This window comes from Erythrolamprus reginae, chromosome 1 (genome assembly GCF_031021105.1).
Source record: "Erythrolamprus reginae isolate rEryReg1 chromosome 1, rEryReg1.hap1, whole genome shotgun sequence".
Classification (NCBI taxonomy): Eukaryota; Metazoa; Chordata; class Lepidosauria; order Squamata; family Dipsadidae; genus Erythrolamprus; species Erythrolamprus reginae.
This window is the reverse complement of record NC_091950.1, coordinates 209,915,266-210,037,161: the sequence shown is the minus strand read 5'-3', so window position 1 is coordinate 210,037,161 and position 121,896 is coordinate 209,915,266. Positions and strand designations below refer to the sequence as shown.

The following is a 121,896-nucleotide window of genomic DNA, read 5'->3' as shown; positions in this document are numbered from 1 at the left end:
AGGCCAACTTCTCGAAGAGTACATTTGGTTGGCCACTGTAAGAACAGACTGCTGGACTAGATAGGCCAGGGGTCCAATCCAGCAGGGCACTTCTTATATTCTTTATAAAATGCAAAAAAATGTACACCACATCTGACATAAAACGCTATGTCCATACTTCTCATTAATCTCAGTGGTAGATGATCTACTAAAAGCTATATAACATAAGCAGAGCATAAGGTATTATAACAGACTACTGTCTACTTACATTGAAAATATCATATACAGTGATCCCCCGATCATTGCGGGGGTTCCGTTCCAGGACCCCCCGCAACGAGCGGGTTTTCGCGAAGTAGCGCTGCGGAAGTAAAAACACCATCTGCGCATGCGCAGATGGTGTTTTTACTTCCCAGCAGCGAGGAGCCAAAGATTGGGGTTTCCCCGCCACCCACGCAAACTCCTCGCTGCTGCCGCGCCCGCCGCTCGCCCGCCCTGAAAGGGAAAGCCCCCCCAGGCCGGCTCCGATCCCCCCAGGCCGGCTCCGATCCCCCAGGCCGGCTCCGATCGTTTTAAAACAGGCGCGCCGCTTCTCCGCTGACTCCTGGCGAACTTCCCCGCTTTAGGAGACAGCTGCGAAGCGGCGCGCCTGTTTTAAAACGATCGAAGCCGGCCTGGGGGGGCTTTCCAGCAACCCCCGAGCCCCCAACCCGGGCTCGGGGGTTGCTGGAAAGCCCCCCCAGGCCGGCTCCGATCTTTTAAAACAGGCGCGCCGCTTCGCAGCTGACTCCTGGCGAACTTCCTGGGCGAAGGGCGAAGGGCGGGCGAGCGGCGAACGGCGGGCGAAGGGCGGGTGGCCGGGCGAAGGGCGGGCGAGCGGTGAACGGCGGGTGGCCGGGCGAACGACGGGCGAGCGGGTGCTGGGGGGGCTTCGCCCTCCCGCCAGCAAGAGGGGGAAGACCCAGGGAAGCCACCCAGCAGCTGATCTGCCCGGCGCCATCTACGCATACGTGCCCATAGAAAAAAGGGCACGCATGCGCAGATGGTGTTTTGACTTCCGGGTTGAAAAATCGCAAATTAGCCTGTTCGCAATGGTCGGGAACGCAATAACCGGGGGATCACTGTACTGTACATTTATTTCTCCTTCTCATCTTCTGAAACCCACAAATCTATCTGGGTTTTTAATGTCAGTTTTGTCACTCCAAAATTATGTACTAACAAGGAAACAAATGGCAATAAAAACATTTAAATATCAGTCTTGTAAATATGCCCCATGAGCACTTTATTCAGTGGAATTTAACCTTTATAAATATTGACAATGCAACATTTTGCAACTTTATGTGTAACAAGTTTTCTTATCTGATAAAAGAAAATTAAACATCATATACAGCAGATCAACCTGGGACATTTAAAATAATAAGCAAGAAACAAGAAATTAGCTTATTTGTCTATCATTATTAAACAAGCTACCAACTATGGGACTCAGAGGTCACTGATCTCTGGTGGAAGCAGGAGACTGTTGGTGTGTCCATCCTTGCTTCTCTTGACCTCTCAAGAGCATTTGGTTACACCAATAATGGTTTACTTCTGGACTGACGTTGGGGGGGGGGAGTTGGGCATGGACAGCAGTGTTTTGTTGGCTTTCTTCCTTCCTTTCCCCCCACCTAGCCAAACCCAATAAGTGTTGATAGGAGAGGTCCAGCTTGCAGCTATGCTATATGGGGTCCTGCAGAGTTTGTTTATTTATTGTTATTTATTTGTTTGTTTTATCACGTACGTATTGGAGGTACACAAAGATATAACACTATTTATGTAGATGACACTAGTAAAAGAGAAACATTGGCACAGGGACGGAAGGCACTCTGGTGCACTTATGCACCCCCCCTTTGCACTTAGTACTTTTTCCTCTTTTATTTAATATTTACTTTAAGCTACTGGGTGAGTCCCACGACCATTCCCGTCCTTACAAACGCCTGCAGTACCCAGTATGCTTTTTTCCTCCTTAGGACCTAGATCGTTTTCCTGCCGCCTGCCGGCGTCACCTTCTAACACCACCTTTTGACGAACAGCTCCCGAAGGCTGACTAGGGAGAGGGGAGCGGCGGGACTACGAATCCCACAATGCAGCGGGACGCGGGACGCGCCTGCGTGGGGTGGCGCTCTCTCGGGAAGCGGGTGAGTTTGAAGCTGCAAGACGAGCTCCATGGAAACCAGGCCGCGGGACATCAGGGTCCGTCGGGGAAGCTCCTGCGCTCCGGGAAAGGGGCTGAGGGGAGCGGCTTGCAGTGTCAGGCCGAAGAGCTTGAGGGCGTGGGGGGCAGAGAAATCAATAAAAATGGACTCCAGGCTCCTTTTGACCTTACGAAACTCCCGCCCTGCTAACTAATCCCCTTTTTGGTCATTTTTAGGTCTGAAGATCCGGAGGGGCTCTTAACGAGGCCGAAAGAGCTGCCTTTGTCAGGGAAGATGAGCGGCGCTGAATGCGGAGCCTCCAGTTGCATGCAGGCTTGACGACTGAGATGCGGACCCTCCCTTGGTAACCATTTGAAGGGGGATATGAACATGATCCCTGCACAGACGCTGCTCTAAAATTATAGCCGGTGGCACGGAGGGAGACTTTTCTTGAGCCACTTTAATGTCTAGTCTAGTGTAATGAGAAGGACTAGGGGGTGACATGATAGCAGCATCCAATATCTATAGAACTGCCACAAAGGGGAGGGTATCAACCTGTTCTCCAAAGCACCTGAAGGTAGGACAAGAAGCAATGGATGGAAACTTATCAAGGAGATGAGCAACCTAGAACTAAGGAGAAATTTTCCGAAAGTGAGAAAAATGAATAGGTGAAATTACCTGCCTGCAGAAGTTGTGGGTGCTCCATTGCATAGAGGTTTTTAAGAAGAGATTGGACAGCCATTGATCCCCTTCGAGTCCTCGGAGAGGGGCGGCATACAAATCTAATTTTTTTATTATTATTATTATTATTATTATTATTATTATTATTATTATTATTATGTTATTGTTATTATTATTTTATTATTGTTGTTATTATTATTTTATTATTATTATTAGTCTGAAATGGTATAGGTTAGTGATGACAAAACTATGACATGTGTGCCACAGGTGACACGCAGAGCCATATCTGAGGGCACCCAAGGTACTGCCCTATGTCAGCTCCAGCACACCTGGCCAGCTGATTTTATGCCTTCTTTTCAGCTAAACCCAGGGTTTAGAAAAGACTCTTGAAACCTGAGGAGGATGAAAAAGAGCCCAACCAGAAGTTTGGAAATAAACTTCCAATTGATCCGTTTGGCTGTTATTCACCATCTCCAGGCTTCCCTAAACCCTGGAGATGGCTAAAAAACAGCCCAACAGGCCAACCAGAAGTCTGTTTCTGAACGTCCTGTTGGCCCATTGGCCTGTGTTTTGCCATCCCCAGGCTTCAGGAGTCTGGAATCTTCAGTGAGACCTGTGTGCAAGTGTGTGTGGGCAGCATGGGGGTTGTGTGCATGCACAGGGTGAGGGCATGGTGTGGACATTCACGCCCTAGCACATGCACACACACTGTTTTGGCACCCGAGCCAAAAAAGGTTCGCCATCACTGGTTTATGTCTTTCTTCTTGGGTAGGAGGTTGGACTAGACCTCCAAGGTCCCTTCCAACTCTGTTATTCTCTTACCTAATTTCCTCATTGGTCTGTTACCAATTCCCTGTGCTTTTGAGTCCTGATGTGGAGAGTAAGCTTTCTCTTCCTTCTGACAACTTATTTCATCAGGTTTTCAGCTGCTGACATAATGTGACTCTTTATTAATAATAGCAATAGCACTTTGACTTATATACCGCTTCATAGTGCTTTGCAGCACACTTTAAGCAGTTGTGCTCATGTCAAGAGATACTGGACTTAGCAGGACTTAACCATCACGGGAAGGTTGGCACAACTGGGCCTTTTTTGTTGACTTACAGTATTGCTTTCCTTGACATGAGGTACCAGTGCTGGGCTCCTATGGGTACTGTCAGCTCCGCAGAACCGATAGAAATGTTTTTCCCTTTGGACTCTGGGTATGTTTTTCCTGTCACAGTAAATGAGATTGAATGTGTATAATTTTAGAAGAGCTATGCGTCTGTGTGTGTACATACACATACATTTTATAGAGGAGATAATGTATATTTTTGTATTTATTTATTTATTTATTTATTTATTTATTGGATTTGTATGCCGCCCCTCTCCAGAGACTCGGGGCGGCTAACAGCGACAATAAAACAGTGTACAATAGTAATTTGGTATTGATGATTAAAAATCAATTAATATAAAAACCAAACATACATACATACATACCATGCATAGAATTGTAAAGGCCTAGGGGGAAAGAGGATCTCAATTTCCCCATGCCTGGCGGCAGAGGTGGGTTTTAAGTTGTTTACGAAAGGCAAGGAGGGTGGGGGCAGTTCTAATCTCTGGGGAGAGTTGGTTCCAGAGGGCTGGGGCCGCCACAGAGAAGGCTCTTCCCCTGGGTCCCGCCAGGCGACATTGCTTAGTTGACGGGACCCGGAGAAGATCCACTCTGTGGGACCTAACTGGTCACTGGGATTCATGCAGCAGAAGGCGGTCCCTGAGGTAATCTGGTCCGGTGCCATGAAGGGCTTTATAGGTCATAACCAACACTTTGAATTGTGACCGGAAACTGATCAGCAACCAATGCAGACTGCGGAGTGTTGGTGTAACATGGGCATATTTGGGAAAGCCCATGATTGCTCTCGCAGCTGCATTCTGCACGATCTGAAGTTTCCGAACATTTTTCAAAGGTAGCCCCATGTAGAGAGCGTTACAGTAGTCAAGCCTCGAGGTGATGAGGGCATGAGTGACTGTGAGCAGTGACTCCCGGTCCAAGTAGGGTCGCAACTGGTGCACAAGGCGAACCTGGGCAAACGTCCCCCTCGCCACAGCTGAAAGATGTTTCTCTAATGTCAGCTGTGGATCGAGGAGGATGCCCAAGTTGCGAACCTTCTCTGAGGGGGCCAGTGATTCTCCCCCCAGGGTAATGGATGGACAGATGGAGTTGTCCTTGGGAGGTAAGATCCACAGCCACTCCGTCTTGTCTGGGTTGAGTTTGAGCTTGTTGACACTCATCCAGGCCCTAACATCCTCCAGGCACCGGCCCATCACTTCCACTGCTTCGTTGGCTGGACATGGGGTGGAGATGTATAACTGGGTATCATCGGCGTATTGATGATACCTCACCCCATGCCCTTGGATGATCTCACCTAGCGGTTTCATGTAGATATTAAATAGCAGGGGGGAGAGGACCGACCCCTGAGGCACCCCACAAGGGAGAGACCTAGAGGTCGACCTCTGATCCCCTACTAACACCGACTGCGACCAACCAGAGAGGTATGAGGAGAACCACTGAAGAACAGTGCCTCCCACTCCCAACCCCTCTAGTCGGTGCAGAAGGTTACCATGGTCGATGGTATCGAAAGCCGCTGAGAGGTCAAGAAGCACCAGGACAGAGGACAAGCCCCTGTCCTGGGCCCGCCAGAGATCATCCATCAACGCGACCAAAGCAGTTTCCGTGCTGTAGCCGGGCCTGAATCCAGACTGCTGAGGACCTAGATAATCGGCTTCTTCCAAGGACCGCTGGAGCTGAAGTGCCACCACCTTCTCAACAACCTTCCCCTTAAAGGGAAGGTTGGAGACTGGACGGTAGTTATTGAGTATGGCTGGGTCCAGGGAAGGCTTCTTGAGGAGGGGGCGCACAAGTGCCTCCTTATAAGGAGCCGGAAAGGACCCACTCCCCAAAGAGGCGTTGACAATCTCCCGGACCCAGCTCCGCGTCACCTCTCGACTGGCCGAAACCAACCAAGAGGGACACGGATCCAGTAGACAGGTGGCGGAACACACAGCTCCAATGGCCTTGTCCACTTCCTTAGGTGTCACCAAGTCAAACCTCTCCCAGACAGATGGACAAAGACGTTTAGCCCCAGTCACCTCGACTGACTCGTTGTCAGTTGACTCTGTTTTACAATTGGAGTCGAGGTCCGTTCGAATCCGAGCAATTTTATCAGCGAAAAATGTGTTAAAATCCTCGGCACTACTCTATGCTTTTGTGTAATACATATTGTTATTATTATTTATTAGATTTGTATGCCGCCCCTCTCCGCAGACTCGGAAGACACATATGCATATATACATAGAATTAATTAGTATATTTTGGATGTTCAGTAATAATAAATAAATAGGGAAATTGTATCTCTTTGAGGTGAGGAGAGGCCAGGCATCCTAACCCAAACCCTTGATGTAAGTGACGTCAAGTTGGCCACCTTTAAGCCAGTGACATGTCCTTTAAGCCACCCTCGGTCACATGGCCTGCAAGCCACACCCACAACATAATCCATGCCTACAGTGTGCTAGTAAAATTTTTTGCAGCCCTTCACTGTGAGGAACCCATCCACACCAACAGCATAATAACATTGAGTCTTCCCGCTTCTGTCCTGGATCTATCTTCCACTGGCTGCAGTCAAGAGTAATCTTTGCTCATGCTACCTATTTGTACATCAGAAAAAAAGAACTTTTCTGGATGCTACAAGAAGCATAATGTAATACAGAACAAAATATCAGGCAAGTCTTCTATAGTCTGTACATTAAAAGCCCCAGAGTTCAGAAGATTGACCCTGCCACTGAGTTTTGCTGTATCTTCTATGCAGTAGAATGGGTTATTTTTAATCCAGTGATTAATGAGCTGGTTTTAAGAACACTCATAACTACTACCTCTAAATGTAATTGTTTTTAAATCAGATACTCGTTGAAAACTCAGACTGTCATGGCAAGACCAGTAATTTCCCCAATGGATGTCCAACCAACGGCTCCTGAAACCTTTGTTGTGCTGAACCAAAGAATGAAAGTAGTTGAAGAGGAGACAAATTTACTGTTGAATGATTTGCGGAAAATGGGAGTGGACGGGCACAGGTATGATGATGATGATGATGATGATTATTATTATTATTATTATTATTATTATTATTATTTATTGAAATGGATCCTGCACAATCTTAGGTAGGTTTGCTTAGAAGTAAGTTCCATGGTAATTCAATCAGACTTGGTTTTAGGAAAATTTATTCAAGAACACTAATTCTTAATTCTGAGTTTGCTGCCTTCTGTATTCTTTTCTCTTTCTGATCTTCATGTTGCTTCCACCCTTAGTATTTAATTATTAACAAAGTTTTTCTATTCTAATTTAATCTGGTTGCTGAATTAAAGTAATTTGGCAAATAGATTTTGTGGCTTAGTTGTGATCCAAAGTTTAACTAATTACATTAAATATAGATGAGATGCCAGTGATGATTCCGAACAAGTAGATATTTCCTTTGGCCTTTTTCCAGCATGGAACTGTTAGCTTCAAGACACCCGGTGAACTCTGAGGATCACCAGTCCATCAGCCCTGTCCAAGCTCGAACAGCATTTGTTGGAACAAATAACTCACTGTGGAGAACCTGCGAAACTCTGGTGAATCGAATATGCCGTCTCGAGAGTGTTATCCAGACTGTAAAACTGAACATGTTCCGATTACAAACAGAAAAGGAATTGAATCCAAAGCATGCAGGTATTACAGAAAGACAGTGGAAAACTGCAGTAATATACATATCTATTGGAGGTAGTCCTCAACTTAAAACCATTCATTTAGTGACTGTTCAAAGTTATAATAGCACTGAAAAAACATGATTTATGGCCATATTCACACTTTTGACCATTGCAGCATTCCCTTGGTCACGTGTTCAAAATTGCTTGGCAACTGGCATGTATTTAAAACTGTTGCAGTGTCCCGGGGTCATGTAATCTCCTTTTTGTGGCCTTCTGACAAGCAAAGTCAATGGGGAAACCAGATCTACTTGCCAATCATGCTACTAACTTAATGACCACAGTGGTTCACTTAACTGCTGTAGCAAGGAAGGTCATTACATGGGCACAAAACTCATTTAGTTGACTTGCTTAGCAATGGACATTTTGGGCTCAATTGTACAGGTAGTCCTCTACTTACAACCACAATTGAACCCAAAATTTATGTTGCTAAGTGAGAATTCAGTGAATCTTGCCACATTTGTTAAGTGAATCGGTGCAGTTGTTAAATTGGTACATGGTTGTTAAGTGAATCTGGTTTCCACATGGACTTTGCTTGTCAGAAAGTTGTAAAAGGGGATCACGTAATCCTAATGCACTGCAACCATCATAAATGTGAATCAGTTGTCAAGCATCTGAATTTTGATCATGTGACTATGGGGATGTTGCAAAGGTACTAAGTGAAAAATGGTCATAAGTCACATAATTTTGAATGGTCACTAAGCAAACTGTTGTAAGTTGAGGACTACCTGTAGTCATAAGTCAAGACTATACTTTCTTTCCTTTGTGCAAAGTCTATAGTCTCCACAGCAGCAGTTGCTTATATAGCTCAAGAGCTTTATTGGGTAACAGAACAGTATAAATATTATATAGTTATGCAGAAAAGCAATTCATCTCTGTATGATTCATTGTTCAGGAATTGATAAGAGTTTGATAACAAAGGAGCATCATTAATATTTGTAAGGAAGACCAAAGAATACAAAGTTGGTATAGCTGCATCACACAGATAGGTAAAACTTGAGTTTTAAAGAACCTCTTTGTTTTTTAACTATGACCTGCTTACTTTAGGCCTTCACCCATATTTTTATATGTAACTGTTATAACTGTTTCGCATCATGATATGGTGAGAAAATGTGTTGTCAGTTTTTAGCAATCTGTAATCGAGGGATTTATGTGGACTGTAATAAAGAGAGCTTGGATAGGCAATTTGAGACTTTACTGCTGTTTTTATATGATTCCATATAGGGTCTCTTATTAATATCCAAAATAGCACTGCATCAGATAATCTGTGATCCAGCTCTCCAATTATGGGAAGTTTGGGCAATTTTATTGAGTAGGACTATGCCTCCATTCCTCCCTTACTATTTTGTAGCCAATTTAGAACAGCGTCTGAATACAATACAAGAGGAGCACATGGAAGAGCTAAAGGTGATGCAAATGGAAGGGAGAATGCTGTGCCAGCAGCTGAAGGAGTCTCGAGAAGAGGAAGAAAAAGCCAGACATCAAGTGGACAAGCTAAGTGCTGCCCTAGAAATGGCAACCACAACAAAGGTATACTTTTTCTTTCTGTTGCTTCTTTAATCTCCACTTTAATGTAAATCACTGTTACTACATTACTGGTCTTAAAGGGAACACTAAGTCCGAATTCACATCATGTTGTAAGCCATGATTTCTTTACTGAGGCATAACTGGCTCAGTTCATTCATCTGCATTAATCATTTTCAAACTCCAGTAGCTGGGTCTACATAGCATACTAAGCCAATTCAAATAATTGTAGCTTATTACTTGCATGGACCCAAAGTAAAGGGTTGGTACACATAGTATTCACATAACAGAAAAGAATATATACAGTATATATACTATATCTACAGCAGCATGAAGCTTACAACTTCAGCCTGATGATGGTGAATGTGATTTCACCGAAACGTCATATAGACACTCAAAATATTACACGGGGCAAAACCCGAACTCAGAACAATCTACATTTATATCTATATATCTATATTTCAGGTTGAACTGTGACGTTGTCTCTGAGCTTTCATTATCCAACTAGGTAATCTCATCAGTGCAAGTGATGCTCCCTGTTTATATACAGTTTTTGTGAGGGATGTGATTTGTTCCTTTGGAATGAACGAAGCAAACAACCGAGCTCAGAAAGCACAAAGGACTCCTCTATTAGTATTGTTTTTCTTGATATTTATACAGAGGCCAGAAATCCTATGGCTTTCCTTGCACTGGACAGAAGAATTTAAAAATCCATTGTCTCATACTCATTCCATCTAGATTGGTTAGGATATTGGATGTATTAAGGCTATAAGATCACTATCATCCTAAAAAGAAAAATAAATGGAAGTGATAGTCGATGTTATTTCTACACTTTAAGTGAGGCAGCTTATGACAAGGATTCTCTTTGAGGGAGGACAGTTAAACAGACGTGAATGAGATGCCATGGTAGGAACTTGGGGATCTCCAATAAATACTCTTTGATTCTTTCAAGTACAGCTTCAAATGTTCCTGGGCTCATTTGAAATCTTTGCTTTTTAGCCCTGCCCTAAATTTTACAGATTTTGTAATATGTAGTTCCTGATAGTTTCCCTAATTCATTGTGTGAAGTTATAATACTATTAGGTTTAATGTTTTGTGGTACTATCTACCTGTTGTGTAAGCAAATTCAGGTTTGTGTCTACACTGTGGTAGCAAAGGTGTTGAGTTCTGTGTTTACTAGATTTGTGGAATGCTGTCTGTCCACTGACGGTCTTTATAATGGCTTGGAACTGTTTGGAGAAGGATAGCCAGAGGAACTAGAAATGTGACTTGATAGCTAGATATTGTGCTAATAAAATTTACTTCAATGTAAAACCAGCAGGACAGAAGTCAAACAGTGAAGAAGAGGTGATATTTTGCAATATCATCTCAGGAAGGTGGCTGCCAGGCAACAAGATAGCACGCTGGGGAAACTCAGGCAGAATTTTTAGAAGCAAACAGTCCTTTTTAATTATTGCTAAAGATGGTCAAGGCTTGACCTGGGTCAAGACTTTGAATCCAGTTTTTAAAAAATGACAAATCCAAGGGAGAAGGTAATAGACACTGGGGTAGGATCTACAGTTCAAACCATGGCAGAATAAGGTAAACATGACAGAGCTGAGACTTTAAAAGTTATTCCTGGCATATTCCCTCAGGGTTTGAGGCCAATAAATAAGACATGCTGAGCCATTACCCAGATGTACAGCCAAGGTATATTACTCATTCAGTGCTAGCCTACTTCTTGGACAGTCTATCTAACGTTCAGTATCCGGCCCTTCAAATGATGTTGCATTTTAAGTATGTTTCTGCTTGAACTGATTGAATGACTCTCAGAAACTGAGAGGCTGTGAATGAGTTCAGACATGGAGTCCTGAGGGGTTTGTTGGATCCACCTCACGCAGGATGGAGTTACTGGCTTCGACTTTACTAAATCACCCCTCCAGGACAGTTATCCTTAAACACCTCTGGTTGTACTTCCTCTTCCTTCTCATCAGAAGTCCAGCAGGGCCACAACAATGAAAGCTGCTTGTGGGTTTTGTGCCAATCCCAGCCTGTCTTGGAATGGGTGTACAATGGCGGTTATGTCACTTCATGCTTGGTTTATGTCTCTTCTACATGCGACTGCCCTTGAGGATCACTTACAAACAGGAATAACCTGTTATTGTCACCATACAGCGGTATTTCAAGAGCTGCATTGGTTGCTGGTTTGTTTTCCTGTGCCATTGAGGTTGCTGATCATAACTATAAAGCCTTAAATGACTGGGAGTCTGTTTATATGCAAGTCTGCTTACGCTAGGTAGAATCTACGTGCCCAAGATTCAGGCAAAGAATGTCTGCTAAAAGTCCTCAATCTCACATGAGGGAAGAAAGTCTTTTTTGTTGGAGTTTCCCTGTGGTGGTGGAATAAAATATCCCTAGAAAATAAGAGTAGTCCAGGGATATTGACAATGAGTGGTTCAAAAAGGTCAAGATGATGGCTGCAGCAGTGTGATCAAGGTTCTGCCTGCTTTTTATATGCCTTGAATAGGTAATGCATATTAAAAATAGGGGATATTTCAGCTATACCTTTGCAGTCCACCCCCTCCTTTTTTTTAACAACATCCCATGGACATTTTTGGAATACAGAGTTCTTGTTTAATGAATATAATTAGGCCTAGCAATTCCATCAGTAACCAAAGTAGCTGTTAAACAAAGTGACTATGCCAATTTACAAGGGCAGTTCTAGCAGTCACAGTTGCAGTCATTTTTTTTTTTTAATCACCCCTATTTGTTAAACAAATGCCGGCAATGTGTGACGACCTGCTGGCTTCCCCATTGACTTTGCTTGTCAGAAGCCGGCTGGAAAGGTCACGAATGGCAATCACATAATCACAGAATGCTGCAACCATGATTGCCAAGGGTCTGAATCACAATCATAATCATGGAGATGCTACAGTGAGCACATCTGTGAAGACTGGTTGTAAGTCACAGTTTCCTGGACTGTTTTAATTTCAAACCATCACTAAACAAATGGTTGTTAACTGAGGATTAACTGTAGTCCAAAATGTAATTTATTTTTATTTTTATGAAGCATGTAAAAAATTAGCTGTTTCCGAGAGCTTTGGGAAATAAGGTATGAGCGAAGACTGCTGGCAATAGCCTTGTTTATTGATTATATACTTTGCAATTGATAGATACAGTTTTAGTTCTGTTTATATTCCTATATGATTCGATATTGGTGATATAGGCTTCAAGGACTTCATTGATTTAAACAGTATTGAAACTATAGGTTCAAGAATGAATTGATGGGAAAGATAGAGATTTGACTACTAAAAAGGACCTTAAGAAAGCTATGCCATATCCCATAAATCCAAATACCAAAATTTTATTGGAACTGCAGACAAACATCACAGCTAAAAGCTATAAAAAGTATGTTGAAAAATATTTGCTCATTTTGTTAGAGTTGTCTAAAGATGCTGTTTTGATCTTTGTAGAGAGATGTAACTATTTCAGCTGAGGATTTGAGAGCAACAAAAGAAAAAATGAACCATAAACTTCAAGAGGTAAGTGCAGAAGAAAATTGGAGAGTAGTATGTTTTTTAAAGTACTAGATAATACAGGGCTATAGGCAGAAGAGAATGCACAAATTAAAGATTCTTAGAATATTCTCCAAATGATCCTGTATCGTTTGGGAAGAGGTTTTCAATTGAAAGATCAGCTTTATTTTTGCAGAGATAAGATAAAACCATATCAGACTAAGAACATATGTTTCATATCCATCAAGTACCATATACTGTATTGTGGAAGGCTCTGTATTGTGACTTGTAAAGTGAGACTCCCAGATTTGTTATCTGTGTTGCCTTTCTGCTTTATATTTGGGTTTTGTTTTTATTCTAGATAATGGAGAAATTATCCAAGGAGTCCAGCTCAAGGGAGTCTTTGGAACAAGGCCAGGTTGTCCTTCTTTATCAAATGCGTGATATGGAAGCAATGGTGGAAAAAGAACGGAAGCAGGTAGTAGATGCCTTTCTGCAAGGATATGACCAAAGAATGTGTTTGCAGGATGCTGACGGATTGGTATTGATGTGTAAGGTTGCAACAACATACTGTTAAAGCAGAATATAAAATTACTATTGCTATTACAACCAGGTTTATTAAGAGAATTTACCGATGGAAACATTGATGTATATAAATATTCATTTTTCCGCTATTAAGCGGAATGCTGGAAGGGCATCTGTAATGTGTGCATGATTGCATACCACTAAGAAAATCTTCCTTTGCCAGCCCTTAATCACCTATTGCTTTGACATCCTTCGGTCTCAAAAAACCATGGTAGCATGCTCTGGATTCCCCAGAGCATGAAGCCTGGGTAGGTTAGTATGAAGAATAGACTGTTACCAAGCAGCAGATCCCCATCTCCACATCTCTGAAATAATCCAATGGAATGGCAAAGGCCAATACAATTGGTTCCAGCTATATCCCAGGAGTTATCAAAACCTGGCTGTACACAGTCACGAACTGCTTCTGGGACTCTGGATTTTGCCTCAAGGTTCACTCCTGAAGCCTTATCCAATGATGGATATAGCCACAAGGCAGTGGAGATTTGTAGTCAGAGTTTCTCCTCTCCTAGTGGTTGAACAAGGAGTCTTTCATGTCTTGCCATGCTCTTAGCGTACCACATCGCTTGCAGAGATCGCCTTCTAGTAGGTTTCATTCCAGTCTTCCGGAATCTGTCTTCACATGCTTGGGATAGAGAAGTCCCTATCTCGCCAAAGGTCAATGACCCATCGGCTACTCTCAGCCTGATTTGGCTAGCCTGTAAAAGCCGTTGCCCGGGGTGTGGCCGCTGCTTATGCTACAGCAACTAGGAACCACAGGTGAGAGCTGAGTGACAGGTGGGGACCAAAGGTGAATGAACTGCCCTAAAAACTGCCCTAAATTAGCTGCCGTAAAAGGACATGACGTGCCCCTACACCAGAGGTGCTACCCCTCCTTGAGCACCCCATACCTTCCTAATAATCAACTATATGTTACTCTTATTCATGCAGTTTATGAGAATAGTCAACATGCTGCAATCTGGAAAATGTATGCTATTTTTGACATTGCAAGAAGTAATCAGGAAATGTGACTACTGGATGATTGTCCAGTATTTTGCCAGATTTTGACAGGTTATGTTTTGCCTCTTGACAATTAACCAAATTCAATAACGAACAAATTCTATGTATATATTTTATTCTTTTAGTATAATCCAATCGGGGTGAACCTTTTTCCCCACATGCCTGAGTGCCCACATCTATAATTCAGTGCCTTGGGAGGGCAAGAACAGTTTTCACCACCCCTCAGAAGCCTTCTAGAGACTGTAAACAGCCTGTTTCCCAACTTCTGGTGGACCCAGTAGGCTTGTGTTTCTCCCTCCCCAGGATCCAAAGGCTTGCTTGGAGCTGGGGAAAGGTAAAAATGCCCTCTGCCATCCTCCCGGAGGCTCTCTGGATGCCAAAAATGCCCTCCAGAGCCTCTGTGCAAGCCAAAAATCAGCTGGCCAGAACACATATACATTGGAGCTGAGCTAAGACAACAGTTCGCATGCCAGCAGATATGGCTCCATGTGCCACCTGTGGCATCTGTGGTATAGGTTCATCATCACTGGTATAATCCATCAAATACAGTGTCAGTCTAAATGATGGGTCAGCTGTCAGTGGAAGTAGGTGTCCATATCTGAGGTGGACAACAAATTCTAGTCCCCATTTTGCATTTCCAAATAACATAATCAAAATTTGATGGCAGCTCCAATGATTTTCAACAGCATGGTATTCCTGCCACCCCTCTGCAGAGCCATCAAAATCCTCCAAAATTTCTCTAAGCTCTTCCCCACTTGCCACCCCCAAATCTTCTTCTTCCAGGACATCAATATATACCTATTACTGCCTTTGGATATTGATTTTATTTTTAATTTTAAAAATGTATTTTTGAGACAGCATTCAAATATTTTCTTGAATTATTCTTCACATTTGTTAATATTCCCATCCTGATTCTCAAGGATAATAATCTATATGATAAGCGGTTCAACTGAATAATTTAATTTCGTTTAGCTTGTTCATTTTTCCTATTTTTTAATCATTTTAAGAAATGCCTGTATTTTACAGAATGCATGTTTCAAATGCCATTACAGGTTCAAAGTCTGCAGCAGGATTGTAACATTCTACGCCATGATATTCAGCTATCTCAGGAGAAATTACAGAAAGAACAAGAGAAGATAGTTCAATTAGAGCAGGAATGTGCAAATCTTAAATCTGATCTAGGTATTGGAATCAAAGCATTGGATGCTTTATATTTCTTAAACCAACTCTGGTTATCACTTGATGATCAATGATAGATAAGTTAATTAGAAATATCTTTAATTGCTGTTTTTTCTTGCCTTCTTTTAAGCTGTAACTATTTTTCAAAGGGACAAAGAGCCAATTTTGTCAAACAAAGAAAGTATAGATCAAAGTTCTAAGATAATTGTATGAAGTTTATCCCCAGTCAATAAAGTGGAAAATATATTTGATTAGGTGTGAAATCCAAATATAGGAAGGCTTGTATATTTAAACAAAAATAAATGCTTTAGAAGGAAGTGGATACAAAAGGAATATCTAAGTAAACTCAAAAGTCACATTAATTGCTGTTTTTTGGAAAGAGAGAATTATAATATACTTGAAAAAGCATTCATGAAATAAATGAGAATTTGATTATTAGCCATTCTATCAGAGTCTACTGAAATTCCAGAGGTAGAATATTATCAAGAAAATACATCTAATATCCAGATTTTACTGGAAAGTCTTCATTGAGGCAAGCCACTGCTTCTCTTATAAACTGATTGCATTGTACATCTGCTAATAGAATAATTTTTAAATGGTTTCATGATGGAAACAGCTATCTGAAGAGTTAGTAAGTGATCTATTGATGTAGGTACTGGAAAAAATAACTAGGCCACTTGTGGCAGATTGAAACAATCACTCGTATAAGTAGCTATAGATGTTACAGGAAATGCCTTGGAGATGCTCTCATCAAATCGACTTGCAAATTTAAATCCACATGCAGAAAAATGTTACTTTAAGTTTCATAAATGCATACAGTAACCTCTAGGCAAATTCTGTGTGTGTTACTTAAAAATACAGCTTGCTTGGAGTGCAAAAATGTTGTGTCTGTTTTGTTGTTGCTACTGTTATTAGGGAAGAATATTAGATTAAAACAGCTAGCTGCATTTTAATTTTTAAAAAATTATTTAATTTTAATTTTTTTTGTAGAACCCAGAGACAAGATCATTTCCAAGCTAAGAGAAGAAGTTCATGTAAGTATAAAAAGAAAATCACCAGATCTAAAGTAATTCTTTTTATATGTGTCTTGACTTTAACTACACAACAAAAGTTTTTCGCTAATACATAAAGAGCTGTGCTGGAGAGAATAATTATATTTTAATGCCTGTTTTAAAATATTTTTTTCCTAAAGACAATTAACCTTATTTTCATCTAGACTACACAGCTATGTTTGAACACCGCAGAAGAAAAGAATAAAAAGTTTCGGTCAAAAATATTTACTTTACAAGAGGTAGCAAGTAAGGCACAGGTAGGAAATTTTCCTGTTACCTACAAGCTTGTCTTAAATTACTGGTAGTCCTCTTTTAGTGTCTAAACCTGGGACTGGCAATTTGGTCATTAAGCAAAGCAATAAACAATGCTTATAGTTCAGCTTTCCTTTGCTTTATAGACCAGTGAAGAATGTAAATGTAAGCACTGGTTGTAATTTTATTTTTCATGTTAATTGCAAATGGTTAATAATGGGCGCAATTGCGAAGTGCAGATTACCTGTATATCAGATGTCTGTAAAATGTCTGTAAAATCTGGGTATTTCTTCTTTGTGCTGTTCTAATTTGCTTCTGAGAAAGGCGTTTTCAGTTCTTAGGAAAATTGATGATGCGAGATTTAGTGGTCCAAGGATGGGGAATGGCCATCACAAAACATTGCTACTGAACTGTTGGGAAACTACCAGACAGGCAAGGAGGGTGTGTGTGTGTGTGCAAGATCAAGCAAGGCTGGGGTTTGCGCAGCTACAAGGGACCTAGGATTGACAGACAGACACACACACACACACATGCACCCTTCAATTCCATGGAATCGTATCTATTTATTGTCAAAAGAAGGCAAGCAGCTTGGGAAGATTCTTATAGGTAAAACACAAGAAACAATATCTATCAACATCTATGAACAAAACACCAGGACTAGATGTATACTGCTTTTTTAATAGGTAGAAGCCAAAACTAGTCAACTATGGTAGTCATCTTATCAACAAACTGGTGTCTATTGCTGCAGAAAATATGTTTTCTTTTTCAGAAACTTAATGGACAGTTGGCTCAACAGTGCACCGAACTAAGCGGTGCTCTTCAAATAGCTGCTGTGGAAAATGATAAACTTATTTCAGATCATCAGACTGCTCTTAAGGTATGGAGTACCTTTTAATGTATATAAATGTAACTTTGTTAAAAGCCCATCATTGGTTAACTTCAGGTGCATACCTAGCCTTTTTATTCATTTTATTTATTCATATGGCCACCCATCTTGCTAACGTGATTCTGGTTGGCTGTATAAATAAGAATCCAGCCATGTTTTGTAATAGATCAATTAGATGGAAACAATGTGGTAGACAAAGGGGGACCTGTATATTTGTTTAAATAGCTGAGTTTCAAGAAGTCTCCATCAGAATATATTGTTAAAATCTATGAAGGAGAAAAGGTAGATCATACATACGGCTGATGTTTGATATCTGTCTTGCAGCAGTCTCACAAACATTTTATTGTACATTACACAGGATCCCCTTTTGAGGGAGATAGGCAATTCAAAAATTTGAAAAATAATATTAAATAAACTAAAAAAAACTTTTTAAAAGAAAAGTCAAGCAAAGAATTGCTGGTTTCTCATTTCTGTTAATGTCAGGCTTTGTTTATTCACTGTGAACTCCGAAACAGAAAAGAAATTAGCTGGACAGCCCTTACATTGACAAAACTGGGGAATTTCAAGTGCTGATCTAGTTTGTTTGGGAAACTAGTTCATCATTACGTGCCTTTATTTATTTTTGTTTCCTTGCTTCCTTAGCAGTTGTTTGCTCCAATGCAGTGGGATTCTGAATAGCTTCCATTCCTTTCCTTTAATAAGAAAATTAAAATAGCAAAACAATATTAGAAAGATCATCTGTCAATTATCAAAAATTACTGTGGCCACTGAAGAACCATGCATCCAAATTACAAGTCAAGTGGGCCCCAAACTCATTCAAGTGTCCTTTCCTGGAGCTTTTTATTTTTTAAGCAATTTTTTTACACTTTTCACAAAACTCAACAGGATTGGGCTATATTTGATCTCAGGAAGCAAACTGTTCTAGTGAAGGGGGCTGCAACTGAGAAGGCTCCACCTCTGAACGCTGTAGAAAATTTCTAAGAAAAGGGATCTGAAGCAAGCTTGCTACTCAGTCTTTTTAGATGGGCAGGTGCAACTGGAAGGAGGCAGGCCAAAGATAGGCATGTCCTAAACCATAAAAGGCTTGGGTGAATTGTAGACCTTGAATTGCTCTTGAAGCCAACTAGCAACCAGTGCCTTCTGACATAGGAATGTTAGAGTATAGTTTGGTACTTCTGTTGGTTGAAGTAATCTGCGCCAGTTCAAGCTACTGGATGGTGTTCAAAGATATTCCATGGAGAGGAAATTAAAGCATGAGCTACTCTGAGCAGTGCCTGCCAATTGAGAATGGTCATAGCTGATACAGCAGATATAAGTGATTGGTTGGTTGGTTGATTTTTATCCTGCCTTCGTTATTTTATAAGTAACATGGTAGCAAACATCCTCTGATTTTCCACAAAACAACAATTCTGTGAGATGGGTGTGGCTCAGAGAGGAGGACTGGACCATAATCATCTAGCCAGCTTTCATTGCTAAGGCAGGACTGGAACTCCCAGTCTCTTGGTTTTTAGTCTGGTGCCTTAAACACTAGACCGAACTGGCTCTCATTATTGTTACCTACATGTTTATAACCCCCCCCCCCTTTTTTCCCCCTCCCCATTAAGGCGGAACAGGAAAAAATGCATCAGAAACTGAAGGAACAAGACTTGATTTTGGATGCTGCTCAAGCCAGTGTGATGGGAGAGCTGCAGGTTGTGGAGAAAGAAAAAGTTCAGCTCCAGAAAGAACTGTGAGAGGCCATTGAAATTTGTGTGGTTGTTTCCCAAGTGTGACCTACTTTCCTTCCTGTCCTGCTTTCCTGTTTTCTGCATTCGTCCCTTAGTTTAGCACAAGCTATACATTATTCAGCTTCTTTCACTGTCTTCTGAAATTTTTGAAGACTGTAGAGGATAACAGGACTGCCACACAGTTGTGTTTATTCTGCAGAGAAGACTTGCGAACTGAGCATGCTGAATGCAAGAAGAGGGACCGTAAAGAAGACATCATTGCCAGTGAAAAAGCCCGCCTGGAGTGTACAGTTTCCCAGACCCAAAAGGAACTGGAGAAAATTACACAGGAGCGAAATTCTTTGCTGAATGACAAAAAGATACTTGAAGAACAGGTACAGTGGCTATTTATTGTGGTTTTACAGTAAAATCCACATTTTTGTTAGAAGGACATTACATGTTCTTTAGAGAGAGGCAGACTTGTACAGTACAGTCAAACCTCGTCTTACGAACCTAATTGGTTCCAGGGGGAGGTTCGTAAGCCGAAAGGTTCGTAAGACGAAACATTGTTTCCCATAGGAAACAATGTAAAGTCAATTAAACCGTGCAACCAAAAACAAAAAACCGCAAAAAAAACCGCTGCCGCCCAGCTGTCACCTTGACAGCCGGGTGGCGGGGCTTCCCAGCACCCCCCCCCAACCCCGAACTTTTGCCGAACTTCCGGGTTCGGGGTTGGGGGGGGGTGCTGGGAAGCGGCGCGGCTGTTTTAAAAGGTCACAGCCGCGCTGGGGGGCTTCCCAGCACCCCCCCGAACCCCGAACTTTTGCCAAACTTCCGGGTTCGGGGTTGGGGGGGTGCTGGGAAGCCCCCCAGCACGGCTGTGACCTTTTAAAACAGCCGCGCCGCTTCCCAGCTGTCTCCCGAAGCCGAACGCGGAAGTTCGGCTTTGGCGTTCGGCTTCGGGAGACAGCTGGGAAGCCGCGCGGCTGTTTTAAAAGATCACAGCCGCGCTGGGGGGCTTCCCAGCACCCCCCCCCAACCCCGAACTTTTGCCGAACTTCCGGGTTCGGGGTTGGGGGGGTGCTGGGAAGCCCCGCCGCCCGGCTGTCACCTTTTAAAACAGCCGCGTGGCTTCCCAGCTGTCTCCGAACGCCGGTTCGTAACTCGAAAAAAGTTCGTAAGAAGAGGCAAAAATTTTCTGAACCCCGGGTTCGTATCACAAGTTGTTCGTAAGACGAGGGGTTCGTATCTTGAGGTACCACTGTATTTGGAATCTTAGTTAAAAAAACACACCAAGATGTTTGCTGCTTTGTATAACATAGCAGGTACCAAAATAGCATATACAGGTGGTCCTTTTCTGATAACTGCAAAAGAGGTCATAATTTCCATTGGTAAGTAAGACAATTATTAATTTTGCCCCATTTTAGGATCTTTCTTGCCACAGTTGTTTAGTGAATCACTGTGGCTGTTAAATGAATCATTCAGTCATTAAGGGAACCTGGCTTCCTCCATTGATCTCCATTGACAATGCCATAAATACGTGCCAGTTGCCAAGCATCTGAATTTTGATCCTGTGACCATGGGGATGCTGCATTATTCATCCGTGTGAAAATTAGTCATAAGTCACTTTTTTCACTGCTGTTGTAATTTCAAACCGCCACTAAGCAAATGGTTGGATTTCGAGGACTTCCTGTACTGACAGTATATGCAAGATTTGAATTGACTGAAAAGAATACAGTGGTACCTCAAGATACGAACTTAATTGGTTCCAGGGGGAGGTTCGTAAGATGAAATGTTCGTAAGACGAAACATTGTTTCCCATAGGAAACAATGTAAAGTCAATTAATCCGTGCAACAACAAAAAACCCCCGCAAAAAAACACTGCCGTTCGGCTGTCACCTTTTAAAACAGCCGGGGGGGGGGGCTTCCCAGCAGCCTCCCGAACCCGGAGGTTTGGCAAAATTTCGGAGTTTAGGAGGCTGCTGGGAAGCCCCGCAGCTCGGCTGTCACCTTTTAAAACAGCCGGGCATGGCGGTGACAGCGGCGGTGCTGCTGCTCCGGTCGCCCGATTGTCTCCTGTCTCCCGCGCCCTTCGCTTTGGAAATGGACCCCGGCGGGACTCGGGAGGAAAAGTGGGAAGGGGCGCCAGGGAGGAGACCCTTCTCCGTGGGGATGCTGGTCCAGTTACCCGCCCGCCCACGAGAAGCGGGTTGCGGTTTTCACTGCACACCGATGAAGGTTGGGGAGAGCGGGAACCCCGGATCCGCCCCCTCCCCAAGCCCAGGGGGCAAGGAGCGAGGGGGCTGCGAAGGGGCGTGCGCGGCAGAGTTCCGGCGGAGGGGCCGCGCACAAAGGCCGAGGCGAGGCTGAGCAGGAGGAGAAGCCAACCAGCGAGGCAGTGGGCTGGGAGCCGCAGGCGAAAGGAGCTCGGGCATCGGAGCGCGGCACCAGGCATTGTTCTCCGGACCCCGCTTGCTCAGCCCCGCGGCGGCCCTTTCCCTCTCCAGGCTGCGGGCGAAGAAGAAGGGGAACCCTGGATCCGCCCCATCCCCAAGCCCAAGGGGCAAGGAGCGAGGGGGCTGCGAAGGGGCGCGCGCGGCAGAGCTCCGGCGGAGGAGCCGCGCACAAAGGCCGAGGCGAGGCTGAGCAGGAGGAGAAGCCAGCCAGTGAGGCGGTGGGCTGGGAGCCACAGGCGAAAGGTGCTCGGGCATCGGAGCAAGGCGCCAGGCATTGTTCTCCGGACCCCGCCCACTTAGCCCCGCTGCGGCCCTTTCCCTCTCCAGGCTGCGGGCGAAGAAGAAGGGGAACCCCGGATCCACCCCCTCCCCAACCCATTTCACTTTTTAAACAATGCCAGGGAAGGGACGTCCCCTTCTTCGCCCGCAGCCTGGAGAGGGAAAGGGCCGCCGCGGGGCTGAGCGGGCGGGGTCCGGAGAACAATGCCTGGCGCCGTGCTCCGATGCCCGAGCTCCTTTCGCCTGCGGCTCCCAGCCCACCGCCTCACTGGCTGGCTTCTCCTCCTGCTCAGCCTCGCCTCGGCCTTTGTGCGCGGCTCCTCCGCCGGAGCTCTGCCGCGCGCGCCCCTTCGCAGCCCCCTCGCTCCTTGCCCCTTGGGCTTGGGGATGGGGCGGATCCGGGGTTCCCCTTCTTCTTCGCCCGCAGCCTGGAGAGGGAAAGGGCCGCCGCGGGGCTGAGCGGGCGGGGTCCGGAGAACAATGCCTGGCACCGCGCTCCGATGCCCAAGCTCCTTTCGCCTGCGGCTCCCAGCCCACCGCCTCGCTGGTTGGCTTCTCCTCCTGCTCAGCCTTGCCTCGGCCTTTGTGCGCGGCTCCTCCGCCGGAGCTCTGCCGCGCGCGCCCCTTCGCAGCCCCCTCGCTTCTTGCCCCCTGGGCTTGGGGAGGGGGCGGATCCGAGGTTCCCGCTCTCCCCAACCTTCATCGCTGTGCAGGGAAAACCGCAACCCGCTTCTCGTGGGCGGGCGGGTGACTGGACCAACATCCCCACGGAGAAGGGTCTTCTCCCTGGTGCCCCTTCCCACTTTTCCTCCCGAGTCCCGCTGGGGTCCATTTCCAAAGCGAAGGGCGCGGGAGGCAGGAGACAATCGGGCGACCGGAGCAGCAGCACCGCCGACGTCACCGCCATGCCGGGCTCGGCTTCCCTGGCTGCTGGAGACGCAGAGATTCGCCCCTTGTCCCGCGTTCGGAGGCTGCTGGGAAGCCACGCGGCTGTTTTAAAAGGTGACAGCCGGGCTGGGGGGCTTCCCAGCACCCTCCTGAACCCCGAACTTTTGCCGAACTTCCGGGTTCGGGGTTCGGGGGGGTGCTGGGAAGCCCCCCAGCCCGGCGGTCACCTTTTAAAACAGCCGGGCGGCTTCCCAAGAGCCTCCGAACGCCGAACCCGGAAGTTCAGGTTTGGCGTTCGTAACTTGAAAAAAGTTCATAAGAAGAGGCAAATTTTTTCTGAACCCCGGGTTCGTATCACAAGTTGTTCGTAAGACGAGGGGTTCGTATCTTGAGGTACCACTGTATTTCCATGCTAGATTTTTTTTAAATAAAATTTGGCACAGAAAGCAACATAGAAAAGCAGTACAGTCTGCATAGTATTTGATTAGTTGTCACTAATCGCTGCTGATTCAGATTTTTACAAAAGTAACCATTCCTAATGTAGATCAAGAAAAAAAATATAATAGATTAGATTTCCCTTGAAGTATGTGGCAAAAAACTATTTTAATTCTTAATGGCAGTCGCAGCAAACAATACAAGAAACAAGAGGAAAGATAGAAAAGTTGGAAGCTGAACTAACGGAAAAAAAGGTACATATTATATACAAATGTTGAAAGTATTGAGGTTCCCATTGGCCAACAGTTAGGTCTGTCGATTGATTTGCAATTCATTGGGTTGTAGATTCAGACTTGCTTGGCATAAGCTTGGAAAAACATAGGAGGCATCCCTAAACCTGGCCTATTACTTTTAACCTCTGTTTAGTTCAAAATTTAGTTCAAACATTTGGTGAAATGATCCAGTAGCATTCAGTTATTTTAAAATCCTTTGACAGCAGTTTAAAACTGGGTCTTCTTTGGGTTACTGAGTTCTACAGCCAGCTAAACATGATGTAAACATCTTTTTTTTAAAAAAATAGAATATACTTTACTGATAAATGCATGATAACCTCATTAAAGGAATTAATTTTAACTTGATGTTTATAAATAGAAGACTAATTAGTTTTTAAGATTGGTTTTTAAAATTTGGTTTCTGATAAGATGGTTGGGTTTTTATAATTATTTGATTGTATTGTTTTTTACCTTGAAAGCTGCCATGAGTCTATGAAGAAGAACAGCCTACAAATCAAATGATAGATAGATAGATAGATAGATAGATAGATAGATAGATAGATAGAGAGAGAGAGAGAGAGAGAGAGAGAGAGAGAGAGAGAGAGATAAACTAAGTAAATAAATATTTTTAGTAATTTTGAATGTTAGCACCTGATGCTGTACATAATTAGCAATTATCTAGCTCCCTCTGCTGCCAGAAAAATATCTAGATATGTTTCATTTACCAGATGGTTCAACCTTTGAACAATTAACCATATTTTATGGCACCTGAAATGTAGTCTTTGTTTCGTTTTTAAGTTGGAAATCAATTGTCTGCAAGAATCAGTGAGAGCACTTGAGAAAGAAAAAAGGGAATTTCTGGAGCAGGATGCTGATCTTAAGCACCAAAAGGTATGGAACTGAAAAAGTACAACATGACATAAAACATAACATCATTCTCCTCCAATAAAAAATAAACCTCAACAAAAAGGAATGTTAAGGGGGAAAATCAATACTTTTTTGCAGCATCATTGGAAGTAAAGGTTTATTTTAATCATATCTGCAGTTTTCACAGCATCTGTTTCATTTGATTTAGTTCCCCATTTTACTTTTACATTCAGGGTTGGTCTTCCATCTCAGGCAAAGAGAAGTTTAGTGATAACCTTTCCCCTGTTTCCTATCAACTTTGCAACTTTCATTGTTGTTAGAGGACATTATGTATTAACCCAGCAGCCTGCTTGTTCTCAGTTTTATTGGGCATTATCCTGTGGTCAGCATTGAAGTGAGATTGTGCAGTCAGGATGTGATTTGAACTAAGGTGTCCTGGGCTATTATCCTCTCTTACTTCTGGTTCCCTTAAAGAGTCTCCACATAAATCCTTGAATTTATTTTTATAGTACAGGAAACTGATTCCCTTACACGAAAGAATGGGTCTGACTCAGTAACAATGGTTACTTGTATGTGCAACCTATTCAGCTTTTCTTCTCAAAAAAATTCTTTTTTGAGTTTATGGATAGAGACGCACCCTGAGATTCTTAGGGCAAACTATAAGTACTTCAGTAAATAAATTGAATCAACATTTTGGAAATAAGAAACATTTACTATAGATATCTCCAGAATGGAAGGCTTAACTACCCGAACTGCAGTTTTGATATCCTTGGTTTTACAGAGAGCAGGTTCCTCTCTTTTCATCCTGCTAACCAGTGTTTCCTCTTTTATTATGCTTCAAGCTAATGGTGAAAATTTATGACTGCTTCATTTCTTCATTTGCTAAAGACACTGGAATCACAACTGAATGAAAACAAAGAAAAAGAATGAAGAGAGAGAAATTTCTAAGCCACGTGCTTTAGTGTGCAAAAGTATATGACATCATGAGGAATAGATGTATTTAATAACCCAATATTTATATACTGATGTATTTTAGACTATTTTGATTTCACCTGTTGGAATCTGACTTTGTATAATCTTACACCATATCTTTTGCAATTTGCCTGTAGATTCTGTGGGATTCTGTTCATAATAGTTTCTCCAGACACTTTAGAAAATATTTAAGCGGAAAGTCTTCTTTCATTTCCCCTAGCTGAAAGTACAGGAACTGGAAGAAGAACTGCAGTCCCTCATGTATGTGCAATCAGAAAATAACCAGTTCCGCAAGTTTTGTGTCGCCCTGAAGGATAAATATGATCAGGTACTACATAAACGTAAGAGACATAAAGCATCTGTAGCAGGGGTGTCAAACTTGATTTCATTGGAGGCCGCATCAGGGTAGTGTTTGACCTTGGGATGGGGGAGCATAGCCAACAGGGGCATGGCCAGCTCAACATCACTCGAGTCAGGGACACCTGTGATGGTCAAGAGCTAAAGCAGGACTTCCCTCAGGTACACAACCCTCCTGAGCTCCATTTTTGCTGGCATAGGGACCTGGACCGGTCCTTTGCTGTTTCCAAGATGAACTCTTAGACCAAATCTAAGCACCCCACGGTACAGATCCAAGCCTCAGTCTTTAAGTTTGACACTCCTGGTCAATAGTATTTTAGGTACCTATAGCAATATACGTATATGTTACATTTTGGTTTTATGTCTTTGTTCCTTTTTCTGTACATTGTTTATTATTGCATTTAAATCCCACATTTTCTATGACAGCATGCATGGAGATGTCTAACTTTACCCTTCTATAACTATTTTACAAAACAGATTGGGTTGAGGAAATTAAGCGACTGACTTGATGTCATCCAGTGAGCTCTATATGCAATAGAGATTTAAATTTGGATCTTTGCAGGCCTCCTTCAGGTTTTGATGTTGTACTTTGCTACCCCACCAGGGTTAGGGTTTGAAGAAACTACTTACGTTTCTTCAAACCCTACAACAATTTACCAGCTGTGCATTTAGAGAGAGACTTGGGTTTAAAAAGTTATCAATAACATCCCTCTGCCAGTTTAAATGGTTTAAATGTTCAGTCAGCCATTTTATTTTATTTCTATAAACAAGAAACACTTTTGGAGCCAAGAAAGTAGAAGCAGCTTTTTGATTGCTACAAGGATCAACTTCTTGGAAAAAAGAAAAATTTGCGAGTGTGTTTCTATCTTTCTTTATTTTCCTTTTTTTGGGACAAACTGCTTGGAATTATATGTTTCTCATCTTTGGGATCAAATGTAGATACATTATACATAGTTAAATAATCATTTGCATTAATATATATGTTTCGTGTTGGAAAAAATTGCAATACTAAATTAATACATAGCATTGATAGTTTTATCGTAGATGATTTTTGAATAGAAATAATAAGTCATAATTTTAGAGCATTAAAACACATTTGGGGGAAATAGATGGAGCAATCATATAGGACCCAAATTCTAATTTTCTCTTAGAGCAGGGAAGGTTTTCTGAGCTTATTTTAAACAAAATAATTAACAGACACAAATTGATATCACAACTCAAAATAGGATATGTCAAGTAATATCAGAGCATTTTAACCTCCCAAGAGATACTAGTGCAGATCTCAATGTGCCTATTTGGTAAAGAAAAAAGAAAAAAAAGGAATTAAATTTAATCCAACTTGTCAATCTGCACAAGTTTTTCACTTAATTTGTGCATTACAGAAAGTGGATTGTGAAATATTACACTGTTTAAAATTACATTCTGACCAAAGAGGGAGGAGTCTCATGATGTCACAAATGGAATTGAGTGATGTCCCAGCATTTCTATGATATGGGAGAGAACATACATCTTTACCTTTGAATAAGAAGGGCTGTTGAGCGTAGAACTTTTCAACAACCATTGATGGGGAAAAGGAACAAAATCAGATTTAAAATGGCTCCCTTCAGATCTCAGTAATGTAACAGCTTTTTAAAACAATATGTAGTTGGGGATAAGAATCGGTATTTGAAAATGGACACCACTCTTTTCAAACTTGATCAGCCTTCTCCAGGATATTTATTTCTCCTTAAGCCACAAATTTTATAGCAAAAATGCCTCTCAAAAAAAGAAAGTCTTCGGAAAATTGCTGGCAGCAGAAGTCCAGTAACCATTTTAGGTCATGCCTGGCCTGTGATGTAAAGGACAACCTGGAACTTAGGGAACAAACTTCTGCCCTGTATTCTCCAACACGTAGAGTTCATTTCATGACTGATCTGCCTGGAAGGGAATCTGTCTCTGACTGTGGTGATAATCGCAGAGCCTCTTCGCATGATCTCTTCAAAGCTGCCATAGCTGTGGATGAAAAGCTGGAGCGTAGAAGAAAACTCAGGAGCCACAAACAGTTAGATACTGACAGAGATGTAGTTAGTAAGGGAACAGATCCCCAGAGGGTGAGTTTAAACCATGACATGCAGAAAGAGGATATTAGCAGCCAATCATATATATATTAAGTAAAGAGATTCAGGTTCTCCTTTTTCCTTAGGCAGGAAAGCCAGCTGGATATCATTGGGTCAGTCATTCTCTCTCACCCTTAGAAGGACTAGCCTATACTAGATCTCTGTGTGGGTGTATGGGTGTGTGTGCGCGCGCATGCATGACCACATCCATTCATATTCACACCTGATATTGAACAGCCTGGTTCATTTAAGTTTCTTTATCTTCTCCACGTCCCACACATACATAGAGTGTGTGATTCCTAAATTTGATTTGAAAATTTTCTCCAAGGTACTAGTGTAATTTAAAAAATCATAACATAAAGATAGATGATGATATATTATGCCTGGAATTTGAGAAGTGAAAGTGATACATTAAGGCTGTGAGTGTTAAGGAAACATACCTTATGTCCTTCACCTGTGAAACTAGAGGGTAGTTTGATCCGTTAAAAGTTCACGTTTGCAGAAGTGTTACATCAAACTCATATTTAAGCTAGAGGGTTTGTAGCTATTAAAGAAATCTGCTTTTCTTTAAATTGAAATAGGAAGTTGGTTCCATTGTTAATTTCTAATAATTACTTTAAGCTACACTTTGCACTTTGTATGCTTCTTTATTATTTGGCGCTGTGATTGTTTTATCCTACAGTTAGTTCTGTAAGAGAATAATACCATTCTATGGGCAATGGGGAGAAATAGTAGGAGAGTTTATTATTATACCACACATTGGTAGTTGATAACATGTCACCTGCTTTTAATTGCAATATGCAGTATTTTGTGTCAAATTAGTCTACATCCCCTTTGTGCTTTGACATCTTTTATTATTTAAAAAATGCATTGAGTAATTTCTTTTCGTTGGGCTTCATTTTATGGTGAGATTAGGTGGGGGAATTCATTTCCTAATATTAATCATGATTAAATTGTCTTGAAAAATGTTTGTATCTAGGTTGCCAGTTATTGTTTTTAAAGAAATGCTTGATCATATTCTGTGGCTCATGGATATATGTGGAATGGTAACTAGTTCTGAATATTCCAGTCTCTCTTTACTGTTTAGTTACTGATTTATTTGCACAAAATTGAAGGTAACATTTTCCCCCAGAGACTAGTTCCTGGCATTTAGAAAAATAACATTTTTTCCTCTCTCTCTCTCTTTTTCATAAAAGACACAGTCTCTCCTTGTCTGTAGAGAGGAAGCTCTTTCTCTGTCAGTCAAATCCCATGAGGAAGCAATAAGAGAGATCCAGAAACTCAGAGGGCAAATAGATGCCAATGAAGAGAGAGAGAAACGCAAGGTAACAGAAGATGAGGAAAGATGGTTATCAGCTTTGTCTACACTTCCCAACTAAGTAATTTCACCAAAACACCTTAATGTTTCTATTCATCATCTCCATAAAGATTTTGGTTAATTGTGTGACCTATCACATACTGTTTCAAATGTTCTGGTCACCATATACAGTATTAGGTGCTGGGAGAATTGAGGAACAACCCTTTGCTGCTCTATTTCTCACTCCAGCACCACAATGAAAGGCAGTATGACAGAGTAGTGCTGACTCTCATTTGATAGTTGGGAGGAAAAAAACAGCCAGCAAGGTGATTTTTCAAAATACTTTTGAAGTATGACTTCCTCATAGGGTGGAATAGATGGAATGATTGCATCCAATCAGAAATGTTTTTCCTACTTCTCAACAGAGCAGATTTTTCAATTGATTAAACTTCCTGGGATACTTAGCCAACATACTTTAGAAAGAATAAAGCGAGCTAATTTTTCAGCTGCTGATCTACCTCAATTTACCTGAATAGTTAACAGTAGTTATTTTCTGCTCCGAGTCCATGTAGAGGGGCAGCATACAGATCTAATAAATAAATAAATAAAGATAGATAGATAGATAGATAGATAAATAAATAGATAAATAAATAGATAAATTTATTATTATTATTATTATTATTATTATTATTATTATTTCCCTACACCACTGGTCTCATACCATTGTGGCTAGATTGAATCCATAGCATGCCTTGTTTGCTCTCCAATTAGAACTAGAAAATATAATCAGCAATTGCTAATACTTACTGTATTTTTTGGACTATAAGGTGTATAAGACACACCAAGATTTCAAAGAGGCACCGGTAAGTAAGAAAAAAAAAGGTTTTGTCCTCCCCAGCCCCCAGAAGCACTCTGCGGGCCTCCCAAACCCTCTGTGCATCCCATTTTTGTGAAAAATGGGTTCATTTTTCGCAAAAATGGGATGCAGGGGGTGGGGCTTCAGAAGACCAAGAATAGCTGTATTTGGTGTATAAGACACAACAACATTTCTATACACTTTTAGAGGCTTTTCATACATGATAATGATTTATTCTGCACTGAAGGCATGTCAACTTTTTCAGACCTCAAGATAAAGGGTGCTGAGCCCAGACAATTGCCTTTCAGAAAAAGTGAAAAAGTTTATCTTTCTAGCCTTTTCTATTCTGTATGGCAGCTAGTTTTCCAGGTTTTCAAAGGACGAGATCTTTACTGAGCACATTATCTGATATTCTTCAACTGGGACCATCTGCTTGTAAAAATGAGTACGCTGCCCCTGGGACATGCAGTTGTTAGACCAAATGCTCATTGCCATATTGTTGCTCTACAGCTAGCAAATCTACAACACAAGCTGGAAGAATCGAAAGAAGATAACATCAAAATGACCACAATTCTACAAAATGTGTTGGCTTCTCATAACAAGATGCAGGCAGCTCTGGAAAAGGTGCAGATTGAATTGGATCACAGAGATTCTGATATTATTGGCTTGAAGAAAGATAGGTAAATGATTTTGACATCCTTCCACTTTGTATATTGCTCAGTATGGCCAACTGAATGGTTTTTATATGTGTTGTAGAATACCATTAGTGTCCACCAGGGGAAAAAAGTAAAGTATTCAATATCAGGATTTATTAAGAAATGTTTCAAGATATTCTATTTCGACAAATCTGAGCTTGCTAAAAAAATCTTCTGAAGTACTAGGCAATATTTGAGATTTGCATTCTCTCAGGACATCTATTCTTTGGGCTACTTCTCTTCTCATATGTAGGACCCAGTACGAGGAAAGAATTCAAATGCTGGAAGAAGAGCTGGAAGAATATCAGAACAAGAGAACTTTGGACTCCCAGCGCAGTGTAAAGGTAAAAAGCAAAGCAACTTCCAGTGACTAAAATAGATAGACTGGAATTTGGGGCATTGTTGGTAACAGAAATGACATTCTCTGTTGATGCAGTATTGATATAATTTGGTTGAAATGGGAGGCTCTTTTAGCTGTGCATACTCTTTGTGTTGCCTTTTATAGTTTAAGGTTGATAGCAGGATAAGTGGTTGACACTAATTGTAACAAAGATATTCCCTCCCAGGCCCTCTTTTTTGTGTGTGTGTGTGGAGGGTGGATTTGCAGAATTATATTTATTTATTTATTCAACTTCTATGCCACCCAATCCCAAAGGACTCCTATCTTTTATTATTTTTTACAAATAATTTAAGGCAGCGAACATACCCAGCCCACCTTCCTCCTCCTATTTTCCCCACAGCAAGAATCCTGTCAGGTGAGTTGGGCTGAGAGCAAGTGACTGACCCAAAGTCACCCAGCTGTCTTTCATGACTAAGGTGGACTTGAACTCATGGTCTCCTGCTTTCTAGCCTGGCATTTTGCAAAGTGACTATTGGGAGGGCCATGTCCATTCCTAAAATGGTTGCCATAGCAAATGCAGTTATGGCCACATAAAGCCTTTTAAATATATGAAATAAAGTTGGTGCAGGAAGCCTGGCAAATGCCAAGTAAAACATCTTTGGGCACATTGGTTTTGTAGTAATTGGCTGCATTTCACACAATTCTTGTCACCATGTGCTTTCTTCCGTATTATGAAAGATGAATTCACTTCGTAAATCCCTGGAAACTGCGAAGCTGGAAAAGAAGAAACTTATCCAAAATTTGGAGCAAACTCTACAGACCAATGGTGCCTTGGAAAGCAAACTCTCTCTTGTTCAAGATGAGCTGGAAAGCAAAGAAGCAGAATGTCAGCAATTAATGCAATGCAGGTGAAATGTTGTTTACTTACATATCCATTTCCTGTTGCCTTACAGAACCTCTAACTGGATTTCTTTCAGGGCCAGTTCAGCATTGTAGTTCACCGTGGGCTGGCCAGGAGAGGAGGGGGAGATGGGACAAATGCCTTTTGCAGCACCTTGACAGCCAAAATGGGGGTGTGGTGACCCATGTGAGCCCCTCCATGTCCCCTGTGCTGCAGGGGGCCATCCAGGCTAAAAATGAGGAATGGAGGGGCCTCTGTGGCCTGCAGAGTTTTGCAGGAAGTTGTCCAGGGCAAAAATGGGACACGAGGAACTGCATGCGGGCCACCCGCACCCTGTTTTGTCCAGCAAAGTACTGCAGGATAAAATGGAGTACGAGGGGCCTCATGTGGGCTACCCATATCCTGTTTTGGTGGCCAGATGTCCTTTGTTATTTCCAGGCTGGCCCTGAGGGCCAGATTTATGTACCCTGTGGGCCAGATCCGGCCCGCAGGCTTTGAGTTTGACACCCCTGCTCTAAGTGATATACAACATCATAAAGATAATGCAACAAAATTAAATTTACAATCTAATTATAAACATTAAATCTATTGGTACTGCTAATTAATGGAATTGATGTCCTGTAAGAATTCCTTTTCCCTCCTCAAAGGGACCAGCTCGTTGATGAAACCAAGCGGGAGACAAAGTTCTATGCCGATCGCCTGGAGACCCTGAAGAAACAGTTTCAGACTGAACGAGAAGTAGCAAAGAAATCAGCCCAAAAAGAATCAGCCGAGGTGAGGAAAGGGAAGGGCTTTGGAGTGAGTTCTTGATAGATTCCACTCCAATAAGGAATAAAATAATGGTCCTATGTCTCCATTGCACGCTAGTTGCAATAGATAGTCTTTGACAATAATTGAGACCAGGATTGCCATCATTGAGTAATACAGCCATAAAGTATAATGTCATAGGACCTCATCACTTAGCACTGACAATCCAAGCAGTTCCAGTTATAACTGTTGGACAAGTCATTAAGCAGAAAGCAGAGGGAGCCCCGGGTAGGGAGCAAGGAGGTGCCATGGGAATGGGGAGACCTGGCACACGCTACAGGCAAGCAGGGGATGCTTGATGCGGCACGAGCTAGAAGGGCTGGAGAATGAAGACATGGGAAATACCTGATTATAGGGAGTCCATGGAGAAAGAACATGGTGAATGCAGTCGAAGGAGGCTATGGAGGCAGGGTGCAAGCATGTGCACAAGCACAGAGACACCATAGAAAGAGGAGGCTGAACACCATCACTCTGCTAAGCAAATAATCCCCCCACCACTGTCAAACTATTCTCTAAGACTGCATTAGTCTCATCATTCTTATCACCCATCTCCTCCCACTTATTACTGTATGACTGTAACTTGTTGCTTGTATCCTTGCAATTTATATGAATATTGTTTCCTGATTGCTTATTTGTACCCTATCATTAAGTGTTGTATCTCATGATTCTTGACAAATGTATCCTTTTTTTATGTACACTGAGTGCATATGCACCAAAGGCAAATTCCTTGTGTGTCCAATCACACTTGGTCAATAAAGAATTCTATTCTATTCTATTCTTCCTTTGGGATTCATATCGGTGGCATTAAAGAACCTAAGAAGACACAGTCAAGTCTGGTTTATGTCACCCAAGGAGAGACCATACTACTTCAGAATCTTCTGCATGCCAGTTATGAGTGATGGATCCAATACCTCTAATAAAAAGAGTTTAGGATTTAAGCTGAGATTCCTAATACTCTAGAAAAACGTTATATCACTAAACAGAAGCCAGATAAGAGTAGGAAACAAAAATCTATGAGCTTTTAGAGTGGAGGGACAAAGTAAGAATTCAGACATGGCCTTTATCTTCGGAACTTTTTCAGATGAAAATGAATTGCCTCTGTCTCTACCCAATAGATTAAAAAAGCTCTTGAAGAGGCCTGCTCTAAGTCTGCCGAAATACTACGCTGCAACAAAGAACTGCGGTCAAAAGTGATAGACCTGGAAGCCGCATTAACAAATCAGAAGGAGAAGGTAAAAAAGCAGAAAATACTAATCACCCAGTACTTCAACTCCAAGACCAACAGTACACAAAATGCAGAAAAAATCAAGGTAAGTTAGATGGATTTGGTTTCCTTTATCTTCTTTGCAATTACTTTTTTGTATAGCCTGCATCTGCCTTTACGGCAAGTTACCAATGGGACGTCATATGTAAAGTTAGAATGGAAATTTTAGACAAAATGATAGAATGAGGTCTAGATGCAAAATCTCTCTGCCCTATGAAATGGCTGAGACAAAACTAATCATAGTTTCCTGCAGAGCGTGGGAAACCTGGCAGTACTGTGACAGCCGGAGAGGATAAATGAATAGGTGTGGCCTGCTCATCATGAACAAAACTTAAGATTTCATTAGAGTTAGGGTGGGATGGGACAAGAAATTCATACACCTAGTTTTTAATAATTAAACTTTAATTGTGGCTTTCCATTGTTGTACTGCATCTGATTGCTGGCAACTGAGGCAAAGTGAAGAGCAAGGCCTAGATTTGATGTTTCTACTTTCTTTGAGCAAGCCTGGTCAGAATCACACTAATATTTTCAGCCTCTCTCTAATATCCTGAAAAGGAAGAGCCTTCCCAGTAGCTTAGTTTATGAAATGGTTTAAAGTCGCATAACTTACAAAGCCTGCATGTTTGGGATTCCTATTATCGATTTCTTTTCTGAATTTCTGCTTGTTTGAAATACTTTAGGTGAAGGGGTAAATAGGATCACGTGGCAATGCGGAGATGTGTTTGGGGCATCCAGTGGTATCACTAAAATTCTGGGCCTTTAGTATCTTGCAGCATCACATTGGGGAAGGGTAGTGGAAATGGTTTCCAGCTATGCAGCTATTAAGGCCCTTTAAACTACATTTCTAGATATGGTGGGGCCAGTGCAAAGTAATGTGATTTTCTTCCTCCAGATTTCTGTGCCACTTTTAAAATTTATTTATTTCTGATGACATTCTAGAAGACTGCCCTGGGGAGTCTTTTATTTTCTGAATACTGTATTTACTACCGGTTTCTTCACCTTGGAACAGTCATTGTAAACATAGAAACATATTAGATTGATGGCAGAAAAAGACCTGATGGTCCATCTGGTCTGCTCTTATACTATTTCCTGTATTCCTGTAGGATACATATATTTACCCCAGGCATGTTTAAATTCAGTTACTGTGGATTTTCCAACCACGTCTGCTGGAGGTTTTTTCCAAGTATTTCAGTAAAATAATATTTTCTCACATTGCTTCTGATCTTTCCCCCAACTAACTTCAGATTGTGCCCCCTTGTTCTTGTGTTCACTTTCCTATTAAAAACACTTCCCTCCTTCAATTTCTAAAATTGGAATGCCTGTTTGCTTGCTTTATGTAGCAACTTGAAAACAGAATGAGTACTTTAGAGTTTTGGTATCTAGCAGGAAAGAGCAGACACTGTCATTTACTGTAGGTAGATGCTTGGATGCTTTCCTTTCATTGTTGTGAAATACTTTCAGGAGATTGAACTGGAATTGAGGCAAATGGAAGAGCTGAAGGACTTATACCAGAAGAAAAACTACGAGCAGGTAGCATCAACTTTTTATAGCAAATTAAGTATTGACTAAACTAAAATTTGATCACAGAATCAGATTCTTCTTTTTCTAGTCCCATAGTATCAAACAATTTGCCACCGAACTAACAAGCCTACAAAGTGAAATGCAGCAACTGGCCAAAAATCAGCAAGTGATGGAAAATCAGCTGGAAGAAGAAAGGAAGAAGCGAAAACAGCTTGAAGAAGAGTGTCGAGTAAGTCTCTTTTAAGCTCCTAGTCTATTTCAACTGATTATCTTAATATTTTGCCTTTAGTGACAGCTAGTGACATGCCTAATGCTCCTTTTTTCTGTTCTTTTGCTTGATAAAAAGCAATATCTGTTAGCATTAATGTTAAATCATATTGAAATTATGTTTTATTTTGCTTGGTTTGTATTTTTTATTACTATTTTTAAATTATTACTATTTTTGTTCCTTTAGACTTTGGAAGACACCATTAAGGAGCTCAAGAAATGCAAGGCGGCTACTGAAGAGAAACTTAAAGAAGCCAGCATTGAGTCTCAACAGGTAGCTGCAGAGACAAAGAGGGGGGAAATCCTGGGGCAGAGTTGCCATTTTGCTTTGAAATTAATATGCTTGGAAAGGAATTAGTTTTACTAATTCAGAATAAAACTGGCTTGTCATTTCTGAACTTCTCATTATGTAAGAGCTAACTTTATGATTTCATTTAAAGTTTAGGAACTTATCAGTATTCCAACACTTATCATATATTATCAATTACTGATGAAAAAAAGGCCTAGGAAAATGCCATTCCTTTTTAATAATCAATTAGCAGTATTACATTTCTGATATCCTTTCTCTGCCTTAGATCTCTGCTAACCTAGAAGAAGCTCATCATTGGTTCAAGTCCAAGTTTGATAGCTTGCAGCGGGAATTAGTCAAAAATCGAAAACCAAAGCTGTGTGAAGAAAGTGAAGAGGAGGTCAGTATTGGAACAATGTCCACAAATGAAATACTTGTTGTGGATCTCATGTCATATTATATACCCTTGATGGTGAACCTATGATATGTGTGTCACAGGTAGCCTGTAGAGCCTTCTCTGGGGACAGATGAACTGTCGCCCGAGCTCAGCTCCATTGCCACGTGTGTGTGCCTCCTGCTGGCCAGCTGGTTTTTAGGTCTTTGCCGCATATGTGTGGGGGGAGCATGAGGGACTCATGTGATTCATGCACACGTGCAGAGTTGGGCATGCCGGCATGGGGCCACATGTGCATGCCCAGGGATCACATGTACATGCAGAGGTCGCATGTACATGCACGAGGGAATATGGCGCATGTGTAGAGGTGGGGGCATATGGGGTCAAGTGCACATGCGCAAGGGCACAGGTTGTATGTCATGCATTGCCTTATGGGTGCGCGATGAAAAGGTTAATCATCATTGGTATATACCATGCCATTTGAGAGCAGCTGACTTTGCACATCAAGTTAAGTCATAGTATGGCTTGTTTGGTCTTAACTTCATGTTCTGTTAACTCAGCCATTTTAATGTGAAACTGATTCATGTGTTAGAATATTGTGAGAACTCATTAAGTACCATATATTCAGTCAACCAAGAGGGAACAAACATTGGCACAGTATGCAATCCAGCCTAGGACTGTTCCCAGGGGTGAACAGTAGACATCAGTAGCCGTTAAAATTCAGCAGCTGTTAAAATTTAATTGAACTAAGGCAGTGATGGTGAACCTATGGCACAGATGCCACAGGTGGCACACAGAGCCATATCTGCTGGCACACGAGCCATTGCCCTAGCTTAGCTCCAACGTGCATGTGTGCCAGCCAGCTGATTTTTGGCTTGCACAGAGGTTCTGGGAGAGCATTTTTATCCTCTCCCCGCTCCAGGGAAGCCTTTGGAGTCCGGGGAGGGAGAAACACAAGCCTACTGGGTCCACCAAAAGTTGGGAGACAGGCCGTGTTTAGCCTCCAGAGACCCTCTGGGGGCCGGGAAAGCTGTTTTCACCCTCCCCGGGCATTGAATTATGGATGTGGGCACTTGCGCATGCACGATAGTGCATGCCCATGCTCTTTCAGCACCTGAGGAAAAAATGGTTTGCCATCACTGACATAAGGTATAATTTAAATTTCACTTACAGCTGTTTTTTTAAAAAAATATTCTGAAAATTAAGATTGGTAACTTTGTTTCTTACTTTGTTCCAAGAATGTTCACTTTGGAGATCTACTAACCAGAATTTTGGATCTGAAATGCTTGCAAATGTTAGTTTTAGCAGATAACATATTTCATTTTGATCAGATTAGAATCGAAGTATGAGGTCCTCAGTAGATTTGACATTTTCTGATCGTTCTCCACTTTTACCAAATGTTCTATCAACAGAATAAGCCAGTGAAGATCCCTAGCCAAGCCTGTCTAAAGCGGTGGGAGACCAAAAATCACCTGAAGCACATCTCCAGGAAATATTTAACAGAACAAAATAATTGATGACCGGTTCCAGGATGTAAAAGATGACCCTGCACCTGTGAACATTATGTCTCAGCTCTAGGGCCCCAGGAATGGTGATGTAGCTGGAAGGAGCCAAATGGTAGATCATTTCAGCGTGATCCTCCACATACTGATGTCAACAGAGATCTTGTATGAACTAGGAAAGCTCTACACTAATGAAGCAAAGTCCTCTAAACTTTAGGCACTAGGTTTCAACTACCAAGTCTTTAAAATGCCTCTGTGGAACTTTTCACAGGACCGGAAAACTTCCAAGTTTTATTAAAAATAAATTATGTGCCTCAATCTTAAACTCTTCCTGAGCAAATAACTTCCATTTTTAAAGTTACACATAGGATTCAAGTCTACACGGGGGGAAAGTATACCGAATCAACCTTATTATACTATATACACACTATACACCGTGATATGATTTGTTTATTTTGTATATTAGGTGTTATGCTGTATTAGCAATTCAAGAAAGGAAAACTATTTGAATTTCTTTGTTTTTAAGTGGCAGGTCTGAAGCCTTGACCAGGCTAAATTTTAGAGAAAACAAGGCTGGCATCCAAATATATTCTTCACAAAGGGTGGTAGTATTCATGAGTCCTCTTAATACAAGGTATAGTTTGTACAAATACATCACCACTTGAGATAAACGGCACGAAAGGAAATATGTATAACAGAAATACTTTCATAACTACTAAAATTATAGTAACGGTTCTTGACAAATGTATATTTTCTTTTATGCACACTTTCTATGGAGAAGGACAGCATACAAATCCAATAAATAAATAAACAAACAAAATTCACAATCCAGTCAATATTTTTCACAAAAAAATATTTTACTATCTGCTCTTATTTGCTTGACCTAATCCTCATCCATAATTATTTGTGAACTGAACGATTCGGTATGAGATGAGAAAAAACAATATAAAAGCCAGAAAGTTTTATAACATTGGTGATTTTCATATTTACGTACATGAAATACAACATCAGAATTTCATTTTAAAAACCCTAAAACAAGTATGTTGTTTGACAATTTACAGAACTATAAAATATTTGCTGAGACTTCCAAATTAAAGTCTTACAAGGAATTAGTTCAAAAATATCAAAACAATTGGTCTTTCCAAATATTTTCACTCTAAATCAACCTTTCCTTTATTTGTGTGTCCTCCAGCAACTCCCAGAATTTTCAGCAATAATCTGGTAACTGGCATTCAGAAATAGAAATGACAAGGGAATCCAAATTGAGGAAGATTACCATAAATCATGGATAACAATTATATATTTCTGAACTTTCTGTTCTAGATAACCACTGTGTAGTATATAAGCTTGCTATATATTTTGTAGGGGTGTGGGATTTATTTTTAAGAATAAAACATCCACTTTTTTATAACAGTTGCAGTTTGTATTTTGTTCTAAAAAACAGTAGTTCCTCTCCTATGTACTACAGTATAGTCTATTTTTTTTAGGAAATACTATGACAGAGAATCGTTAGATTGCCACATCTTTATAGTAAATTCATTTTCAATAAGTTGTTAAATGTAAAAGAAATAGAACTTGAGCTAAAGAACCTGATTTTGGCCTTTTGTTTTATTATCATATCCTGAAATTAACAAACAGTAAAATAGTTTCTCTTCTGTCTCCTTTTCAAATAAGAAAAACATGCATAACAATTTGTTCATTTCTTCCAAATGAAGAAGCAGAAGTTGCTAAGAATTCACGAATCGTGTACTGTAATAGAACAAGAGGCATGACAATCCCAAACTTGACCAAAACGTTGGGTATTGTAAGGGTAAGTAAGAGCCAATACTTTTCTGGAATAATAGGTTTTGTGTATCAAAAAGCTCTAAATGTTGTTGATTGCTGTACAGATTTAAATTGGCCATTGGTTAGAGAGTTAGAATTAAGTTTCCCAGTGGAAAACAGCTCAACCTTCAACTCTATCAAGAAAGTTCTAAGATTTCTATCAAGGAAGTTTTAAGTCTTCTTGTATTTCTCATTCAGTTTTAGGAAGAATCAGAGTGTTGAATTATGTAATTCAAAGGCTGCAGTCCATTCGTGATGTCTTAGTCTTGACCATTCTTCCATCTGTCTCGTCCAAGTCTCCTCATATAAGCAAAAATCGTTTATAGAGCTGATTTTCCTTTAGAATCAAAGGAAGGAATTAAACTCGCTGACCAAATGTATAACTTTGTCCTCATACAATTCCATATGTATACAAGAGTTTGCGAGCCATTCGAATATTTCCACTGTTCTGATAAATGAGCGACAAATTGAAAGCAATATCTCTTCGTAGGTCTGTCTGGTCAGCTTCTATTCCCTAGAATAGAATAGAAAAATCTATTTTAACAAGTCATAAAATATCTTTTCCCCAGAATTCATGTGCACAAATTTATATATTTATATAATTTATTTTTTAAAAATTTAAAGGAAGTTTAAAAATAAAGTTTAAAAATTAATACCAACTAAGAACAATAAAAATAACACAGAAAGCTAAAAGTGCAAGAAAGGAAAAAAGGAGACAAATAGAAAAGAAACAGAGAGGCTACCAATATGATTTACAGCAGTTACAAATAGAATTATGACTCTACTCTTATTCTACGGTTACAACATTTATATAATTATCTAATCATCAAAACCATAAATTATAAGTTGATTTTTTTCTAATTATGGAAAAAAGTATATTGCTCAAAAAAATAAAGGGAACACTCAAATAATACATCCTAGATCTGAATGAATGAAATATTCTCATTGAATACTTTGTTCTGTACAAAGTTGAATGTGCACAGCAGCATGTGAAATTGATTGTCAATCGGTGTTGCTTCCTAACTGGACAGTTTGATTTCACAGAAGTTTGATTTACTTGGAGTTATATTTTGTTGTTTATTTTTTTTGAGCAGTGTACATAAGAAATTTCCAGTTAGCAATAAAGATGGATATTGTCTTTTCTTGAATTCAAGTCTTTAGTTTAATTTTGGGGGGAAATCCTGCACATGGAAATGTAGTATGGCAATTAGATTTTCTGGGATCCTGAAAAATAACTATAAGTAGGGGTAAATCTTTTACCTTGGCCCATTGCAAAATTGACTATTCTGCTTGGCCTTTTCAAAGGTTTCAAATGGCACAAGACTATGCTTGGAACAGTAATAAAATATAATGATTTTAGTTACAATTTTCTTAAACTTCAGGGCAGAATTTGGAATCATAAATGCTTTGTGGGATGGGCCAGAAGGCAAAACAGGTTTCCTCCAAACATTTTGGGAAATTGTCATCAGCATTTTTAGAAAAACCATAAATACTTGAAAGGGAATAAATTTGGCATTGGATTTGAATGGCCAAATTAGAACGCTGGATGACAGTGGGAAATCAAGCTGAAAGTGGCAGCTTGTCAGATGCTGATTTGTTATTCTTGCTTTTCATCAAGACAGCCATGAGGCAGTTGACATTCACTTTATAAAATATTTATGGTCACATGCTTAAACTAACACACGAGATTTAAAACCATAAATATTTTATAAAGATCTTTGCAAAACTATCCTAAGATGCCAACATGGACATACATCTGTCTATTACTGGTGATGAAAACAGAATCGGAAAGGGGGCAAACAGGAACACATGAGCTTATAGAGTAGTGATGGTGAACTTTTTTGTTTTGGCATGCCAAAAGTGTGTGCATGTGTGCACATATGTGCCCGCACCCATAATGCAATGTATGCCCCCCACCTGCGCGAACACCCCTACCCACATGTGTGCATCCCACATTGCACATGCGCATATCTCCATGCATGCGCCCTGTTGCCATTGCCCCATTTTGGGCCTCGAAAACTGCCTGCCCCAAGCCGGCGTAGTGACTTGGAGGGAAAAAAAAGCAGGAAGTTTTGCTTCTCCTGCCGTGGCTAGGGAACCAGCAGTACAAGAACTGCCATCACCGGGGATGAGAGGGTGGCAACAGCAAGGATGGGCAGGCAACACCCCCCCACATCCCCCGCCAGGCAGGAATGTCTCCCTTGGCTTGGAAAATTGCTCTTGGTGGCATGGAGTTCTTCAAAAGAGGGGGGACAAGGGGGAGGTGAGGCTGTTTGGAAGAGGAGCCTCTCCACTTTTAAAGGAGCTTCCCTCCCTGGGGATGTGTAAGAAGCCCGCTTGGGTGGGTAAACAGGGAAGACCCAGCCCAGCCACCCTTGCCGCCACACACACCCCTCGCCCCTGGCAGTGGCAGTTCTCATGCTGCCACTTCTTTGGCAGCGGCAGTTCTCATGCTGCCACTTCTTTGGCAGCGGCAGGAGCATCTGGAGGGGCAGACAGGGTGGTGGCAGGCCACTCACACTGTCTAAGAGGCAGCAGCAGCTCCTACTGCCGGCCCTGTGCTCCAGCCAGCGCAGCTTCAGAGTCTTTCCTTGCAGTGGCGGTGACAACGCAGGCAGGTGGGTGACGGCATGGCCAGTGCACACATGTACTAAGAAAAGCTGCCCAGTGACCATGCGCATGCTAGGAAATGAACTTTCAGGTTTCCAGTGCACGCATGCACAGCCACCTAGTCTTCTGGTTACTGGCAAGGATGCATGCACGACAATCAGCTGATCGTTGCACGCACATGCAGACCGGTAACCAGAAGACTAGCTGGCCAGTGCACAAGTGTGTCCGGAAACCTGGAAGAGGAATGGGCAACACATGTGCCAGGCGACCTGGCTCTGCGTGCTACTTCTGGCACACATGTTTGCCATCACAGCTATAGAGGGTGGCACTTTTTAAGAATATTTGTGTGTCTTAACAGTCATATTCTAATCAAATACTGTTCCATACAGTACCTCTAGGACCAATGGAGGTAATTCCAGGGCTTTTTTGTAATAGTGAATAGCAAGATGTACTAATCCCAGTTGGTGAAGGGCACGTCCTAAATTGTAATAAGATTCTTGACAAGAACCACGAAGGCTCAGGTACCGTTGCAGGAATGAAAACCCCTAAATACAAAAGAAAAACTTCACTAGTGCAAAAATTAAAAATTACATGTAACAATTGAGACATCAGAAATAATAGTCAGACTTAAATTCACATATGGCTACTGTTAAATACAGTAAAATATCTTACATTAATATTATTCCATATGATGCACTATGGAAATCTCCCACCAATAACACTATTAAATTGCACTAGTCTTGAAAATGTGGATAATAAAATAATAATGGGATTAATTGATAGATATTACCAGTACGATTGGTCATATTGATCAACCAGCTTACAACCCAGCACTACATACAGGCTGTTTAATGCAATGTAACTTTAACAAGAGTATATGGATTATTTTTATGGTCAATTCTTGAAGACTTGTGTAAATAAATTTAAAAGGAATTATATGCCGTCTAACATGAGGTAACAGTGTGCACGTGAAAGTTTTGATATAAAGACAACGCACCTGTATTATGAGGGCATGCCTTTTTAACACATATTTCTGAGATGCCATGTGGATAAAGATCAAGCCTATGCAAAGACTATACAGAGGTTCATCTGTGTTAGTACGGAATGCTTGTACATATTGTCCTGCAAATAAATAAGCAGTGAAGATTTTGGAATGTAATTTATTACTGCATATATTTTATTGAAAAAGCTTTCCAACAAATTTAAAACAGGAGTACAGTGATACCTTGTCTTACAAACTTAATTGGTTCCAGGACAAGGTTCTTAAGGTGAAAAGTTTGTAAGACGAAACAATGTTTCCCAGAGGAATCAATGGAAAAGCGAGCCCAAAATTCACCCCTTTTGCCAGCCGAAGTGCCCGTTTTTGCACTGCTGGGATTTCCCTGAGGTTTCCCTCCATAGGAAACCCCACCTCTGGACTTCTGTGTTTTTGCAATGCTGCAGGGGAATCCCAGCAGGGGAATCCCAGCATCGCAAAAACAAGCGCTTCGCTGGCAACGGAAGCCTGGAGGTGGGGTTTCCCATGGAGGGGAGCCTCAGGGGAATCCCAGCAGCGCAAAAACGGGTGCTTCGCTGGCAATGGGAGTCCGGAGGCGGGGCATCCCAGCGGCGGCGGTAGGTTTGTAAGGTGAAAATAGTTTGTAAGAGGCAAAAAAGTCTTAAACCCTTGGTTTGTATCTCGAAAAGTTTGTATTATGAGGCGTTTGTAAGATCACTGTACATCTATGATCATTTTATTTTTTGAAGTTAAATGAAAAACAGGCTGGCATGTGTGAAATTTTGATAAAATGGTTGTAGTGGAGTTTGCCTAGCTTTAACTCCACTACATATCGGCAAGTTGGGAATGACAAATCACAAAACCCCCATTTATCACAAGGCATATTGATGAGGTTGCTGTTCATCCCTTATCCCCAAAGATGCCCTCTGCTGTTTCATCATAGTTTGACCTTCGCTCTGGTGAAGTGTCCTTCTTTAAACCAAAGCATTGATTGCAGCTATTCTCCATTTTTGTTTTTGCAAAATAGTAAAACCACAGCTTCTAACCATTCCAGTTTCATATTATTACCTATCTACAAATACACAAGACATAATTTTACATACACACATTGCAATTGTGTTTTTAAAAAATTAATAAGGGTAAAAGTCATACCAAGGGCATGCTTGAAACAACCGGATACAAAAGCATTGTGTCCATTTAAAATGCACAGGGCATGATTGTCTGGGTTCTTCAACAGTAATCGCAGACAGAAGCGATGGTGCCGGACATCTTGGGAATGCATGGTGATTTGGTTAAAGATATTCCAAAGCTGAGGCTTATTGACATGTTCCATTACCATTATCCTACAGAAGAAATAGCTGTTTTTCAGACTGCTTGCAAATGACAATCACTGAGGACAACAATGTGCTCTAGTCACAAGATGGCCTCTTTCATCCCTTTTGTATATCTCCTATGAGCATGTTCCACATGGAGGCTCAATTCACAGAATTGCTCTCAAAATAAGGCAGCCCAGAGACCACTCACCGCTATATTACTTGACCTACAACTAGTCTCTGTCAACAGACAAAATGCATCACTAGACCCTTCAACTAAAATTATTATTTCACCAATAATAAATTTATTTAACTCTGTGGAAGGAGGAGGAGACGAAGATACGGCATTCTGAAGATATGACACACAGGTAGAAGGTTTGCTTGAGGTGAGTTCTCAGTAGAAACAAAAGGTCTAAATTATCTAGAAAAATACTACAGTATATCAGTAACAAGGTTTTAGTTTAAAGAGGTTTTGAAATGAATTTGCCTTAGCTCCATGTGATTGTTGGAATAACCCACCTGATGTAATTATAAGCTTTTCTAAAATTCTTGTCTAAAACTGCTGCGGAGAGACCAAAGTATTCCAGTTCTTTGCGCTTCTGCCGATCATCATAGAATGAATAATATTCCAGTGAGGAGTCCACTAGCAGTTCTGCCTCCTTGTATCGTGAAAGGTCACACAATGCGTAGACTGCCTTAAGGAGAAGGTTCCACCAATCCTCTTTTGTCAGAACACTTGTAAGCACCAAATATATTGCTAGAGTGCAACCATAAACCACTGTTAATTTTCACACAGACCAGAACATAAAGCTAAAATGCAATTTAAAATATTAATAAAAGTCTGAAGAAGAGGTTACCTTTTGTGGATTAATAAAACTGAAGTAATATCAAAAAGCCTAGTCATTGAAAAAAATTGCTCAAAGCCTATTTAACAAAGGCCAGGTCAGTGATGGCAAACCTTTTTTGGTTCGCAAACCAAAGGGGGAGCATAGAGGAGTTGTACATGTGCATGCCTATACCCATAATTTAATGCTCCCCCCACGCATGTCCGCATGACCCCCACCCCGTCTCCTAGCACATGATATCATGCCTGTTTTTCACTCTCCAGGCTTCAGAGCCTTCCTGGGGAGGCCAGAAATGGTCCATTTCAAGTTGGGAAATGGGCCATTTCTGGCATTGGGGGTGGGGGGCGCTTTCATCCTCCCCAGCCTCCTAGAAAGGCCAGTCTGAAGCCTGGGGAGAGCAAAATAAAAATATGGAATATTAGGTTCAAGTTGGCAAATGGAACATTTTCAGCCTCCAGAGGACCTCCAGGAGGTGGGGAAGGCATTTTTGCCCTCCCCAGGCTCCTAGAAAGACTCTGGAGCTTAGGGAGAGCAAAAAAAGGGACTTCCCCACCCCTTCCAGAGGCTGAAAACAAGCTGTTTCCTGATTCCCAGTGGGCCCAGGAGCTTGGGTGCCCAAGCAAATATGGCTCTGCATGCCATTTGTGGCACACATGCACAGGTTCACCATCATGGTGCTAGATTATCTGCAATAGACAGCTGTTTCCATAACTCGAACAACTTAAATTATCTTACCTTTCTTTGTTGTTTCTTGGTCATCATTATCAGAGATTTTATCTCTTGAAACTTTTATAAGATAGAGATGTCTTTCTCCTGATTTTGAGCTAGATATTAAACATACCTGAGCTCTGTTCATGGCTACCTGCAAGTTGAACATTTAAAACATCTGAAAAAGGAAATACCTTACAATAGCCCATTCTTTGTTTTCAAAGAGTTTATTGATTTTTCAGTTGGTAATTACATCCCTGACTTAACAAAGTGAACAATAAAATGTGCCAAAGATCAATGATACAGTTGGCATGGTCCAATTACAAAGCAGATTAAAATTTATTAGAAACCATAAATTTTCATTGTCTGAAGTCACCCATAGATATAACTGTCACAGCTCAATACAAAAAAAGACTCACATTTGAGGAGAAAAAACTGCACGATACCTTACAAAAATGTATCTTTTTCTTATTTTGCCATATGCACTAAATACCACATGATTATTTAATGTATATTTCTATGCTATTTCCTATACAATTTCATATTGAAGAGAGTTACATAAAAACTATTAAAATAATTACAAAACTATTACACAAAACAATATTAAAACATTTGTATTAAAATAGGTGGAAAAGAAAAAAAAAGACAAAATGTTTATTAAAATTCATAGTTTTCATCCCTAAAAAGGGGAAATGAAGACCTCACACACTTTAGACACCTTCTCTGTTGGTATCCTCAGAGAAGTCTTCATTAAGTCTATAGTAATAAAAGAATTATTGGCCTCAAGTTGTTTGCAATCTTATATACAAACTAAATCCTTAACCTGAAACAATATCTACAGCTATAATAACAGCAACCTCATATTCCATTCAGCAATCTGACTCCTACATTTTTCCCTAACTCTAAGTTCTGGATGGAGCGCAATGCTAGTTTGTATAATATACACTAATACACTAATACTATAATATATGCAATGGTAGTTTGTATAATATACAGTGGAACCCCGACATAAGAGCTGCTCTACTTACGAGCAACTCGAGATAAGAGCTGGGAGGGGAGAGATATTTTTGTTCTACTTACAAGCCCAAATTCGAGATACGAGCACCAAGGAGCTGTCTCCTGAAGCCGAACGCTAGCTTCCGCGTTCGGCTTCAGGAGACAGCTGCGAAGCGGCGCACGTGTTTTAAAAGGTTGCAGCCGGCCTGGGGGGCTCGGGGGGTGCTTGCAGCCGGCCTGGGGGGCTTGCCAGCACCCCCCCGAACCCCCCAGGCCGGCTGCAACCTTTTAAAACACGCGCGCGGCTTCGCAGCTGTCTCCTGAAGCTGAACGCGGAAGTTAGCTCTTTTTCTTTCTCTCTTTTACCTTCCCTTCCTCTATTTCTTCTTTTCTTTCTCCTTCCCACCTTCTTCCCTCCCTCCCTCCCTTCACTCATTCCTCTCTTACTCTCCCCTTTCATAAGTTTCCTTGCTTCCTTCCTCTGTTCCTGTCCCTTCCCTCTTTCCTTCCTTCCTTCCCACCCTCCGTCCATTCATTCACCCATTCCTCTCTTGATCGCTTAAAGCCGGTCCCTGGTGCAAAAAGGGTTGGGGACCTCTGTCCTACAGGATTGGGTGGCAGAGAAGTTGAACATATGTAAATTTAAAAGTTTAAGAAAGTTTACAAGTTAAGTGAAAGAAACTTCATTATTCATTTATATGTACATGTACATTTCTTCATTAAAAACTTGTCTTTCTGCATAATTTAGACTAACTTTGTGAGTTTTTTGAGGGCTGGAACCAATTAAAATTATTTACATTAATTCCTATGGGGAAAAGTCGTTCGAGATAAGAGCTGCTCGACTTAAGAGCCCAGGTCCGGAACGAATTAAACTCGTATCTCGAGGTAGAAACATAGAAACATAGAAACATAGAAGTCTGACGGCAGAAAAAGACCTCATGGTCCATCTAGTCTGCCCTTATACTATTTTCTGTATTTTATCTTAGGATGGATATATGTTTATCCCAGGCATGTTTAAATTCAGTTACTGTGGATTTATCTACCACATCTGCTGGAAGTTTGTTCCAAGGATCTACTACTCTTTCAGTAAAATAATATTTTCTCATGTTGCTTTTGATCCTTCCCCCAACTAACTTCAGATTGTGTCCCCTTGTTCTTGTGTTCACTTTCCTATTAAAAACACTTCCCTCCTGGACCTTATTTAACCCTTTAATATATTTAAATGTTTCGATCATGTCCCCCCTTTTCCTTCTGTCCTCCAGACTATACAGATTGAGTTCATTAAGTCTTTCCTGATACGTTTTATGCTTAAGACCTTCCACCATTCTTGTAGCCCGTCTTTGGACCCGTTCAATTTTGTCAATATCTTTTTGTAGGTGAGGTCTCCAGAACTGAACACAGTATTCCAAATGTGGTCTCACCAGCATTCTATATAGTGGGATCATAATCTCCCTCTTCCTGCTTGTTATACCTCTAGCTATGCAGCCAAGCATCCTACTTGCTTTCCCTACCGCCTGACTGCACTGTTCACCCATTTTGAGACTGTCAGAAATCACTACCCCTAAATCCTTTTCTTTTGAAGTATTTGCCAACACTGAACTGCCAATACAATACTCAGATTGAGGATTCCTTTTCCCCAAGTGCATTATTTTACATTTGGAAACATTAAACTGCAGTTTCCATTGCTTAGACCATTTATCTAGTAAAGCTAAATCATTTACCATATTACAGACGCCTCCAGGAATATCAACCCTATTGCACACTTTAGAGTCATCGGCAAATAGGCAAACCTTCCCTACCAAACCTTCCCCTATATCACTCACAAATATATTAAAAAGAATAGGACCCAGAACAGATCCTTGTGGCACACCGCTTGTAACCTGACTCTGCTCAGAATACTCGCCATTAACAATAACTCTCTGATGTCTACGCTTCAGCCAGCTGCAAATCCATTGAACTATCCAGGGATTAAGTGCAATCTTCACTAATTTATCTATCAGCTCTTTATGTGGAACCGTATCAAAGGCTTTGCTGAAGTCCAGGTAGGCAATATCCACGGCACCACCTTCATCCAACACCTTTGTGACATAGTCAAAGAAATCAATGAGATTAGTCTGACATGATTTGCCTTCAGTAAAGCCATGCTGATTTGGGTCTAATAAGTTATTGTTTTTTAAGTGCTGATTTATCCTCTTTTTGAGTAGAGTCTCCATCATTTTAACTACTACTGTACACATCTAAAACATGTGATGACTTAAGTATGAACAACTAGGATTAGTGATTTGATTCCAGAAAAGGGCATAGTTGGTATACAAACTAATTAAGGAGAGAACCAAGTAGAAGACAGGAAAAAAATTGACCGTTAAACAATTAATCAGTGGAACAACTTGCCTCCAGACATTGTGGGTGCTCCAACACCGGAGGTTTTTAAGAAGAGATTAGACAACTTTATCATTTTAGACAACTATTTGTCTAAAATCATATAGCATTTCCTGCTTGACCAGGGTATTGGCCTAGAACATCTCCAAGATCCCTTTTGACTGTTATTCTGCATGCTACAGAAAGTAATATCAAATGATGCTAAGAGATGAAGAAAGTTGCATTCCTATCAGAATGGCTGTAGCTGATTCTGTTTGACACCAGGACTGAACCAGAATGAAAAGGACTGAGATAATAAACTATTGCCTAAGAAATATGCAGCTATTTAGACAGATTTGCCTTAAAAAAACAGGGTATTTGTATCTGGTCATCTATTAGCATAATCTATCACAGCTTCTTCAGAAGAAAACAGATCATTGTCTTCTCTACAGTAGATTTCATTAATCTATCTCCCAAGCAATTAAACTCTTTTGACCAGCTTGAATAAATCATGCATATAACTCCCACTAATATTAATAACATATTAATTATTAACTAATAATTGGTCCCTCCATACCTTAAAGCAAAAAGCAGACACTGCTTTATAAATTAGTGTGATGACAGTATGAAACTGTCTGTAGCTATCATAGATGACATGAAATCACAGCTTCAGCATGAATATTGGCATCTTCTATAACCACTTAAGGTTCTGCAACACTACATTGGGGACCAAGTAATCAGGAAAGCTGTTGAACATTAGAATAATGGGTAAGTCTTTCTCATGAGCAGTGTGATGGAAGAGGTGTAAGAATTAACTTACCTTTAACAGCATAGCTAACATGGTGAGCAAAGAATCTACATAACCGTACATGTTGCCCTGAGAGAACAGCAATGTTGATCGATGAAGCAGCAATTTTAATTCCTAAATATAGAAAATTGGTTATTAGGCAAGAACTTTAGCTGTTTTATATCTGGATCCCAGTTCTTGGAAAAAGGGAAGTATTCCCTCCTAACATTTTTTTCATTCCAGCATCTTGCTTCATTTTTTGGGCAATTTAACCCTCCCATCTCAGATTTCAAAATAGAGTTCACATCATAAGACAAATGACATGGCATCGGGCCAGAATATCTCCAGGACCGCCTTCTGCCGCACGAATCCCAGTGACCGGTTAGGTCCCACAGAGCTGGCCTTCTCCGGGTCCCATCGACTAAACAGTGTCGTCTGGCGGGACTCAGGGGAAGAGCCTTCTCTGTGGTGGCCCCGACCCTCTGGAACCAACTCCCCCCAGAGATCAGAATTGCCCCCACCCTCCTTGCCTTTTGTAAGCTCCTTAAAACCCACTTCTGTCATCAGGCATGGGGGAATTGCGATATTCCTTCCCCCCAGGCCTATACAATTTATGCATGGTATGTTTGTGTGTACGTTTGGTTTTTAATAAGGGTTTTTAGCTATTTTAAATATTAGATTTGTCATACGCTGTTTTATTGTTGTTGTTAGCTGCCCCGAGTCTACGGAGAGAGAATGAATGAATGAATGAATGAATGAATAAATAAATAAATAAACAAAAAAAGGAAAAAAAAACCTTACTTGCTGAGCAGCATTGGCATCCTGTGCCAAGGTATCTGGATCATACATGGGCTCAAGTGCTTCTAGAGCTTTCTCAGGCCGGCCCAATTGCTGTTGTAAGGTTGAGAGAGAAATCCTTGCATCCAGATGTAAAGGGGTAAGGTCAACCACTTTGGCATAGCTCTCTGCAGCACGATCTATATAGCCCAGGGCTTTCAAGCATTCTAGGAAGGAAAGGACATTTTATTAATATAGTTTTATGTTCTGTAGAGGTAGCACTGAATCTTTAATTTAATTTTGTCATACAATAATTTCTTTAAATCCAGTCAGTAATATCAGTTTCCACAGCTAAAGTGGTCACAAATATAATTAACACCTATGATTTTAAACATGAACACTGTGTTACTGAAAACCCATCTCTTATCTTAGAAGAAGGGAGACAGACAAAACATGGGCACCATATGGAAGATGTTAGTGGGAGTTAGGAACTGTAATAATTAGGAAACATGAGTATAGGTAAGTAGCAGGGGAAAAGTTTATGCCCATACAAGGAGAATGATGAGATATTATCATTAAGGAACAGCAGTTGATTGTTACAACCTCGTGCACATTACTTAAAGACAACTGATGTTCATTAATCGACACAGCAGCAATCAAAAAGTTATAGATGCTCAGCACTTTATAGTACCTCAGTATGTCTTCTTTTATTTTGTAAAATAAGTTAGCATTACTGTATTACATACTAATAAATAGATTTATGATCCTGACAAAATCTGAACCTGGCCAGCTTGTTTTTAGACACTATTGTGAACTGAATTTAATAAGCCGCCACAAGTCCACAGAGAGGGGTGGCAATTCAAATCCAATAAATAAATAAATAATCAGGTACAGTAATTACTAATTACATATAATAACATACATACATAGCTCAATTATCTTGTTCAAGAAATAGTTAAGAGACCAAAAATCAAGTCAATAGATAATAGAATTTAAGATGTTCCAGGGTTAAATCTTGTTATGATTTTTCATATTTTGTTTTTCAGTGATTAGTGTTGGGCGAACCGAACCCGCACAATTCGGGTCCGTACCGAATTTTGTGGTGTTCAGCATACAAACCGGAACCTGAATTTTTTTAAAAATTCGTGCTCCGGTTTGGCGTTGGTGCCGAACACCGGAAAAGCCGCCGCCCGGCTGTCATCTGCTGAGAAGAGGAGGAGGAGCCGGGCGCCGGGGAGCTGTCGGCCGGTCATAAAAATAAAAATAAATAAAAATTAAAAATCCGTTAAAATAAAAAACGATGGGATTCCGGGGGCGGACCTTTGACGTCACGTATACCGGTAGGTTGCTAAGGACGCCAAGGTGATCATTTCCTGGATTCCGGGGGCGGCACTAGAATAATGGAGGGAGGATGGAATCCAGGAAGTGATCACCTTGGTGTCCTTAGCAACCTGCTGGTATACATGACGTCAAAGCTCTGCCCCCTGAATCTCTTCGTGGGATTCCCCAGCTCCTTTTGCTCGCGATGCCGCAAGCAAAGGGAGGTCTTTTCATGTAAAAATTTAAAAAAATATTTTTACGTGAAAGGAAGCTGCAGCAGCGCCGCAAACAAAGGGAGGTCCTTTCACGTAAAAATAAAATTTATATTTTTACATGAAAGGACCTCCCTTTGCTTGTGGCGCCGCTGCGGCATCCTTTTTCATAAAAATAAAAATAAAACATCCGTAAAAATAAAAAACGATGGGATTCTGGGGGCGCAGCTTTGGCGCCATGGACCGTTCGGGTTCGGGTTTGGCCGAACTTTGCATAAAGTTCATCCGAACACGCCGAACCCGAACACCGTTGGGTTCGCCCATCACTAATTGTGATCAATTTATTAGGTAATTAGGGGCTAAATAATATGCTACTGTAATGCCTCATTCAATCAAACTGTAAATACAACTATTATGGCTGGGCTGATGTGTCCTTAATGAAAGCAACAAGGCTTTGTTATCATGGACAACAATTTACAGAACAGGCAGGCAGAAGTTTTTCACAAGGCTATTTTGCTAGGGGAAATGTGTACATGGGACACATTTATTCTCCAGTGTTAACTAACATCGATTTGGGTGTGTGTATTTTACTATTATTGGGAATATTATTTTGTTAAAAACTTGCAGCTATTCTCCAATATTATGTTTTAAATAAATGGTCTTTCAAAATTGATTGATGTATACATCTAAGCTCTTGTCCATAATCAAGTTGCAAATAGCATGCAAATGTACCACATAGTATATGCATGCTTAGTTCCAGGAAAATCTAATGTCCCTTGGAAGACACATGAATAGAGTCCCATTCCGATGTCATATTGGGGTAGTTCCCAGCAAAGTGCACACTCAACTGCAACTTTAAATTATGAAATGCAGCACGTTACTGAGACAGAAAATAACTTATCACATATTAGAAGGAAGCACTCACCTGCATGTCTGAGCCAAACAACAGCTAAATTGTATCTTTCAGAGCACACCAGAGAACTCAGGAGGGGGAGGGCCGAGTCGTATTCTCCAACATCAAGAAATGCTTCTGCAACATCAAGGTACAAATCTCCCATTTCCTCAGGATTCTGCTCCACTAAGGTAGTCAAAAGCAACTTGCAAAGAAGAGCAAAATTAAGAATACAACTAAAGAAACAGATCTGTTGGGTGTGCCCTAACAATTGTTAGATCCCTAACAATTTCAAAGCCAAGTATTACCATTAAAGTATCCTAGCTTTAAGAATACTGTACTTTAAAAATTGTACAACGTGCCTCTAAAGCACAAATACTATGATCAAGTCAATCTGAAAAGAAAAATTCTGCGTCACTTTTTACTAGTAAAATCCGCTTCTAGGGATTGCCTACTGACCTAGATGTAGTTACTTTTATAAATAGTACTGTAACGGCTTTCTATGGAATCATACTATGTTGGATTTGATGAGATAAACATGTTTTTTGCTTAAGAGATCCACTGAGGATGATTCTGATTTTTGAGAATATTAACCCAACTCACAAATTTCATAAATTGATCCCCTCCCAAGCCCATACAAATTAAAATTTTCACTATTAATATTTTTAACTGCAAACTAATGAACATACTTCAACTTTTAGATTTGTATAACTAGATGAAATACCAATGCGGTATCAAACGTGAAATATCAGAGATTCTTACTGTAATAAAACATACACAATATGAGCATATACAAATTACTAGCCTCAGACAACTGTGGGCTCTCCATATGTGTTTCTAAGCTGTTCCAACTATCATTAGTGTTCCCTTGATTTTCGCGGGTTCGAACTTCGCAAAAAGTCTACACCACGGTTTTTAAAAAATATTAATTAAAAAAATACTTTGCGGTTTTTTCCCTATATCACGGTTTTTCCCGCCCGATGACGTCATATGTCATCACCAATCATTCATCCGCCTTTAATAAATATTTTTTTAATAAACTTTAATAAATAAACATGGTGAGTAATAATCTAAATGGTTGCTAAGGGAATGGGAAATTGAAATTTAGGGGTTTAAAGTGTTAAGGGAAGGCTTGTGATACTGTTCAAAGCCAAAAATAGTGTATTTACTTCCGCATCTCTACTTCGCGGAAATTCGACTTTCATGCGCGATCTCAGAACGGATCCCCCACAAAAATTGAGGGAACACTGTACTTCATTTCTAATAGTTCAAGAAAGTCATCCTAGTGGATCTAGCTCTCCCTATGGATTTCATTCTTCCTTGCCCACCAGATCCCTTTGAAGAGTCTGATCTTTCCCACACAAGAGCTCCAAACCTGAAACAAAATCTGTACAATTGTATCCTACAGTTTGTAGCAATTGATTCTTGAATTCCCATTCATCACTAGAAGAACTCCATGGAATTGCCTGACTTTTTTCTATGTAAAATGATTGTTTGCTGCTAGAACTTTTAAAAAAAGAAAACATAGCTCAGGGTTTAATTACCGGTAAATGTCTGCCTTTTCAAGAGCAACTCCATAAAGACACATAGCAAACTGACGGGATTTCAAAAGTAAGTTTTGCAATTTTTCAGACATACTACTTTCTAAATGGAAAAAAAGGGAAAATTCCTTATTTTAATTAAAATTCTAAATCAGCTAGTATAGACTTTCGTGTTCACTGTTTTTGCATCAACAGAATACAATGAGATCGCGTATCAAACAATTTATATTTTTCTTTATTTGGATCTTGACTTACATTGAGAGGCTCCAAGATATTCAGGTGAATCAAACACACCATGAGTTTCACAGTGATATCAATGGGAACACCATCAGGTATAGAGCATGTAATTTTTTCTGAAGCTAGGAAATAACAACATCATTACATTTTCTAAATATTTTACAATATTTCATGTATATTATATTTTTTCAACTACTTTCTCCAAATAAAGAAAGGCAGTCCTTATTTAATGACAATTCATCTGTTAAGTGAAGCAGTCACTAAATGAAACCATGACTGTGGTTATAATTTTACTTCAGTTTTCCCTTGCTTTACAGACTTGGGAAGTTCATAAATATGATTAGTCACAAAGTTACTTTTTTGTCACCAGCATAGCTGGAAATGGTTGTTCAAAAAGGCAGTCACTAGAATGAAGATTACATATAATCAATAATTTCAAAGGGGCAGTTTTGAACCATTAATAAATTTTATTTCTGCACACAAAAATATGTTTTTCATAAAACAGATCTTTGTCGAAGAATAGATGTGAAAGAACTCAATCTATTGCAAGAATAAATATTCAAACACAGGAAGCATTAGACTTAGTATTTTTTATTTTATTCATCTTTCTTTATGTGCATTTATCCAATTTTTATTTATTTACTAATTTTCCTAATATAAGATGATGTAAAGAAAGGGAAACAAACCACATTCACAAAATATGTTCCATACACTTAATAGGATTAGACACAGGATCTGACATACAGTATTTGCAATTTCCTCTTCTGAGCCTTGAAGCATGTTATGTTGTCTAAGTCTTACCCATACTCAAAGTCATTTGCCCATATCCTCTGATCTTGTTAGTCTTGGAAAAAACCTACAAAATATCTCAGTGCCTGTTTTGAGGCTGGAGGACAGTGTCTGGAGGATTATAATCCAGCAACTTTTAAACAATTCAGTGCAGCTGTTTCTAACTTTCATGGGGCACAGTGGAATGAACCAGCTGCCAGGACTGCATGTGGACAGCTAACCTTAGTAATCATGTTACAGAAATTAATGTATGGCGAGAAAGAGGGCTGAAAAATGAAAATAAAATAACCTGCTTACAGCAAGAAGAACCACCTGCATTTATTTATATGGTGCCATTGTTATGTCCAGGTATTTATATCTTGAGAGATGCAAATTGCTCATATCAGCAATTTTTAAGATGCAGAATTGCATACTCACATGCAGAATGAGTTCCAAGCACAAATTCTTGCTGATCAGTTGTTGTTCCTGGATCTTCCTGAATTTCCATTGCCTCTACCATGGAGCAAGGGGGAAGAACAGAGGGGGGGGGGGGGAAAGCATATAGATAGCTTATGAAAATCATTCAATCAATATAAAATTATTCCATATAAAATTAATCATCAATAGTCTTTTATCAATGGATAAGATGGAGTGGCTGTGGGTTCTGCCTCCCAAGGACAATCCCATCTGTCCATCCATAACTCAGGGTGCGCAACCTGGGCGTCCTCCTTGATCCACAGCTCACATTAGAGAACCATCTTTCAGCTGTGGCGAGGGGGGCGTTTGCCCAGGTTCTCTTGGTGCACCAGTTGTGGCCCTATCTGGACCGGGATTCACTGTTCACAGTCACTCATGCCCTTATCACCTCAAGATTCGACTACTGTAATGCTCTCTACATGGGCTTACCTTTGAAAAGTGTTCTGCGAGATCATGGGTATAGGATTCCCTAGGTATGCCCATGTTACACCAACACTCCGCAGTCTGCATTGGTTGCAGATCTATTTCCGGCCACAATTCAAAGTGTTGGTTATGACCTATAAAGCCCTTCATGGCATCGGACCAGAATATCTCCAGGATGGCCTTCTGCCGCACGAATCCCAGCGACCGATTAGGTCCCACAGAGTTGGCCTTCTCCAGGTCCCGTCAACTAAACAATGTCGTTTGGCGGGGCCCAGGGGTAGAGCCTCCTCTGTGGCGGCCCCGACCCTCTGGAACCAGCTCCCCCCTGAGATTAGAACTGCCTCCACCCTCCTGGCCTTTCGTAAGCTCCTTAAAACCCACTTCTGCCGTCAGGCATGGGGGAACTGAGATAACTTCCCCAGGCCTATACTGTTTATGTATGGTATGTTGTGTGTGTTTTCTTAAATTATGGGGTTTTAGTCTTAATTATTAGATTTGTATTGTACATTGTTTTTCTATTACTGTTGTGAGCCGCCCCGAGTCTATGGAGAGGGGCGGCATACAAATTTAATAAATAAATAAATAAATGGACATAAATACACATAAAGGAAGATGTGGGGAAAAATCTATTTACCAAAGCACTCGCAGGTAGGACAATGGATATAAACTAATCAAGGAAAGAAGCATCAAAGAGAAAATTTCTAATGAGTGAGAATAATCAAGTAGGGGAACAAATTCCCTTTGGAAATTGCGGGTGCCCCAACACTGAAGGCTTTTAAGAAGAGACTAGACAGCCATTTGTCAGAAATAATATAAGTTTCCTGGGTGAGCAGAGGGTTGGGCAAGATGACCTCCAAGGTCCCTTCCAACTCTGTCACTGTTATTTATAAAGACTATGTGTCTTTATTATTAACTACTATATCGCCAGGAAAGAGTTAATAGCACATTTTTAATAACACCAGAAAACCTTACTATTTCAGAAGATTAACTATTCCACATAGAGCTCAATGTAATGGTCCTCAATCACTCTAATACCTTTTTTATCTGCTGAAGAATCGTTTTCAGCTTCTTGCTTTTCAAGTACAATTCCTGAACAATCTGTAATAACCTAAAAGAAGGAGAAATTATTGTCGTTGTCAGGAATAAAATGAATGAACCTAGAAAAGGACGATTTAAGAAGGAACATACCCTGAGAATGAAGAGGTAATTTAATGATTCAAAGCTGCAAATGACAGAGTCACTACAGGGATGAAATAACTCAGAAAGCACGGAGAAGGTCACTGAGAGAGTGCTGCCTAACAGGGGGGGAAATTAAAAGAAGATGTAAGAAATATGAAGCCCCACCACTTCCTCCCTAGCATAATCTATAAGTAACGTAGTTGTATAGAGATCACTAGCACGAGTTCACTTCAGCATAAAATATGACTCTTGCATGCTCAATTTACCTCCAAAGAAAAGTTAATCCTGACCCATAACTTTGGACAAGAGGACAAAGACAAGAGCTTTAGAGCAACACAGAACGTTCCAATTCCAGAAAATGACAACTCATACAAAAGCAGAACAAAAGATCATCTCCGTTTTACTCCTAGATTCTGAGACTCTCAGTTTGGGCCAAAACCCAAAGCTGGTAGAAGCTGATATTCTGTATGCAACTTGAGAAGACACACTCTTTTTAACAACTATTCCTTTGGAATCTGTAAGTGGGAAACTTTCATAGTGAGAGGCAATTCACAACTGGTAGAAGGGCAATCTTAATTCATTGAATAATAAATATTATTAGAAAGTGCACCTCTTTATGCAATCAGATTAATTTAATATGCTTACTGCTAATGCTTTATCATACTGCTTGTTGGAAATATACAGCTCAGCAGCTATATTCACGTCTTCCATGGATACAAGGCTTTGATGTTTCGTAAAAGCTTCTTCCATTATCTCAATAGCAGCAGTGATATCGTTTGCTTCATAATAACTTCTGTGGAACACATTAGTAATCGGGTAGTAGTAAATGAAAATAGTAATGCATCTTCTGTATTAAAATTACATAAATTATTACAATATTTTATGGGCAAGACGAAAAACAATAATCCTCATTGAAAAACATTTTTTATTATTTGCGAATATCAAAATCATTGTGCCATGGTACTTTTGTGTTTGTAAACTTAAAAGCAAGTCATGATTCTTCAACTCATAGTTTTAGGTTTTATCCAAAATTAGATTCAATAAGAAAGAAATTAATGGGGCTGCATGGGGCTAGCCTTGAAGAGCATTTGGAGACAGCCAATAAGAGCCCACAGAGCTGGCCTTCTCAAAGTCCTGTCCGCCAAACAATTTTGGCTGGCTGGGCCATGGGGAAAGGCCTTCTCTGTAGCGGCTCCGACCCTGTGGAATCAAGTGTCTCCAGAGATCCATACTGTCCTCACTCTATCGGTCTTCGGAAAGTTATCAAGATCTGGCTCCTCCAGTGGGCCTGGGATTAGGAATTAGTGGTTTCTCTGGGTTATTTATGTATTTTTAATGTTAATTGCTGTTTTTACTGTTGTTGTATTTTTATATTGTTTTTATTGTTATAATTATTGTGAGCCACTCAGAGTCCTCTGGAGTTGGGGGGTCTATAAATATCACTAGATGATAGATGGATGAATGGATGGACAGTTAGATAGACAAGACAGACAGACAGACATATAGATAAATGTAGTTTCATGAATATTCAACCCATACAAGAAGCTGTGATTGATCACAGGAGAAGATCTGATTGATGACAGCCTATTATGTTGCTGAAATCCAGAACTCTAAGTCATCATAATTTTGAATTAGTCTGAAGTTACAGATTTGTAAACATTTGCAAAATATAATTATCAAAAGTGAAAGCTTTTTTTTCTTTTAGCCAATACCGAAGGAGAGTGGTGACAATAGACAAGCTTAGGGCAAACCATGACTTGAGACAAGCTATGATCACAATCCATGGCCTTGGCACGCACTTTGTGATGACACAGCATCCTGCGCTCATGATTGCCATTTGTAATTTTCTTTGCCAAACAAGCAAAGCCAGTGAAGAAGCTGGCAGAAGTCACATGTAGCAACTACATGATGTCTCACTTAACTCAGGAAGATTGCTTTAACAATGACAATTGGGAATGGCAACATTTCCACTGCTAGGAAGCAGTCACATGGTGTTGCACTTTTACCGCCTGCTTAGCAATAGAAATGCTAGACTCATTGCTGTTAAGTAAGGACTAACTGCATTCCAAAACATCCATCCAACTGTATATCATTCCTGTATCCTGTAATTAACCACATTTTTTTAAAAAAATATTTTTTTAAATTTAAAACAAAACAAAACATTAAAAACAGACAAAAACTCACAGACATAAAAAATGGATACACATATCTCAATTTCCAACAGAAGCACATACGGAGTTATATAAGTTTTTACATCCGAATTAGAACATTTAAATCTATATTCACTGTCAAAAGTGTACACTTTATAGAATAAAAAGAAAAAAGTTTTACTAAAACAATGTTTGGAAGAAAATACATCCTGTAATTAACTACTATACCAAGGATATCAAACCCGTGGCGCAGAGGCTGGATGCGTTACATACTGGCCACTCCCCCCCCCCCGTTTAGTGTCCTATGATACATCACGTGACCACATGTCATCACAAGTTTGACACCCTTGAACTATACAAACAAGCAGAAGGAAAAGATTGCTCCATTAGAAACTGATGTTTCAGTTCATTTCAGCATGACTAAGTGTCCCACTGTACTTACTTGGCCATATCTCTCGCCAAAAGCATAAAGCGTTCACCATCAAAAGGAGTCAGAAGATTTAAAATGCGTCTGTAGCCATCCATTGCCAGTTTGTGCTCCCCTAACTGTTTGTAGAGATTTGATCTCTCCCACAAATAACGCACATTAGTAGCATCATACTTCAGAGCTATAAAAATGGAAGTGGTATGATAAATAATTTTGATATTTGTAATTATTGAAAGCAATATGCAATTCGCAAATATATTCAATAGAATAAATAAAATATAAACTACACACCCACACATTGTGCTAATGAGATTGCAATAATAAAACATCTCATCCTGAAAAAATCATCCAGGGATGAAATCAAAAAATTCTGAATGCTGCATAGACTGTTATACTGACCATCCATTTTCAAAATATTTTCTTATATCAAGATAAGATGGAGAGAATAACTGAAATTTAACAAGTTAGTAAGTTAAATGGAATTAGTATTGATTTTCTATTAGTTTGGCCTATGTAGTTTTAAACATAGTTCTAGTGCATTGTTTTGTTTATCTAAAGTGAGTTTTGAAAATGGTTCATTTTCCATTTTATTTTTATTTTTAAAGCTTAAGTCATTCTTAAAGCTTGTAAAATTTGAAGATATGTAGTTATATATTAAAAGAAAGTTTTAAAAGTTGTATTAGAATTTATTTCAGTTATAAAAATGATTTTTTTAAAGAAATGTTTAGTGTACTAAAATGAATATAAAAGTTTTCTTTTTGAGGTTAAAAATTTGAAAGAGTATAGTGGTTTTTGTTAATAGAAATGATAGTAGAAATATTGATATGTGTAAATAGAAATACAGTATACATCATTTTTCATAACAGGAGAAAAACTGGATTTGGTTAAGATAAACAAACATTTTATTTAGTCTTATTTTTATTGGAATTTTGCTTCTGGTTTTTAGATTTGAAAAAAAAAATCAGAATTTAGATTGAAGATTTTATAATTGTGTAAGTTATATGATTGACTTGTAATAATTATGTAATGTAAACAGTTGAGTTCTAACTGTATTAGCAGTTTACTATTGGAGAGAGTCAGAACCCACACTTTTTTTTCATCCTGCACTCACCCCTTTATTATTTTCATTGTATTTTATGCTGTAATAAAGTTTAATAAAACTGATTTTTTTAAAAGAAAAGTTCATTTTAAAATATACTTCACTTGAGTTACGCTGCAAATAGAATGCTATTCTGAATGGTAAGGCATGTTAAATTGGTGTTATTCCACAAGTCAATTGTTATATTTCATTTAATATTAACTGCCACATCTTTGTGACATTATAATTTAATCTCCCGTACAATTTCATTCAAAGTATTTGAAAACCTTTCTAGTAGAATAGCTATCACATAGCTTTTAAAAACTGTATAGTTTTTAGAGTCATCTATCACTTCATATACAGTAAAATCAGTTTCCCATCTTGATTTGGTATATCATAACAAAAGGCAAGGAGACTGTAAATATACTAATATAAATATCCCAACAAATTAACATATGAAATGCCCATCAAAAACAGCTGAATGAAATTAGGTTCAATAAATACAAAGGCTAATCTGTAATGAAAACAATAATCCACAACAAAATCCACAGTAAAGCAATTAAATGACATTAATTTGTTTACCTTTCGAATAACAAAAGACAGCCTGTTTAATATTGTCTTGCTCAAGTGACATTTCAGCTAGCCTAACCCACTCCTCTGTGTCACTGGGATTTAAGTGAGCAGCAATCAATTCGAACTGCAAAGATTTTTCCATATCTCCTTGGTCTTCATAAATCATAGCAAGAGTGGAGAATGGCTCATAAGCAAGTGGAGCTGTTGGATATCAAAAGAAAAATGGGTTACAATTCATAATCTTTACAATAAAAATGAAGCCTGTTTTCCCTCGGAAAAAAGGAAAAGATTTAAAAAAATAACCTTCAGTTATTTGAGAACTGTAACAGGAGAGATTTTGTCTAGCACTATATTTCCTATATTTAAGAGGACAAAGAGTGAAATATAGCATGATGAACTGAAGTAGGAAAGAAAGGATTCAGTTGTCTATATCTGACTTTTTATTTATTAATTGGATTTGAATGCCCCTCTCTCCGAGGACTCGGGGCGGCTCAAGTGACATTTCAGTGACATTTTTATCTAAAGGTCAGTGGGCTTACTCTTGATAAGACTTCAAATAAAACTGTGTTATTATCAGGTTGATTATTTCCTACTTCACCTTCTTTTTCTAATTTATAATCTGGCAAAATTAAGAGAATCTAGACCTTCCGGAATTTTATACATTGTAGATCCCCTTACAGTGAATATTCAAAATGTTTTAAACAAAACACAATTAATACTTGTAGTTACAGTATTGTCTGGCTTAATTATTCTTTTACATTTAAATGTTACGCCAAATATAGTTAATGTAAAACTAAACTAGGCTGTTCATATTATTCTGCGGATTATTAAAATAGCAAAGTGAGCTTAGATCAGTAGAAGCTAATTTAAAAATAAATACAGCATATATTTTAACTTTCTCCAAAATTTCTGTTAAAAAAAAAGGAAAACATTTAATGTGCTTTCAAAATGTCCAGCAATGTAACATTGCCACACAAGCATAACCAAAGCAAAAAGTGGCCATACATCAATTCTAAAGAATACATTTTAAAAACCATATATCCATTTATTTTCTTATGGGCTTATTTCTTGTATTCCACCTTTCTGAAAATAAATGATTAAAAGTAAACTTTTCAAAGCTTGGCAATAGTAGTTTGAGATCCCAAAGAGTTCAAAAACTATGTATAGGTTATGTTTGTGCACCTATGCTACCATAAAACACTAATGTAAGCAAAAGATCAGCAAAATGGCTTTGAATCACACATTTTCTGTTTTGGGAAAATTTAAGAAGTTGGGAAAAAACCCAGGAGAAAGTGCAGTTATAAATAAAAACACAGAAGAGATGCAAAGTCAGCTCTATAATGACACATGAACTGTCTTGTATTAATGTTATATATCTCTGCTATTTGTTCTCAGTAATAAATCTCACCCATAGGAGCATCCAAAGATACCTTGTCTTATGATCTCCATGCACATTAGAATGGCTTCTTCACGTTCCCCTCGAGCAAATCTAATGTTAGCTTCACCCATCAAACCTCTCAGGGCACGAGGCAATTTACTGCGTGGACGTTTTTCCTAGAAAAAAGATTGGTATCAATATATTTCAACAAATTCAGTTTTTATTACTACTTACAAATAATATTTTTAGTAAGAAATATATTTGAATTGAGGATGTTTATTGAGCTGTTGATTTAAACTATTGTTTGTGCAATAGCCATGTACATTATTTAATATTTAATTTATATCATACATCCACACAGAACCACTTAATAAAATTCTATCGTGAGAATTTCAATTAAGCAACAAAGATGTGCATGCTTCAAAAAGGATTCAGAAAAGATGCTTCAGAATACACAGGGATGGGAATCCTTCTTTGGGACATTTCTTTTATTTTTGAGGCTTCTACATAAACCTGAAAAAAGATGTAGCTGCTTTAATGACTCTTATATTCCTTGCCTTCATCATTTTCTTAGTCTCTCTGTTAAGCACCATCTCTAGTGCAAAAACATCGCCAGCTGTAGGTTGCTCGGAGATCTCCTCATCTTCCTCCTCCTCTTCTTCTTCTTCATCATTCTCTCCCATCATGGAAGCAAAAACTCGATGGACTGATTTGCTGATACCATCTGATATCTCTTCTGCTCAGAGAGAAAAAGATTAATAATGATGTCTAATTAATCAGGTAAAAAAGGGAGAGGTAATAAAATTGTAAGTTATCCTCAAAGAAAGAGAGAAGAAACCCCAGTTCAGATAAAGGAAATAGCAAGAAGCAAAGGAAAACGGAAGGAAAATTGTAAGTACACTCATGGTCATATGATTTTCACTTAGCAATGGTTTCATTTAATACCACCTTGTCAGTATTAAAACAAGGAGTATTTGTATTAAAACACAAATGTAATCAAATACCCACAGTATCAATAGATAAATTAAAGTCTTTAGATTTTGGGGGGGGATAACAGGAATTAGCAAGAATCTACAATATTTCATCTTCACCCCAGAAACATGAGGGCAAAAATAAAATCAACTATTATATTGCTTTCATTTCATGTTAGCATAATATAAATATTTTGTCATATGTTTAAAATTGAATTTATACTGCCCAGAGAATTGGTATTAGTTGATTGTCCAGAAGTGCAATAAATTATAATAACTAATATCAGTTAAACAAAAAATTAATGAAAATAATAAATTAAAAAATTAATGATAATTCAAATAATATCAAATAAATATCAATTCAAAAATCATTTGAATGTGTATAAATAATAACTAAATTCAAAAACTCCTTGCATTTGAATTATAGCTATTACCTAATTCTAATTATCTACTAAGCCATAGTGACTCAGTGGTTAGAGTGCAGTGTGCAGATTACAGTGTTCCCTCGATTTTCGCGGGGGATGCGTTCCGAGACCGCTCGCAAGTCGAATTTCCGCGAATAGAGATGCTCCCTTTCTTTCCTTCCTTCCTCCCCCTCCCTCCTTCATTCCCAGGGGCAACGGGGCGGCAGGCAGAGGGCTTTGCTGTGTTCGCTGCGGTGGCAGGCGGCAGTAAGGTTTGGCTTCAATTAGAGCGTACCAATGCTCCGAGAATTAAAGGGGTGGGATTGGAAGGCTGGGGCGGAAACGGAGCTTTTATTTAAAGAAGCAGGACGGCTGAGGTGGAGGGGGGTGGGAGGAGAGTTAAAACGCACAGTATTGTACATCAGGCAGCCCCAGAAAACCCTTGGTGTGCAAAAAAACCACGGAGTATTTTTTAAATATTTTTTGAAAAACCATGGTATAGACTTTTCGCGAAGTTTGGACCTGCGAAAATCGAGGGAACACTGTACATCTGCTGACTGACAGCTGCCTGCAGTTTGGCAGTTCAAATCTCACCAGGCTCAAGGTTGACTCAGCCTTCCATTGTAAAATGAGAACCCAAATTGTTGGGGGCAAAATGCTGACTCTGTAAACCATTTAGAGAAGGCTGTAAAGCACTGTAAAGTAGTATATAAATCTAAGCACTATTGCTATTGCTAAAAGTTTTTATAATTCTATACAAAAGAATCTCTTCTGCTACAATGGTCTTAGGCATGGGATTGATTATTATAATTTGTTTAATGCCATTGTTTTATTTTATTGTTTATCCAATTGCTTTAGCCTGGGCTGTCTGTTTGATTTTGATTTTTAGTTGTTTTTAAGGTTTGTTTTAGTTTTCTATCTCACTTGAGAATAATAAATAATAATCTCCCAAAAATCCCTGTTTCTGTCACTCTTTTTCAGCTACAGAACAACTAGCCAAGACTTCTCTGCTTATAAAAACAATCTGACAGTGGGGGGGGGGGAGTCCTCCAAATCCATCCCATTCCCATTTTTAATCTTTTAATGGGACTACTTAATAGTCAAAGAGCATTGTTGCAGCATTAGGAAAGCAAAAGCTTTGCAAAAAGACCCAAGTACTACTTCAAGAATGGAGCCATAACGTAATACAACGGAAAAACTATACAATGATGTTTTCCTACTAACAAGGAATTTGAAGTGAAGGAGGGCCAGTATGGCCTAATGATTAAAGCACCAAATTGAAATCAAGAGATTAATCCCAACTTCTGTACAAAGCTAACTGCTTGACTTTGGACCAGTCACTCCCTTTCAGCCTATAATCTTCTAGGAAAACTCTGTGGAGGAAAAGGATCCAAAAAAAGCAGAGCCTGCATTCTTCAAAGCATTAGAAAAGGGGGGGGATTTGAAATGGGTAGGAGGCAACTTTGATTTAATGCCTCTAAAATGGTTTTGATTATACCTCCTACCATCAGTTATAATTGGCCACAAGACCTAAGTCTGAGGACAGCTGAAGGGCAGCAGGTTCCCATATTAATAAAGTGATAAGCTTGAAAAATAATATAATAGAGCATCATATAATTAGACCATCACAGTTTGTGTATTTCTACAACATCTGGCAGAAACAATCAAAAATTTCAAATAAAAACTGGAAGAAAGTCCAGTTGCCTCTTGAAAAAGCACCTTTTGGACCTCAAAAATTTCCTACTCTGCCTCAAGATGCTGTAGATTGATCACGAAGGATATACATATATTTTTTTATATAAAAGCCTGTTAAATAATAATTAGTATTACATACAGATTTCTGAACCTGGGAAAAATTGAGGTACAGTATTTTCACTGCAAGGTGGCAGTGAACACGCATTTTCTAACTTATAAATGCACAGCAAAGTTCAGGATATTTACTCCTTGGTAAATAAAACAATAAGCAAAAATATACCTTCTGCTTCCATATGTCCTTGTATTTCATTAGACATTCCTTGCCCAGAAGTAGAGGGGCCATCAAAGTCTTCTGCATTTTCTTCAGTGAGTACATTTTGTCCCTGTAAAAGGAAATAACATTAATTTTATAATGTTACATGTAGTCCTTACCTTACAACCATTTGTTTAGTGACTGTTCAAAGTTAAAACGATACTGTACTGAAAAAAGCGCTTTATGATCATTTTCACATACAGGTATAACTATTTCAGAATCTCCATGGTCATGTGATTAAAATTTGGAATCCTGATAACTGGTGAATACTGTATTTTTCAGAGTATAAGTCACACCTTTTTCCTCCCTAAAAGAGGCTGAAAATTTGGTTGTGTTTTATACTCTGAATGTAGCTTTTTCCCAGCCCTAACTAAGTGCTAATGATCTTCCTCCATTCCTACTCCATCCGCAAAAGGTTTTTTCCAGCCCAAAGTGTTTGCAGGCTTGTTTCCGCAAAAGGTTTTTTCCAGCCCTAAGTCTTTGCAGGCTTGTTTTCGTTCCTATTCATACTGAAAAATGCCTTTTCAGCCCTAACCAGGGGATAAAATAATATGCTGAAGCTGAACAGACTAGGGATGCTAGCCAAATGAATACCTGGTAGGTAGATTTTTTCCCTATTTTCCTCCCCCCAAGGTAAGGTGCATCTTAATTTCCAAAAAACACTGTATTTATGCAGTTGCAGTGGTCCAAGGTCAAGTGATCAACTTTTGTGATATTCTGGTAAGTAATGTCAATGGGATAGCCAGATTCACTTAGCCATGTTACTTAACTACAGTGATTGACAGGGATTAAATGTGACAAAAAGCATCATAAAATGGAAAAAAATTACTTAACAACTGTGTTACTCAAAAATTTTAGTTCAACTGTGGTTGTAAGTCAAGGACTGCCTGCATTGTGAATAGAATATTCAGTACTAAAATACATATCTGCTTAAGAAAAATGATATATGAGTGAGTAATTAATGAACCCTGTGGTTTCATTGTATGACTTATTTTGCAAGGGTTTATGAAAGTTAAATGGTCAACTTAAATAAAAATATTTAATGTCAATAAACAATAAAGCTAAGCAATGTAAAACAGGCTACATGTACAGCATATGTATAAGTGGATATTATATCATTAACTGGACATATTCCCGAATTATCTGCACATTTTGCAAACAACTTAACATAATTTGGCTACAATTTGGATAAAGGATCATGTGTATCTTACAGTAAACATCCTAAACAGAATTGGTCAGAATGTAACAGTAATTTAAATAAATTGAACAGGTTGAACATGTGCCAGTACAAACTCATAATGTAACATTGTGTGTTTTACTGTTATAATGTACTTACTTACTTATTTACTTATTTATTTATTTTGTCAAGCATATATATGATTACAGATGAAGTATAATCATGATTGTGAATACATAATATGTAAAAGTATGGTTACGAGATGCTTACAAATACATGGGGACATTAGGACAGGAACTGTAGACAGATTTGTGCGCTTATGCACACCCCTTACAGACTTCTTAGGAATGGGGTGAGGTCAACGGTAGGCAGTCTAAGGTTAAAGTTTGGGGGGGGAGGTTTGAGGAAGAAACTAGAGTCAGATAAAGTATTCCAAGCATTGACCACTCTGTTGAAGAAATCATATTTTTTGCAATAAAGTTTGATGCTGTTTATGTTAAGTTTATATCTATTACAGTATAGTGTGCTCCTGTATTGTTGCAGTTGAAGCTGAAGTAGTCACTGACAGGTAGGACATTGGAGCAGATAATTTTGTGTGCTACAGTTAAGCCAGATTGAAGGTGTCCTAGTTCTAAATTTTCTAGGCCCCAAATTTGAAGTCTTGTGGCATAATAATCCCTTTGCCTTAGCTCAAATGGGATTATCTTGTATTTTGCTTTAACCAAGTGCCCAAGAGCAAAACAATCCCAACCCAAACCTTGCTTTTAGGTCCCCAACATAAATAGTAATACTGATAAGTTTTCAAATTCATGAAATCTGGACTGGGCTGGGCTGCAAAAAAATCCACATTAAACAGCTGCAACACACCGAAAACCCTATTGCATTGCTACCACCTAGTAGTCAGTCGGATTTTTGTGCCCGAAAACGAGCGCTTGGTCCAGTATTTGTTTTTAATTAGGACGAACAAACACCATGAAATCATGGCTAAATGGTCACGTCCCTTGCGTGTTCTAATAAACTTAATTTTTAGGATTTTACGAGCCAACATCCTTGTTTAAAATGCAAGCATGATATCGGGTACCTGAGTACATGCATGCCATAAGACCCCTTATAGACCTCATTATATAGACACGAATACAATTGTGAACGACTGCGAGGCAAGAGAGGCCTGACCTTTCTTTCGCAGCTTTTACGCTCCTCTCGGCGACGCTCGAACTCTTCGAAAGAGATTTTCCCTTCCAGATACTCAATTAATTCGGGGCTGAACCCCGACATTTTACGCTCTAATATCAAAAGCCAGCGAACGGCGGGGAACCTATTTTTGAAAGGACCGCAATTCCTTCGCCCAAAAGAGTCCGACTAGCAACCAAGAGCGAGGAGAAAGCCCCCACTGCGCTGACTCTCTACTGCGCATGCGTTGGTGGCTGAGGTTGCCCGGGGCGGGGGAGGAAACGCTAAGAATTTCCTCCTTTGCATTCGTGCTTAAAATCGGAGGAGGGAGTTTACCTCTTTAAAGAGAGAAACTTTGACTTTCAATCAAACATTGTAATAAATGGTCATTTTCTGTCATGCTGTTGTCAGACAGCTCTGTTGTACCCATGCTTTTAGTACCATGTTTGGACCCACCTTTTTAACTTTTTTGGTCAGGAATAGGCGAATTGTGCTGTGCTCGTCCTTTCAGTTGACTACCAGAATTTTGGGAGGTGTAGTCCAAAAATTAATTTAATTTAATTGATTAAATTTACAAGCAGCCCAACTCCTTACGGACTCTGGGCGGCGTACAAGTAAAAACAATATTAAAAACAATTGAAATCCCCTGAGATAAAAGCATTCTTTGAAGGAAATTGAAGGATAGCAGCAGCAGCAACTCCTAAATCAGCAGTCTCTTCTCTGAGTCCCTTGTGGACTCCTGACTTCCCTCCAATAGGTAACGACTGACAATTTAATTACTTTTATATATCTGTGGTGGAAAAAGAATTAAAGGGAAGAGGGCAAGGTAAGATACTGGATGCAGTTTGTCAGAGGTGGAACAGGAAAGAGACTCTAGTTGAGGCAAAAGACTTCTATTTTATTTATTTATTTTGTCAAGTACACATTGGTAGTATACAAAGAAATAACACTTTTATATACATGATATTGGTACTAATAAGAGAGAAACTTAGGGCAGGGACACTAGGCATGCTGGTGCATTTATGCATGCACTTATGCATGGTTTTTTTGTGGGGAGTGAGGGGAAGGTTCTCGCCACCTTTCTGGCAAAAGAAATGCAAAACACTTTCTGACATCTGGTTTTCAACTTTCACCCGTGAATAACTAATACAGAACCTTTTTTATTTTATTTTATTTGGAAAGAGGAGTAAGGTTGCTTCAAAAAAAATGGAGAGGAGAACTTTATCATCCAAACTACAGGAATACTGTTTTCCATCAGGATTATGGGTGATCTGCCTTTTCTCACTTGGCTTCTGTGTTGGCTACTACAAAAATTCCCAGTGATTTGCTCTTAGTTGCATCTGACTTTCTGTATTTTTTATGAGTCTCTGCAATAATTAAGTATTATCCACTTATCCTTAGGTTTACAGAAAATATGCTAGAATAAAACTTGCTGTCCCTGTTGCCAGCCTGTCTCTATTGCCTCTGTTTCAAATCCAAAATGCTAACAGATTTTATATAGTTTGAAGCTGCCCTGGAATGATTATAATTAAGGGGAATGAGTGTTATTATAGAAAAGCCAATTGTGCATAGTGGTTAAGAGCCCTAGGTTGTGAGCTAGACACAAAACCAGTTGGGTAATTTTGGCCAATCACTTCCTCCGGAAAAAGAAGGCAATACAAATTATTTTGTTTCCTGATTGCTTATTTGTATCTTATGACAATCATTAAATATTGTACCTCATGATTCTTGACTATGTATCTTTTCTTTTATGTACACTGAGAGCATATGCACCAATGACAAATTCCTTGCATGTCCAGTCACACCTGGCCAATAAAGAATTCTATTTTATTCTATTTCTGGTAATTTTGCCAAAAAAATCCTGTAGCAAACCTATAATCTCTCCAGTCTACTGGAAAGGCCATCTCCAGTTTTTTTCTGCCTCACATCAAAAGTAGTGTTTTCCCACTTGCGTTGGCACAAACAATGATGTTTCCTTTCCTGCATTTCATTCCATTGCATATACATGTTAATGGTCTAATAGGTACATTGTATGCCCTTCCCTCTAGTCATTGGTTGCCACCCCCCACCCCCACCCCCATGTAGTCCATAGTATTATGAATTATTCAATTGCTGGTTCTTCTCTGAAATCCATGAACTCTGGAACTGTATGGTGGTGAGAGAGTCTTCTTTTATTTTATTTGAGAGACAGATTTCATTTTTAGACTTTTTATGCATGGGAGTCAACTGAATTAAAGATGGTAGTAAAAAAAAAAAGGAAAAGCCCATTGTCCTTTTTTTGTTAGAATAAAGCTGAATGGAGCCAGGATGAAGAAATAAAAAATATTCTTCCAGTGCATGGCCATTAGATGAGGAACACTTCCATTACTGTACTCCTTATCAATTTTCAGTTTCAGTGCCTTGCTCTTTGTTCGCCTGGATCATAAATGCATACATAATGAAAATATTTTGTTTTATTTTGAATTGACATTTCTAAAAAATATAATTACCCTTGAAGTGATTAATCATATATACACACGAGCACACACATTTTGCACTGGAAAATTCACATGTAATTCAAACATTTTGTGTGTTTGTGACCGCTGAACCATATCATATTGTTTTTAATATTCCATTTTTATATCATTTTGAAGCATGGCCAACTACAAAATTTGGTTAAGATGATTGGTGTTGATATTTTATGGCATACTTAATTTTGAAAGGAATCAGAATTGTAAAGGAACCAAATAATTGTGTACAAATATATATGATTAAAATATATAAAATAAATTCATTTAACAATTTTATTTGTTGTTATAAAAACTGTTTTCCTGAGAGTCTCAATTGGTATAAATTGGTATGATTTGAATTTCTTTCTATTTTCCTTTAAGCAAATACAAGATTGTGAATACAGAGTAGGTTTCAGATATCTATCTTTATGCATCCAGCATCTGACATGAAATAAAATTGTTTGAGAATGATTTATAAACACTTTTCTCTAGATGCTTCTTAATAATTTTGCATGCTTAAGCAGCCACCTATAAAAAAAGGGAAGAAAAGAAGAAAATAATAAACAAAAGTTTTAGTAAGATTAAAAACATATCATAAACCATGATTGCTAATTTATCTTTCTTTTCCTTCTCTTTACTTTAAACCTTTGGACTTGTGTTTTAATGAATATAAGAGAAGTTCTAATATTTGAAATTTAAATACGGTACTATTCCATGCTCACATTAGACATTACTCTTAGTTTTATTTTATTTACTGTTCTTCTGCACCTTTCACTTTGGAATGACAATGCTACAATATAATTAGCAATGTAGGTTTAAACTACATTGGTGGACTATGAATTTCATGGAAAATCCCAACCCAGGCACTGCAGAACATTAATTTTGAAGTGATCCTGATATTATTGGATCCTTTAAATCTCCTTTTTTGTCATGCAGTTCCCTTACTCTGTAATCAATATTCCCCACTAATTGTTGAGGTTAAAGGGAAACTATCAGGTTTTAAGCAAATATGATTTAGTGAATCTACAGAACACCTTCCAGAATAATGAGTTCCACAGTTTAATATTAAAACAATTTGATACTCATGCAAAACCCATTTGTGTAAAAACAGATGCTCATAAAATGACTTATGTTTTATGTGAGGCAAAGCCTGGTTCAGCTTCTGAGATAGTTTCTAAAAGAGTTTTTCTTTTCTTCATAATCTGTAAATGCAGAAGAAACCAGGTCCGTGTAAAAAGAAACTGGATTTGATTTGTCATTAATCACTGAGAATGTATTTGGGAACTTGCCAAATGCAAACTCACTCTTAGAAAAGTAAGCCATAAATCGTTTTGAAAACTATGTGAAATTTAAGATTTTAGAAGCATGAAATGGTAACATCCAACAAATACTCTCTCTACTAATTTCTTGCAAGATAATTTTTATCCTATTTTGAAACAGTTTAACGGCACCATTGTGGTTTCTGATGACTCACAACTTTCACACAAAGTGCAAGAAACACTTGTTTTGTTTGTAAACGTGCACATGTATTACTTCCAAATTCTCAATAGTCAGACACTGATAGTGTATCTACAGAAGAAAAATAAATGATATTTCCATCCACACTTTGAGTTTTATGATGAATTAATAGAGTACAGTAGTCCCTCACCTATCGCTGGTATTACGTTCCAGACCTGGCCGCAATAGGTGAAATCCGCGATGGGGAATTTATCGACTGATAGTACTTATTTAAGTATTTATATTATAATTGTTTGGTAAGTTTTCATTGTTTTAAGTGTTTATAAACCCTTCCCACACAGTATTTATTTTAGATACAGTATTTAAATACAGTATTTACAATTTTAGATTTTTATTTTTTTTTTAAACCTGCCGATCGAGTTCGGCGGGCTGTTTAAATCTGCCAATCAACTTCCTCAGAAACCCACGATGAAGTGAAGCTGCAGTAGGTGAAGCGCGGTATAGCGAGGGACTACTGTAATTGAAAAAAAGAATCGCAATGAAAATTGCACTTACTTAGAATGGCCATTACTTAACTGCTTGTTATTTAATACTAATATTATTTCAGGTCATTTGCCATTCCTCATTAAGCAATTATTAGACTTGACAATTACATTAAATTAAAGCAAAATAAGCTAAATGTCATATTGTTCTAGCACATCTGAATCGTGATTCTATACTAGCAAAGATGAATTGAAAATTACTTACAGTATTCACAGGGGTGGGCTACTGCCTGGATGGGGGGGGGGGGAAACAGTGGGGTAGCAAAAATGGAGCTCCATACCAGAACACCCAATTAGCACTGAAAGATGTTGAAAGAAAATGCATAAGCCACGCCCACAGTGTGGTAGTAAAAATGTTGGTAGCCCTTCACTGATATACATATAGATACGTGCATGTAAGCAAACATAAGTTAAGACCAATCTTTACCAACCAACCTTATTCTAGATGTCCTGGAATTGTCAATCATTGCATCTTTAAGAAAGTATCATTGCGTATTTAAGAATCATTGCGTCTTTAAGAATGAGAATTTGGTGACTGTAATCCCAATCCATCTGAAGAATAGTATATTGGAAAAAAAACTGGTATAACAGATTGTTCCAAGGTTTTCTTTACCAGTTCTCTGTTTCTGGGGTTATTAAAAGATTTCCATACTTCCTCAGGCCTTAATGGAGGAACCTGAGGCAATTCTTGGTACACTGGACCAAGATCAACAGTTTCCAGAAAAACTGCTTTTGAAAAATTGTTACTGCGGGCAAGTAACAGCAGCTCAAAGGATTCTCTGCATGAATGTTCAAGACACATTTGAAGCAATTATGCAAGCTGCTTCATGAATTTATATAATTTGTCTCAAGCAATAATTAAAGAAAACTCTGACTACTGCAATATTCATTTGTAAGCAAATGAATATCAGTATCATAGTTTAACGCTTAACTTGCTTGTTCAAGCTTTTGTTCTTAAATTACCCATGCTATTCATAAGCTGAGTAAAATGAATGATGCAGAAAAAATGTGAGAATCCTCCAGATGTACAACTCTATTGCTTAAAAATAAAGCCTCTTAGAAATAAAACCAGTAAATATTGGCTTTCCCTTCTCTGCTCAGCAGCTTACTAAATTGCCAAGTAAGTCATATCTCCTACGTATAGTTTTAGAAAAAATAGGTCAGTAATTGATAGTGGCTTGCAAGTGGGGTTTCAAAAGGTAGTAACATATTTGTATGCACCTCCCCATACTTATTTATTATTATAGTGCATTGAAATAATGATCGAGTTCAATATGATGAAACACTTCTGCCTCATCCATTATATCACTGAATAAAAATATCTTACATAATAGAATAGGGATAAAACATTTAGTTTTTCAATATTAAAATGGCTTTATTCCATCTGAGACAAAGTTTTGAACTTCAAATCCCAAATTATGTTCACAATCAGTACTAGTGTTCATCACTGTTCCCTTTAAGGTGCACGCCTGTGCAAGCGCGCACAGAAAAATACCCCCCTGCGCAGCCTTTTCCAAGGATGCCCAGCTGAGCTGGGCGTCGGAGTTGGGGGCGGCTTTGCCCCCGCCAGTTCAGGGAAAGATGGCGGCGCCCATCAGGCACTTCCGCCCTTTCCCTGTGTAATTGAGGCTCGGCCTGCGCTGGGATGGAAAGGGGGAGGCAGCAGCAGCAGCTCTGTGGGGCTTTGAGCTGACGTCTCTCCCCCCTCTTGCATGGGCATGGGCAAATTTATTTATTTATTTATTTATCATATTTATTTATTAGATTTGTATGCCGCCCCTCTCCGCAGACTTGGGGCGGCTAACAACAATAATAAAACAGCATATGACAAATCTAATATTAAAATAATTAAGAAACCCTTTTTAAAAACCAAACATACACACAAATATACCATGCATAACTTGTATAGGCCTGGGGGGAAAGGAATATCTCAATTCCCCCATGCCTGATGACAGAGGTGGGTTTTAAGGAGCTTACGAAAGGCAAGGAGGGTGGGGGCAATTCTGATCTCTGGGGGGAGCTGGTTCCATAGGGTTGGGGCCACCACAGAGAAGGCTTTTCCCCTAGGTCCCGCCAAACAACATTGTTTAGTCGATAGGACCCGGAGAAGACCAATTCTGTGGGACCTAACTGGTCACTGGGATTCGTGCGGCAGAAGGTGGTCCCGGAGATATTCTAGTCCGATGCCATGAATGGGTTTATAGGTCATAACCAACACTTTGAATTGTGACCGGAAACTGATCGGCAACCAATGCAGACTGTGGAGTGTTGGTGTAACATGGGCATACTTGGGGAAGCCCATGATTGCTCTCGCAGCTGCATTCTGCATGATCTGAGGTTTCCGAATACTTTTCAAAGGTAACCCCATGTTACAGTAGTCAAGCCTAGAGGTGATGAGGGCATGAGTGACTGTGAGCAGTGACTCTCGGTCCAAATAGGGCCGCAACTGGTGCACCAGGCGAACCTGGGCAAACGCCCCCCTCGCCAGAGCTGAAAGATGTTTCTCTAATGTGAGCAGTGGATCAAGGAGGATGCCCAAGTTGCGGACCCTCTCTGAGGGGGTCAGTGATTCCCCACCCCCAGGGTGGTGGACAGACAGATGGAATTGTCCCTGGGAGGCAAAACCCACAGCCACTCCGTCTTATCATGCACAGTTCATTAAGTGCACAAGAGATATCTTGGGGTGGAGAAGGCCATGGGAGCCTATGATGGAACAGGCCACTAAGACTTCCGCAGTCCACTAAGATACCTCATGCTTCCCCCTTCCTCCCATGTGGGACTCATCTTGCAAAGATCTGTCTCCTCTCTTCCAGTTTCTTTCACTTTGAGGGAGAGGAGAATCGATGGAAACTCCTGGATACGAAGTGTATTTGTGGCGCCTGTCCCCTACTCTTCCTCCCCTGCCCCAACTCCTTTCCGCCACCATCAGGACACTTTTCCACCCAGACAGACACCTGACAGAGCTTCATCTACAGAGCTTCATCTGTGTGCAAATGGAGCCTTTGGAAATGGAGGGATTCGCCTACAAGGCCTTTGAAAACAGAGGGATTCTGATCAATCCATTCTATCACACTATATTTCTTACCAGGAAAGGTATTGGTGAAAAGTATTGATGTAAACCTGGTTTAGTGTCCTTTTTTATTTCCTGCTTTTAATATCTTTTGCTTTCAGTAAATGTTGTACAATACTGGTTACCCCATAATGGAATAGTTTGATGAATATATAACTACAGTATGTGGAAATAGTTCCCTTAAATTAAAAGTAAATTCTTGAGGATGGAACTTCATTTATGTTATGCATATTCCCATAATGATAAGTTAAGTACATCTAAAACTATTTTAATTGCTGTCACAGCTATTGAACAATATAAAAAGCAGAGTGATTTGGGACTCAAAATCTTTAAAGGAGAATCTCTCTTTTCCTAGGTAACAAATGTAATGACATAAATACCAAAACAGGATAATTATGTTTAATTAAAACAAGGACATCCCTCATTGGAGAGTGTTGATCTACCATATGATTTTCTAGTCATACAGAAGAAGAGGTGCTTCTAGTAAAATCACATGTATCTATCAGATGATATGCCAAATTAATTTTAATTTCACAGTAATTTTCTACAACATAGGAGAATATATATACCGTTTCATTTTTATTGTTCACATCAGTCAACAAAACTAAGTACAGTGATACCTCGTCTTACAAACTTTTCAAGATACAAACCCGGGGTTTAAGATTTTTTTGCCTCTTCTTCCAAACTATTTTCACCTTACAAACCCAAGCCGTCGCCACTGGGATGCCCCGCCTCTGGACTTCTTTTGCCAGCAAAGCGCCCGTTTTTGCACTGCTGGGATTCCCCTGAGGCTCCCCTCCATGGGAAACCCCACCTCCGGACTTCTGTGTTTTTGCGATGCTGCAGGGAAATCCCAGCAGCACAAAAATGGGCACTTCGCTGGCAATGGAAGTCCGAAGGTGGGGTTTCCCAGCGAGGGGAGCCTCAGCGAAATTGCAGCATCACAAAAACACGGAAGTCTGGAGGTGGGGTTTCGTGGACTTCTGTGTTTTTGTGATGCTGCGATTTTGCTGAGGCTCCCCTCGCTGGGAAACCCCACTTCCGGACTTCAGTTGCCAGCAAAGCACCCGTTTCTGTGCTGCTGGGATTCCCTGCTGGCATTCCCCTGCAGCATCACAAAAACACGGAAGTCCGGAGGTGGGGTTTCCCATGGAGGGGAGCCTCAGGAAAATCCCAGCAGCGGAAAAACTGGCTTCGGCTGGTAAAAGGGATGAGTCTTGGGCTTGCATGCATTAATCGCTTTTCCATTGATTCCTATGGGAAACATTGTTTCGTCTTACAAACTTTTCACCTTACAAACCTCGTCCCGGAACCAATTAAGTTTGTAAGATGAGGTATCACTGTACTCTCCTCCCATGGACAGCTCATAGAAAAATATTAAATTATTTAAAAACTCCAGTTCAAAAAATATTCCTTCTATCATTCATCATTTTTTGGAAAATTGTAGATAATAAATTAGTACCATTAAGCTACTCTTCCCTCCACCCCCTGAGATTGATTTCATGGATATAGCTATGGAGTTTCCTGAACAACAATCTGGAATATCTTGCTGCTCATCTTTGCTCCTTCACTCTGGTTAGCTGTATTTTCCCCCTCAATAATTTCTTTTGGTCAATTAATAGTCCAAGTAATTCCAAGCTAAAAATCTTTACTATTCTTTCCTAGATCAATGTTTGTAATTATACAACATGTTATTGCTGAACAAAAATGAACAAATAATTTAGCAATAAAATTCTTTCAGAGCTAGTTCTACTCACTGCTTTAAAAATGTAGGGTGAAAATTGAAGCTAGCTTTATATTGCGGAAGAACACGGTACATACACATGATTTAATTTTTTTCCTTTTATTTAATACACAAAATATTAAAACTGAAAAAATACACCCAAATATTCTAACATAAAATACCTGAGCAGACTGAAGGCAAAAACACTCATCATTACATTCAAAAGCATTTGAGCAAAATAGAAATGCAGGTAACAATATTCACAGACTGCAATAAATGGTCTCTTGAATGGCACTTTTCATAAATCTCATGTGTTTCATGGAAAAAGTACTAAGATATTCAAAACTATGATTTGTAATGGAACTTGATGTATAAAATAGTATTGGAAAATTATGTACACTTAACAACAGACTGCTTAAAGTATGATTTGGATATATAGAAGAATAAGCATTTTTTTTTAAACAAAAGAAAGCTTTGATATCCTTTCTGTGATTGCTGGCTTGATTGGAGCGAAATTGTTCTCAAGGAGCATGTGCAATTCCCTTTTCTGCAGGACGAAATACTTTTTTCAGCCTTAGGACGACATCTTCTTCTGGAAGATCATATGTAGGCAATTACTGGTGGAGGAGCTGAAAGTCTCCAACTAAGCATGTTTGGTACATTTAACTGCTTCCCCAACATTTCCAGAATTGCCATAACAGTTATTCATGTTTAAACCGTATAATATATAAACCACATTCAACACAACTAAAGAAAGCCCTATTATTCACCGTTGTCTACAAAACTAAATTTGAGGTAAAGAGTCTATCACATCAATTTTTGATTTTGCAGATTTGTAACTGAAATCTAAAATATAGGTACAAATTACTGTTCAATAGTGTTTACAAACATCAAATCCTATGTTTTACTTTAAAATAATATCATGGTTACTTTACTGTATAAAACAGAAAAAGCCAACAAAACTAGTCATGTTTATTATGAAAATAAAGTTTTATGGTCTCACAAATATAATCTTTTTTCAGAGTAGTGCATCAACACATTGCAGAAATGGACATTTAAAATATAGGAATGACCAGTGGGGGGAAAAAGGCTTGAGCAGAATTCTTTTGCAACAGAAAAGTCCTGTTCTTTGTTCTAAAAACTGTTTCTGAAATCTGCAGAATGTGCAATGTGACATTTGTAGAATAGAAGCTACAACTGAAAGAAATGATAGACAGGCATGGGAAGACAAGCCCAGACTTCTTTCAGCCTTGCATAACCCTACAATCAAGCCAGTGATTGTCTTAAGAAGTTAATACAAAGAGAAATTAGTTATCAAAAAAGAATTGTTAAGAACATTACTTCCAAATACCTAATTTCTCTAGAGAGCCATATTTTAATTTTCACATTTGAAATAGAGAATTAAATTGAATAGTGCATGTTATTAGCACCCACTCACTCATACACACACACATATTTCAGAAATGAAAATATATTCAAGTGCTGACAGAAATATGATATCCTTTAATAATTTAAGTGATGATTGACAGTAACTATCTTTGATTCAAATATCTAATACAGTATTATCTCAGGGAATGGAGTGGTTCCATTCAGAGATCCATGTAGGCTAAAAATATGCACAAATCTGCCTATGGCAAGATTCAATAAGAAAAACATGGTGAGAAACTTAGCAATGGACTGCATTTACTTACTGAAATTAGTCATTCATAAAAGGAGCACATTTATGAGACTGTAATTCAGTTATGTGCACTACAACATCTGTATCTACAAGTAAGCATTTGGCCATAGAAACAAATTATTTTAAAACTGATCTTTATATTGTTAATTAGCACCAAAAATGAAAAATAACTTTTAAAAAAACTCAAAAATCCTTTTAATTTAGCTAATCATCAGCTTCATAAACTTTATGGATATCTTTAATATTATTCTATCTTATAAAATGACCCTAACCAAACCACTAAAAATCAATCACAATTGTTTAGTGTAATACTTTATAGAATAAATGACTTTGCATATCAAGCTTCCCAAAAATGGAGAGAACCTTGTGTAACAGGAACACTAAGATATTGACCATTCCATCAGTATTCTATAACAGAAATGGCTATTGTAATTGACATACAGTTTTAGTAAAATGAAGGAGTTAGTGGAATTAAAAGGTTCTGTTGAGAAGAACTGGAAGTAAATGAAGAGAAGTATTTTTTTGTTCTATGGCTTTTTCTGGCATTCCCCAATAATAGTACCCAGCACAGCACTGTGCCTGTCAACAGCTAACAAATTTCCTCCCCAACTTACTTGTAGTCTTTTATTTTTTTTTAAAGTAAGCTAGCATGCTATATGAACCAGGACCAATATATATGTCTAATGATGCCACTGGGCCCTATATTAGGAACAAATCTGAAAAATAAAGAGCATGCATATACAGTATCTGTGTGTAAAATCCAGTGTTTGTTTACCTTCTGTTATGACTGGATATGCCAACCATGGCAAACATGTATTAGGAATGCCTGTTAATAGGCCTTAAAAATTCCAAATATGCCCACTGGCTGCAAAAGAAACTCTGTAATTAGGAACATATAATTTGCAAGTGTCCCTGGGAGAGAATTTTTTATTTATGTATTTATTTATTTACTCCAATTTGTAAGCCTGCCTTCTCCAGTGGACATATCCATCTCACTATTGAGGAATAATGCAACTAAAATTTATTGTAAGGAAATTTACATTTTTTGTTTGTTTTTATACATTGCTGTAAAAATGTTCTGAACTTTATTGTCTCCAACATCTGGAAATCCTTTGGAGATGCTATGTAATACTTTTATCTATTCTGTTATCTACATTTAGTCTACGGAGAGGGGCGGCATACAAATCTAATAAATAAATAATAAATAAAATAAATTTACATGTACATTTTAAAGCTTTTCAAAATATATTTGTTTTAATCAATTGCTTGCTTCATTTATGATTAACCCTTTCTACATTTTGAAATTTTAATTTTAATTTCAAAATGTAGATATAATAAATTATAATAAATAAATGTTTAAATGTATACGGTATTTGTAAAAATGTGAAGTAACGTCATTCTTTGAAAAAGGATAGTAGTCCTTATGGAATCCCTTCCTTTCTATGCTGAAGTATTACAAAATTCATACAGCATTGTTTATTTAAAAGTTCACTTTTTCACTAAAAAAAAATTCAGTCAAATCAAATTTTGAAGAGGATATGAGCCATTGTGGGTATGTATATCAATGGCTTCAAGAGACAATCTGTCTCTCTCTTTTCTGGTGATGGAAGCCTTTGAAACACGATTTTCTGCAAATTTTTGGAAAGGAAAAGAGTAGAAAATACTTTAAACAATGGATAGACTTAGAAAAAAAAATTAAATCTCCAAAGGGACAGGGAAGCAGAGGGAATTAAAAATGTCTCTCCTCCTTCTGAACTTTAATTATATTAAATGTGATATATCAGAACCTACCCTTTTTACTATTTTTAAGTCTCATGGCAACTTACTTTATGATAGTATGCCAATAATATTTGACTTAATCCAGTGGCCTACAGAAAATAGACAATATAGGCCAGGGTTGTCAAACTCATAGCCCAAGGGCTGGATGTGTCACATGCTGGTCGTGTCCGTGGCTGGTTTAACAAAGGGTGGGGAAAGGTCCTGATACATCATGTGACACTGCCAAGATATGAGTTTGATACCGCTGATATAGGTAGTCCTTGATTTATAATCAGTTGCTTAATAGGGCAGGACAGTCATATACACAATGACCCCACACCCTATCCCCTGTGGTTATGTGATTGTACTCATCAAGTGGCACACAATTCATGACTTTTTTGACAGAAACTAACATTTATTTCCATTTCCCAGCAAAAAATGCCATTGTGGATTTGCTTAACAGCAGCATCATTCACTTGACAACCACTGCAAAAAGATACTGATAGTCTTCAACTTATAACAGTTCATTTAGTGACTGTTCAAAGTTAGAGCAGCACTGAAAAAAGTGGCTTATGATCAGTTTTCACACTTAAAACCATTGCAACATTCCCATAATCACATAATCAAAATCTGGATGGTTGGTAATTGATTCGTATTTACGACAGTTGCAGAGTCTCAGGATCATGTGATCACCTTCTGCAACCTTCTCAAAAGCAAAGTCAATGGGGAAGCTACATTCACTTAACAACTGTTTTACTAACTTAACCACTGCAGTGATCCACTTAACAAACATGGCAAGAATGGTCAGAAAATGGACAAAACTCACTCAACCAATGTCTCTTTTAAATTTTGGGCTCAATTGTGATGGTATGTTGAGGATTTTGTGTTGCAAAATTGGGGATGGTCTCATGGTGACATGGTTAATGACTAGCACAATTTATGACTTCTAATTCTGGGGTCATAAGATCATAAGTCAAGGACTTCCTATAAACTATACTTTAGAAACTGAAATCACAAATCTAGTTGCATCCCAGAACTTCCATACATATTCCTGTTACAATTTTGACTTCCCTCCATCCCTTGAAATATCATAGTGTATACATTTTTAAAAAAAGTTTTAAAGCAACATGTCATGCACAGAAAAAAGACCTATTATTAAAATTCAAGAAGTGAACACTGTTTTGCAAGTTGGTTCACTAAAATGCCACTGCTGAATAATCAAGTTACACTTCCTTTAATGAATGAAAATATTTCAAATATGTTTCTCACCTTAAATATTTATCACACAGATTAGCATCAAGTTTCAAAAATCTAAAAAAATGAACTAGTAAAGTATTCTTCATCCATTCCAAAGCACAAGTAAACTGTTCAATCATACTTCCTTGGCATAAATATCCAGAAATATATTAACAATTACAAATACTTTTAACAAATGTCATATATTTCTAAAATAGTTAATATTAATGTTGATCTAGCTTCATTATCTTATTTTCTTGAAAAAGGAAGCAAAAGATTAATATTGCAATATAATAATATTGCAACTAAAAAGAAGGATCTTTTAGGTTACAAAATTAACTCTAAAATCTAGACTACTTAGAACTCAGAATATATTACAGTGGATAGAAACAAACTTTATTGCATGAACAGTACAGAGTCCATGCAGATGTTAAGAACTGTGAGTTATGAAATGATAATTCTATCAACTGTATCGCACAAGATGAGTCTGAGATCCAAGTGTGCAAACAGGTCATCCTTTGCTGCAAATTATTTGCTAGGTATTTTTTTTTGGCAGATACTCATTTATTTACAGGCACTATAGATCAGAAATGGTGATTGAAAGCTTAAGGACACATCTAGCATTTCTGAACAGAGGTATTAATAAACAAATGTTTGAGGCATGTGTAGCCCACTGGCTAAGCAATATTTAAAACTCTAGCAGATTCGAAAATCAAAGTTGTGCAATATATCTATGCTTAATGCATAATTCCAAGAGCTGAAGGATTGGAACATGCCCTATTCAACTACAACCCTCCAGGCCCTTCTTTAATTTTTGAAACTCTGCTCAGTTTCTCATGTTTTTAATATACAGTAGTTAGATAGAAAGTTGCTGTTCAGGAACCAGAACACAAAAAAAGCCAGCCCTTAATTATGTGGACCTAAGCATGGAAATTTTGAATATGGTCCCTCCTTTTTTCTTATTAGCTTCTCTGATAGTTCTCATGCCAATTGAACATGTAAGACTTCAAAACAAAAAGTTAATACTTCCAGTTTTATTCTTAAACAGTTCTTATCTCCAAGTTGGATTCTGATCCTAAAGATATACAGAAGTCAATTTGAATCTTAAGGAAAAAAACCTTTTCTCAAAGGCTAATTGAGGTGTAGCAGCTCAGTGGCTTTGTGAATTTGGAAATAGTCTCTGTTTCAGTGGCTCGAGCCCTATCACCACATGGTGGGGTGAGCTCTCATCACTTGCCTCAGCTTCTGCCAGGGGTGGGTTTTGGATCGTTTTGCTGCCAGTTTGCTCAGGGCTGTACGTGTTCGCTTTGTGCACACATGCATTTCTGCATCAATCAAAAACTAGCTTCTGTGCATGTGCAGAAGCATGAGCAGAAGCAAAATCCAAGATGATGGTGCCTAAGGACCAGCACCAACAGAACCAGTTCTGTGACATCATTGTTGGTTTACTAACAGTTCTAAAGAACCTGTTAGAATCAGTAGGAACTCACCTCTGGCTTCTGCCCACTTAGCAGTTTGAAAATATGTTTTATGGAAGTAGATAAACAGATACTGCTTTGGTGGAGAGAGGAGCTGGTACTTCATACAGGTAGTCAGATTCATGCCAGCTCTGAACCCTCCCAGTTGTGACACCCATTAGCGAGGCAGCTCTGGTGGAATGAAGAGGTCTTGGTTGAGGAAGAGCTGCAGGAAGAGCTGCTCATCTTTCTTTTTATTGCAAGTCTAGCTCACTCTCTATGGTGCACAGAGAATGTGGTGCACAGAGAATGTGTACCAAAACAGAGCTAGTAAATTGGCAGTCCAAACTGCTACTCTGCATTAGCATTGTATTCTCCTGGCTAATGTAACATTGCCATGTACTATTACTACTACTACTGATGATGATGATAAATTCAGCTCTGGGAATTTGATATAGCTGCTCTTGTTGATCCCTGGAGACTGCCTAGATCCATGATGGTGAACCTATAGCATATCAAAGGGCACAGGAGACTTTGCCATGTTCTAGCTCCAGCGCCTATGGGCATGCTGGCCAGCTGATTGTCAGCCTTGGGAAAGGCTGTTTCGTCCTGTATCAGAGGCAAGCCCCCCCCCCAACAGACAAACCAGAAGTTTGAAAAAACGCACTTCCGTTTTGCCGTTGTACTGTTTTTTGCACTCCAGAGGGTTCAAGGAAGCTTCCTGAAGCCCCAAAGTGCAAAAAAATAGCACAATGGGCAAACTGGAAGTGCATTTTTCAAACTTCCATTTTGCCACTGCACTGTTTTTTTGCACTCCGGAGGGTTCAGGGAAGCTTTCTGAAGCCCCAAAGTACAAAAAACAGCACAATGCGCACGTTTCTGAACTTTTGGTTTGCCCATTGTGCTGTTTTGTGCACTCCAGGGCTTCAGGAAACTTCCTTGAACCCTCAGGCATGGAAAAAAACAGCACAATGGCAAATCAGAAGTGCATTTCCCAAAACTTCCGATTTGCCCGTTTGGGCATTTTTTCCCCACCTACCAGGTTTCAAAATGGCCTGTTCACATGCGTGGGGTAGCGTGGGGTAGTGTGCGTGCATCGGGGGGGAAGGGAGGGAAGGAGTGTGGGCATATCCTCGCTTGCTAGCACACCCACATACACCCCTTTTGGCACGGGAACCAAAAAAGATTCGCCATCACTGGCCTACTTGAATATGTGTCAAAGTTGATCATGTCATGTGACATATTGTGACATTTTTTGTCTTGTGGAGCCAGGGTGGGCATGGCAGCTTGTAATGCATCCAGCCCACAAGCCACCTGTTTGACACCTCTGCCTAGATTCTATTTAAAAGTAGTGATGTTTTCATTTTAAAATTTCCTTAGACTACTTTCCTGAAATACCTGCAGTTCTACACATAGTAGCATGTTTAATGAAGAAAATCTTAAAGCACTCAAATGGGCTTTTTTGTGAGTAGCTTGGTTACAATTACAGTACACTGTTTATTTTTTTAATGGACACTGTAAATCCAAATTAAAAGAAAAAGAGAAGTGGGTCCAAAATAGGAATAAAGCAAAATATTTCAGATAAAAGTGTAAAACTACTCTCAATACACAATCTAAAACTATAAATTATTAATTTATAGGCAGTACAAAAATATGTAAAAAGGATAATAAAAGGACTATACATCCTAAGTATGCACCATTCACATAAGTGCGTAAAATAGCATCCATTCACTAAGAATATGATTAGAGATTTCTCAATTCACTAAGAATATGATTAGAGATTTCTCAATTCACCCGCTTCTCATATACAGGTATCAGACCACATTCAGCAGCTTTTACTTTCTAGTAATACATAATTCCATAATAGATTGTCCAGAGCTGTTTTACAGATTCTAAAGTGTATTGGATTGCTCCTGAACTTCTAATGCTTTCAGTCTGAATACTAAAGATTATGAGCCGGCATGCAATAAGCTACTACCATATTGATAAATATTAGCTACTATGACACACACATACCCACACCATATGCACTGCAAAATAGATAAAAGTTATACAGTCAGAGCCTTTACTAAAACCTATTATGACCTTAAACAAATTGAAGTTCTCATCGGCATCTGATTAGAAGGACAAGCTTCCCAAGAGCTGCCAATGCATGAAGAGAACGTTTGTGCCCTTCGCTTCTGCTTAAAAATGAATAATTTGGCAAGCACCATTTTCTTTGCACTGACAAGAGACAAAAGATCACTGCCAAAATTCTATTTAGCATACAGCTATGAGAGGCATAGAAATGCTTCCCAAGGTCAGTCTTCATTGAATAAGGCCTGAGAATAGATTGCACTACTTTGTGCTCTGCCAGCTGTTGGCAAAAAGCCCAGTATAGCAGTAAAAAAGAAACTCATTGCAGATGTTTTAAGTAATCCATTAAGTAGGACACAGAGTACACCAATAGCTCAGTTTAGTGCCTTAAAATCAGTTGAAAATTAGATGATGATGATGATGATGATGATTATTATTATTATTATTATTATTATTATTATTATTATTAATTAGATTTGTATGCCGCCCCTCTCCGAAGACTCGGGGTGGCTCACAACAGATATTGGAGAATTTTATTCAAAAGACTTAAGAATGTTTTAATATCCTATTAAAAGTATATCTGAATACCAAGACTGGCTTGACCTTGAAAAATGGTAATGATTCACACATAGTACTAAATTGTTAATATTACAGAACAATTTTACAAATATTTTTTTAATAAATTAGAAATAAAAAGATAAACAAGAGACAAATAACTAACCAAAGGCACTTTAGGGAGGAATTATAATGGATACAAGTAAGGAAAATATGTATTATAACTTTCTTTAGAGGAAGAATCTCTCCAGGAAGAGGAAATTAACCATTGTGTAAAAGAGCTGCTAAGAAATACAAAGACTGCCAGTTTGAAGCTCGTTTGAAGCTCATGGTGATATGCAAAAGCAGCAAAAAATTATCTCTAGATACATTTTATTTAAAGAACCAAAATATTTCTGCTTTTTTAATGGTTATATGTAACATTAACATAGTTCTGCTCAAAGGCAGGTCCTTTTGAAACTCCTTTGTGCACAGATAAGTATTGATTTCTTTGATGCCTATATTTTATCAATTCAAATAATATTGAAAGATTTTTCCCAATGAACTAGAAGTGCCGAGCTCTACACTAAATTCTGATAGACTTAAGAGGTGCTGAATGACATTAGCAAAATGTTGCTCTAATGAAATACTTCCAGGATGCATTTTAAAATCTCTGTGTGCAGCTCTTTGCAGTTTTCTAAATTGTCTTGTTTGTCTGTTTTTAACCTGGTCTTTCTAACATGGTTATTAGGAATTATAAGAATTGTCCAGTGACATATCTTGAAAGGAACGTATTAGGGAAATGATCATATAGACAATGCAGGTTTTCACTGCCCTTGAATAAAATGGCTTTTACGCAGAAAATACTCTATTAATGTTCCATTTCTACTGTGGCTGGATGTCTAGTTCTTCAATTTTTGAATCCAAATAACTGTGCAAAAGGTTTTGGGTGTATAAAGTTATTTCACAATTCAAACTGATATCTTATTTACTCCAACACTAATATTGCTAAAATAAATATGGGAGTGGTGATTCAATGAAATAAGTACACAGAAGTACATATTTGACATATAAACTTGCAATTGCAAAATAAATAAGTATAAACCATTTGTTTCAATACCAAGGAACTAATGCAACCATGTTTTCCTTCAGTGTTAAGAACAAAGTGCTTACTGAATAACAGATTTATACATTTCTTTTAAAAATTAGTAAGTAAAAATAATGTTTTCTTATCATGAAATATCCTTTTGGAAACCTAAAGCCTTTCCATTTTCTACTACCGATAGAAGATGCGGCTTAGGTTTTCCTATATTATCTTCTATCTATTACTGTTTTGGCCAGCTAAAGATTTTACACAATGCTGCATAATGAATGTAAAAAAAGAGGAATTATTACAAAGTATGGCAATTGATATAAATAAACAGGTGCAAAAATTACAGCAGCTACAGAGAAAGGAAGTGGAAAATATGCTGCAATCTTCAATAATTTACTGTAGAAAGAGAAAAAGAAAATAATAAAATTATTCAAGCAATAAGATGTATGAGTAATTTTGTTAGTCTTAGTCTTTCTTAATTTCATGTGGTATTTGATTTCAACTCCCACAATTTGCAAGCCAATATGGTTCTGTTTACTGGAGATACAGGTACAATTTATTGTGGATGGGGTAATCAAACTGGAAAAACTAACATAGCAAATATGTTGTAAGCTGCCCCGAGTCTTCGGAGAGAGGCGGCATAAAAGTCCAATTAATAAATAAATTAATAAATTATTGAAACAATACTATGGAGTAATATTCAAGATATAATTTCTGTACAGTAAAACATCCTAGAATATGCTAAGGTGGGAAGTTGGAATTGTATCACTTCAGGTTGTAGGAGAACCTACCCCCATGTCTTGACATTTAAAAGAAAAAATGTCAATATAGACTTCCATTCCCTCTCTCACCAGTTTATAAGTGAGCAATTTCTTTTTCTGTAATAATTACTGAGAGTTGTCAGCTACCAGAATTGAAAAAAATGATCTAATGATCTGAAAAAAATCAGTATATTTTTAGTGGAAGAAAAACATGTTTGGAACAAGATGAAAATAAACAAATCTAATCTCCATCCTCTTGCTGAAGAGAGCTTTTGTTGCATGTAAAGCAGTTCTGAAAGCTAAAAAATTCTTAAAATGTACTATAAGAATACAAGAGTGTTCAAGAGTGCAATTTGAAAACAAAAATAATTAAAGTACCTTGATTTAAGTTTTGTAGTATTTGTATTCATGAGTATACCCAGAATGACTATCAGAATAACAGCAACAAATCTGCATGGATCAGGATCAAGTCTGATATGGTATCTAATTTAAAAAGAAAAAAAATACAAAGGACTACTGCAATTTGTGTTACTTACATGCAAAAATATTTTTCTAGTAGCAACAACAAAATACAGTAAAGGAACTGAAAAGATTCCTGAAAATAAAACAAGCAGAGAAATAGGGAAAACGATACCATGTCATTAGATGGTTCAAATGCAACTTTTTCTCTCAGCTAAAGCTGTTTTAACAATAAAAATATTGAATTACTATGAACTACCTCATATTTTAGAAACTGTAAAAAAACCAATGCCAATTTTAAGATAATGAAAAAATATTTATAATGCATTTTTCATTTCAAGATTGGTTCCCAGTGTGCTAAAATTTAAAGCATTTGTGGTTCTATGTTTTCTTGCAAGCATTTTATCTTTTAACTTTTGAATATTTTTGTCTAGTTCTCTGCCTGCTACTGTATTGTAGTTGCCTCTCACATTCATGTCATCTGATCTGATTTCATCTACACACCCAAATTCTTCATGAAGTCTTCTAACAGCACATTATAGGACCATCTCAAAACATATCTGCAAATTTGGGGTGATTACCTGATATTTTTTAGCCAATAAATTAAAGATGGACAACTAAGAAGCACAATCCATGTGATTAGGTTGATGATGGTGACATGCATCTTAAGGCTATCTATAATGCTGTCATTGGCTACAGTGGTGCTAAATGAGTTTCTTGCTTCTGAAGGGCAATCCTCTGATCTGCAGCTGTTCCTCCCTTCGTTTTTTGAATCATCTGATTTAGGTTCTGGGTTCTTTATGGGCTATAAAAATATAAATATATTTCACAGTTTTTCATCATTAATATAAGTATAAAGAGTAACTTGAAATGTTCACAAAATAATTTAATAATAACATGGCATAATTCAGTTGTTTAAATTCGTCAGATTATATATTATTGTTTTATTTTGAAATAAAGTAAAATAATCCTGATGAAATTATTACTATTTTTAATTGTTATCCCCCTTTCGATTAGATCTTGCAGCTTAGCACACATTCTGCGGCAACACTTTGCAGGAAATACTAGAAATAAATAAAAACATAAATAAATAAATAGCTCTTTGTGTGTGTTTTGAGGAAGCACCTTGCCCTGAACAGAAATAGATCATTTATTTTTCTCCAACCCTTTTCCTTATAGAGTGGTACCTCTACCTACAAACAACTCTACTTACGAACTTTTCTAGATAAGAACCGGTGTTCAAGATTTTTTTGCCTCTTCTCAAGAACCATTTTCCACTTACAAAACCGAGCCTCCAAAACTGTAACCAGAAAAGGCAGGAAGAAGCCTCTGTGGGGCCTGTCTAGGAATCTCCTGGGAGGAAACAGGGCCAGAAAAGGCAGGGAGAAGCCTCTGTGGGGCCTCTCTAGGAATATCCTGGGAGGAAACAGGTGGAAAAAGCGGGAAGAAGCCTCCGTGGGGCCTCTCTGGGAATATCCTTGGAGGAAACAGCCTCCACCAGTGTTCCCTCTAATTTTTTGGGGGGGTGGGCGGAAAAGTATAGTGTCTGAGCGGCAGTCCCTTTGGGACTGGGCGGCACAGAAATAATAAATAAACAAACAAACAAACAAATAAAAAACCCACCCTGTTTTGCCTCAGAGAATTTCAAAATAAAATACTGTGCTGTGTGTCTATAACAGTGAGCTCATAATAGGGCAACTCCATCAATATCAAAATGCCACTTAAATAGTTGAGCTAGTTTCAAACTAGACTTTGATTTTCTTTCTCTCTTCCTTACTCCCATTCTTTTTCTTTCTCTTTTCCTTCCTCTCTTTTTTCTATCTATTTCTCTCTCTTCCTCTCTTCCTCTCTCTCTCCTTCCCTCTCACTCTTTCCCTGTCGGCTTCTGGGCAGGTTTGGAAAACTCTGAGTTGATGATGATTTTTAAGTGAGCGATTGCTCACTGCTCAGCTTAGAGGGAACTATGGCCTCCACCCTCCCTATGGTTTCCCCAATTGCAAGCATTATTTGCTTTTACAAAAAAAATGCTTCTTCTTACAAACTTTTCTACTTAAGAACCTAGTCATGGAACGAATTAAGTTTGTAAGTAGAGGTACCACTGTATATTGTGTCTTCAAACTTAAGACTTCTATTTTAGATAGTGAACCTAAGATTGAAAATTATAATTATTGTTTCTTCTGTAAAATACTCTGAGAAGAATGGAACATAAACTCTGAACAAAAAATAACATACAAAGAGCTGGAGAGCCAACAGTGATATAACCAATGCAATAGTCCTCATATGAACCTATTTTCTGCCCCACTTCTTCTCATGGCGTTCAGTTCCTCAAATGCTTGGACTTCCTCTCATGGCGCTATCTTGAAACTGCAATGTTATGAAGAATTATTCAAGCACTGGAAACACTAAAATAAAATAGCAAGTAATCTATTTCTTCTTTAAAAAGAAGCTAGGAGATCAGAGAAACAAGATTACAGTGGCAGACTAAACCTGATCTAATAGATTTTTTCCAGTTTTTCACCCGGGGGGGGGGGGGGGCAATAAATCCCCATGAAAGAATGTGGCGTAATTATACTGTACAAGCAGTAGGCAAGAACAGTAACTCTGTATATGTTAAGACATGAATATTCTTAAGCCAACCACAAAAAGCATATAATAAACGGACTTACCGAATTACAAACACTTAATTCTGATCTTAAATTTGAATGGAAATTAACAACCTGTAACAACAAGCATATATTTTAGTTCTGCCACAACATTATACGCCTATGATCATAGCTTTTTAAAGTTAATGTTGTGCTTTACTATTCTGTACTTCTTTGTTCTACAGTTAACTCTTTAAATATTTTTAAAGCTCTTATCTGACATCATTGTGGTTTCCTTTATATTGCTTGAGTACTTTATATTGTTACCATATTATTGAATTCATATATAATCCCTGCAACTTTGAGATTTTACTGCTACATTATTTACAATCCATTTTTAAAAATATTTCAGTCTGCTTTCGTCCTTGGATAGAAAGATTAATGAGCAGGGAGCATTAGCCTATTTCAGTGGCAAAGGGTTTAATTGTATAATTTGGTTAAGAATTATCCAAAAGCTCTCACTCCTTCTGACTTTTCCCTAGAAATACTTCTGTGTTGATTACCAGAAACATCAGCAGTAAATTTTTACACATAGGTTGTACATAGGCTCTATATGGGCAGAGTGGGTGATCCAAAAGCCAAACTAGCAAAAGCCTGTGACAGTGATGGCGAACCTTTTTTGGTTTGCCTGCCAAAAGAGGGCCAGGGAGGCCACATGCATGCATGCCCACACCCATAATTCCATGCGACCCCCTCTGCTCCCAGCATGCGAGAGCATGCCTGTTTTTCGCTCTCCCCAGGCTTCAGAGCCTACTAGGAGCCTGGGCAGGGTGAAAACAGTTTCCTCCCCCCCCCCGAGGCCTTCCCCATCTCCTCCGGAGGCTGAAAACAGGCTGTTTCAACTCCCAGTGGGCCCAGAAGCCCTGAAAATTAGCTGGCTGGTGCATGCATGCCTGCCGGATCTGAACTTACGTGCTCACCAATATGGCTTCGACTGCCACTTGTGGTATGTGTGCCATAGGTTTTCCATGCCTAACACTAATGGGAAATTAACTAACCAACCTGTAGCCTAAAAATGTGAATACTATGTTGGTATTATATCACATAACTTTTATTGTTTAAATACCTTGAATATATAATGAAAATAAGTCATCATTATTGCCAGCGCTCCACAGGTAGTCCAGCTAAGAAGAAACATTGAAACTGCAACACCAAATCTTAATCGGGTAATCAGACTATTGTGAGATGGAAGTCCGGAGGGCCTAACAAATACAAAATAAACACATTTATGAAATAAAATATTATATTACAAAACAAAATGACAGACAAACTTCACATCAAACTGTGGTTTATGTTAAGTACTGTCGTGACTCAAGTTGCAACTGACAGTTTAGAGCTCTAATATTCAAATGTTGTTTGAAAGTTGCTTGGCTTTTTTCCATTACTCAATATTAAATTGAGATTCAGTGGACTCAGTAGGAGTCAACATTTTAATGATTTGCTATTTAATCACAACCTTGGCTTTGCCAAATCAGAAACACTAAGTTTCTTAATCATAGTTTGCCATAATACCTGCATTAGGGTCACAGGTTATACATAAATGAGGACCCGGATTGTGGAGGCAATAGCCTAGCTCTGTTAAAAAAATGTGCTATTGCTAACATGTTGTAAGCCGCCCTGAGTCTAAGGAGAAGGGCGGCATAAAAATCGAATTAAATAAATAAATAAATAAATAAATAAATAACTTTTCCCCACTACAATTAACTCTTTCATGATTTTGTCACATACTTTGCCATTAAAAAGGGGTGGATTTTCAACATTTTGGCTTATTTTCTTTGGAGAGCAGTGTGTTCATAGACAAAAATGACAATAAAGGCTGTCTCATCTCATCTCATCCCACCTTATCACTTTTCCACTTTGTATATAATATCAAACCATTATGTGTAACAATTCATGGAGGAAAATAATAGAACACACACATAAAAATTCAAATGAACACCTGGTTGTTCTACTTAGCATAAAATTACTGTTTAAAAATACCCTTTAATTAAACTACAAATTTGTTTATAACAAGAGTAGGCACGCTGAAGTACTTCAAACTTCAATACTGCTAACAAATCGACAGCAGCTTTGATAATCTACACTGATAAGGGTGAAATCTAAAACATCTGGAGGCTGGCTATATTTCCTATTCTTGGTCTATGGTATAAGGGTGGGAGGATTTTATCATGGGAGGATTTTATACTTCTCAGCAAGTTTGCCAAATGTTGTTTCCAGCAATACCACTAAATATTTGCATTTATTTATTGGTTCTTACTTTGTCAAAACTAAGTGCAATGAAGATAAGAGCCTTATGGATGAGTCAAGAAGTATGCCACCCCAATAAGCTATGCCAGTCCCAAACATAAAAAGAATCAGGGATACAAAAGGAAACCACACGTCCTGGTTGTTCATTGTGACACGATCCAGCTCTGAATTCCTGAGGCCTTTAAACCAATTAAGTCTAAAAACAAACAAACAAACAAAATGATAATTATTTAGTTTGATTACCTGCATTTCCCAAAACTAGTAATTAATCTTGGCTGCAAATTTAATGTTAAAAATGGTTATAAAAATGCAAATGTTTGAGAAAAAATATGTAACTATAAGATAAAAATATATTAAATATATTAAAAAGAAACATACCCTAACAAGAACTTAATCATGTATGCCATGGGTTCTATTTTATAAGGCTTAGCTGCTTTAGTAAGTGCAGGAACAAAGTCTGAACAATGACCTGGAACAAGAGAAAAATATCTGAAACCACATGTTCACAAATTATATGATAAAGTTAATATTTAACTTTTTAGAATACATTTGAAAATGCTTAAAAATTCTACTATTGAAATCAATTACCGTATTTTTTGGAGTATAAGATGCACTTTAATTTTGGGAGAGGAAAACAAGAAAAAAGGCCTTTGCCTCCCAGCAATTTGTCAAAAAACAAACAGCACAGATGATATACACTGTTTGCTGCATATAACTGTGCATGTATGCCTGACCCATAGAATTAGCAAAGAATTTGAGAAATGTACATTATGGCAGTACTGTATATGCGAGAAATTTTACTTAAATGTAATCACATTAACTCCTCCCAATTCTATAAATAGATCAACTCCAAACATGACTAAGTCAGGATTTAGCTCAGCTTCTTTATCTTAATAGTCAACAGGACACTGTTACATTTCAGACTATACTTGTCCAGAACTGTTAAAAGTGATGTGGCTTTCTTGAAGTATACATTATTCTCAGATTTTTAAAAAAAGATACAATAGCACTGAGCCTCTTCAGATCAAGCATTTATTTTTAAAAACTTCTTCATTTTCTTAACAATTAGAACAATAATAAAGCAGTATTTTAATAATAATAATAATAATAATAATAATAATAATAATAATTTATTAGATTTGTATGCCACCCCTCTTCGCAGACTCGGGGCTGCTCACAAAAATAATAATAACAATGTGACAATATAACAAATCTAATATTTAAAAGAAAGCATCTAAAAACCCATCATTTAAAAACCATACAACACAGGGACACCATACATAAAACTATATAAGCCTGGGGGAGATGTCTTAATTCCCCCATGGCTGGCGATATAGGTGGGTCTTAAGCAATTTGCGAAAGACAGGGAGGGTGGGGGCAGTTCTGATCTCTGGAAGGAGTTGATTCCAGAGGGCAGGGGCCACCACAGAGAAGGCTCTTCCCCTGGGGCCTCCAGACGACATTGTTTAGTCGACAGGACTCGGAGAAGGCCAACTCTGTGGGACCTTATCGGCTGCTGGGATTCGTGCGGCAGAAGACGGTCCCGGAGGTATTCTGGTCCGATGTCATGTAGGGCTTTATAGGTCATTACCACCACTTTGAATTGTGACCGGAAACTGATCAGCAGACAATGCAACCCACGGAGTGTTGGGCGAACCTTGGTAACCCCACAATAGCTCTTGCAGCCACATTCTGCACGATCTGAAGTTTTTGAACACTTTTCAAAGGTAGCCCCATGTAGAGAGCATTGCAGTAGTCGAACCTCGAGGTGATGAGGGCATGAGCGACTGTGAGCAATGACTCCCTCTCCAAACTGATGCACCAGGTGAACCTGTGCAAACGCCCTCCTCGCCACAGCCGAAAGATGATTTTCCAATGTTAGCTGTGGATCGAGGAGGACGCCCAAGTTGCGGACTCTCTCCGAGGGGGGCAATAATTCCCCCCCCGAGGGTAATGGACGGACAGATGGAATTGTCCTTGGGAGGCAAAACCCACAGCCACTCCATCTTGTCAGGGTTGAGTTTGAATGTGTTGACACCCATCCAGACCCCAACAGCCTCCAGGCACCGGCACATCACTTCCACTGCTTTGCTGACTGGACATGGGGTGGAGATGTATAACTGGGTATCATCAGCATACTGATGATACCTCACCCCATGCCCTTGGATGATCTCATCCAGCGGTTTCATTTAGATATTAAATAGCAGGGGGGAGAGGACCGACCCCTAAGGCACCCCACAAGGGAGAGACCTAGAGGTTGACCTCTGACCCCCCACTAACACCGACCAACTGGAGAGGTAGGAGGAGAACCACTGAACAACAGTGCCTCCCACTCCCAACCGCTGAGAGATCAAGAAGCACCAGGATAGAGGACAAGCCCCTGTCCCGGGCCTGCTAGAGATCATCCATCAGTGCGACTAAAGCAGTTTCCATGGTGTAGCCGGGCCTGAATCCTGACTGTTGAAGGCCTAGATAATTGGCTTCTTCCAAGGACCGCTGGAGTTGGAGCGCCCCCACCTTCTCAACAACCTTCCCCATAAAGGGGAGGTTGGAGACTGGACAGTAGTTATTAAGCATGGCTGGGTCCAGGGAAGGCTCCTTGAGGAGGGGGTGCACAAGTGCCTCCTTGTAGGGAGCTGGGAAGGACCCCCCTCCCCAAGGAAGCATTGACAATCTCCTAGACCCAGCTCCGTGTCACCTCTCAGCTGGCCGAAACCAACCAAGAAGGTCACGGATCCAGTAAGCAGCTCCAATGGCCTTGTCCACTTCATCAGGTGTCACCAAATCAAACTCCTCCCAGACAGATGGACAAGGATGGGGCCCAGTCACCTCGACTGACTTGTTGTCAGCCGACACTGCTATCCAATCGGAGTCCAGGTCTGCCTGGATCCGAGTGACTTTATCAGTGAAAAACGAGTTGGCACTGCTCTGCAAGAGCTCCCCAACCCCACCCCACCCCGATTCAGAAGGGAGCGGGTCACCCTAAACAGAGTGGCTGGGCAGCATTATTATTATTATTATTTATTATTCTGCTGATGCAATCAAGGTGGCATGATACGCACATCTTGCCGCCTTGAGTGCCACTTCGTAAGTCTTAATATGAGCTCTTACAAGTGTTCGGTCGGATTCAGATTTACTCTTCCTCTATTGCTTCTCTAGACGTCTCTTCTGGCGTTTCAATTCCCAGAGGTCTAGTGCCACAGAGAGGGTCGCAATGTCACAATTAGGTCAAGAGCCTTCGTCGCAGCCCTATTCCAGGCCACGGCAAGAGACTCTGCCGAGCTATGGATGAGTGAATCTGGTAAAACCCCAAGCGCCCTCTGAAAGCCCTCTGGGTCCATCAGGCATCTGGGGTGTAACCACCTAGTCAGTTCCACCTCCCTGCAGGGGAGGATTGGAGCCAGGAAATCAAGCCACAGGAGAATGGTCTGACCATGACAAAGGCAACACTTCTAAGCCCCTTAGTCTCAGACCATTACTCAATTGCTCTGAGAGGAATACCATGTCGGGTGCGTGTCCCCCCTCGTGAGTTGGACCCTGAACTACTTGGGTCAGGTCCATGGCTGTCATGGTGGCCATCAACTCCTGTACTAACCCAGAGGAACAGCCGAATGACGGCAGATTGAAGTGCCCCAGGACAATGAGTCCGGGGATCTCTACTGCCAACCCAGCCACCCCCTCGAGCAGCACAGGTAAGGCTGTTGACATGTAGCTGGGAGGCAGGTGCATGAGCAACAAGCCCACCTGAACCCCTAAGTCCAACTTCACAAGGAGGAACTCACAACCCGCAATCTCAGGAGCAACGAGTCTACGTAGGCAGAGGTTCTCCTTGGCTATAATAGCCACTCCTCCCCCCCTTCCCTGGGGTCGAGGCTGATGCCATACCTGAAACCTGGCTGGGCAAAGTCTAATAATTTGAACATTCTACAGATATTTATAGTTATTGACTTACCTCCTTGCACCCAGATTCAGCAACTGATTCGCACAAGAAAATAAAATTCTGCCTCTGCCTGTCCCTCCCAATTTGCCTCCTTGTAGCTTTAGTTTCACTTTCATTTTAGCACTTCAAATCAGATGAGGGCTGGGAAGCTGATAATCAGTTGCTTGGCTTAACAGACTCTGCGCTGTTTGCTGCAAAGAGGTAAATTGCTTGGAGGCAGAGGCCAAAGGGTGGGTGTGACTAGGTGGGTAAGGCTACATTCAGTGCATAAAACAGACCCAAGTCTTTTTACTTGACCATAAACAGAAAAAAATTAAACCCATCTATTTAAATATCTATATTCACATTAAAATAATGTTTAGTTCCATGCAAACATTTCCATGTCCAGTTTAAAGTCTTATTAAAAAGCCCAATATATATTTTTTTAGAAATATGCTTTTCAAAAGCTTTATTCCTTCGAGTTATGATAATTCATTCAGTGACTATTTGAAATTATGGAGGCACTGAACAAATAGTAGTTATGCATAGTCCCTGAAGTTATGGCCACATGATCAACCACAGGGATACTTGCCTATCTTACTTGTCTATCTCTCCCCCATATTTTGCCTTTTGGTGGCCTACACTCTCAGGCCTGCTTTCCTGTGCTCTCCCCACCCCAGATGATCTAAAGGCAGTTGGGGAACATTTCAGGACAGGTAGTCCTTTCCTTTAGAAGAACTGGGGCTTGTGGCTGGGACAGATGTAGACAGGAATGGCTTGGATCAGGATCAGTCTGTGGCTAATGATTGGTGGGATGCCACAAAGGGAGACCGGGATTGCTGTTGCTTAGGGATGTAGTCAAGTGGAATCAAGCTTTACAATGGTATTACTTAGTGACAGAAATTTTGATTCCAATTGTCATCGTAACTTGAGAACTACCTGTGTCGTAAAAACCTTATTTTAAAATATGGTCCTGTTAAAGTCAATAAGCTATGAAATATTCATAATTCCCTAATTACTACTAATGTAAACATTTTATCTCTACATTCTAAAAAGAATTTGTTTCATTATAGTTTTAAACAAATGTCAGCCTTGTTTTAAGAACAATGACACAACATAAAGAACATAAAATTAAATGCAATGTGAACTAGTTTTTTAGTGATAAACAAACCTTGCTTAAAAATCTTTTCATGTAATGTTACCTGTTGACACTAGGGACCTTAACTGTCTTCTGTAGGCAAGAAGAATATTAGAAATAATGTACATAGGAAGAGTGCCACCATGGAATCTTATCACCTATAAAACAAAGATGTTTTTTGGGAAACAAGAACATGGAAAATTTATTCCACCTTTCCCTTTATTCCTATACTAACTACCTCAGTCATTCTTACAATTCTATACAGATACAGTATATAAAAATGTCTTGCTTGGGACCATCCTGAATATTCATGGAAAGAGAAATCTTGCATAAAATATTTCCAATCCTAACAAATTCACCTTCAAATATCTATTAAGGGGGAAAGATTAGGAAGTGAATCTGTTTTCTCGTTGATTTTTAGGAAGATAATATGTTCCAATATAAATATTAAAGAATAGCAGAACATCATGAGTTGTAGTAAACCACAAGCTTTAGTAAGTGCTTTGGGCCAAAAATGGCACAGTGAAATCCAATTGAGTCCAATCTTTTATTTGCTTACACCAAATGGACATAATCTTCCCAAGCTAAAGCTATAAACCTCTAGCCTATTAGATGTATCCTGAGAGATTCTAGCTCAGGACTGCAGTTTCTTAATTTGAACTTCTCTCTGGAATATACTGCCTCCTTCCTGAGAAAGCATTGTGCTTCCAAGATTCCCTTCCACTGCTTCCTCAGGTGGATATTCCATCACAATATGTATGAGATCAGATCAGCATAAATATTAATATCAAAGTGTGGTTAGCAATTTACAAAAAAGCTTGGAAATGTTTGGTTTACTTTGGGACTCTATAGCCATGTGTTCTGCTGAGTGATCAGAATCTAACCTTTGTTTACTTTTTCAAAAAAAGCAAGGACTGTGATATGTGTACTTAAAGAATCTAGAATGTGATCATTTATGCGGAAAATGTTTAAATTAAGGCAAGATGGATTTAAACAAAACAAATCTAGGAATCGTAATACACTAACAGAAAATATCGGCTGCCATTTTGTTGCTGTCCCATTCTGCTCCAAAACAGCTAATTGGAATTATTCAATCTATTTAGAATGTTATAATCTGGAATATTATAATGTTATCTACAAAACTGGCTTTAAATAATTTACAGTAAATTTCACTGTAGCAATGACAATACTATTTTACAAGTTTGCTGAAACTTTCTGAAATGTGTGTCATTTTCATGTTATGCATTTTGCTTTAAGAAAGCAACATTGCTTTACTCAATGTCTAAATTTCTACTTCACACACACACACACACATACACAATATTTCCTGTAAACAAGTAACAGATCTGTAATTAAACTTTAGGAACCATCTCATATTATACTATATCTAATTACCCTAGACATGGTAGCTCAGAATTCAATCATACTCAATGTAGTCAATTGTGTAATTATATAGAGTAGTTGCATTAAACATAGGTCAAAGAGTTTTGAATATGCAAAACTTTTCTTCTACGGTATGAGAGACAGTGCAGTGGATGATCATATATCAAATGGCAAAGGTAAGTACTATACTTGCTCAGAAACATTTGCCATTTTAAATAATTTTTCTAGAGCACTTCCCTCCCACAATATTTTACAGCAATTACACAACTACTTTAAATTCTGCCTTAAAACAGGCAGACGCACATTTTTTATTTCAATAGAAAATGAGGATACTATGAATTCATGATTGCTTGATACATTTTATTGAGAAAAGATAGTATGTGCATACTCAAAAGCAGCTGGAGGTATCAGTTATTCATACTATTTCCTCAGTCAGGTTATTACAAGTTCAAGGCCAAATACAATAAAAAAAATATCTAATAGCAAACAATGATATGATCTAAATAATTGAGAAGAGATATGCCCAAATAAAATAGGATGTAAGGAGCAGCATAGTAGCATGAGAGTTAAGAGCGTCTATTGCACTGTATAGACCTAACCAAAGGTGTATAGGAGTACAGTACCCTTAAAAATCTCAAAAGGACTGCTGAGGGCCTGGGTAAAATGAGGGCCTTATGAAATGTCAGAATTGTAATGAATAATAAATAGGAGGCTGGAGTGAACCCTTTTAGAATACAGTGGTACCTCGAGATACGAGTTTAATTCGTTCCGGACCTGGGCTCTTAAGTCGAGCAGCTCTTATCTCGAACGACTTTTCCCCATAGGAATTAATGTAAATAATTTTAATTGGTTCCAGCCCTCAAAAAACTCACAAAGTTAGTCTAAATTATGCAGAAAGACATGTTTTTAATGAAGAAATGTACATGTACATATAAATGAATAATGAAGTTTCTTTCACTTAACTTGTAAACTTTCTTAAACTTTTAAATTTACATATGTTCAACTTCTCTGCCACCCAATCCTGTAGGACAGAGGTCCCCAACCCTTTTTGCACCAGGGACCGGCTTTAAGCGATCAAGAGAGGAATGGGTGAATGAATGGACGGAGGGTGGGAAGGAAGGAAGGAAAGAGGGAAGGGACAGGAACAGAGGAAGGAAGCAAGGAAACTTATGAAAGGGGAGAGTAAGAGAGGAATGAGTGAAGGGAGGGAGGGGGGGAGGGAGGGAAGAAGGTGGGAAGGAGAAAGAAAAGAAGAAATAGAGGAAGGGAAGGTAAAAGAGAGAAAGAAAAAGAGCAAGAAAGCAAGAAAGCAAGAAAGCAAGAAAGCAAGAAAGCAAGCAAGAAAGAAAGAAAGAAAGAAAGAAAGAAAGAAAGGGGGAAGGGACAGGAACAGAGGAAGGAAGCAAGGAAACTTATGAAAGGGGAGAGTAAGAGAGGAATGAGTGAAGGGAGGGAGGGAGGGAAGAAGGTGGGAAGGAGAAAGAAAAGAAGAAATAGAGGAAGGGAAGGTAAAAGAGAGAAAGAAAAAGAGCAAGAAAGAAAGCTGCAAGCACCCCCCGAGCCCCCCAGGCCGGCTGCAACCTTTTAAAACACGCGCGCCGCTTCGCAGCTGTCTCCTGAAGCTGAACGCGGAAGTTAGCGTTTGGCTTCAGGAGACAGCTCCTTGGCGCTTGTATCTCGAATTTGGGCTTGTAAGTAGAACAAAAATATCTCTCCCCTCCCAGCTCTTATCTCGAGTTGCTCTTAAGTAGAGCAGCTCTTATGTCGGGGTTCCACTGTATTGGGATGTGACACCTTACTTAAATTTGTTTGGCAATCCATATCTGCAATTCATTGCTTGAAGATAATTTTAATATTATCAAAATCTATTGTGCACAACCCTTTGATAGAGAAACCTAGTAAATTAATTTTATTTGGGGCTTTATAAAGCCACAATTAACATTTTAAAGCCACAATTAAGCCTTAAATAACACACATTGCTCTAACAGTAACTGATCATTTAAAATGTATCAAATTGTATTACATTGCAAACCTTACTTCTCTTAATTTACTTAAACATAATTGTGTATAAAATATTAAATAAAATCTTACCTGACCAAGAACTTGCAGAAAAGAGGTCTTGACAGTTACCTAGTTTAACACAAAGAGTAACACAACTATCAAAGAGTTATTACTTAAAAACAAATATTTGAGATAAAAAGTTAAAAACTTTTACTGGAAAGATAAATGTGGTGTGTGCTCATAGTACCAAAAGGCTTTTTAATTTAGATTGTGCATCAACTCCAGTCTCTCCTAGATGAAGACTCCTGGTCCACAATGATCCACATTTTAAATGATCTCCATATAAGGATACTAAAATGCTTTACAAAAACAAATGTTACTTCTGAAAGGTTGAATTTCATAGCTTCTCTCTCCTATACAAGTACTTTAAGCTTCCAGTCTCTTGATAAGTGCAGATTGAAGTCCTTCTGTTAATACTAATGAGATACTCTTTGGATCTTTTTTCCTTCAATGTCAGATCTTTCAAAGATCGAGTGTCTCAAGTCAAACATCTGCCAGAGAGCTTGTTACATCATATGGACAATGATGGTTTTCACTATTAGGTTGAAACTTTTTCACCTATTTCACCATTAGGTTGAAACAACCCCTCCTCTCCCCATACACAAAACCATCATCAGCATTAATGCTTTTCCTAGTCCAGAAGGTCAACTAAGGTCATTATCCTGGTTTCATGGCTTCAGCTGTGCTATTTATACAGTGATAGATGTACTTTATTCTTGATACCTTTGTCATTTCATCACACAGAGAGCAGTATAAGTATCTTTTAAGAAATACAATATAAATAGTTGTCCAGTTAAAAAGACATTGGGACCAGGATTGCCATCGCTAAGTAAGCCCTCATGTAATTGTATCACTTAGCAATGACAATCCCAGCAACCTATTTGCCATCATAACCCCAAAGCATGCAGACTGTTAAAACAGAAAGTGGAGGGAGTATCAGGAAAGGAGCATGTGGGTATATAGGTGGGGTGGAGGAAACTGAATTCATGCACAAATTGGGGGAAGCTGGTGTTATGACACGGTACAAGCAGAAGATTGATGGGTTGATGGGAGTACAGGAAAACTGGGAGAGGATAATGTAGTATCAGTGCATAAAGACTGGGGGAAATTACCAGAGCATCTTGGAACCTTCCCTGCCAGCTTCCCCATTGGCTTTGCTTACGAGAAGCATGCAGCAAAGGTCACAAACAGCAATCATATGATTACAAGGTCTCATAAGTGTTTGACTGCAGCAAAAGCCAGAATTTTGAGGACCACTCATTCAACAAGCAACTTTGAATGGTAACTGAACCCTATACATTTAAAATGAGCCCATAAGTCACATTGAAGATGAAAGCAAAGATAATTAGCCTTAGTTTTTCACAATATTTTCATTATTTTTGGATACAATCCGTAGAATGACTTAGTGACTAAGGTGTTAAACAAATTTATAAAATAAATAAACAAATAAACAATATAGGACCTTATTCTGAAGAAAAAGCAGAAGGAATTGAACATTTTTATAGTTTTTACTTACTTCATATTGACAATCTGAAGATGAATACATTTTCAACAAAGGAACTGTAGAGTCATTTTCAGGCTGTGCAATATGCAATTTTGCAGAAATCTCAGTCAAAGAATCCCTAAAACAGTTAATTTTAAAAACTATTAATCTGCAAAGTAAGGCATCACATTTAAACAGAAATCAAACTTAATGCTACAGTCACAATGGAGCAACAACATGAAACATTAGCACTTAATTTAAAAAAGCATACTCTAAATATTTTTGTGCACTTCAATCTTGATATACAGTGGTACCTCAAGATACGAACCCCTCGTCTTACGAACAACTCGAGATACGAACCCGGGGTTCAGAAAAACTTTTTTCGTGTTACGAACGCCAAATCCGAACTTCTGGGTTCGGCGTTCAGGAGGCTGCTGGGAAGCCCCCTGGCTGTTTTAAAAGGTGACAGCCGGGTGGCAGGGCTTCCCAGCAGCCTCCCGAACCCCGAACCCAGAAGTTCGGCAAAAGTTCAGGGCTCGGGAGGCTGCTGGGAAGCCCCCCAGCCCGGCTGTCACCTTTTAAAACAGCCGGGCGGCTTCCCAGCAGCCTCCCGAAGCCGAACGCCAAACCTGAACTTCCATGTTCGGCGTTTGGAGGCTGCTGGGAAGCCCCGCCGCCCGGCTGTCACCTTTTAAAACAGCCTGGGGACTTCTCGGCGGCCTCCCGAACGCCGAACCCGGAAGTTCGGGTTTGGCGTTCGGCGTTCAGGAGGTCGCTGAGAAGCCCCCAGGCTGTTTTAAAAGGTGACAGCCGGGCGGCAGCGGTTTTTTTGCGGGGGGGGGGGGGGTTGGTTGCACGGATTAATTGACTTTACATTGTTTCCTATGGGAAACAATGTTTCATCTTACGAACGTTTCGTCTTATGAACCTCCCCCTGGAACCAATTAGGTTCGTAAGATGAGGTATGACTGTATTAATTAAATGTATACCCTATTGCACTCACAAAAAATTCTTGGCAGCTCATAAGAAATAAGCAATAATAATGATGATGATGATAATGATGATGATGATAATAATAATAATAATACATTTTATGACAAAAACCTCTAGAAAGGACTAATTTCATATTTTGATAAGTTGCCCCTTAGTTTCATTCAACTGCAAAAGAAACTTAAAAAGATGATAGTCTAATTAAAAACTCTAATGAACCCTGCTTAATTTTAGTCAGAAATAAAAATAATCAAAGTAGCATTGAAAATAGCAAATGGAAGATAGAAAATATTTGGAAACATAAGAGTTAAAGGGAGTGATATAGCCTCTTCTTTGACTGATGTCATTTTTTGAATGAGAAGTTTCATGGACTAATAGAGTATTTCACAGTGTGTGTGTGTGTGTGTGTGTGTGTGTGTGTCTGCATGTATATATTTAATTTTTTTTTCAGGAGAATTCCCATGAAGAAAAAAATTGGCAAGAAATATTCAACATCTCAACATCTCATGCATGATAAAACAAGGACCTATAGTGCCTTTGTTATTTTGTAATACATTTATAACTGCTTTAAATGGAACAATAAAAGATAATACAAACTAAAAAGAAAGGGGAAAAGGTGTAAGAGAGGAAAAGTAAATAAACCCTTCCCCCTAAGAAAACAACTTTCCATCTGCACCGTGACAAGTATAAACAATTTCATAATCTCTTCACCTCTTCCTTATTAACCTATTTGTTAACTAGGAAGAAGTGACAAATAGCTTTTTATCCTCTAACCCAGCGTTTCCCAACCGGTGTGCCGCGGCACACTAGTGTGCCGTGAGACATGGCCAGGTGTGCCGCCAAGCTCCAGCTGGGCGGGGCACTGCCGGTACTTCCGTCCTGGGGCTCCCGCTCGCAGCTGTCCCCTGGCTCCTGCTCGATGCCGCGGTTTTCGGCGCTCTCCTGCTGGGCCCCAAAGAAGGAAGGCAGGAAGAAGGAGAGCTCCATTCTTCGCGCCTTTTTCCTGCCTTCCTTCTTTGGGGCCCAGCAGGAGAGTGCCGAAAACCGCGGCATCGAGCAGGAGCCGGTTGACAGCTGCGAGCGGGAGCCCCAGGACGGAAGTACCAGCAGCACCCCGCCCAGCTGGAGCTTCTCTGGCGTCGACGGCAAGTGTCCTTTGTGGCCCGGTGGGAGGGCACTGGCAATGGGAGCGGGGTGGTGGTGGCCGCAGCGGCCGCAGGCAGTCGCAGGGAGATGGCGGCAGCAAGAGGGAGAGCTCTCTCGCTCTCTCTCAGCTGACTGCAAGCGGGAGCCCTGACGGTGGCGGTTGGACATGCTGCTGGACGTCGTACATGCTGGCGCTGCGGGCCTGGCATATATGGTGTCCAGTAGCACGTCCAGCTGCCGCCGTCAGGGCTCCCGCTTGCAGTCAGCTGAGAGAGAGAGAGAAAGAAAGAGAGACATGTAAGAGAGGCAGAGAGAGAGAGAAAGAGAGACATAGCAAGAGAGGCAGAGAAAGAGAGACAGAGCAAGAAAGAGAGGCAGAGAAAGAGAGATAGAGAAAGAGAGAAAGAGAGACATAGCAAGAGAGGCAGAGAGAGAGAAAAAGAAAGAGAGACATAGCAAGAGAAAAAGAGAGACTTAGCAAGAGAGGCACAGAGAGAGAGAAAAAAAGAAAGAGAAAGAAAGAGAGACATAGCAAGAGAGACAGAGAGAGGGAAAGAGAGAGAAAGAAAGAGAGATAGCAAGAGAGGCAAAGAGAAAGAAAGAGACATATAGCAAGACAGTGAAAGAGAGAGAGAGAGCAAGAGAGAGAGAAAAAAGCAAGAAAGAGATAGCAAGAGAGACACAGAGAGAGAGAGAGCAAGGGAGAGAGTAAAACATAGAGGAAGGGAAGGAGGGAGAGAGAAAGAGAGCAAAATAGAGATGAAGAAAGAAAGAGGGATGGAGAGATAGAAAGAAGGGAAGGAAGGAAAAGAGAGAAAGAGGGAATAATAGAGCGAAAGGGAGGAAGAGAGAGGGTTTTTTTGTCCAAACTTTTCTTTAGCCCGCCCCCCCGCCCCGCCCCCTTTCAGTGTTCCCCAGGATTTTGAAAATATGAATAATGTGCCGCGGCTCAAAAAAGGTTGGGAAACACTGCTCTAACCTATCTCTTAACAGGCAAATCAGATAATTAATGTTTTCTCCAATTCAATTTAGTCAAAAGCTCAAAGAAAACTCTAAAACAAATACGTACATGATCTCCCTCAGAAAATCCAAAGTACAGTGATCCCTCGATTATCATAATCGATTTTTCGCGATGTAGGGTTGCAGAAGTAAAAACACCATCTGCGCATGCGCGCCTTTTTTCATGGCCGCGCATGCGCAGATGGTGGAGTTTGCGTGGGCGGCGGGGAAGACCCAGGGAAGGTTCCTTCGGCCGCCCAGCAGCTGATCTGCTCGGTAGCGCAGCAGCAGCGAGCAGACGAAGATCGGGGTTTCCCCTTTGCGTGGGCGGCGGGGAAACCCCGATCTTCGTCTGCTCGCTGCTGCTGCGGCCGCCCAGCAGCTGATCTGCTCGGTAGCGCAGCAGCAGCGAGCAGACAAAGATCGGGGTTTCCCCGCCGCCCACGCAAAGGGGAAACCCCGATTCGGCTCCTCGCTGCTACCGCGCTGCCGAGCAGATCAGCTGCTGGGCGGCCGCAGCAGCAGCGAGCAGACAAAGATCGGGGTTTCCCCGCCGCCCACACAAAGGGGAAACCCCGATTCGGCTCCTCGCTGCTACCGGGCTGCCGAGCAGATCAGCTGCTGGGTGGCCGAAGGAACCTTCCCTGGGTCTTCCTCGCTGATGCCCCCACTCGCCCGCCCGCCGCCCGCCAGCAAGAGGGGGAGAGATAGAGAAAGAGAGAGAAGGAAAGAAAGAGATGAGAGAGGGAGAAAGAGAGTGTGAGAGAGGAAGAAGCAAGATAGAGAAAGAGAGAGAGAAAGAAAGATGAGAAAGGAAGGAAGAGAGTGACGTCATCGGGTGGGAAAAATCGCGATATAGCGTTTCGCGAAGAACGAGATCGCGAAAATCGAGGGATCACTGTAGTACAGTTTCTTTAGTAAATATCTCTTCTACCTATCACTGAAATCATCATCTAGTATAAAAAGGGGTACTTTTATGGACAATATTTAAGCTTTAAACAATAGCTAAAATAGTTACTTTTACTTTCACTCTTAACAAAGGATCACATTTGAGACACAGTGTAAAACATACAACATGCATATGAACATGTAAGAACTGGAAGGGCACATTGGTAGATAAGTAATGTGCCACTCCCAATCAGAACATTCCAGTTGCCAAAGTTAATATTTGTAGATTCTGAATGAGATAGTAATTCTCTTACTGGAAGTCTAAAAAAATAAGTCTAAGATACTGAAAAGCCTTGGTTTGTTCAATTCCATAGCCATTTAATTGTCAGCTAGGGCATTTAGCAAAATATTAGGATTTTCTTTTTTAATTATTTTTTTCAAAATGTATTACTAATTCTTTGTCCTTGCAATAAAAGGCAAAGGCTCTCAAAGCACATTTTAATCCAGTTAAGGTCTCGGATAGAAAAACTACACTACTACCAGTTGTGGTAAGTCTATAAGCTACCTTGGTGGAAGAAAATTAGGACTGTTTTGATGGTAAACCAAATAAATTATTCAAATAGTACTCAGCTTAATGACTATTTAAGATTACAAGCAGCCTGGGACCAGAGATGGGTTCCTCCCAGTTGAGACAGGCTTGCACAAACTAGTAGCAACCCATGGGTGATGTCACAATGATGTCACTGAACTGGATCAGTCAGTGCCAGACTATGGGTGCCGCCATGTTTTTAAAAAATTATATATATAATGTATGTATATATTGCTTCTGTGCATGTGCATAAACTGAGTTTCTGACACTGTGCATGTGTTGACATTTTGTTTTTGGCTTTTTGTTTGAATTTTGGGGGGGGGTTTGTACTGTTTATGTGTGCGCAATACAAAGCATGTGCATGCCCACAAGGCGCAGCCATATGGCATGGGAGGAAGTGAACTGGCAGCATGTTAATTTGGAAACCACCACCACCCCGCCTGGAATGAGTCCATAAGCACTTTTAGCCATCATAAAATATTATGCCATCCCCCTGGTAGCCACATAAATGCACTGGTTGCATTGCCAAATGACTGTGTGCCTAAACTGGATTTTTAACTTACAATTTTCATAGAGCTTATCTATCAAAAGTAAAAGATATCTGTTTTGTAAAATAGGTAGAAAATACTTTATAGCCTATTATATTTTAACAATGTAAATAATGAGAAATCCTTACTGTGACAAAGTTAAGGAATCTTCATGTGACCATGGTATATGAAGTTGATATACACTGGGTTTTCTTTCTTAAGGGACAAATGAAAGCACAAAATGAATCACTTTTAAGTTTAAAACTTCAAGTTTAACAAATCATAAAGTGAATTGGGTAATAGCCAATCAGTTCCTATCAAAAGAACAATTTTGAACAGTAGCAATTTATTCTTAAAAATCTCCTTTTGGAGTTGCAGAAGTTTATGAACATCCCCAATCCTGAAAGGAGAGTGTAGAGGTCCCATTACAGGTAATCCTTATAATCCTGAAGTTATGGTGGACTCCCCCAAATATTTATTTCCATCTGATCCCAAAATTACAGGCACTGTAATACCCCCACGGTCAGTTTTCCTTATGACAGGCTGCAGTAATGCTGTAGAGATTCTTCCCGCAGCCTATTTCTCACCATCCCCCACATTGACTTACCGCAAGCACTTATTTTTTTAAAAAGCCCTGAACTTTAGTGTTTGGGTTGGAGAAGGAGGACAGGCCGCTCCACTGCTGGGTAGTGTGATGTGATCTTGGAAGCAGCCACCATTTTCCCACAATGCTGTAGTCTGTCCTCCTTCCCTAATGTGAGCTAATCTGAAATAAACATTTCTTCCTTATCTACAAATTGCCTGAACTCTGATGTCAACTATAGCGGTCTTGATGTAAGCCCTCTTCTCAGTGGTTGGCTCTCTACTTGTGGGATTCCCTTATGGCTCCTAAGTACACACTTTCAGATTAAATCTAAACTAGAACTGAGACTAATTTCCCACAGTTACAACAATTAATCAGTGGAAAAATTTGCATTCAGAAATTGTGGGTACTCCAACACAGGAGGTTTTTAAGAAGAGACTGGACAACCATTTGTCTGAAATATTACATGGTTTCCTGCTTGGGCAGGGGGGCAAATTAGATCTCCAAGGTCCTTTCCAACTTTGTTATTTCGTTGTTCTGTTATTGGTTTTAGTAATTTCTCACTTTTTCTTTTAAACAAGAAAAAGTAATTTAACAAGTGATAAGAATACAATAAAATCTGCAACTAACAAACAAGAAGCATTTTTATATATGAAAAGATAGACAGGAAATAAATTTACCTTTGAGAGTCTGGCATTTACTCTCTATAAAGATCTTAAAAGCCTGATATATCTAAAGAAAAATAACATACTATATTAGTATTACTTCCCAAAACTAATCCATATTAGATTCTACCAAACAAATAATGTATACACTTCAAAAATTAATACCTGACCAAAATGTTGGAGCTGAACAATGTGAATAAGGCCAGTTGAATTTAGTATGATTTTGCTTGAAGAAAACCCTGCAGAAATTATTGTTTTGTTAGTTAGAATTAACAAAAGATAAAAATTAAAATGGGTTTTTAGAAGATATGTTGAATGTTAGCTGTACAGAGACATAAAAAGTCCTTACTGCATTAATAAAACTTAAATAATAAGGTGGGGGGGGGGAAATAGCCATTTTATAAAAATGTTTTGTTAAAAGACAAGAACACAATCTTATTTATATAGAATAGAATAGAATAGAAATAGAATAGAATAGAATTTTATTGGTGTGATTGGACAAACAAGGAATTTGTCTTGGTGCATACGCTCTCAGCATACATAAAAGAAAAAGATACATTTGTCAAGAATCATGTGAATCATATCTATCTAGAAACAAGCCTGAGTTCAGTGAGAGCAATTTTCAGATAAATCTGTATAGGATTATAGATTTAAAATCACAATTGTAGTAGAAGGAAGAAGTAAAATTAATCCATATGTCAAATGCAATGAACTGAACCTACCAAAAGTAAAAAGATGAGTTACAGGGAGTTGCACTGTTCTTGAAACTTCATTAAAGAACTCACAGTCCATAGTAAACTGCAAGACAAGCAAAATTACTTATTGTTATATTAAAACTAATATGTAGGTTTTTATCCATTCCAAATACAGTATGTAATTTAGAACTTGTGGTTGTTTAATCCAGACATTGAAGGGGGGAAAAGCCTGATAGCTTGATCAATTATGTACCCACCTAGAGAACTTTCTTCAAACCTTAGATCTTCCAGTGGTGCACCCTTTACCATTATAACTTAAACCAAGCAAAGGCTTCATCCAATATAAGATATCAACTCTCTGCATTTATTGCAACTAGAATATGATTATTGTTGTGGCAATTTCACCATGATGTAATATGTAAATTCATTTAAGATACTCACAATTCATTTCTAAAAATTATATTTAAAAATAAATTTTACCTTAATACCATTAACTACTGGAACATGAATCACAATATGAGTCAAAGATAGATAATCCTGAAGTTTCAAAGTGACAATCTAAAAAACAATGCAAATAATAATAATGCTTGAATATATTTTTAAAAATTAAGTTTAAAGATTATCTAATATTTAATTGTGTAATCTATAATAACATTAGAAGAAAACATACTAAGTCTGAGATGATAAGTCACAGTCCTACAAATACACATACTTAATAAATTTGTTTTTGAGGTTCAGAATAAATACCTTGCCCGTTGGTAGTAACTCAGCATTCCAAGACAAGTCAATTGCTTGCAGACTGTGAAATGTATATTAAAATAAAAATATAAATAAAATAAAAATATTAGAGCTGTGATACAAACTATTCATGAATATGTATTGAGAATGAAATCATAATAATCCATTCAAAACTAGTGCTTTTCTTCATTTGAGCAACAAATTTAGAAAATAAATTTAATTCCATAATTAAATAAATTTAATTCCATAATTAAATAAATTTAATTCCATTATTATTAATACTCAATACAGCAACTGAGACATATTAAAAACAGAGTGTCCAGAGAAAGCAGTTTCTCAAAAAGCATTGATTATTTGATTTTTATTATTATCAAAAATGCTATTTTTAAAGGGACAGGAGTATTTTGTGGTATTAATTTGGGAAGAAATAAAGACACAAGTAGACTGTATTTACTAATAAACAGCTTGGACTCTGATATACAATGAAAAGGATTTAAACATATTGCAAAAAACACCATTGCAAAAATTTTCAGGAAATAAACATAGGATGAAGCTAGGAAAAGAAAGAAGCAGAGTCCTTAGGAAGTTGGGCAGCATACAAATAGAACTAATATATAAACACATATTACAGTAGGCACATTTTGGAGATGACACCCAATGAAGAGGCCTAGAAGTAACTAGTTTGTTAGTCTAATTAAGGATTGAAAGAGGTTAGAACTAAATCAGTCCTAGCTGGGTGCCTCCCACACCCAGGATCACATACAAAAGGCTGTGAGTGCGTGGAGGCCAACATTGTCTGACAGCAGCTTCAGCCTGCTGGCTCCTTCGTGGGCGCACTCTGTGTTTGTGCAGTCTGGTGAGTTCTCCAATCAGCAGATGGTGGCAGAAGCACAGGGAGGAAGGCATGCAATCCAGCTGCGTCATGTAGTTTGTGGGGAGGTTGAGAGTCAGTGGGTCAGAGCAGGCAACTGGCTGCAGGAAACCTGTCATTCCATGGCTGCACCAGCAGATGGAGGCAGAGATGCAGGGGGAGGAATACTATTCAAACATGATGCACAGGCCACAGGCAACCCGAGAGACAGTGTGGCGGAGTGGGCGGATGGCCATGGGAGGCTTGTCTTTGCATCTCTCAGCTTGCCTGTGGCCCATGCAGTGTGTTGGGATTGCCTGCCTTCCACCTCCACACCTGCCTTCCACCTCCACGCCTCAATGTACTGCCAGTGCCACTGTACAAAGACAAGCTTTCCACAGCACCCATTTGCTCCACCTAATGACTCTCGACTTTCCTGCAGCCCACTTGGTGCATCCGAATTGTCTGCCTTCCCCCCATGCCTCTGGTTCTGTCTGCTGCTGGTGCTGCTGGCCCACCATGTCTCAGCTTTATTTCAGCCCACCCAGCATGTCCAGATGACATCCCTGCTTCCCCCACCTCTGCTAGCTGCTTGGACAGGTAATCAACTCACCTGTGCTGTACAGATTGTGGCTTCTGCTGGATACCAATGGGCCCCATGCCCTCACCACTTCCAGTGCAGGCCATGACCCCCACTGATGATGACCTTAAATAATAGTTATTTTGGGGGTAAGGCTTATTTTAGGACCATGTTTTAAAAAACAGGCTAGGGCTTATTTTTGGGATAGGGCTTATTTTTGGAATAGGGCTTATTTTTTAGGGAAACATGGTAGTAAGATGGGATAAGGTTGTTTTTCACAATCAAAGAATCATGCAGTCCTCTCACTCTCAAACTTTCCTGCAGGTCACCAAAGAGTTTTGACTTCTTTTCATGTAGAAAAACATAGAGAGGGGGAATCCTTCTATACATGGAAAGACTATAAGAATGCAGCTGAAATCCTGAAAAAATCCTGAGTTGTGACATGTAACCATGGGCAGCAGCACCATGATTTATGTCCAGCAACCATTCCAAGACTGTCATAATTGTGAATGACTGTTAAGAGATTGATCTTACGATTCAATTAAATAAATATTTTAAAAAGGAAATTATTTTCATAATCTCATAAAAATAAAATATGCTTACCACTTTGATGATGTACTGTTTATACAACCATATATCCAGCTATTTGTATCCTTTTGTTAAATAAGAGAAGAAAACAATAAAGAGAAAATTAAAATGTATATAGCTTCCTGCTGTATTTTTTTAACATAACTTATCAATAATTTATTTTAAAAATTTCTAAAAATATTTATCTAAAGTAGCACTGTCTGCTAGCATTGAGTCAAACTGATTTTGTAAATATAGGTAGTCCATGACATATGGCGACAAGCCCAAAATCTCTGTTGTAAAGTAAGACAGTTATTAAATGGGTTTTGTCTCATTTTATGATCTTTCTTGCCCCACTTGTTAAGTGAATCACTGCAGTCGTTAAGTTAGTGACATGATTACTAAGTGACTCAGGCTTCCCCATTGACTTTACTTGTCAGAAGGTCGCAAAAGGTAATCACGTGACCCTGAGAAACAGCCACCATCATAAATGAGACCTTTGCAAGTATCTGAATGTTGATCACATGACCATGAGAACGCTGCAATGATTGTGTGAAAAATGGTTCTAGGGCATTGTAATGTGACTAAATGAACTGCTGTAAGTCAAGGACTGTTGAAGTGCTTCTAGGATAGTGATAGGGTTTTTTTAAGAGTGAAAAGAACAGTTGAATATTCTGTTGAAGCAGGCATTAAAAACATTTCCTAATACTAATGCTAATACTACTACTAATACTTTGAAACAACATCCAAAAATTTAAAAAAATGATGTCATGGAAAGTTTGTGATCTGGTTTCCCATTAGGACATTATCCATCTTATGTAGAGATTAAGAGAATCTGTTGCCTTAAAACATTAAAATTCCTTAAAACAGATGCATTATAATATAACAATGAAAATGAATATTAGAAAAGAAATAATTTCTCACCAATATACTGTTTTGGCAGTAAATATGAGTGAATGGTTTTCTTTGGCTTGAGAGAGAAAAACTAAAATATTTTCCATCTGATTCCTATTTAGAAAAAATGGAAGAAATGTTTAGTTGAACGTAATAAAACTATTACACTGATAAATTGTGCTATAATATTTGAAATTATAGAATAAAACATCATAGAGAATAATGAGAAATTGAAGGATGTTATTTGCTTTGTTTTCTATGCCAAAGCCATAAATATAAATATAGTGATAACATATGTTAAATGTTATTTATCATCCAACTATAGAAAAATCAGCTAAGTGAATCATTAAAATATTTCTCATTCCTATAGCAAAAAATGGAAACAATGATTAAGCAAGTTTGTCACAGCAGATACAACCATGAAAGTAAACTATGGTAAAACTTGATACCGGTAGCAATAGATTTGCTTCAACCTAACCCACAAACAATGTAACCATTTCACTTCTTTTGATAACTGGCTTGAGGCATCTTTTCCATCAATATGCACAGAGAACTTCAATATTTGCATGTGCAAAATTCAATAAAGCAAAATAGCTTTTTTATTTGCAATCTGAAAGCTCAACAGGGCACCAACAACATTTGTAAGGCATGTGCCTATTACATGCTTTTACATTTTGAAACAAGCCTGGAAAAGACAGTTTAATGTAAAAGGAATATATAGAGGAATAATAAAGTACTTTAACAACTCATAAATTCCACAGCAAAGAATTTAAATTTATCAGTAAACCTACCTACCAATACTACGATGATGTAACATAGTTCTCTGCTTTTTCTGGTGTTTTTATTTTGTCTGCTGTTTTTATTCATTAATTCACTTGCCAATTCTCCATGGCTTGAACAGTTTTTTAAAAGTATCCAGGCAGATGTGAAATGTAAAATTAAATGAGTGACTTGTCCTAAGTGATTTGTTCTGAGCTCGCAACATTTGGCTGCGTTTTCGACTTGTAAACTTATCAAACCTACAAAGCTTTTGCACATCTCAACAGCTAGACTGGATGTAGGGAAGGCTTCAGTGATGGGCTCCTACGGGTATGGTTAGGTACACAGAACTAGTAGAAAAATTTTGGTCAGGTACGCAGAACTGGTAGAAAAAATGATTTTTTTTCTTTTTTTCCCTTATGGGATCTGGGCATGTTTTTCCTATCGCAGTAAATGAGGTTGAATGTGTATAATTTTAGAAGAGCTGTGCATGCTCTTCTAAAATTATACACAATTATATATATACACACTGTATGTGTAAACATACACATACCATTTATATTTATTTATTTATTTATTTATTTATTTATTTATTTACTTACTTACTTACTTACTTAACTTATTTATTTTTAGCCGCCCCGAGTCTACGGAGAGTGACGGCATACAAATCTAAATAATAATAATAATAATAATAATAATAATAATAATAATAATAATAATAATTTATTTAATTGGATTTGTATGCCGTATATTTTTGTGTACCTTTGTGTAATATGTATGTACACATATGGCATATATACATAGAATTTAATAGTATATTTTGGATGTTCAGCAATAGTAAATAGATAGGGAAATTCTATCTCTTTGAGGCAAGGAGAGGCCAGGCACCGTAACTCTAACCCAAACCCTTGATGTGAGTGATGTCAAGATAGCCATCTTTAAGCCAGTCACATGACCTTTAAGCCACCCTGGTCACATGATCATCAAGCCACTCCCACCTGGTCACATGGCGAGCAAGCCACACCCACAAAATAAACCATGCTCACAGTGTGGTAGTAAAAATTTTTGCAGCCCTTCTCTGGAAGCCTTGGTTCAATAATTACAATACTATTTTCAATTATAAATTTTACTTCAGAGAAAAAGCTGTAAATAAATGGTAGAGCACATATTTTTCATAGGGAAGGTGCAGAATAGACTAGACTAGAGTAGAGTAGAATAGAATAAAATAAAATAGAATTCTTTATTGGCCACACAATATGATTATATAAGCTAATAAATAATTCTGTTTTAAATGAAAAATATTACTTACATTGTATCCTTTGTAGGACCATTTTGAAGTTTTTATATTAATCCAAATTGATGCTCCTGAAAAAAACCCAATACTTTTCTTCATACAGGATTACTTTTTTTCTACTCTCCTGCAGAACCACACCACAATAATTTTGTTATGTAATCTAAAATAGAACGTCTCTTTTTAACATAGAAAAACAAATATTTTTGAAATGATAAAACCTAAATTCTTCTCCTATGATTTTAGTCCGGAACAGGCAAATTAGTATCAGCATCATTACCAAATATTCTTTTTCAAGCTTTTTATAAACATGGAAGGTTTTACAGTCTTATATTTAATAGTTTAGTTGGAATAACAAGCATTAAATCATGAAGCACTGGTGGTTGCACAGATGAAAACAACATAGAAACCTACTTCAAAAGGTTTTTGAGTTGTTGTTTTTTTTTGTCACACTATCATGCTGATTGCTTAGAAAAACATTATGAGAAAACAACACTTATTTAACCTATGCATTTGCCCAGGCTCAGACATCATATAGAGAAAGAATAAGCATATATACAGAAAGATACAATGTTCCTAGCAAACACTCCTGCATTTACAGAAAAGAAACAAAAAGCTACCTTAAAATAAGTTCACATTGCTGTTTAAAAAAACTGTAGTTATAAACTTAAATGCCTGATTTTGAAATAAATTGCTTGGGTTTTATCATAATAATATTCTCGGCCTTTGGGCTTTGTAATGCTGCAATGTTAGGCCAACATTAAACATGAGATCCTTAGCAAAAAAGAAGCAGCTATCTAACAAGTTCAGAGCTCAGACAAAATCTGACCTATGACACTTACAGGCGTACCAAGGTATGCCCGTATTACTCCAACTTTACGCGCTCTGCATTGGTTGCCAGTCGGTCTCCAAATGCAATTCAAGGTGTTGGTTATCACCTTTAAAGCCCTAAATGGCTCAGGGCCAGACTATTTAGGGGACCGCCTCCTCCCTCATACCTTCTCCAGGTCCCATCCGCCAAACAATGTCAGTTGGCGGGACCTCGGGGAAGAGCCTTCTCTGTGGCAGCTCCAACTCTTTGGAACCAACTGCCTCCAGAAATCTGCATTATCTCCACTCTACCGGTCTTCCAGATAGCCGTTAAAACCTGGCTTTTCCAGCAGGCCTGGAATTAGGCTGATTGCAAGTATGTATTTTTTTAATATTATTGTTATTACTGATTTTTATTATTACATTTTAATTGTTTTTATTGTGGTTGTATTTATTCCGATTGTTAGCCGCTCAGAGTGTGTTTGGAGTGAGCAGCATATAAATACAATAAAATGAATAAATAACTAAATAAATAAAAAGGAAAAGATAACAGAAGAAGAAAAGCAGAATAAAACTTTGAACCCGAAGATATAGAAAATGAAAATGAACAGTTTAATGATTACTGAATTTTATGATTATTACTTTGGATTTAATAGTAATGGAAAAAGAAATAAGCAGAGATATGGGTATTTGACAAGACAAATTTTAAAAAGGAAGAGTCAGGGGGAAGAGTTTAAGAAGTGTTGAAATAAAATCTACAATATTAATAAACATTTAAAAAGGTAAAAGGAGCATGTAATAAAAATTGTGGATATAAAAATAAAAAAGAGGGGGGGGAGGGGGAGAAGAAAAGCCAAGGAAAGGAAAAGGTAAACTTAAAATAAAATGGATGGTTTCTGCTTTTTTTTTTTAAAAAAAAAAGGGGAAATGAGGAATAATCTTAACATTATTATGTAATATTAGTTTGTGATTGGTAGTAGTTGATGAAACATAAATAAACATAGGTATAAATAAATGATAGTTTAGGGGAAAATCCTAATTATATTATAGATTGATAGAAGTTTGGCTTGGGGGGATGGGCGGGGTCAACGGCCATGGCGCCACGGGGCTCCCTCGCTCCTACGTGGGTAGTCCCGAATCTCCACTGTCCAGGGGTCTCGGTTCTGTTGAACCGTACCCGACCCTCTCTGCAGGGGAGGGAACGTAGGGGGCACTGCTGGTGGTCTGATTGGGGGATTGGCAAACCCCCATTGGACGAACCGGCCTGTCTCACGCCGGCGGTGATATGAAGTCGGCTTGCCGACATTAGCCATGGACGATCTTCGCACTGCAGGAGATTGAAGAAGAGCGGTATCATCTGGGAAGAGATCAAATATGAAGCATTGGCTACATGAAGTAAATGTAAGTGATGTGCTGGTGAGTCGGGAGTGCTAAAACATCTTTTAAAAAATGTTTGAGAATTTGCTGTGACTGGAATCGGAAAAACTGGAAGTGGGGTCATAGCGGCTGTATAAGGATGAAATCATACAGCGACAGCAGTAACACAGCATAAAGCCTAAATATGTTCTCTTCTTCTCTTGGAAGAGCTTTAATAGCTGGGAAAGAAGAAGGAACTGGGATCCAGATTGATTTGGCTTGGTGTTTGTTTGAGCGTTTTTGTTTTCATCAAAGTGATTTCCCTATTTAAAGAAGGAAGTGACGTGTCAGCCTCAAATAGGGCTCTCCATCTTTAATTTGAGGAGCTACGGTAAAGAAGAATGTATGGTGCTAACATTGTGACAGCAGAGAGGAGTGCAATAGAGCTATACCACAAAAAACTCATTAACAAGATAAGTTTTTAATTTATCTTTCCTTTCCTAGTAAAGGCATTGACACATACTTCCATGCTTGGTGGACATGCCCAAAATCTAAGATGTATTGGAACAAGATAGACAAATGGCTGAAAGAAATTACAAATAAGGAGATTAGGAAGACTCCAGAATTTTTTTAATTAGGTATCACTGATATTAAATATAAAAAAGAAGTATATTATTTAATAATTCATATATTACTAGCTGCAAGAATTGCATTTGCACAAAAATGGAAAGAAAAGGAAACTCCAAAAGACGAAGAGATTTTTAGGAAGATTATGGAATGTGCAGAATTGGATATGATGACGAGAAGGTTAAATAACCAAGTGGAATCTGAATTTTATAAAACTTGGGGAAAAGTGTATAAATGGTGGAATTCAAAAAACCCCAAAGATTATTAAAGATAATTAAATAAAGTATGGAACAGAAAATGTATAACGTTGAATATAACACATAGTGAAATTTGATGAATAACTTTATTTTCATTAATTGAGTTTAATTATTTTAACCATAATTACATAATTAATAGAAAATATTTGAAATTTCAGATTTTTTATATTAGCATTGTATACAAATAGGTATTTTATTGATAAGTTTACTTTTCTGTATTGATCTAAATAGAATTAGTTTTTTCATTTTTGTATTAAGAAGACTTCTATAATAAGAGGAGCAATGGTAGCTCCTATATATATGTTAAATGTTGTTTGTTTTGTTTGTCTTACATTTTAAAAAAATCAATAAAAATTATTAAATAAAAAAAAAGAAAAATGGAATGTTAAGGGGAATACATTTCAGTTTGGGGTTTTGTATGAGTTGAAGAAAGGGGGAATTAATAGATTTGAATAAAAATGATGTGTAACTAAGAGGTTTATTAACAACTCTTTGGATAAATTTAAACTTAAAGAATAAATTTTGAAATATTGTAATATTTGAAACATGGAATTAGGGAAATATGGAAACATTTAAATAATGAATATAGAGTTGGGTTAAGTTTTTAAAAAATCTTTTTAACTATGTATTTTTGGGTTGAAGAAGACTGATATTAATAATTATTATAAATTTACTGTATTTCAAGGAGGAGATAAGTGGAATAGAACCAGAGATGAGTTAGGGTGAGAATATAAGAATACAAGAAAATAAGAAAATAATATTAAGGAATGTAGGGTACAATTAGTAGGTGTCTTATCAGATATAATTAATATGGCACAAGCATAAAAATGGAATTAGAAATGCAATGAATTTTGATGGATAATTAATGAATTGTTATTTGAGGTAAAACATTTTGAAATAGAATTAAGAGATATAAAACACTGTATTAAAATATAAAGGTTACTGATTTAAAAAGATAAAAATGGTTAATTCCGAACATATGGAACAGCTTGTTTGATACACGTTTTATGATGAAATTTATACAATGTATTGTATTGATTATTGACAATATATAGATTACAGTCAATTGATAATCTACGGATAATTAGAATATTTAGATCACAATTTTTTAAAGCTAAAACTAAATATAAATTAATTTGGATCTAAGAGGAGGAGATTTCTTTTTTATCTATTGGGACCATTGTTATTAGAATAGGGCATGATAATTCCGCTGGCTATACAGCGTTAATATTAGAGTAGGGTATA

At 38.8% G+C, this 121,896-nt stretch overlaps 3 protein-coding genes across 7 annotated transcripts in view; 1 reads left to right on the top strand and 2 right to left on the bottom strand.

The window, feature by feature from the left end:
* Window positions 1–2,120: 2,120 nt before the first annotated feature.
* On the top strand, window positions 2,121–39,441 carry CCDC150 (coiled-coil domain containing 150). Of its 5 annotated transcripts, none has more exons than XM_070732120.1 (27): window positions 2,126–2,150; window positions 2,384–2,511; window positions 6,765–6,935; window positions 7,349–7,569; window positions 8,956–9,134; window positions 12,581–12,649; window positions 12,984–13,100; window positions 15,256–15,385; window positions 16,373–16,416; window positions 16,599–16,691; window positions 17,456–17,563; window positions 19,177–19,301; window positions 19,499–19,673; window positions 23,522–23,590; window positions 24,407–24,499; window positions 25,668–25,775; window positions 29,097–29,225; window positions 30,564–30,733; window positions 31,002–31,092; window positions 31,827–31,996; window positions 32,637–32,763; window positions 33,912–34,106; window positions 35,522–35,590; window positions 35,670–35,810; window positions 36,036–36,122; window positions 36,424–36,537; window positions 37,944–39,441. In XM_070732120.1, exons 3-27 carry the CDS (start codon window positions 6,790–6,792, stop codon window positions 38,046–38,048), a joined length of 3,075 nt encoding a protein of 1,024 aa, XP_070588221.1. In that variant the 5' UTR covers window positions 2,126–2,150; window positions 2,384–2,511; window positions 6,765–6,789; the 3' UTR covers window positions 38,049–39,441. The 5 variants fall into 5 exon arrangements, with proteins under 5 accessions (XP_070588224.1, XP_070588221.1, XP_070588220.1 ...); XM_070732119.1 differs by having other exon boundaries at window positions 2,146–2,205; XM_070732123.1 differs by lacking the exon at window positions 29,097–29,225 and having other exon boundaries at window positions 2,121–2,150.
* On the bottom strand, window positions 38,872–70,280 carry GTF3C3 (general transcription factor IIIC subunit 3). Its single transcript, XM_070732125.1, has 19 exons — window positions 69,637–70,280; window positions 67,254–67,356; window positions 64,461–64,639; window positions 63,956–64,079; window positions 62,535–62,726; window positions 60,890–61,055; window positions 58,943–59,090; window positions 58,154–58,226; window positions 56,657–56,731; window positions 55,469–55,572; window positions 53,706–53,877; window positions 51,273–51,475; window positions 50,505–50,606; window positions 46,358–46,484; window positions 45,297–45,534; window positions 44,617–44,807; window positions 43,465–43,589; window positions 42,860–43,012; window positions 38,872–40,371 (listed from the first exon to the last, which is right to left on the bottom strand). Exons 1-19 carry the CDS (start codon window positions 69,736–69,738, stop codon window positions 40,249–40,251), a joined length of 2,700 nt encoding a protein of 899 aa, XP_070588226.1. The 5' UTR covers window positions 69,739–70,280; the 3' UTR covers window positions 38,872–40,248.
* A 17,371-nt stretch (window positions 70,281–87,651) lies between these two features.
* The window catches only part of PGAP1 (post-GPI attachment to proteins inositol deacylase 1), a 54,992-nt gene continuing 20,747 nt past the window's right edge, over window positions 87,652–121,896 (bottom strand). Inside the window, exons 9-27 of the mRNA XM_070732124.1 lie at window positions 117,620–117,675; window positions 115,582–115,665; window positions 114,694–114,743; window positions 112,670–112,721; window positions 112,403–112,480; window positions 111,950–112,025; window positions 111,393–111,466; window positions 111,243–111,294; window positions 110,129–110,195; window positions 104,874–104,979; window positions 103,388–103,426; window positions 99,978–100,071; window positions 95,235–95,325; window positions 94,867–95,052; window positions 93,676–93,811; window positions 92,634–92,684; window positions 90,549–90,772; window positions 89,887–89,991; window positions 87,652–89,143 (exon numbers count right to left, since the gene is read on the bottom strand). Of these exons, the coding sequence (XP_070588225.1) occupies window positions 89,005–89,143; window positions 89,887–89,991; window positions 90,549–90,772; window positions 92,634–92,684; window positions 93,676–93,811; window positions 94,867–95,052; window positions 95,235–95,325; window positions 99,978–100,071; window positions 103,388–103,426; window positions 104,874–104,979; window positions 110,129–110,195; window positions 111,243–111,294; window positions 111,393–111,466; window positions 111,950–112,025; window positions 112,403–112,480; window positions 112,670–112,721; window positions 114,694–114,743; window positions 115,582–115,665; window positions 117,620–117,675 (1,760 nt within the window). The 3' untranslated portion in view covers window positions 87,652–89,004. The remainder of the gene's footprint in view (window positions 89,144–89,886; window positions 89,992–90,548; window positions 90,773–92,633; window positions 92,685–93,675; window positions 93,812–94,866; window positions 95,053–95,234; window positions 95,326–99,977; window positions 100,072–103,387; window positions 103,427–104,873; window positions 104,980–110,128; window positions 110,196–111,242; window positions 111,295–111,392; window positions 111,467–111,949; window positions 112,026–112,402; window positions 112,481–112,669; window positions 112,722–114,693; window positions 114,744–115,581; window positions 115,666–117,619; window positions 117,676–121,896) is intronic.

Excerpts from the sequence above, each read along its gene's own strand:
- CCDC150 (XM_070732120.1), top strand. The coding sequence starts at position 6,790 with ATGGCAAGACCAGTAATTTCCCCAATGGATGTCCAACCAACGGCTCCT. Across the intron at positions 13,101-15,255 it reads TGGAAAAAGAACGGAAGCAG|GTTCAAAGTCTGCAGCAGGA; the intron begins GTAGTAGATGCC and ends ATGCCATTACAG. Across the intron at positions 32,764-33,911 it reads CCCAAAAAGAATCAGCCGAG|ATTAAAAAAGCTCTTGAAGA; the intron begins GTGAGGAAAGGG and ends TCTACCCAATAG.
- GTF3C3 (XM_070732125.1), bottom strand. The coding sequence starts at position 69,738 with ATGTCGGGGTTCAGCCCCGAATTAATTGAGTATCTGGAAGGGAAAATC. Across the intron at positions 56,732-58,153 it reads TTCTTCAGCAGATAAAAAAG|AGGCAATGGAAATTCAGGAA; the intron begins GTATTAGAGTGA and ends GCTCCATGGTAG. Across the intron at positions 44,808-45,296 it reads AAAGCTTATAATTACATCAG|GATAATGGTAATGGAACATG; the intron begins GTGGGTTATTCC and ends TTTCTTCTGTAG.